The following is a 144179-nucleotide window of genomic DNA, read 5'->3' on the forward strand; positions in this document are numbered from 1 at the left end:
TTTCGATAGAAACACTTTCTAAGATGTTACAGATTGAAAATTAGAGAATCTGATTGCTGTTGGCTTTTTGTTTGTAAAGAAAAAAATGTCTGGCTTCTTCTACTATGTGTTTTCACTATCAAATAATATTTCTTAATTTCTTGTCATCCTTGTGTGTAAAATGGGTGCTGGGGGGTGGCGGGGTAGAGGAGGGAGAACGTATGTGTGTGTGGGTGTGGGTGTTTGTGCTGGGATAGATAAGCTACCTGGTAAAGGGTACATTTGAACATTTACAAAGTGTTATACTTTTTACTAAAAGAAAAATGTTTGGGGGTTTGAAAAAGTGGACCATCACTTGTCATTGGAACCCGTTAATCAAGAAAACCAGCATGGTTTGACACCACATGGGAACATGAATAACTTTTTCTCATGCTTTGAAAAGTACACTTGGCAAAATTTTAAAAAATAATGTTTTTAGACAAATGCGATAAGAAACCGTCATTTCCAGTCACAGTAGGTGATCTTTTGTAATTTTCATAAAAGCAGTTCGTTTGCAGTATGGCTTTTGTGTAGTCAGGGGTTTTTTAAGCGTAAAGAAAGGTATGTGGGCTTTAAAAGTGATTCTAAATCTTGGATAGGAAACACATGAATTGGCTTTAATAAATGTCACCTTTTTATTATTGACATCAATTTAAGTAATGGTACCATATATTTTTTAAAATACATACTGACTTGAATTGTGAGGCAATAAGATTCCTTCTATATGTAATGATCACAGAACTAACCCTTATAATATAGTTTTACTTATTTTGTTTACTCTAAAAATCTATAGCAGAGTTTCTCTATTTTATATTTCATAGATTAAAAAAAAAACCCAAATAATGATGGATTTTAAATTCACTGTGGAAAGAGTATTGAGCAACAAACTGAGTTTAAAAAAAAATAGTAAGAAATTCCTTAGTAATCTGGAATATTCTACATGGCTTTATTACATAGCATATAAAACCAAGAATTAGAGGGCTGTCTTCAACATCACTGCCGTTTTGAAGCAGGGTACACACATTAGGTATCGTGAAAAACATCAATCCAAACTTTTCTTCTGTTGTTTGCACTGATGCTGATTTTTTGTTCTTTTATGTTTATGCAACATGTCTATGTTGTGTGGGGGAAATTTTTTTCCTTTTTTTTTTTTTTTTTGGCTAAGTAGAGGACATGGACTAGTTGTTGCAAACAAAACACACGGTTTGCTCTTGCCAAAGGTCAGTGAGTGAGTCGATTTGCTGCAGTGACGGCCGACTTAGAGAACTAGATGATGACAAAGATTTAAAACTATAAAGAAGGTTACAGTGTAACTATTTTGGTACTAGAACCAGTTCATGCTGGCCAAAAAGACAATGGTTTATGGACTTGCATCCATTTTGTATTTTTGTAATATTTGTAAATATGAACTTTTTAAATTGTTGCAGAAATGGTTTCTTTTGTAAGATGTTTTCAACGTTTACATTCAATTCAAGCCTTTGTATATTTTAGAGCTGTGCAACACTTTAAGTCTTGTATTTATTTTTAGTAAAAATGGTGACAGTTTCATTGTGAACCCCTCTCAAAAAAATGTACCAGAAAAGTTTGATTACCTAGAAAGTGTGTATAGAAACTGCAAATAAACGTGACTGCAATTAAACACCCGGTTTCCCTTGGATTATGTAATTGTATTCTTGGGGTTTCACAAACTCCAAGTGTTTTATTCAAACTGGACATAAAGGAAGGGAACTGCTATAGCAAAAGTAGGAGCAAAATAGTAATAATAATAATAATAAATACTGTATAATGGGCTCTAACCATGTTTTGGTCTTTTAGATTTTTAAATTTTATTTAAGTTTATTTGAGAGTGAGCGAGCAGGGGAGGGGCAGAGAGAATCCCTAGCAGGCTCCACGCGGTCAGCACAGAGCCCAATGAGTGGGCTCGATCTCACGGTTGGTGAGATCATGACCTGAGTTGAGATCAAGAGTCCAATGCTTAACAAACTGAGCCACCCAGGTGCCCCTAGATTTTTTAAATCTCTACACTTGGGGCTGCTAGGCTCCAACTCACAAGCCCAAGATCAATAGTCTCACACTCTACTGGCTGAGCCAGCCAGACATCCCTCTAATCTCGTTTTGTATTTGAAAGAATACAATTCCAATATATACTATACTTGTAGCTCCTCTGTGAGCCAAGAAAAGATTTATGGCTTTACTTTAAAATACTCACCTGCTTTGCTTCTGACAGTTACTCAGACTGTGCCTTTTTGTTTTTTTTTTTTTTTTTTAAGGTTTATCTTGAGAGAGAGCAAGAGAGCGAGCAGGGGAGGGGAAGGGCAAGGAGAGAATCTGTGCTAACAGCACAGAGCCCGAACTAAGGAACTATGAGACTATTTCTGCTATGAGAGCAGAAATCAAGAGTCAGACCCTTAACCAACTGAGCCACCCAGGTGCCTCAGACTGTGCCTCCTTCTGAAGATGGGCAGCCTCAATCTACATATAATATGCCACTAAATAATGTCACGTATCCTTTATTACATAGCAAGTTTATGTGCCAGATAGTGTTCTAAGTGCTTTGCTTACTCAAACTCATATACTCCCCACACTGTGCCCATTTTACAGATGCGAAAGCGCAAGCACAGGGCCATTACTTAACTCGCCCCCAAGCCTTGAAGCAACTAAGTGTTGGGGCTGGGATGCAACCCCAGTAAATCCGGCTCCAGGGTCTGTATCACCTATCCACGAGGTAACAACTTTCTAAAATAACTCTTCCCTTGTTTGTACCAAACCTCCAAAACTAAGACCCCGCCCCCTGTCCACCTTCGAATTTCAACAATGACTAGCACACCTAGGATAGAGTCAACGTCTGTGGCGGGGGTAGGAGGGACAGAATTACATTTAAAAAAACAAAATTTTCAAATAACCAACCAATGGCAGTAGGGAGGCCAGGAGCCTAGCGGCTTCACCCCGCCGAGCCCTCTCCACGAAGCTTCTCCAGCGCTGGAAGAAAGCGCGCAGGCGCGCCGGCGCCCCTGCGCAGCCGCAGGAACACCTCTCAGCGTTGGAGGCTCGCGCCTGTGGTTTAGGGCGGGGTCGCAATCCCAGCAGCTTTAGCGGGCAAATGAATTCGAACACTCAGATACAGGCGCTGGGAGGCGGGCACTGCCGGTAGCGCAAGGGTAACCAAAGCCCCTCCCCTCGGCCGTCTCCCTAGCAACGTCCCGTTCCCCACCCATTGCGCAGGTGCCCGAGGAATTGGTTAACCACCGCACGCGTGGAGACTTGCGTGCCGGGTGCAGCTGCGTGCCGGGTGCAGCTGCGTGCCGGGCGCACCTGCGTGCCGGGCGCACCTGCGTGCCGGGTGCACCTGGCGCGCGCGTATTTCCGGAGCTTCCGGGGGGCTCGCGCTGGACACGTCACGTGTTCGGGCCCGACTTCCGGTGAAAGGACCGTTGGTCGGTTTCCAGGCGTCTTAACGGTTTTGGCCGTGGACGTCCCGGAAAGCTGGATACCACAGCTAGCGTCGCGAGCCCTCCGGAGTCCGGTGCGGCAGGTCCTGATGCCGGAGAAGGTCTGTCTAGCGGCACTTTGTCTACCCTTTTTTGACCTCGGGTGTGCTCGAGAAGCCCTGGAGAGGAAATTTGCCTTAAACGCTGAGGAACTTCGGGGCGGAGCGGGGGTTGCGGGGCGGAGCGGGGGGCGGAGCGGGCAGGACCGAATTGGCCCTGAGGCCCGGAAAGGCCTGTCTGGCGGCACTTTGTCTCCCCTTGAGCTTTTTTGCCTCGGGTGTGCTCAAGAAGCCCTGGAGAGGAAATTTGCCTTAAACGCTGAGGAACTTCGGGGCGGAGCGGGGGTTGCGGGGCGGAGCGGGCAGGACCGAATTGGCCCTGAGGCCCGGAAAGGCCTGTCTGGCGGCACTTTGTCTCCCCTTGAGCTTTTTTGCCTCGGGTGTGCTCGAGAAGCCCTGGAGAGGAAATTTGCCTTAAACGCTGAGGAACTTCGGGGCGGAGCGGGGGTTGCGGGGCGGAGCGGGGGGCGGAGCGGGCAGGACCGAATTGGCCCTGAGGCCCGGAAAGGCCTGTCTGGCGGCACTTTGTCTCCCCTTGAGCTTTTTTGCCTCGGGTGTGCTCGAGAAGCCCTGGAGAGGAAATTTGCCTTAAACGCTGAGGAACTTCGGGGCGGAGCGGGGGTTGCGGGGCGGAGCGGGGGGCGGAGCGGGCAGGACCGAATTGGCCCTGAGGCCCGGAAAGGCCTGTCTGGCGGCACTTTGTCTCCCCTTGAGCTTTTTTGCCTCGGGTGTGCTCAAGAAGCCCTGGAGAGGAAATTTGCCTTAAACGCTGAGGAACTTCGGGGCGGAGCGGGGGTTGCGGGGCGGAGCGGGCAGGACCGAATTGGCCCTGAGGCCCGGAAAGGCCTGTCTGGCGGCACTTTGTCTCCCCTTGAGCTTTTTTGCCTCGGGTGTGCTCGAGAAGCCCTGGAGAGGAAATTTGCCTTAAACGCTGAGGAACTTCGGGGCGGAGCGGGGGTTGCGGGGCGGAGCGGGGGGCGGAGCGGGCAGGACCGAATTGGCCCTGAGGCCCGGAAAGGCCTGTCTGGCGGCACTTTGTCTCCCCTTGAGCTTTTTTGCCTCGGGTGTGCTCGAGAAGCCCTGGAGAGGAAATTTGCCTTAAACGCTGAGGAACTTCGGGGCGGAGCGGGGGTTGCGGGGCGGAGCGGGGGGCGGAGCGGGCAGGACCGAATTGGCCCTGAGGCCCGGAAAGGCCTGTCTGGCGGCACTTTGTCTCCCCTTGAGCTTTTTTGCCTCGGGTGTGCTCGAGAAGCCCTGGAGAGGAAATTTGCCTTAAACGCTGAGGAACTTCGGGGCGGAGCGGGGGTTGCGGGGCGGAGCGGGCAGGACCGAATTGGCCCTGAGGCCCGGAAAGGCCTGTCTGGCGGCACTTTGTCTCCCCTTGAGCTTTTTTGCCTCGGGTGTGCTCGAGAAGCCCTGGAGAGGAAATTTGCCTTAAACGCTGAGGAACTTCGGGGCGGAGCGGGGGTTGCGGGGCGGAGCGGGGGGCGGAGCGGGCAGGACCGAATTGGCCCTGAGGCCCGGAAAGGCCTGTCTGGCGGCACTTTGTCTCCCCTTGAGCTTTTTTGCCTCGGGTGTGCTCGAGAAGCCCTGGAGAGGAAATTTGCCTTAAACGCTGAGGAACTTCGGGGCGGAGCGGGGGTTGCGGGGCGGAGCGGGCAGGACCGAATTGGCCCTGAGGCCCGGAAAGGCCTGTCTGGCGGCACTTTGTCTCCCCTTGAGCTTTTTTGCCTCGGGTGTGCTCGAGAAGCCCTGGAGAGGAAATTTGCCTTAAACGCTGAGGAACTTCGGGGCGGAGCGGGGGTTGCGGGGCGGAGCGGGGGGCGGAGCGGGCAGGACCGAATTGGCCCTGAGGCCCGGAAAGGCCTGTCTGGCGGCACTTTGTCTCCCCTTGAGCTTTTTTGCCTCGGGTGTGCTCGAGAAGCCCTGGAGAGGAAATTTGCCTTAAACGCTGAGGAACTTCGGGGCGGAGCGGGGGTTGCGGGGCGGAGCGGGGGGCGGAGCGGGCAGGACCGAATTGGCCCTGAGGCCCGGAAAGGCCTGTCTGGCGGCACTTTGTCTCCCCTTGAGCTTTTTTGCCTCGGGTGTGCTCGAGAAGCCCTGGAGAGGAAATTTGCCTTAAACGCTGAGGAACTTCGGGGCGGAGCGGGGGTTGCGGGGCGGAGCGGGGGGCGGAGCGGGCAGGACCGAATTGGCCCTGAGGCCCGGAAAGGCCTGTCTGGCGGCACTTAGTCTCCCCTTGAACTTTGTTACCTCAGGTTGTGGGCGAAAAGCCGTTGAGAGGCCATTTGGGCTAAAGGCTGGGGAGCTGCGGGGCGGGGGCCGGATTGGCCCTAAGCGGAGAAAAAGGACTTAACTTTTCTCTCAAATTTCGGCAGCCTTGCACAGGGGTGTTTCGGCGTGTTTTCCGCCGGCTGTCCCGGGAAGCCAGCGCCTGTGAGCTTTTGAGATTTGGCCGTTTTTCTAGGACTTTATGCTGACTTTGGGGGACGAGTAGATCCTCTTTTGTTCTTTCTGTTCCTTAGCGGAGGCGGGTGGGGTAAGGAACTATCAAGACTCTCAGACATTGGGGCGCCTGGGTGGCTCAGTCGGTTAAGCGTCCGACTTCGGCTCAGGTCACGATCTCGCGGTCCGTGAGTTCGAGCTCCGCGTCGGGCTCTGGGCTGATGGCTCAGAGCCTAGAGCCTGCTTCCGATTCTGTGTCTCCCTCTCTCTCTGCCCCTCCCCCGTTCATGCTCAGTCTCTCTCTGTCTCAAAAATAAATAAACGTTAATTAAAAAAAATAAACAAAAAATAAAAAGACTCTCAGATATTATATAGAATTTTGAGTTTAAAGAACTGATGGACTAGGGACGCCTGGGTAGCTCAGTCGGTTAAGCGTCCGACTGCCGCTCAGGTCGTGATCTCGCGGTTTGTGAGGTGCAGCCCCGACTTGGGCTCTGTGCTGACAGCTCGGACCCGGAGCCTGCTTTGGATTTTGTATCTCTCTCTCACTCCCACTCCCTCTCCCGCTCTCTCTTCCTCTCTTCCTTTACCCCTCTCCCTCCCATGCTCACACTCTGTCTCTCTCTCAAAAACAGTCATTAAAAAATGTTTTTAAATAAAATAACTAAATAATTAATGGACTAGCTCGATTCATTATAACATTTTTTTGAGATTGAAACTGAGGGCGCCTGGGTGGGTCAGTCGGTTAAGCCTCAGACTTCGGCTCAAGTCATGATCTCACAGTTCATGAGTTCCAGCCCCGATTAAGGCTCTGTGCTGACAGCTCTGAGCCTGGAGCCTGCTTGGGATTCTGTGTCTCCCTCTCTCGCTCTGCCCCTCCCCTGTCTCTCTCTCTCAAACATTAAAAAAAAAAAAAAAGAATTAACGGATTAGCTTGATTCATCAGGGAAATACTGATCAAAACCACACTGAGATACCACCTCACACCTGTCAGAATGGCTAAAATTAACAACTCAGGAGACAACAGATGCTGGCGAGGAGGTGGAGAAACAGGGACCCTCTTGCACTGTTGGTGGGAATGCAAACTGGTGCAGCCGCTCTGGAAAACAGTGTGGAGGTTCCTCAAAAAAAATTAAAAATAGATCTACCCTATGACCCAGCAATAGCACTGCTAGGAATTTACCCAAGGGATACAGGAGTGCTGATGCATAGGGGCACTTGTACCCCAATGTTTATAACAGCACTCTCAACAATAGCCAAATTATGGAAAGAGCCTAAATGTCCATCAATTGATGGATCGATAAAGAAGATGTGGTTTATATATACAATGGAGTACTACTTGGCAATCAGAATGAAATCTTGCCATTTGCAATAATGTGGATGGAACTGGAAGGTATTATGCTAAGTGTAATAAGTCAGTCAGAGAAAGATACCATATGTTTTCACTCATATGTGGAACTTGAGAAACTTAACAGAAGATCATGGGGGAGGGGAAGGGGAAAAAATTAGTTACAGAGGGAGGCAGACCATAAGAGACTCTGGAATACAGACAACAAACAGGGTTGATGGGAAGGGCGGGGGAGAGGAGAAAATGGGTGATGGGCGTTGAGGAGGGCACTTGTTGGGGTGAGCACTGGCTGTTGTATGTAAGTGATGATGAACCACGGCAATCTACCCCCAAAACCAAGAGCACACTGTATACACTGTATGTTAGCCAACTTGACAAATTATATTTAAAAAAATTATAAAGAAGGAATTAATGGACTAGCTTGACTTGTTATAACATTTTTTGAGATTGAAACACTGATTTTGAGGGCGCTTAAGTGGCTAGGTTGGTTGAGCATCCAACTTGGGCTCAGATCATGATCTCACAGTTCATGAGTTCCAGCCCCACCTTGGGCTCTTTGCTGACAGCTTGGAGCCTGGAGCCTGCTTCAGGTTCTGTGTCTCCCTCTCTCTCTCTGTCCCTCCCCTGCTCACACTCTGTCTCTCAAAAATAAAAATAAATATTAAAAAGAAAGAAATGTTGATTTTGAGACTTTGGTGGTAATCGTGTTTGATTAATGACAGTGCAGCCTTACTGGCTTAATGTAAACACATAAAGGAGGCAAAAGAAAATAAAGAGTTAGGTTGAGAACGATCCGTTTGATAATTTGATGAGAGATCTATTCCTTCTGTGGTGCCTGGGTGGCTCAGTCAGTCGGTTAAGTATCGGATTTCAGCTCAGGTTGTGATCTGGGCTCATGAGTTCGAGCCCAGTGCCAGGCTCTGTGTTGCCAGCTCAGAGCCTGGAATCTGCTTTACATTCTGTGTCTCCTTCTCTCTGCCCTTCCCCCAATTATGCTATGTGTGTCTCACCCTCTCTCAAAAATAAACAGACATTAAAAAATTTTTTAAAGAGATCAATTCCTTCCCTCCTCTACCTGGCTCTCACCAAATCCAGACTGCTCTAGGGTTTTTAAACTAGTTTAATGTTTACACATCGTGATTTTACAAGCGGCTTTCCTGTAAGGCGTTTTATAAAAAGCAGGGCATGGACCCAATTCGGTGGTGCGCGATGGGATACAGTTTTGTATTCCCTTCCATCTGGCATTCTCTTCCATCTGGCAACTTTGTGGTCTCTAAAGTTTGATATGACAGTAGAAGGGCTACTTTTGAGAGTCTGGACAGGAGTTTTAGAAAATGATCAGTATTGACAGTTTTGTTTTTTTTTTTTTAAATGTAAATCTGACTTGTTTTGCTGTGTCGCTTTAAAAAAAATTTTTTTTTTTACGTTTATTTATTTTTGAGAGACAGAGTGAGACAGAGCATCAGCGGGGGAGGAGCAGAGAGAGAAAGAGACACAGAACCCGAAGCAGGCTGCAGGCTCTGAGCAAGCTGCCAGCACAGAGCCTGACCTGGGGCTCCAACCCACGAACCGTGAAATCATGACCTGAGCTGAAGGTGGACGCTCAACCGACTGTGCCATGCAGGCGCCCCAACTGTATCACATTTTTTTCTAGTGGTTTTGGGGTGAAATGCTGTTTTCACCCTTCACACTTTAGATAAATTGATGGCAAGTGAATGCTCTCCACCTTGAAGGAGAATCTTCAAATTGCTTTTGAAAAATGCCTTTGAAATGTCTTTAATGTCTAAAAAACGTATTATAAAAAAACAGATGGCTTCTTGTTCGTATGTTATTAAGAGTTTAGGTTTTCTATCAGCAAATACAAGTGAGCTTTATTTTAAGTAAACTCATTTTGCAGGACTTTGAATTTAGTGAACTGTATTAATTTGCAGCTGCTTCAAGGTTGGACTCTAAGAAAGTGTTGCAGAAACTTTATGTGATGTGAAGAAGTGAAAAGGAACTAAAATTTATGCTGTGCCTGCTGCGAACCAGACATGATGCCCAGTGCCTAACTTTCATTTGGTCTTACACAGCTCTGTAAAGTAGATATTATTCCAGCTTTAGGAGTTAAGAAATCGAGGCACAGAGAGGTTAAATACCTGCTTGAAGCAAAATAGCAAATTTTGCAATTTGGATTTGGATTCAAGTATTTTTTTAATGTTTGTTTATTTTGAGAGCAAGCCAGCCAGCGTGCAGGGGGAGGGGCAGAGAGAGAGGGAGAGAGAATCCTAAACAGGCTTCATGCTGTCAGTGCAGAGGCACGGGGCTCAATCCCACACCATGAGATTATGACTGGAGTCGAAATCAAGAGCTGGATGCTTAACCCACTTGGCCACCCAGGCGCCCCTGGATCCTATTTTTAAAAGCCCAGTTGTTTGTATTATGTCCTAGTATTTAAAATTTGTCTACAAGAAATTGTTGCTACATCTTCAGCGTACAGGTGCAATGTGAATGAAAATTACATGTTGGGACCCCGAATATTTGTTGCCCATGTGCTCCATGACTAATGGTTCTGTTGGGAGGATGTTATGCATACCCAAATAATGAAATAATAATAGCTAACAGTGGGTGCCTTTGCCATGACAGCTGTGGTTTTAAGCACTTGTCATGTTTCAATTAATCTCCATATCTGTATGAGGTCTGTACTATTATCCTCATGTTACAGAGAAGCACAGAGAAGTTACACAGCTAGTCAGTGGAGGAACTGGGACCTAAACCTAGGTATTCAGGCCCCAAGCCTAAGGTCTTAATGCTATTTGATGTTTCCCTTTGTGTAACAATTACCTTAAAACCATTAAAGTGGGAGTGTTCTGGTACTTTGGGGAAGGCAGTGTTAACTTCCAGATGGGATGACTTAGCACCTTTGCTTTGTGGAGATGGAACTTGAGTGGAGCTTTGAAGGAATAGGTTCCCCTTGGTGGAGAAACGGCAGGGTGTTGTGGGTAGAGGTCATGACAGGAATGAGAGGTTCAAACAGTACAAGATCGATGTTGATGTGTAAATGTGCCACACACATAGAAATGTCTGGAGTCCAATGATGGACTCCATGCGTGTTGCTCCCATGTCTAACTACAGCCAAGTTTCAGCTACAGTGTAAGTAATCCGGTAGGGAATTGTCTGGTTTTAAGAGTCTAACTGCGGTGGCAAACAAACAGGAAGTCATTTATCTTTATTTAAAAAAATTTTTTAACATTTACTTATGAGAGAGAGACAGAGCGCAAGCAGGGTAGGGGGGAGGGCGAGGGAGACACAGAATCCCGAAGCAGGCTCCAGGCTCTGAGCTGGCAGCACAGGGCCCGACGATGCGGGGTTCGAACCCACAAACCGCGAGATCATGACCTTAACCGACTGAGCCACCCAGGTGCTTTTAAAAAGCAGCTGGGAATTATGTTCTCTTATTCATTTGTTTCTAGCTTTTACTCTGTAGGCTTTAAGTTGTGAAGCATTCGCTTCACAGTTTTGAATTTGTGTTTGATCTTGATTCTTACTCCTCGGTGTGGCAATAGAGCCCTTCGATTTTAAAGGTTTATTCGAGATCACTCATGGAAGAGTTTTGTCACTCTCTAAAATTCAGCCAGGACTCTCAGGTAGAGTTGGCATCGGGAGAACAGATCCGTATTAAGTTTTGAAAAGTCTGTGAAGTAACTTTGTTATGTGTTGCTTTTCAGGAGTAGGTGGTTTGCCAGACTCAGGTGACCAGGCAGTTTCACACATAAACCCTCCAGCAAATTTAGAAATAACTAGGCCCAACGCAGAGGAAGTGGAGTGCTGCAATTGCACAAAAAAGATGTCGAGCGGCTCCAGTGAAGTGGATGTGGTTTGTATTTCAAATTGAAGATCTGTCTTTGTTCTTTTCATTCTGCTCTATTTCTTCGCTAAATTGAATTGAAGTTCATTCAGTGAAATGGCAGTAATCACAAGTTCATGAGTTTTGACAGTGATATATAAACCTGCTATAAACATTCGTGTGCAAGGCTTTTGTGAACAGATCCTAGCATTTCTCTTGGGTAAATACTCAGGAGTTGAATTGCTAGCTCATATGGTTAATGTAACTTCATGAAAATCTGCCCCATAGTCTTTCAAAATGGTTGTGTTATTGTATAATTGTGTCACATTGTGCTATGTTTCTTGATTCCTGACGGTAACAATATAAATTATTAAACTATATGTAATTTGGTTTCCCAGAAAAAGCATTTCTTTACTTAAATAATGATGTGGGTACTAATGCCACCTTAGTGCTACGGGCAATTTTTTTAACTTCTATCAGCCCCAATATTTTTTCATAATAATGGTAGATAAAGTTAACTGCCTATCCAGAATGTTTCTCTGGCATAAATATGTGAAATAAACCACTTTGAAAAGCATAAGGTACCATACAAGGTATATTTTTATAAGAACTCCTCTGTAGCCCATTCCATATTATTTTGGTTATGTTTTTTGAAACAGAGACATACATAGCTTCTACATATCTTTATTTTAACATTATTCTTATAGTTTAATTCATTCTTAGAGTACAGTTATTAAATGAAGTGTAATTGTTATGTATCGTATATTCACTTATTTATATCGTGTCCTATTCCCCCCCTAAAAATGTTTTAAGGTGATTAGAGATTAATTTCTCAAGAAAAATAGGTGCTTAAGTGTTTCCTATTTTGTCCACAGAGTGGCACTGTTAGATTGCTTAAAAATCAAAAGTCATGTAACCTGGTTCTTTGTTCCTGGTTAGAAATACTTGGCTTTTACAGCAGTTCCGGTGCCAGGTTACTAGACTAGTCTTTCTACCTTGAGTTACACAAGAGGTTAAGCTGGAAGGAAAATGACGTCGTAAGTGTAGCTGCGGTAATGAGAAAACAGTTTTGCAAGTCCATCTTTTCATGTAGTCCTAGGATTTACAATGGACAAGGGTCCTTGGATATCACCAATAGGCTTTTGGAGCTTCTTAGAAGTGAAATTGAAGTCCTCGATTTTTCTTTCAGTTCTTTCACCTTTCCTCTTAATTTGTTAATAAATCTTCCTTAGAAAAGAACACGAATACCTGCTTATGATGATGATAACACTGTTCTTTATGCATATGAACCACATACTGCATATGTCCATAATGTAAGTAATGTTAATCGCCATTTGCCAAATATATTAACATGCATCCATTTTATTTATTTATTTATTTTGAAGTATATTTATTTATTTTGAGAGAGACAGAGACAGTGTGAGCAGTGGAGGGGCAGAGAGCAAAAGAGAGAGAGAGAGAGAATCCCAAGCAGGCTTTGCACTGTTAGCACAGAGTCCGATGCGGGGCTTGAACTCAGGAAACCCTGAGATCATGACCTGAGCTGAAACGGAGAGTCAGACGCTTAACTAACTGAGTCACCCAGGCACCCCAACACATGACCATTTTAAAGGAAAAGGTTTAAATTTTTCATATACTGTAGAGTTCCTCTAAACTCACACTCAAAAAATATTGGTCTCTCCTGAATTTGCTTCCTTAGCTAGTGAGGACTTAACCATTTAACTTCCCTTTCCTTATGGTAGGACGTTCAGGGCAGTTTGTACTCATTTTCAGTATAAAACCCTAAACCTAGGTCCTTATGATATAATAAATTCTTTCCTTACTTCCTGTCTTACTTAGTTATATTTCCACTCACATATTAATGTTTTTATTCTATTTTGTCTCTGCTTTAGATTAAGGCTTCTGAAACCTTTTGAAAAGTTAGTGAAAATAAAAACAGTTTAAATAAATGTAAAGTGGGTTTTTTTTTCTCCTAGTATTCAATTTGACTCTTATAAAAGTAAAGCATTAACTACTTAACTTTTCAAATATTAGCAGGAAGCTGTTCTATCTGACACATCCTACAACGAAGAGCAACAAAAAACAGTTCAGGACGTCCTTACTCATTGTCAGGTACAAAACTTCTGTCTCTCAAATGTACTTTTCTGAAATACTAAGTTGAAATTCTCTTTATCTCATGTAAAGTATACAATTAATTGTAATTTTGCTTTATCAGATTATTTATGATTATCACTCCATTATGATGATTTTTAACAATTTCTAGTTAGAAGAGCGTCTCCAGGTGAAAATTTTGAAATACCAGTATGTACATTTTATAGCTTTGCTTTTAAAGCCCTTAACTGGAGAAATCGATGTTATGTTACTCAATATTGAATTAATTTCCCCTACAAAATCTTGAAAAGAAATTATCTGCTATGGATAAAATTTAGTGTGTGCCTAAATGCATTGTTGAGATATCTCAATTGAGAAAGTGTCAGCTCACCATTGTTTTTTAAAAAGTGTATCTTACATAGTTTCGAGGGGATGTTGTAAAAGTGAGCCTGTTGGTAGAGATTGATAGAAGTATGTAAATCAAGGATTTTGTGAGCTGCATCCTCTAGAGGTAATGAAAGGTTATTTTTTAAAAAGTAGTTCTTGACAAACCAAGTGTCTTGGATTAAAACCAGGTAGGGTGCCGAAGAGAGTTTATTACGTGAGTCTTTATCACTGTCACTGAGAGCAGAAGCTGACTGCCTGCAGGGGGACTGCCTGGAGGGGACGCGGCAGGGCTGGGGGGGGGGGGGAGGACGTGCAGGGGGCGGGGTGCGGGGTGCAGGAGGGAGGCTCCGCCCCGGAGCAGGAGCAGGGCTGTCCCCCCACTTCCGGAAGCATCCCCGTCCCCCGTCCCCCCCCCCCCCCCCCCCGCCCGCCTCTGCCGCGCCTTCTCCCTGAGCCACTGGGAAGACGTGGGCGCGCGCGCCTACGAGGAGAAATGCCCGGGGCCTCGAGTTACGGCCCTGACGCGGGCCCTCGGCGGTCCCCGCGGCTCCCAGCGGGCTCGCTCTCTCCTTTGTTGGACCCCTTCCCTGCCCAGCCCAGGCCGGTTGCCGCAGCACCGCCATCTTTTCCTTTTCCGTCCTTGCCCGGCGTCCCCTTCTGGAAGACCCCAGCCCTCCGCAGCCCGGGAGGCGGAGGGGGCGCCCTCCCGCTGCGCCCTGGCCCTTCCGCAGCTCTCTGGCCAGCTCCCTGCCGGTCCCCACGAGCTCCCAACAGCTCAGCCCCCCGCTTCTTCCTCTTCCTTCACGGAGGCGAGGCAGGGTGTGAGGCAGAAATCCCTCCCGGTCCCAACTGCTCTCCCCAGGGCCCACCGAGTAGCCTGGCATCTGTCCTCGGGGCGGCGTCTCCCCTGTAGGGCGAACAGCCGCACCTGCACGGGGCTCTGCCCCCAGGCCTCTTGCCCTGTGCCGAGACCCCTCCCTTCGTCGGTCACCACCTCCTGTCCCTTCAGCCTCGGTCTGCATCACTCTGCGCACGTCCTCCCGCAGCTCAACAAAACCTCCTCTTTGGGCCCCCCATCTGTCTTTCTGTCCCCCTGTCTCTCTCCTTCCCTCGAAACGCTGCTCTTTGCACGTCGTTTACGCTCACTGTCTAACGTGTGCCTTCCCGTGTTCTGTTTGGGTAGTTTTGAATCTGCCGTTCCTTCTGCCCTCTATGCCCTGCCATGCATCTTTAGCTAGCGAACACCGGCTGGTCTTGGAATTCTCGGCGTAGACCTCTCTGGAAGGCCTGCCACGACTGCCGGCCTGGGTTCGGGCTTGCTCTTGTGTGCGCTTAGCCTCCCCTTCTTACCTGTGCCGTAGCCGTCCGAGTGTAATAATAAATAATACGAATATCAGCGGGTGATTGAGCGCTAGCGGAGCGGTCGGCAGGTGGTATCGTGGTTACGTTCGTAGTAACATCATACTCCAGCGCCTCACTTTGTCCTCAGGGGAACTCTGAGAGATGCGCTCATCTCGATTCTGTAGGTGAGGAAACGGAAGCACAGAGAAGTTAAGCCACTTGCCCAAGGTCACACAGCTGATAAGCATCAGAACCCAAGCATGTCCCCCTAGCGCCTGCGCCATTTACCTCAGCGTTACAGACCGGTGGGTCTCGCTGGATCACGCAGCAGAACCACCTGGAGGGCTTGTGGAAACAGATCGCCGCCCCCATCCTCAGGGTTTCCCACTCAGTACGTCTGGGGTGGGAGACGGTGCCTTTCCGACAAGCCAGTAGGCGATGTGGATGCTACTGGCCGGAGGCCGCACTTGGAGAACCACTGCTGCGGCTGCCGGTCACTTGATTGAAATCATCCCTCTCCAGCTACAATGGGAGTTTCTTCGGGCAGGATCCGGTGATCTTGTTGTGTTGTGTTGTGTTGTGTTTTCTGTCCATATTGCCGGCACCTAGCAAAGCAGTTCTGACAGGTCGTAGGCCCCCAAGAACTGTTTATTTGAATGAATGGAGGAATGAAGGGAAATGGTTCCAGCCTCCGGTTGAAGTGTATTGCTTCCCTGAATGAAGTTTCTGTGTATTTGAAGAATTCTCAGGTTTTATTAGTCCCCAACCTGGTTGGCCTGTACGGGACATGCACTCAAAGGTTTTGTAAGGGTAACTGTCGATGGCCTGAGTTAAAAATACTTTGAAGCCAGAAGTCACATCTGTTATATCTGGCTCACTGTTCTTTCCGGAGTGGAATGCTCACTGCCTAGGAGTTCGCACCGTCATTCTATGCAGAGAGGCTCTTTGGCCTTTTAGCAGATTTGAAACTTTCTTTCCTAAAATAGCATTCTCCTTGACGTAAACCGACTCCGTCCTAAATGTGGTGGCTTATAAGAATGGTAGTACATTTACTTGCGGGTAGTAAAGCTTCTGAAAACGCCTGTATGGCATGAGTAGTTGAGTAGGAGGCTGGGGCCCCTTATCTCAGCCAGCTCGGCTCTGTGTCACCAAAACCGGGTGTCAAGTGGGAAACGATCTTTCTGATGGCTTCAGAGCTTTCCTTGTTTCCAGTAGTCAAAATTTGGCTTCTTGGTGCTTTTATGTTACTTTTCTTTTGAAATAGAAACTATTAATAGCTTGTATTATATATAATAGGTCATCTATGATGCCATTCAAAACCTGGATAAGAAATTTGATGTCATTCATGGAAAAGTTTCAAAAATCCACCGTTTACGTGTGAAATCAATATGGCAAAATCGCGTGAGTGTTATAAAAATATTTTCTCAAGTGTAATCGACCTCTGGTTTATAATGATGCCAGTCAGTTAGAAATCAGAGAGATTTCTAGCAAGGCTAGATTGATATTAGCAAGGCTAAAGATTGATATTAGCAATTAGCAAGGCTGATTGATATTTGCTGTTGCAGCAGATGGGAGACTAAAACTTTTGGAAAAATGCTAAGGTTTAGGTTTGAGGAAGTGTGTGACAATGAATATGTTTATAAGTATAATGTATAAAATTCAGTTAAAATGTAAAGTTGTGAAACAAAAATCATATAATCAACATGGAGCATTCATCTTTAGTAATAATAAAGCTGTGTTACATAAAAAATACAGTAAAACCTTGGATTGCGAGTAACTTGTTCTGCGAGCGTTCTGCAAGACAAGCAAACATTTCTGATAAATTTTAACTTGATAAACAAGCGATGTCTTGTAATACGAGTAGTGTGTGATGCCGAATGTCCCACGGTCACAACTGAGCCAATGGTTCTTGAAATTCGCTTTGCTAAACAAGTGCTTTGGATTGCAAGCATGCTTCCAGAATGAATTATGCTTGCAAACCAAGGTTTTACTATATATTTACTACTTCCGTTGTTTCCCTTTTACTCACTGACAGTTGGTTTATGCTGGGTTTGTGTCATTTCAGAAGGCATTTGGATATGCATACAAAAATTACCTGCTTTCCAGAAAGATCAGGTTTCAGAAAATGAGGAAAAAGGAGACTGCTTCTTCCTTATCTGAACCTAAAAGCTATAGCCCAACTATTCCAGTAGAAAGGCCCAACTATGATTTCCAGAGCAGCTCTCTAGAAACATCTTACCATGCAGAGCCAGAGTCCCCAGAACGGGATCCAGAGTCACTCTACCAGCGGCGGGAATCGCGCATGAGCCAGAGTCCATCGCTTCTCTCCATCTTCACTGCACAGTCATACCAGCCATATTTCACACCCGATCCAGTACAGGAGGGCTCCTCTTGCATACCTTGCTATGATAGCTCAGAGGCCCACAGCACCACCAGTCTCTTCTTACCTACCCGAGCATCCACGGCGATACCTGAAGGCTCGTTGACACAAGCTGATCCCGGTTCACCAGAGAACCCTGACATGATGGCTTTTCCAAGTTCACTGGAAAATGAGAGCCTCGGCCATACTGCCTCATCCCTTTACATCCCAGGCAACTTTGGTGAGTGTGAAAGGACACATATTACGAGTAGCACGATTTAACCTATATTCCTCAACATGCTTGATGCAAGACCATTTCTCCCGACCTAACATCTCTTTCAGGATAATGACCAGGTCAGGTTTGATTTGTCTTTTTCTCTCCCACTGAAGCTACAAGTTCACCTGTTGGAAATAATCCAGGTGTCCTGAGAGACTTCCCTGCGGACCCTTCAACCTGGTCTGTGGATGAAGTGATCCTGTTTCTGAAACAAGCAGACCCTCAGACACTCACCCCTGTCGCTGACCTCTTCAGGCAACATGTAATGTATATTTTGATCTGGTTTTCCTGTCATGATGCTTTGCTTTGCTTTGCTTTTTAAAGTAAGCTCTAACCCAACATGGAGCTTGAACTCACGACCCCAAGATCGAGGGTCGCATGCTCTACAGACTGAGGCAGCCAGGTGCCCCTGCCGTAATTCTTTTGAATGACCTCTGTGCAGGCCTTTCTGTTGGATACCAATTAGGACAGATGGTGGGAGAACTCTACCAACCGATTTTGCATGTGTGAGAAAGTTGACTTTGCCCAAAGTTAGATCCGTAAAGGCTGGATTTAAATAGGAAGAATGTGACAGGCTGTCCTCCTTGTTGTGATGCCCAGTGAATCCAGCAGCTGATTCCATTTGGCTCAATTCTGTTAACCTTACACGCTTATTGACAATTTGGGATGCTGATACTTTCATGCCATTTACAAAGCCGCATCCCGGGCTAAATTTTTGGAAGTTCTAGTTGTACTTAGTAGAAAAAGTACAGAAGCTGCCTGACAAAGACAGTCTATTAGGGGTTTCAGGTCTTTCCAGACAGTACAGTTTTATTTTTAAACCAGAACTTGTAAAAACCAAATAATATTCTTCAGCAGCATCAGTTGGTCAACTAGTAAAGAATTTGAGGAGGATGCCTTGTCACCATTAAGTCGTATTTTTATAGTGTTTCCTAAAGAGTGAAATTAGTGGCCACATATTTGATGTAATGTGTTCAGTATGGCAAGGAAATCATTAGTTTTTAGCATCTGATTAGCTTTAGACAACTAACTGATTAGCTTTCAACATCAAAACACTGTATAGCACATTTACAGTTTGTATTGATGCTGACATATTCCAGGCTGTTCTAAGAAAGTGAATGGCCATCTGAAATTCATTTCTACCATTTATAGTGTTTTACTCTTTGTCACAGATATGCAATATTTTATTCAACACAGTATTTAAAGTTAGGTAGTAGTTTGCGGGGCACCTGGGTTGCTCAGTTGTTTAAGTGTCCGACTCTTGGTTTCATGAGATCACGGTTTCGTGAGTTCAAGCCCTGTGTCAGCAGTGCTGACAGCATGGAACCTGCTTGGGATTCTCTCTCTCATTCTCTTTCTGCCCCTCCCCTACTCAGGTGGTCTCTATCAAAACTTTCATTAATTAAGCAAATAAGTAAATAAAAAGAAAGAAAATAAAGTTAGGCAGTTTGCTGCTTAGGACATTTTTAAGATATTAGGTGAACTTTTCTTTTTCTTAAAATTCTAAGTAAATTTACAAATGATCAAAACATGCTTCACTGTACAAATTATATTTGCAATAGTTTTCATCAGGCCGATGCATACTTGCATAGAGAATACACATCTGGAATGAGCTGCTCTCTAGTTGGTATTGCATGTTCTTATATATAAAGAAATCGCCATTCCGTTAAAAGATGAACAGATGACTAATTATTGTCATTTCCTTCTGTCTCAGGACATTGATGGGAAGGCTCTGCTACTCCTCAAGAGTGACATGATGCTGAAGTACATGGGGCTGAAGCTGGGGACCGCCGTGAAGTTGTGTCACTACATTGATGGGCTTAGAGGAGAAAAACACATTGACAATTGAAAAAATGTTTCTGTACACTTAGCTTGGCCTTCATTTAGGGAGACCAGTGCCATCTTGGGGTAAAACCATTTCCCTGCCCTTTAGAAGTTGTTGTTATATAGAAGGTTCGTCTACAAACGTGTCATATCCAGAATTGCAGGGCTCCGTTACAGTCTAGTCTACTATTTTAGAAGCCATTTAACATGTTAGTATTGGCATATTCAAATTGGTTGTTGGTTCTTTACATCTTTTTATTATTTCATTATATAGTTTACAAATGTACTTCATGCAGGAAACAGAAACACCTCTAATTTCTGTTCATCTTTTTCTGTAGAACCAAAATAGCTGGATCCCAAAGAGAAAATATCAGGGACTGGCAAATTCTGTAATAAAACCCATGAGCCTTCCTTACAAGAAAACATAAAAGACGCAAATATAGATATCATCTTTCTATAATATTTTATGTTTGTACTGCAAGGTTCTGTTCATATTCTGTCAGCTTCCCAAAAGGGAAAGCCATATAAATTATTTTCCTATTATTATTTCTACATATGTTATATTCCTATTTTTTAAAAAAAAGGCAACCTTATAAGCTTTCTTGAAATATTCTTAGCAGTTTTTGGGTAAATTATAGAGTAGTCATTTTATACAAGAGATAGTTATTTTAAAACTTCCATATTTTGCATAAATTTGGACATTGCACCAGGCATTCAATGCTCACATATCTCTATAAAGGTGTCTATGTCCAGATTTTTAAAAGATGTATATTTTAGTCTGTGTTTATTCCTCATAAGGATACTGTTTCATATTTATATTTATTCTATATATGAAGTATACGCACAAGTACATCTTTTCTTTTTGAATTTAAAATAGCACTTTGTACCTCCACATAGGTAAATATTAACAATATTTAGTGAGATGTTTTTATTCTGTTAAAAATACTCACATTATTTGCCATCACTACTGATACCTCTGACCTTACTCTTCAGGGTTTCCTTCCAGGGAAGTTCTCTGTCTTATGCAATGTTTCTAGTTAACTTGCTTTCTGAGCCAATTATCCTACTAAATTTGGGAAGATATGTTACTTCTGATTGGTCATTTTGAACTTTATTTTAAAAATTAGAACTTTCAAGTGAAACATGTTCATTTTTATTGTTTTGTTATTTATTACCTTGTATAACATTTGATGTTATATTTATAAGCTGTGAGAATTGGTGCTAAGTGTATTAGCCATTTGTTATTAAATGCCAATAAAATGTTCACCGGGGGCAAAAATGTACATTTTCCTTTTAGAAAACCAAGTGTGCTTTATAAACACATGCAATTATTTACTGGGCATCTGTGATTTAAAAGGTGCTTTTATTTTTTTCATTTCTTTTATTTCTTATAAGACCAGATTCTATTTTAAACTTGATTTTCTCTCAAATTGTGTGAAGATGCCGGTGCCCGGTTGAACAGTCCTCAGGTGTGTTTGTATGAATACTATGTTTTACAGTTTTCAGATTTAAACATTTAATAAAGTTTAAAAAACACAATAATTAATGTCAGAGCCTCAGACTTGAGTTTATTCGCTTTCACCGCGTGACATTAATGCACGCACTTATTAGAGTTGATGAAGAGGCACTCTAGTAAGTTCGTGGGTTTCTGTGTCCAAATACTTGAGTTTTAACACTTGCCCTCGTTCTACATTTAAGCGGATCCCTCGCAGGGGGGCCTGATCTCTCGTAGGGCCTTAAACCGGACCCCGGGGGAGCAGTGCGACGTGACCTCGGGGAGCTTCACTCATCTGTCCTCCAAACCTGTTGCCCCCCGTGGTATTGCTTGATGATGGGAACGAACGTGCCAGAAAACGCCAGTGCCCCCGCGCATCTCGTCTGCCCTGAGTTCCCACGTCTGGCTGGCAATTCTGGCTGCTCCTCTGCCACCGGGAGCCCGAAGCCGTTCTGCCTTTGTGCGTCCAGTTCTCCCAGCTTAGGGGTGGCCAAGCCTGAGAGGCTGGGGCCTGGGCTCGAGTCGCCCTCGGCGTCTGACCCCTTGTCCCCCGCCCCTGCACCAGGAGCTACTGCTCCATGCCTTTGAACCCAGAAGCTCCTACCGCTGCAAAGCGGGTCTTGTAGTTCATTGGGGACGACGGGGCCCTCCCTCGCGGAGGCTCCGGGGCTGAGGCGCGAGTGCCCAGAATGGGGGGGGGAGGGCGGGGGTACCTCTTCGCTGAGAACCTCTCGTTCTGCACTGTGTGCTTTGTAACCTCTTAGTCCAGAGAATAGCACGCCACGTGAGGCTCTTGTGAAGCGTCGGGGCTTTCAAAACCGATCTTTCCCCCGGTTTTGCCTCTCGGCGCATCCTTCTGGCAAATTCCGCAAGCTGAGCTCGGCGGCCCTCTGGGCGCGTGGAGCATTTGCTTTCGTCTTTGCACGATTGCTAATCGTTGCAACGTCTTAAGCTGTGCATTCCAGAGGAGGACTTGCCACCCTTAAACCCAGGCCCCCTCTGTAGGCATGAAAAAGCCATGCCCTTCTGTAATGTTAGAGATTGGGAACTCAACGTTATAACTAGCTAGGCACGATGTAGTCGGGAGGCAAGATACCGCGTTTTCAAGCTACGTCCGGATTGTATTCCCAGTCGGCCGAGTAACTGAAATAGGTGTGAAATTCTGGGGCTGTTCGCACAGTGAGGTGCTGGGACTGGCTTCTATTTAGAAGTCCTCTGAGGCGGACCCAGGGAGGGAGGGAGGGAGGGAGGGCTCCAGGGTATGGAGGACGTGCCGCCCAGGGCTCACGTTCAGAACGCGCGGCAGACGGTGTTCCTCCCTTGACCTCCCGACACGTCTCCTCTTTTGTCCTGAAGGTTGTTGAAGTTGAACCTGGAAAGCAACTCTCCACGGTGAGCATGCACTGGGAGCATGCGCTCTGATCGAGCTCGCCCGCTGTCCTTGCTATACCAGAGGCACCTGGAGAGACGGGACTATCTTCTCTGGCTTTGGCGGCGCTAGCAGCCCAAGGGGCCACGTTTGAAGACCAAGCGACCTGCCTCCTCCCCTCAAGCTGCCTAGAACATAATCGAGGTGACCGAGCGTTCACGGAAATGAGAGCCTCAGGATGCGTGTGATACAGCACGTGAGCCGGTTCCTAGCGACCACGAGTGATAAGCGTCCTAATACTCCAGTAATTCTGTGTCCTGCTCTTCAGCTGAAGAACCAAAGCACTGAATCAAGCTCCTTCGTTTGGGGAAATAATCCCTCAGGGGCAAGGGGACGGGCAGGGCAGCCTATGGCCTCAGGAAGCCCCCCCCTCTGCCTTTGGCGTCACTGTTGCACCTGCCTTTGGCTGGCCCTCCCCGTTCAAGTGCATTGACGTCGGGTGGGGTATACATACTCCGCGAGGCACGGAAGCCGATCCATTGGGAGGAGGACGAATGTATTACATGTTCCTTTCATTATTTTTTTACTTATATTTTTTAAGATTAAAAAAAATTTTTTTAAGTATTTATTTTTGACACAGAGAGAGACAGAGCATGTGCAGGGGAGGGGCAGAGAGAGGGGGGACACACAGAATCTGAAACAGGCTCCAGGCTCTGAGCTGTCGGCACAGAGCCCGACGCGGGGCTCGAACTCACGGACCGCGAGATCGTGACCCGAGCGGGAGTCGGACGCTTAACCGACCGAGCCCTCAGGCGCCCCCCACCCACCTTCCTAAGTTCTCCCCTGTGCAGCCCGGAAGTGGCATTTCCCAGGCCCCTTTTCCAGTAGGGGGCTTAGATTCTCCCACGAGTGAGGAGGAAGAAGGGATGGAGAAGCAGTTTTTCTGTGGTGGCTGCCTGGGACAGCCTTTGGTGTCAGCAGCAGGCAGACGTGCATTTGACCAGTGGCCTCTGGATGTCGTCCTGACATTTACCCACTTCATCGTGCAGGAGGCCGAAACCACTGAGCAGGCTTCCCTGCAACCCCTGTGCTCCCCCATCTCTAGAAACTGCCTCCCTCATCTTGGCCCCCTGCCTCCCAGCAGCTATAGAAGCTTCTGGTTCTGTATTAAACCACTTCCATTCTGCAGACTGAGAACGTCGTGTGTCCCCTCTCAATCTACCTCCCTCCCTATAGAAGCTACCCACTGTTGGGAGGGAAGAGTAGAAGTTCCACAGGGAGGCCCTTTCTGTTCTCTAGTTTAAATAAGCGAGTACCTTTTATCAGACCTAGGACTCCTGTGGTCTCAAGATGCGCCACCGTCTTATGGACCAAATAGGAGAGAAGAACGTGGCCTATGGAATTGCACACCATGATCATATATGCAGGCAATCTCATCGATGTTAGGATGTGGAAAAAATGGGTGGGTTAAGACATAAAATGTCGGGGCGCCTGGGTGGCTCGGTCGGTTAAGCGTCCAACTTTGGCTCAGGTCATGATCTCACAGCGCGTGAGTTCGAGCCCCCCGTCGGGCTCTGTGCTGACAGCTCAGAGCCTGGAGCCTGTTTCGGATTCTGTGTCTCCCTCTCTCTCTGCCCCTCCCCCACTCACACTGTGTCTCTCTCTCAAAAATAAATAAACTTTAACACTTTTTTAAAAAGACATAAAATGTTAACTCTCAAAAGCTGAACAGGTAGTTTTAAAAGGTTAATGCAAAGAAATGAAGAACTAAAGGCCGATAACGCGAGCCCAGTGAACGAACGGCAAGAAAAGAGCAACGCTAGTCTGAGCTTTGGAACAACCACAGCCCGGAGGAAAACAAAAGCAATCTGATCAGATCTGCCCAAAATTCACAATTATCAAGATTGAAACGTGAACGGACGGCCAACAGCATAAGCAGAGGGTCTTGCCATGAGTGTATATTTTACCTTTAGGCATCAGCTGATGCTAGACAGAAGCCATCACGCTTAGCAGGTCATTTAACAATTTCCTTACATCCAGCAAAGAAACAAAAGAGGGAGCTGGAATGATTCTAGATTAACACTGTCTTAAAGACATGTCGTCCAGACGCCACGGGTAGACTTTGTTCAGATCCGGATTAAAAGACGCCAACAGTAGGGGTGCCTGGGGTGGCTCCGTTGGTTAAGCATCTGACTCTTGATTTGGGCTCCGGTCCTGCTCTCACGGTTCGTGAGTTCAAGCCCTACGTCAGGCTCTGCACTGACAGCGCAGAGCCTGCTTGGGACTCTCTCTCTCCCTCTCTCTGCCCCTCCCCCACTTGTTCTCTCTCCCTCCCTCTGTGTCTCAAAATAAATTAACAAAATTTATTTTAAAAAGCCAACAGTAAAAGGCGTTTATGAGACAATCCAGGAAAGGCGAACGCCCGGTGGGTATTAGATGCCAGTAAAGAGTTACTCATTTATGACCATGTGGCCGCGCCAGACTGTAATGGTGACCAGAAAAGTCTGTGCCCCACAACACCGGGAAATGGATCTTGGTAAACAGCCGGCAGTCTCAACCATACGTCGTGATCCCACTGGCAAAATAGAACACATTCATACCTTTCTGAAATTTGCCAATTTCCTGGGTGCCCCCCTTCTCCCCGCCCCCCCCCCCCGCCATTATGCTCACATGCCTGGGTCCTCTAACCCTCCCTCCCTGCCGTATTTTCTCCATAGCACTTAAACTTGGGACTGATTATATTAGTTCTAGCCCTCGCCTCTTCCTTTCCCTGTAAGAGGATCTTGCATCCGTCCATTGGCACGGGGCTCGCGGTTCCTTCTTGAAGACAAAGTCTATCGCCCATGCCGTTGTTGACCCTGAGCTCTGCTTTGGCCAACGAGACATAAGTGGCCCTGAAGCACATCAAGTGCCAGCAGAAGCGTTACGATGGCTTCTTGGTCATCTCTCTCCCATTCCCCTCTGCCACGAGCACAGCTTGTGCCACGCAGGGGCTGCTCCTTCAGACTGGTTTCGGGAGCAAGAAGGCATGTTGGGGCAGGACCAGGCCAACCCACCGCCTCCTACACAGCGTGTGAGTAAGAAGCCGATGTGTGTGACTTACTGGGTTTGGGAGCCTCGGTAGCACAGCTCAAAATAAGGTGAAATGTAGCCGATGCACTTGCTGCCATCGTGTTTATTTGTACACCGGATGTCCTCCCCGCTAGAACGAACTCTTCATAAGGGCAGTGAGTCTCACTCGTTTGTTTCCTGTGTCCTCAGCGTCGAGAAGGGCGCCTAACGCGAAGCAGGGCCCAAGTATTTGTGCTCTGACTCATACTCCCAGGAATCAAATGTAGCTTGATTTTTTTTCCTTTTTTGGGGACTGAATTCATCCTAGCCTTTCCGCAAGTAGGAGAGTTAATGAGTTAATGTCATAAATTGCCATTTGGCCTTTAGATCATTTTCTGCTTGGTCTTACATACGTAGTGCCAAGCTTTGAAACTAGAGGGAGAACGAGTGAGTTACCAGAGAACAGTGTGGCTCTGAAGAGAATTAACAACTAAGTTCCCAACCCGTCATCTGGCTTAACGTGACATCTCGGTCCCAGCCATGGACTCACTCCTGCCACCTCACTAAAAGTCTGTAAGAAACGGAAAATGATGGAGATGCACGGTCCCCCCGAAAACTAAGATGGGCAGGCTTGCTTTGGCTACGGTCCCGGAAATATTTCCACTAAGTCTAAGGTCCCGGGGGCCGGAGTGAGAAAAGTCCTGTGTCATCCATTTGAAGGCGTACTCCCCCCACCAGCGCGAAAGCACGTCTGGTTTCCGGGCGTGTGTGACAACCCGTGGCATCTTCAGGTCTCACAAAGTACGGTCATTCGTGGCCCTGCCATGCTCTGCCCCTTGCCTTTTCATTCCGTTAGGTCAATTCCCAAACACCCGGCAAACCTTAGAAAAGGAGGCAGAGGGAGTGAGCCTCTTTGGGGAGGTGAGCGAGAGACCCCACGGGCCTAGCGTTGCAGGTAGAAGCCACAACAAGAGCGTCCCTGGTAGCGGCGGGCGCGCGCTGGCAACGGGATTTTAAAGTGTATTGAAAAAAGTATTTAACGTGCATTTTAGAAGATGGGAGGAAGCACCCCCGGAAAGGTGCTAAATGCTTGGCAGGCTGCCCGGCAGGGAAGAGTGAAGGAAAGAGTGTGCTCCTTCACACCTTAGGCACCTTCCTGTCTAAGTGAGAAGAGAGCATCGCCCTCCGGGGGAGGGTGGGTGGCTCAGTCGGCTGAGCGTCCGACTCTTGATTTGGGCTCAGGTCTGGATGCAGGGTCGTGGGATTGAGCCCCACGGTGGGCTCCACGCTGAGCCTGCTTAAGACTCTCTCTCTCCCACTGCCCCTCTCCCCCGCTCGCTCGCACGTGCACTCTCTGTCTCTCAAAACAAACAAAAACCCTCCAAATACTTGGGTAACGTACAAATGTCCAAAATGTGGCAAAGGCGGGGTAGGCATGAGATACGCCAGGTGACCTTTGCCCGGTGGAGAGGAGGATGAGCCACCCGCCCGAGGAAGTGTCGCTTGAGCCCAGACCAGAAGGACGACGAGCGGGGGGCGGAGGGACGTGTGCTTTCAAGGCCAGGGCCACTGAGCAGGGGTGAGCTGCTATAAACACGCCCACGTCTCTTCCAGTAGATTTGCGGTTCTTTCTTGTTTTTTAACGTTTAATCATCTGAGAGAGAGACAGAGACAGAGACAGAGAGAGAGGGAGCATGAGCTGGGGAGGGGCAGAAGGAAAGGGAGACAGAGGATCTGATCCGAAGCATCGTCAAGTGCAGAGCCCGATGAGGGGCTCGAACCCACGAGGCATGAGATCACGACCCGAGCCGAAACTGAGAGTTGGGCGCTTAACCGACTGAGCCACCCAGGCGCCCCTGTGGTTCTTCTGAAGACATCATAAATACATCCGGTGAGCATCTTATCAAAAAGCCTTTACCTTTTTTCCTCATGGGAAAACAGTGGTGCCCACATCATTTGCTGAACAATCCATCCTTTCCCGACTAGTTGCAAAACATCACCTTCATCATACATTAAATCCTGGAAGAAAACTGATAAGGAAGCATGCAAATGTTCAGCTTGACTAGGTATGACACTCGTACGAATGAGAACAGGATGCGCGTTATTCTTCCCCTTTTATCACATTAGCAAACATCAAAAGCAGTATTAATTATTCATGCTGAGGAGAAGTGAATTCGGTACAAACACATCCGAAGGGCAGTTTGCAAATATCTGTATGAAGCCTGACTAGGGCCACAATAAGGGGATTTTCAAAATTAAGTAGAGGGGACTTATTCATAAGGAAAGGCATTCGTGCTCCGTCCATCCAAGTCGGTCACGGGAGTGGATGTGTAGGATGACTCCCTGGCGGATTCTATTGTGCGTTTATATACAGATGTGTTTACATTTCTAGAAGACATTTGGGAAGATATACACAAACATGTTTACAGTGGGCGTCTCTGGGTAGGTGGGATTCTGGGTCTGTTCCATTTCGTTGTGCTTATCTTTACTTTCTGATTTGTCTGCAGTGTATTGCTTTTACAATGGTTGTTTCATTACAAAAACACAGGCCATATCATGTTCAAATCACTGTGGAAGATAAAAGAAAATAACACATTGCCATTTAGTGGGAGGCAGAAACTGCAAAACCGTAACAGGAAAGCATAACATGTGTCAGAGGGTCACTTTAGTTGAATGGGACGTACAAATAGATTAAACACCCGTATTAAAAAGATTCAAGGATGGGTTCTACAAACAACTGTATGCATTTACCTACCTTGTCATTTGCTTTAAACATTACAAATAAAGGGCTGGGCAGGCGGTGATCCGCAAGTAAACAAAAAGTGGGCCGCGGTGACGATCCTGATCCCTGCCGGGTAGAATTACAGGCAAAGAGCAGTCAACGCATCTGGAGTCCTTACATTGGTAAGAGGTTCGAGTACAGGGAAGGCAGACCATAAACCAGTATATGTGATCAATTACATCGAATCCAGAAGGAGGAATCAACACCAGATAGACCATATGGGTACTCGGATAGAAATGCAATAGAAAAAAAAGACCTTATTGTGTCTTTCAGCCTTGAACATAAGTAAGCCAAATTAAAGGGCAGATATCGGTAGATAAAGGGTAAAAAGGTATTGTTGATACACATTAGACTCAAAAAGCGAATTCACTGTTTTCAGGGACGCACGGAACGTTCACCAAATTGAGGACGGACCGAGGTCGCAAGTGCACTGTGCATTACAGAAAGCAGAGTTACTACGGGCTACAGGCCGCGACGTAAAGTGAGAAGTTGAGGGGATAGTTCTGAGACACCACCGACAAAAACGATCATCACGCCTACCTTTCTAGCTACAGCTTCTTTCCCGAACGTTCTCCTTGAGTGCCAGGCCTATACCGTCGTCTCCCCTTACCCACGGACTTCGGTTACCCGAGGTCAACCAGGGTCCGGAAGCAGATGATCCTCCGGGAGCACCATCAGGTCAACAGTAGCCTGACGCCAAGTCACAAGGCCTGCGTCTCCCGCCTCACTTTATCTCATCATTGACACAGGCATTTTGTCAGCTCACAGCATCACAGGAGGAAGAAGAAGGGTGAGTGCAGCACGAGACATTTTGAGAGACAGACCACGTTCACGTAACTTTCATTATATTGTTACAATGGTTGTATTTTGTTATTTTTTTAAACTGGAAAAAATTGACTTATTTATTTATTTTGAGAGAGAGAGAGAGAGAGAGAGAGAGTGAGTGTGTGTGTGTGTGTGTGTGAGAGGCAGAGAGAGAGAGAGAGAGAATATCCCACGCAGGCTCAGTGCTGAGTGGAGAGCCCGGTGTGGGGCTCCACCTAATGAACGGGGAGATCACGCCCAGAGCCAAAATCAGGAGTCGGAGGCGCTCCCTACTTTATCATTACTTAGTGTTGTTCATCTCTTTCTCTGCCTCCGTGAGAAATTGAACTCCATTTGAGGTATGTATGTACAGGGAAATCGTGGTATATATAGTGTCGGGTACTAAGCGCGGTCTCAGGCTCCCGTTGGGTGTCTTGGAACGTGTCCCCTCGCGGTTAAGGGGACTGCCGTACAGCCGGTTGTCTAGTGACGTCTCCACCCGCGAGCCCAGACACATCTCATCCTCATCACACCCAACTCTTCTCCTGCCTTCTCTTTGCCAATCCACCCCTCTCCAGTCCCGTGTTGTCAACAGCACGCCGTCTACTCTCGCGTCCGGGCCCCTGACACAGCGACTGCCGCTGTCGTCCTCGCCGGCCGCGGCCCTCAGGTCACCAGGTCCTGCACATCCTACCTCCCGCGACTCTCTCTGGTCCCCTGGGCCCCCCAGTGTGTCGTTCCCCGAGCTTGCTGCCAGATGGCATCCCGGAAATGCTCAATTTCCTCCCTGTGAGCACTTCCAGGGCTGGTACTTTTATTTATTTCTGTATTCCCAGGGTTTAGCCCAGCATCTCCCACGTAGAGATACTCAAATGTCGGTTGAAAAAACAAAAGCACACAAAAGCCAAATTTCTTCTTAAAACATGGCCCCATTTCCAGTATGTCTCCCAGTTAAAGATAAACTAATCGTTACTGATGTTTGTACTTCATGAATCCAAGTGTGGCTCCCCACTACCACCATGGGACACGTCACATATGTTTGAACGGTCACGAAAGATGAGCGATCCAGAGGATTCTTGTGACCAAGGCAGACGCGCCTTGTAGGAGAACTGAGGAAATCCTGACCGTTAAGTATGAATATACTGAAAAATTTGTCCAACTCGTGAACCAAGTGCTTTGAATAAGTGGCTTGGTGTTCCGGGTGTGTGTGTGTGTGTGTGTGTGTGTGTGTGTGTGTGTGCGCGTGTGTGCGCGCTTAACTAGGATTTGAAGATCTAACTGTGACCTGTAAACACTGAAGTTTTAATAAAGCTGTCCTACGTCCTATAGACAATTTATATCTTATGTCTCCAAACCAGTTGGTGGCTGATGCCATTTTGTTTGAGCCAGGCTACTATTTTTCTCTACAATGGAGAGGCCACTTTTTTCATGCTTTGGACTTGGAAGTTAACAATAAAAGTACAAAGGGTCAGAGATGTGCTTATTGTTGGTATCTCCAATAAAACACCTGTTTCCATCGGCTCTGTCAACTATTCCCTTCTTTTTAAAAAGCTTTGTGATAGTACATTTCAAGAACCTGTAAAAACAGAAGAGTAAAAGGAACCCCAGACCGATCACCCAGCTTCAATAATGATCAACTCATGACCAGTCTTGTTTCATCCATACACCCACCCACACCCCTCATTTCCGAGTTGTTTTCAAGCAACTATGACTTACCACGTAATCTACACAGGTCAGTGTGTATATCGAAAAGATAAAGAGACTTTTGAAAAAGTAACCCTAGGGGCGCCTGGGTGGCTCAGTCGGTTAAGCGGCCGACTTCGGCTCAGGTCATGATCTCGCGGTCCCTGAGTTCGAGCCCCGCGTCGGGCTCTGTGCTGACAGCTCAGAGCCCGGAGCCTGTTTCAGATTCTGTGTCTCCCTCTCTCTGACCCTCCCCCGTTCATGCTCTGCCTCTGTCTGTCTCAAAAATAAAGAAACGTTAAAAAAATTTTTTAAAAAGTAACCCTACTATTGTCACACTTTAATAATTCATTTCTAACGCCATTCTGTAAGGAAAGGAACCAGGGCTCCTCGGAGAAATGTCTGACCCTAGGACTGGGGCAGGGAACATTCCAGGTGAGTCTGGAGCATCCTGTAGTGTCAGAGGGATGTGCTCCACAAAGCACCCACGGTGGGGCATTTCAAAGCGACACAGGGGCCAAGTGGAAGAGCTCCCAGCGGTTCGGTCTGGAACAATTTGAGCAACAAGTGAAGTAGTGTAGGATTAGAACCTAGCGCGTGAACGAAATCCCCACGAGTGCACACTGCTGTAAATGAGGGAGCGAGGAAACAAACAAGTGGGGGAGAAGAGACAGGAGAACCCCAAATTCTGTAGATTCTCACTCTCAAGGGTGGAGCACTGCTCCCCACTCCTTAAGTGTGGGGTGTGCAGAGACTTCCTTCCAAAGAGGACAGTGTGGACAGGGGCAGAGTGTAGGTTTCCAGTGGAGAGACCCGATAAACACGACCTCAGCCAGGTGATCAGGGTCAATGGCACCAGCCATCAGTCATGCTGATAGCACATCCCTCCGAGACAATGTAATGAGAAGGGCATTTCACCCCTGCCGTCTTCCTCCCCAGAACCCATCACCCCAGTCCCATCATGAGGAAAATCACCAGACAAATCCCAGCTGGGGAACATTCTTCCAAATACCTGACCAGTCCTCCTCAAAACTGCCAAGGTCATCAAAAAAAGGAAAGTCAGAGAAACTGTCGCAGCACAAGGAGGCGTGCACGGTGAGTGAACACGATGTGGTTTCCTGCATGGGATCCTGAAACAGAAACAGGTGAAAACCAAGGAAATCTGAATTCAGGGTGGGCTTTTGTTCGTAATAACGTGTCGATATTGATTCATTCTTTGTGGTGAATGTACTACAAGACACTAGCAAGCGGGGGAAATGGGTGTGGGTACTCTCTCTACTATCTCAGCACCTTTTACCTAAATCTAAAACTATTCTAAAACTTAACAATTAGTTTAAAACTTAACCACTCCTTAAGATCACTAAACATCCATGCAGTATTTAAATTTGTGATTATCCCAATGTCATCTTTTTAAAAAAAAACTTTAAATGTTTATTTTTGAGAGAGAGAGAGAGAGAGAGAGCGGGGGAAGGGCAGAGAGAGAGGGAATCACAGAACCCAAAGCAGGATCCAGTCTCTGAGCTGTCAGCACAGAGCCTGATGTGGGGCTCGAACCCACATACTGCGAGATCACGACCTGAGCCGAAGTCGGACGCTCAACCGACGGAGCCGCCCAGGCGCCCTTGTCATCCTTCTTTTTCACAGGTTGATATCCTACCTCTTTTAATTGTCTGTTATAGTGCTGTCCAATAGAGATATAATTCGAGCCATACACGTAATTTAAGTTTCCCAATAACCACGTTAAGGAGTAAAAATAGGGGCAACTGGGTAGTTAAGAGTCTGTTAAACATCAACTCTTGACTTAGGCTCAGGTCATGATCTCACAATTCATGAGATTGAGCCCTATGTCGGGTCTGTGCTGACAGCACGGAGCCTGCTTGCGATTCTTCCTCCCTCTCTCTCGATGCCACATCCCCTGCTCTCTCTCTCTCTTTCTAGCTCGCTCATAATATTTAAACTTAAAAAAAAATAAGTAAAAATGAACAGGAGTTCCTGGCTGCTTCAGTCAGTGGAGTGTGATCTTGATCTCTTGATCTCGGGGCTGTGAGTTTGAGCCCCACATGTGGTATCAGGTTTGCTTAAAAAAAATTTAAAGAAGTAAAAATAAACAGGTAATATCAATTTTAACATTATGACTTAATCTAACATATCTAAAATATTATCATTTCAACATATAAGTAAATGAAATTATTAAAGAGATAGTATACACTGTTTTTGTGTCTTGTCTTTAAAGCTCGATGTGTGTTTCGCACTTGGAACACATCTCATTTCAGCCTGGCCCCGTTCACGTGCTCACCAGCCACGTGTGGCTGCAGCATTGAAAGGCCCCATCGAACAGGTCAGATGTGGGTCTCTAGGTCCCAGACCAGCAGTATCAGCTTCACCTGGGAGCTTGTGAGAAATGCATATTCTCGGGCCCACCCCAGACCTGCAGAATCAGAAACCAAGAGTGGGGCCGCCCATCTTTATTCTTTGATTTCTCAACTTTTCAGAACCTGGGAGCAGGGGGCGGGGGGAGGGGTGATATTTCCTGGAGTTTGGAAATCTCAACATGCTCAAAGTTGGTATCTAATACCTCTCTCTCTCTCTCTCTCTCTCTCTCTCTCACACACACACACACACACACACACACACACACACACACACAAACACACAGAATCAATTATCAGGTTCTGTTGCTTCCTTCTGTAGCACACAGCTAAGTCTCTTCATCCCTTTTGGCATCATCTCTGCTGTAGTATTTTATACACACAAGTTACCTGTGTTCATGGTCAATCCTTCCTATCCTCTTCAGGATGTTATTCACCATGAACCTGAAGTAAATTTTTACATCAGCTGGATACATTTGTAAACTTGTGGCCCTCCGAACTCTACTGGGATTCTCCCCTACCTGGCTAATCTCGTTTCTGGCTGTGTCCTGGCCCACACACTTCACACCAGCCAAGGCATCTTCGTCCTCTTTCCATTTTCCATACTCTCTTATCATTAAACTCATAAACCCCATTAGAAATATTGAAAGCAGCTCTTTTCTCCTCACTGTGGAAGATGTCCCCATGATCCCATTTTCCTGGTCCCCACACCTTTGTGTATTCCTCTCCCGTTGAATGTGGTTGGACTTGCTCTCTGCTTTCTCATGACTAGATACAGGAGAAGTGATGAGATGTCAGTTTTGAGACCAGATTGAAAAGACTGTGGCTTCTGTCTTAGACACCCTCTCAAACTGCTTGCTCTGGGGGGAGCCAGCGGCCATACCGTGAGGCAGCCCTTGAAAGATCTCAGGTGTGAGGTCCGAGGACTACCAACAACTTTGTGAGTGAGCTGGGAGGCAGATCCCAACTCCACCACCCGTGGAGCCTTCAGATGAGACCACAGCCCCGCTGACAGCTTGACTGCCACCTAGCGAGACGCCTTGAGATACAGGCAACTGGCTAAGTCACTGCCAAATTCCTGCCCCACGGAAAATGTGAGAGAACAGATGTTTGTTGTTACACAACCATCTCTGAGTGAAACAGCCATTCTACTTTTTCTGCCCTGTTTTTAAAGGCAAACGTTTTGACGATTATTATCCTATCTTCCCCCAAACCTCACCACCGAACCCTTCTCCCCCTGATTCCCTCCCTCCACTGATAACAACCACAAAACCTGCTGGAAAGCTGTCTGTCGCCTATGGGCACATGGGAAATTCTCGGCGGCTGGTTTCTGTTTCAAGTTCTCATCTCTCAAATCTGAGCTGGGAAAATCTTTGCCCAACATCCCAGTGAGGTTTTGGAGTGAATGCTCTTTCCTGTAAAGGAAAATGTGCAAAGTTTCTTCTTGTTGCATGAAATAGTTGATTTGTGCAACCTGCTCCGGTAGTTATTTGTATGTCTTCTCTCTGATGGAGTGCCTGGCTCTTGTCTTCACTTGTCTTTCAGTGCGTGCGTGTGACACAATGAGGTCAACTCTCAAGAAGAAGAAGGAGTTACTGCATATACTTTGTGGGCAAGTTAGGTGTGGTCATGTAGATTTATTTCTTCTTTTTCGGTTTCCCCTTTTATCCTTTTACAGTATTTTCTTGTTGTCTGCTTTTCCTATAATGAGTATATATCTAATTTCTGTATGGGACGGTGATCTACAATGTACCATCAGCCTATGAGGGTCACCGTTTGGAAACGACGTTTGGAAACGTCGACAGTGTGAGGATTGCTGGTTTCTAATGTGACATCTTGCTTTGTTCATTTACGTACTCATCTATTTCAGAAGTTAGCGTGGATGCTGCTGAGATCCACAGCAATGTTTGTGTTAGAAAAACTGCAGGTACACAAGAAATGACTCTGGTTAGGAAAGTGTGCCCCGAAACGATCCCTTCCTGAGACGCCTGGTTTAATCAGTGACGTGCGAGCTTCCCTCCGTCAGCCGACTGTGGAGAGGCACTGGCCAGAGCGGAGAAGGTTGACAATGAGCACCGAGCTCCACTCCAGACATTGCCAAACGTTTGCACGGCCTGCTAGTGGATATACTTACGACAAGAGTGCGAAGGATCGTGAGCTTTGTGATTATGTAATAAGTAAAGCGAATGATTAAGATGTGGTTGTGGTCACTCTGCTCACAGAACACGTGGCCTCCAAAGATGTTTTCATCGCCTCGGTCCACAGGTGACACGTGGTACTCGTACTCGGAGCTGACTGGTAGAGCTCACGTGGCCCTGCTTACGTGCACCAGGGCTGGGTACAGCGGCTTTCCCAAGAAGAGGAAAACGGAAGATGTGGAGAATGCGAAGCGTTGCTTCTAGCACGAGGCTGTCAATGGTTTTTTCAGGCTCAAGTGACTGCAGACATACTTTCAGGCCGGGCCAGGTCAGTGGCCGGGCTGTGAGAAGCTGGCTGGGTGTCGTGCCCGGGTGCCTGGAGGGGGCTGCGTCCGCTTGGGCCCCCCGCCCCGTTGCCCCTAAGGACAGCAGTAATCCCTGTGGTTGTTGACATGCAACAGTTTGAGTCTTAGGCTCCAGATCTTCCAGTGTTTCGAAAGCAAGTAGAAAGGCCGATTGGAGCGTGAAATGTCCCAGTTTTAAGATGTGGGCGCAGGTGTATGCAAACACAGGCCAAACAAAATGTGCACGCAGGCCTAATCTGACCTATGTGTTGCCAATGTCAGATCTTAGCCCTTTCGCCTGGGAACCTGGGATTCTGAGTGGCCCTTTATTTATCTGTGAGGTAAAGCTAACCCTAAGTTTCTAAGAAGAATCTTGGCTCTGCCCGTGAGCACTCATCCCCCCGGTCCACCTGGGTTCAGGTTCAGATTCTTCATGTTCACAACAGCCCGTGCTCGGCCCGCCACTAGAGCAGTTGGGGGCCACACCGGAAGGACTTCACATTCCCTGCATTCCAGGTCCCTTCCAGGCTGTGTGATCTTGAGGTACGTGGTGAACCACAAGTGTCGAGAGAGTTTGAAATGTGGGCCGGGTATTGGGGAGTTATTATGAACCTGGAGGGCTGAACGAGGCCTGGAACAGGAAGGCCCCTGGGTCACCTTTGGATGGGATCTCAGGGCCCGTGGGAAGCACTGAAGGGATCGTAAATGGGGGGTGGGTGTCTCACAGCCAGACCAGCATTCCGGACATTCTGGACAGATCATTCTGGCAGCTATTGGGGGTGGGGGTGGGGCGAGCCGTCAGCAGACAGAACCCATCATCCGCTATGCGCAGTGCCCTTGATGGGATCCCGTCCAGGTATTCCCTTTGGAGGCGACTCCAGCATCTCCGTTTCACCTTTTTCCGGGCTGTTCTCAGAGGCGGAGGTGTCCGTCTCAGGATGGCCCGAGTTGTTGGGTGAAACATAGCCAGCAAATAATCAGGCACAACCACCTTTCTCTTGAAAATGGGGGAAGGAGTTCCGTTCAAGATTGCCCGAGGTCGGGGACCACTGCCAGGAAAACATGGGACTGGTGTCACAGCCAGGACAAAGGCAAGTGAGGAGAGGTCCCGACTTCTGAGCCCGGTGGACGGCGCGTGGCCACCACGGGCAGGACAAGGTGTCGCTCAGCCCGGAGCAGGGTGGGGGCTCGTTGCCACATGGCTCCCCAGAGCCGGGTCACCACTGGTCACCAGCGCTCCCCGGTGGTTGCCTCCCAGGGGTCTGAGGCCCAGACTCAGCCTGGAAGGCAGGCTGGCTGCGGTCAGACTGGCACAGCGATGGGGAGGTGTCGGCTTTCACCTACCGACTCCTGGCCCGTCTCCTTCCTGTTCTCTGCCCCTCGGAAGCCCCACTCCTCCCTCCACGTCTGCGTCTCTCGCTCTGTCTCCCTGGCTCTCTCTCTCCCTCTCTCCCACGCATTCTTTCCCTTCCTTTCTCTCTCCCTCCCTCCCTCCCCCCCCCCCACTCTCTCCCCCGCACACTGTCTCTCCCTGGCACACGGACACACATACATCTCGGATGGCAATCGTTAGGCGGGCCTTGGGGCCCATCCCCCGCGTTGCAGCGGTTGTCACGGAGTCGACTAGAAGCCCGCCGAGAACCCCGCGCCCCACACGGTCAGCGCTGCTCTGTGAGCATGCCGTACCCTTGTGTCTCGTGGGCAGAGTGGGCCGCGGTCCTCTGGGTCGCATGGACAGTACTTCCCAGCTCTCCTTGCCGCACCCTGGGCCTGGCTCGCCGCTTCCTGCTGCACGGAAACCGGGTCGGTAACGTGAACCGGCCGGGGCGACGCGAGAGTCAAATGCACTGATCCGGTGACCGGCTCCACGCGGCCTCCAGAGCGGTGCCCCTCAGCCCGATGCCCGAGAATCCCCCGGAATGGGGCAAGATCAGCGCCCTGCCTCCCCTGCCCCGCGCCCCGGGAACCTCTGGGCCCCAGGCCTGGGCGCTGGGACTCCTTACAGCTCCCCTGGCGAATCCAGGGGCAGCCCGGGTTAAGGACAGGCACCTCGAGGGGCGACGGGCGGCGGCCCTGGCGCTGCGGGCAAGGGGCCCGCCTCCCCCGAGGCCAGTGGCCCGAGTCAGGGGCTCACGCTCCCTCGGAGTCCTGGCCGTCTGTCCTTCCCTGTGGCCTTCCGACAGCCCCACCGCCCTTTGCCGCCTGCATTTCTCTCGTCCCCACGAGGGTCGGGGCAGCCGCTTGGGCTCCGTGCGCTCTGAGCACGTGGCGTCCTCCGGCGTGTCGTTCGGCCTCTCTCCCTGGCTTGGCTGAAACGAGGTTTTCCATCCACCACTAAAGGGTGAGGGGGCTCCTTCCTGAAAGCTTGGGCCCCCGAGGATTTTCGGTCTGGATCCTTCCCACGAATGTCCTCGAAGTTGCTCACAGACTAGCTTCTTCCAGAGGACCAAAGTCATTAGCAAGGTGCCTGTGTCCCCACCGCTGTGTGTGCGGGAGTGCCCTGCGGTTGTCGCCGTGGCTGCCGGCAGGAGGCGCTGTCCTCCCAGCAAAGACGGCGTGGGTACAGGGTGGTTTCTCCCCAGCGGGCCAGCCGAGAAGCACAGGCTGTTCTGACTTTTTAAAAATCCCTTTACTGCAAAGGCTCCTCTCTCTGTGTTGGAGGTCAGGAGCTCTTACACAGGATGAGTGAGGGATTCCTTTTCCACACTGACCTCAAAGACCCTTTCCCGTAGTTATTTCATATACAGTTGCCCCCAATTTGTCTAGTAGCTGTGCTCCTGAGAGGCTTCCCACATGCTAGATCTTGTTTAAAGGGCACACAAGAAACCTCTCTCATCGAAAAAAGGAACTACCATTATCTCTTGTAAAGCGAATTTATATTTCTAATTCAAATAAAGGTTTATCTGCCGTAGGACATCAGATATTTATAAGAAGAGTTTGATAAAAGGGAGAACCGCTCTATATATTTACCTCAGAGGAAGGCCCCATGGCCTGGCCCACGAGGTTGCCGGCCCCCGGGGCTGCACAGCGACACAGCGTCGCGACACAGCTGCCCCTGGGCCGTGGCCTTCAGCGGACCGTGAGGCCGAGCCGCCAGCTGCCTCTGGACAGGGCTTGTCCCTGGGGCCCATCGGCTACAGGAGCAGGAGGGAATGCGCCCTGGTTCTGGAGGGCCGCGGGCATGTGCCTTATGTCACTGATCCCCACTCCCCACGAGAATGCCACCGAGTCATGGTTCCACAGATGAGGAATCCAAAAGAGAATCAACTTAAAGAACAGGTATCACTCTGATTCCATGGTCAGACTTGCCTCTGAGGTTTTTTTTCTCCACGCCAGCCTCTTCATCTCCTTTTCTTTTAAAAATTTTTAAGTGTTTATTTAGTTTTGAGAGGGAGGGAGGGAGGGGCAGAGAGAGGGGAAGAAACAGAATCCAAAGCAGGCTACAAGCTGTCAGCACAGAACCCGACACGGGGCTCGAACTCACAGGTGGCGAGATCATGACCTAAGGCTCAGTCGGGTGCTCAACCGACTGAGCTGCCCAGGCGCCCCTATTCCTCTCCTTTTCTGACTAGTCCCTTCTCCTGGTGATGGGTGAGTGAGCAACCCTCTCTCAGGCCCAGAAGGAAAATGAGATGACATTGAAGATGCTTCAACTATTAGTCAGTAGCCTGGAGGAGGGCATGAAAGTGCTTGGCTAGACACCTACCTTTGTGGAATGAAGTGGAACCTAAAAATATGTCAGCTGCAATTAAAAACTTTATAAAATCAGGAATTTCTGTGACATTTGTTGGCCTTGCTCTCTGTCACTACCCATAAACAAAATGTAACACAAAGAATGTATCAAGCACCCTGTCTTTGGTGCCTCAAATGCATTACCTCGTGTATTTTATTATTCCCATTTTACAGGTGAAGAAGCGGGAACAGAGAGATGAAGTGACTTCCGTGAAGTCACACGGGAGAAAGGAGAAGTGGCAGCTGAATCCGGACTCTGGCTCTAAAGCCAGCGCTTCTAACTTCTATCAAGAGTCCCTAGCCACCTCCTAGCTTAAATTAAATTGAAGGCTCCCTAAATGCCATGCACTGTGCTAGGTGTAAGAGATACAATGAACTTGACCTTGGCCCTAGAGCAGTTTATGGTATGGTGGGATCGACAGACACATGCTTTCAAATGAGTGAGATGGACAAAATGATATATGAGTACACATGTTGCCGTGGGAGGGTAGGAGGCAGCTTATGCTGGAGTAGTCACGGAAACCTTTCTGGAGGACGAGTTATTTTGAGCTAAATCTTGAAGAATTAGCCAGAGGGAGTGTCAGGGCACTGAAGGGTGGACCCACAGAAGCTTATGCTGGGAACTGTTAACCTTCTGTATTCCTGGAGCTTATCCACAGGGGTGAAGGGGAGAGCTCCAGTCACAGAGGTGGTCTGGAGTCTGATCTCAGAAGGCTGGAGATAGGAGGCCTCTTCAGGGTGTAAGGATAAATCCAGCACCAGAAGCGTTTACATCCCGGAATGACATGGTAAGATTTGGCTTTTACCAAAACTATTCTGGTGGAAGATAGAAAAGAGATTGGAGGCAGTGGCTTAAAATGGAGGCGTGGTCCCCACCCAGTTCTGAGGCCATTTTAAAAGTCTAGGCAAGGGGGGCACCTGGGTGGCTCAGCCGGCTGAGCGTCCAACTTCAGCTCAGGTCATGATCTCATGGTTCTTGCGTTCGAGACTCCCATCGGGCTCTGTGCTGACAGTGCGAAGCCTGCTTCAGATCCTGTCCCCCTGTCTCTCTGCCCCTGTTCCGCTTGCGCTCTCTTTGTCTCTCAAAAATAAATAAATGTTGAAAAAAAACTAAAACTCGAGGCAAGGGGTGCCTGGCTGGCTCAGTCAGTGGAGCATGGGACTCTTGTTCCTGGGGTTGTGGGTTCGAGTTCCACACTGGGTGTAGAGATTACTTTTAAAAAAGTGAAATCTTTAAAAGAGAAAAAATAGAAGCATGGGCAAATGATGTTGGTTGGGTCAAGAACAGTAAGTGTGGAGGAAAGGAATGGTGGATTTGGGGAAGATCAAAGAGGCAAAGTGAGCAAGAGGGGTTGTGGGAGGTGAAGGAGAGGGCAAGGTCACAGAGACCAGCCTCCCGTTTCTCACTTGGGCAGTGGGGAAGGGGCGGTAGAGGGTGTGCAGCTCAGTTCAGTCCACGGCTGGGGTGAGGAAGGGAGACGCTGCATTAAGTTTTAGGGGTGACGAGTCTGAAGTACCTAGAGGATCGCCCTGTGAAGATGGCAGGTAGGACCTCAGGTGTCTGAGTGTGAAGGGCTGGCGATGGAGAGGAATCAACACAATGAAGATGTTGGCCACCGCTAGCAGAGCAGATGGGGGCACAGTGTGAGGGCACGCGGGTGAGGACTGCAGCCACAGAGGGGGGCTGCGTCTGCAGCAGAGAGGGAGAACAGGGTGGAACATCAGCCTCACTGTCCGGAGGGGAAAGGAAGACACACTCGGGAGACAGGAGAGTGTGGCGAGAGGTGCACCAGGAAAGCTAAGCAGGGAGCGGGGTAAAAGCACCCAGGGAGTAGGCGAGATGGGGCCTGAGAGGTGCCATGGCTCCCTGGGTAATTATTGTCACTTATAACATGAAACAGAAGCAGCACTTCTGGATGTTACCAAAGAACAAAAAGAAAGAAAGAGAGGGAGGGAGGGAGGGAGGGAGAAGCAAAGGAAGGGAGGGAGAAACTTCAGTGAGACACTGATTCCAACTTCATTAATTTGGAAATTTGCAATGGCCCGAAAGGATTCTGCTGGATTTTAACCTTCATGGTGGCAACAAGGGAAGGGCCTGAAGAGTTAATAAATAGGACAGGCAAGTTCTAAGCGAAATGTCTAAAATACAGTGTCCTGTGCATCTGGTACTTGCATAAATCACCAGGATCCAGAATAAGCCCACAGGAGAAGGGCCTGACAGTGGCCGAGTCAAGGGCAGGGGCCACTACAGCCAAGAAGTGATAAATAAGAAAGTAAAGAAAGGACTCTGTGTTTCAGTTCAATTAAGCAACTGTCGAGGCCTTCCTAGCTACTCTGCACTGTGGGCCATGGACGCAGCAGTCACTTCTACGATGTGGGCCCGTCTCAGGGAGCTTCCAACCTAAAGCCCAGAACCTCGCTTGCTCAATTAGATGGGAGGGAGAGGCCTTCCCTAGAGTCTCACTGCCCTGTAGTGGGTTTCGGGGAAGTGTGTGGAGGAAAGGAGCCACAGAGGATCTTTCTAGACAGGACGCTGGGGCTGGGCTTCACAGGGCAGTGACAAGGCACTTGCCAGGGGAGTGGGGACCATCTCGTGTTATGGGCCAGGTTACAGGTGAGAGCCCGTTGGCTAGTGATGGCTGTCCAGGCATGCCCTGCCGTCATGGAAGAAAAGAAGGGACATGAAAAGGAAGCAAGGCACCAGTGTGCAGTGTGCACTGGGGACGGGAGAGCGACACAAGCTGGAGACAAATGGCTCTCTCCCCTGGACGCCCCGCAGGGCATCATATCATTCCTGCCTAGGCCAGTCACCTGTGGCCAGGACAATGACAGAGTCAAGGAAGGGTTACCCCTGCCAGGTGCTTGATGCATTTTGAAAAGATTCCCATTGAAAACAGTTGCAATAAAACGGTCTCAGGGCTTAAAGAATGAGCCCTCCATTATCTGGCTCTTCTACTGCCTGCCAGGTCGCGTTCCCCCACCCCCTGCCACACAAAGAAAACACACTGTTCTCATCCACCCTCAAGTACCTTAGGAGCGCCCATTCACCTACAAATAGTTGATACCCTCTTCACCAATAATGTTATCCCTGTACTAACAAGATTCCCCCATGGACTTCTGCCAGGCAAGACCTTGTTAGCCGGTTTCCATTAGTATGGCACTTGAAATCATAATGCTGCATTAAAAAAGCATCACTTGATAAGAACCAACTTTCTGTTCTGTATGCTGGCCTTGCCTCAAGGAGGACGGGATTCATGAAGGCATTTCAACAGTCTCCACTGCCACCGTGGCCACACTGGGGACAGATTCCTGCTGCATCCTGTAATCAGGGGACGAGTCTTTGCTTTGTGAGGATAGTGCTTGGGTCCTTGACCGTTTCTCTGGAGCTGGTGCCCAGCCCTCCTTCCAGAGGAGGGAATGATAGTCGGGAACCTGGTCTCCTAATTCTGAGCTCGGAGGTCACTGGACCACATGTGCCCCGAATGTCCCCTCTGCTCATGGAGAAGATGTAAGAGAGAAAATAGTAGAAGGTACACGGCTCTGCTATCCGAAGTCCTGATGGAGAGGGTGCTGTGGGGTGACAGCTGCTGTAGTCACAGGGCCAGGCGGGACTCCAGACCAGAGCGGCTGCTGTTGTGTGACTCTTTTATACACTGGTCTCCTTTGTGTGACTTTGCTTGAATTAAGAGGCTGTGGCCAAATACAGTTTGAACCCTGGGAGAGAAATGGTGAGGACCTAGCTAAAGGCCTGGGAAGGCCTATTCAGGGCAAACCACTTGGAAGAAGGAATCCAAGACTCAGAGAAACGAGACATGGACCGATGATGCTCCCAGCAAAGTTCTGACGGTAAAGAGAAACCTGGGAGAGTCAGATGGGCAGGGTCCAGAGGGAATTGAGGAGGTGTAAACAGGAAATAACTAATCAAAGACGTCAGGGCCCAATGGGAAGTGGAGATATGTTACCCAAGGTACATAACTGACCAAAGATGGGAAGGAACTAGTTAGCTCTAGGAGGCTTTGCTGGAACCCACAAGCAGTCCCAATTTCGATCTGGGGTTCTTTTATTATTTTTAAAAAGATAACAGCTTTACTGAGATACAATTCACATACCATACAATTCACCCACTTAGATGGTACAATTCAATTTTTTTAGTATATTCACAGAGTTGTACAACCATCACCGCAGTCGATTTTAGAACATTTCCGTCACCTACCTGGAGTTCTTGACTCTACAAAGTAAATGGAGAAACTGGGGAAAGAGCAACCCAGATGACAGAAGGACTACACAGTAGGAGCTCAGAGAGCGCGAGAGGAGATGGGACTCGAGTCCAAGGGAAGGAAGCCGCGGAAAGATCTGGTGTTTAAAGGAGGAGGAGGTTCGGCTTTTGTTTCCATTAAGGACAGGCAAAAGACTAGGCTCAAGTGCATCAAGAAGAATTCACGTAAAACATGAGGAAAAAGTAAAATACACCCAACTTCCTGGCAATGTTTGTAACTTCCTGGGTTAGGCTGCCCTTGCAAATAAGACTGACGAACGGTCATCATAGGGTGAGTTTTGAGTAACGGTTCCTTCGAGTTTCATGGTGTTGGTGAGGCATCCCTTCAGAACTGGCTGAGTTCCAGCCCTTTTTTGTGAGGTGTCGTAGATTTGCTGAACCCTGTGTTCTAGGGAGAAGCTTCTAGAGGGCCCTGTTACATGCTGGATGAGTGATGGCCCTTTGGACGAATGAATAGTTTCCAAAGGATAGTTTCCTGGTCAGATCAGGCACGTGGTGGTAAGCCAGAAGATAGGAGTAGGGTACCAGGTACAGATCTCTATCCCGGATCATTTCTTGATTAAATTCTTTCTGCAAAGAGTTTATGAGGTCCTGCTGTGGACCAGGTACAATAAAACAAACCCTGGGGATAAAACAGTGTTTCTCAACCAGGGGTGACTTTGCCCCTCAGGGGACTCTTGGCAATGCCTGCAGACATTTTTGTTGTCCCGACTGGGGCGCTGGGGGGCAGGTGGGAGGGGGGCTACTGGCATCTCGTGCGAGAGACCAGAGATGCTGCTGCTCAATATCCTACAGTGCCCAGGACAGTGCCCTACAACAGAGAATCATGCGGTTCCAAGTTAATAGTGCCAAAGTGGAGAAACCTTGAAGTCAAGAAATAAGGTTCAGTTCCTGCTTTCAAAGAATTTGGTCTGTTCATTGTTTCTTACCGTGGCTTGAAATGTGACCCACTGAAAATTTCTGCATTGAAAACACCTCTCCAAGTTCCTTATGTGAAGGGATTTTAAATAAAACTGAATTCCCAGAACCATTCGGGACTGACAGCGTGGGGCTATCGATATAAAGAGGTTCATTAAATTCTTACTAATTGATTGGTTATCAAACCTTCGATTTAAAAAATTATTTAAGCAGAGGGTGGACAGCTTCCAGGTGACTTATCTTTATCAGCAGGGTGAGCCTACACTTTTTGAGTGTATATCTAGAACACAGATGGAAAATAACCTACAAGTTGGGTTAATATAGTAAACCTTAACAGTTCATCTCCTTTAACTTGAACTTGTTCACAATTTCGGCAGGGCATTGCTACAATCTCACTTTGCTTAGAAATCCCTTGGTCTAATAACAGTTTCAGTTGGATTATTTGCAATATTTGGAACTAGTTCTTTCCAGCACTCATATATGCTACTTACTCTAAAATCCACCAATACGTTAATTAAAATAAATAGCAATTTATTAAAATGGCACCCTGAGGACCCCAAATACACCCTATTTTGTTTCACTGATGTGGGAGGTCAGTTATTTGACCTGGTGGTAGTGAGCTGTTCTGGAAAATTGCCTTTTTTATTTAATGAGGAGTAAAGTCGGCCAGAATGACCTCTCACGCTTTTTTCCCTGCTGTTAAAGTTTTCAGCTTAGCAGCTTTTGAGTGTGGCTTTTAGAGGTTTGGCATCACCACCCTTCAGCTTGAAATCTCCCTTCACAATTGTACCAGGTGCTCTGGGCATTGCAGTTAACTGGAATGGTCTCGAAAATAATTGAAAAAAAAATCTGTAATTCAGACTCTTCACTAATTCATACTGGGTTTTGCCCCCAAAAGGATCCAAATTCCTGTGGGTTCATTGGGCTTCAAACCCGATATTTAAGAATCATTGCAAAGTACATATTTTAAGTTGTTGATACTTAAAAACTGAAAGCAGAAAACTCTTCTGAGCCTCAATTTCCTCACTCGTAAAATGGAATCTAAATCCTTTCCTGCTGTATTAATTATGCTGTTTATGAAGATAATCACTATATTGACATCATCTCTCAGTAATTGGCTACCTTTCCTTCCCTCCTTTCCTCCCTCTCTTCCTCCCTCCCTCCCTCCATCCTTCCTTCCTTCCTCACTCCCTCCCTCCCTCCCTCTCTCCTCACTTCCTCCTTTTGCTTGGAGTTTTCACCATTGCAGATGTACTTTTTCATGCTTAAAGTATGAGAGTTTTGCATTTGAATCTAAACAAATCTTTGATCTCACTTTAGAATTTCCTACTCACTGTCGAGGACTTCCTTGGTTAGGACAGTAACTGTACCGTCTTTAAATCTTTCATTTTTCTCTCTAGTTTTTATTTTACCAGGAGGATCACTACCCCCAAATATGGATTTTTGTAAGTCATTCCAATTTTTTATCATTTCTGAACTGAAGCCAGCCGAAGCCATCGTGACAAGTCCGAGCAAATTATCAACATTCTTGGGGACTAATTCTATTTCCTAAAAGACTCTGAAAAGCTATTCTGTAGGCTAGTTGACCCAAACATTTTTTTTTAGAAGAAATGGGAAATTAAGTCATGAGAAAGAGTCTGATAGAAATCCCGCCGAAACCTTAAACGCGGTTAGCTGGAGACAGTTGTGAGGGGTGGGGAGGTAAGTGACCAAAGCTCTCTGAATCAAGCAGAATAATGATGGGGCCTGGAGTTTGCCAGGGCCCACCCCCCACCCCCCTGTGACCCTTGTGTGGATCACATGCCTCAGACCAGGAATCATGGTTCCAGGCTGATAATTCTTAGATAAAGTTTGTGTTGAAAGGCTGCGAACTTCTGACTCTGGGAGGGAGCATGGAACCGAACCACCAGGGGTCCATAGGCTCACCTTGGCGGCAGCAACAAGCCCTTTGTTCTTCTCCTGATTCCCTGGCCTGCAGGTAGCCAAGTGGATTCCAGTTCCCGTCAAAGGCTGGGAAGGGGGGCAAGCAGAGGGTATCACTGCCCCAGTGGCACAAGCCCGGTCCCTAGACAACACCGCGTGTGGCCCTCATAGACCTCAGTGGGCACGTCTCCCCACGCCACAGCGGCCTCTTCCCAAAGCTCCCCCCCCAGCCACGAATGACAGGGCCTGGGGCTAAGCGCAGCATGGGTGGGTGGGAGTCCGAGCCAGGGTAGGAGACAGCCCGTGCTGACTCAACACCCTGGTTGGCTGTGGAGCCAACAATTCTCACCCAAGCAGCACTGACGTCTTAGGAGAAAGGGGCGTTTCGAGACCCATCAAAGAGAGATTTGTGGCTTGAGGTTTATAATGTAATTAGAGGCTGCAAATGCCTTCCTTTCCACCTATATGTCACTCAGCTTTAAGCACTGGCTTCTTCTAAAGGCCAAATTGAGAATCCTGTTCCCTCAAAGCCGGGTAAGCAGCAGGTGTTTCCAGGACACTGTGAACCGGGTCCCCTGCTGGCCGGTGTACAAAGGCGGCCCCCCGGGCTGCAGGGGCAGCAGAGACAACCGCGAACGTGGTGAGAAGAGACATCAGGTAAACGGCAAGTGCAAGCCCCCGGGCACGTTTGTGTTGTTGTAGTTGAGACTAGCACACATGCCATGCTCAGGAAACCCACCATGGGCGTAAAAGTGGAAAAAGCCTGCACTGTGTGGAGGCGGAGGGATGGAGTCTGGAGGGTGCCGTTGAACGGGACTAAGCTAGCCTGACGAGCAACGGCTGTGTGGTGATTACCACCACGTCGCACTTTGAAAAATAAATTTTAACGGCATAGGAAAAGAGCAGGAAAAAGAAAAGCCGTTCTGGGTGTTCAGTACAGCACCAGCTGAAATGGTAACCCTATACACAGAGAGCCTGGTAATAAAAGAACAGTCTCGCAACTGCTTTTCCTCCTGTTCATGTTCACGGTAACAGCTGGATACATACTAATTGCAAGAAGTGAAAGAAAGAGCTCTAAGTTTAAAAGCAGGCATGCCATCATCAGTCTGTCGCCAGCACGGTTTCAGACACAAGTGCGATGTGCCGCCTAGCAGATCTAGCTTAAATGTACACTCAGACTGCCTCATTTGCAGGGGCGGCTTTGTGCTGTCGGGGAAGAGCCACGGGCTGTTCCCTTCTTCCAGGTGCCTCGCTTTCGTCCACGGAGAGATGGCTCAGCCAGTGTTTTTCAGCCTCGGCACCACTGACGTTTGGGCCGGATCATCTGCTGTTGTGGGGGGTCCCGTGCCTGTGAGATGTTCAGCAATGCCCTCCGTCCCTACCCACCAGAGGCCAGGAGCATCCTCCCCAGCTGAGACAACCGAAAGTGTCTCCAGGCATTGCCAGATGTTCCCTGGGGAGGCACCGTCACCCCCAGTTGAGAACCGCTGGCCTAAACTAAGGAGGAGCGACTTTCTCTTCCCTTCCCAACCCCACTCCCAAGCATCTCTATCCCAAGCCAGGAACGTTTATGGGGCATCTCCTGATCCACCAGCAAAGGACTTACCTCTCGTTCTGAGGGGTCTTCAGTAATACTTTTGGCTTGCAAGACTTTCAGTCATTCAGAACAATGCTGTTACTGCCTTTGAAAAGAAGGTCCTCTCCAGCTAAATTCTGAGGGGGGGGTGGGGAGGAAGCAGGTAAATTTTCCTTTTAGACACATTTGTCGGTTTTGGTCTACAGAAGGCTCAGACACAGAATTCTCCACACCCAGGGTCTACGTCAACTGGAAAGGGCCTCGGGTGCTTGAAACTCACCTCCCCACCTCTTCCTTCTCTGTGCCACATTTTTACAAATGAAGAAAGCAACGTTTAGAGGGGAAAGTGACTGGCTCCAGGCCGTACATATTCCTAGTCTTCTTTTAATGGTGGCATAGGCCAATATAATTCTTCTTTGCCCCATACGCCTGGAGAGCTTAGGTCTCAAAACACAAAGAACTTGTAGCGCTTTACAAGCAACAGTTTTGGCCAAACCACACCAGTTAAGGAATGCAAATTTACAAAATGATAGAATGCTGCAACCAATTAGTGCAAACAAACATTTATTGTGAAATATTCATCCTACCCTTTATTAGGTATTACATCATCAAAGCACTTTGTGGCAATGAAAATAGCTTTTTTACCCCTCTGATTCACCCAATATTCCATTAAAGCTGCAAAAAATGTGCAATCTGCTTGAAAAATAGGTTGCTCTTATTTACTCATTTGTGAAAAGTCAAAAATTAAAAAAGAAAACAATACTAGCTTACAGGGCCTCTAGAGCCAATTCGCCTTCCCGCTTCCCAACTACTCCCCAAAATAATTAACAAAGATAATTTGTTTTAAATGCCTTTTTATAAAACCAATGCACCTTTCCCCATATTATAATCATAAAAATTTTAAAAAGCCATTATTTACTTTCTTGGAAAAAAGGTGGCCAGCCGTTGTTTTTTGATCGGGAGCATGTGTATTTCCTGGGAGTTCACTTTCTTTAACTTTATGCTCCTGTTTTTGACGGGTTTCCTAAGGGGCTCTGTGCTTCCCATGGGCTCTTCTCCTTGGCTATTGATGTCATAGCCCTGAAGCACGGAGTCTTCTCTTTTGAAGGAGAAGTTTTTGGTGGACACGCCCGAGAGGCCTTTGATCTTGCCGCAGAAGATGGCAGGCACGGCGTCTTCCACCGAGACGATAACCTTGGCGGCCTGGGACTCGCTCACGATCTCCATGGGATTTTCAGCCTTGACCTCGCCGCTGGGCTGGCCGGGCTGGCCGGGCAGCTGGGCGGGGTTGCTGCCGCCCACGTGGCTATCCATCACAGCCGAGGCCCCGTGTGCTGTGGCAGGGGCGAAGGGCACTTCCATGCCGCCGGCGTGACCTGGGCTGTCCACTGAGCTGCTGCTGTCATACAGTGTCTCAACGGGAGGCTCAGATTTTCGGTGGGCTGCCAGCGACAGGTCCAGGACCGCATCTTCCTGGCAGATGGGGGGACTGGCTTCGCCAGCCTTAAGCCAGGGCACCGACTTCATGGACAGATCCAGGGCCTCGTTCTCACTCCCCATCTTGATGACCGTGTGGCGGCTAAGCTGGAAGTACTCCCTTGGCTGCAGGATATCGAAGGGCTTCAGTTCCTCCTTCTCCAGAGGGCTAGGGGTGCCTTTGAAGGGGTGTAGGCCGAAGGAAGATGGCGGCTTGGGGAAACCGGAGCTGAGCTTGGATTCGGGACTCTGAGGCACAGGGATGGGGATGGGGATGGGGACGGGCACGGGCAAGGGGACGATCACAGGGTAGGGTACCAGGAGGGTGGCCGGAGGGACCAGCGGGGACAGGGGGGAGTTAAAGGGCTGGGGGGGCACAGGCGCGTATCCAGGAGGAGGCTGACAGGGTGGGGGGCCGAGAGCGCCCTGTGAGGGGAACAAATTCTGGAGCACAGCTTCAAACGGCAACGTGGGCTCCTGTGGCCGGCTGGGGATCCGCAGGTCCAGGAGCTGCGGTCGGGCCTCGGGGTCCTCGGCTCCCTGGAACAGGTTGTTGTGGATAGCACTGGAGGAGCACGGGGCCTCCTGCGGCAGGACCAGAGGGGAGTTGAGGTGCTGGAAGACGTGCTGCTCCAGCACCACCGGCAGCTGCACGGGGCCCTGCGTGGTCATGACATAGGCCGCATGGCCGTTAGGGTTGAGCTCGGGCGCAGGGCTTCCCTCCACCTGCATGTGAATGGGCATCACCACCGGGCTCTCCCCGAGGCACAGGGGCTGCAGCACAGTGGCCGCCACCTTCAGAGCCATGCCGCCCTGAGACTCGGCTGGGGGGTTCAGGATGGATGGGGCCGGCACGGTCACCAGGGCCTTCTTTACCAGGTCGGTGGAGTTGATGTTCCAGGCCTCGGTGGTGATCAGCTGGGCCATGCCATTCTCCAGTCTGTTATTGGCCAAGGCGGGAGAGGAGTCAGTCATGTCCATGGAGAGGTTCTGGGACTGCAGATCGTCCATCACTCGGCTCTGATGCCACTGGGCCTGCAAGGCAAAATCACAACATGAACCTTCCGTCAGAGACCACTTACAATTGCCTTAAGTGCTCTCTCCACGTCTTTTAAGAGTCTCCATATCTTAGTGAACCACAGAGCACACCCGTCCCTCTATGTACACATACATGCTATAGATATTGCCTAATATATACAAACACACCCAAGTGATCAGCTGTGCATGGAGAGGCCCAATTTAACAGACGACTAAGCTATAAACACAGATGATGTAATGACTAAACAGCCGAGAGAGGTTAAACAGAGTATTTCTAAGCCTAATACTCAGCTTATATGTTTAGTTTTCGCCAAACACAAAGTTCCATTCCACATTGCCGTTGGGACGGTCAAGATCACGTGGAGACTTGACTTGCTCACACGCGAGTCTTGACTTACTTTACTTCAAAAACAAAATAAGGTCCTGTCACATTAGAACATTCTAAGAAAGTGGAAACAGGACGTCCCACTTACAGAAAGCATCTTAAAAACTCTTTCAAGCAATCGTTCTTCCCGAAGAGGCTCGATGAAAAGAAGAGCAGTGTGTTTTCACAAGGATCGGCACAGTTGTCTCACGGGCTTCCTCTGACCAGTGCTATCTCCTTCCCTCCCCATAACAGGCAAACCCTCCCCACGGAGCCAGGTGGAGACAGGATAACTGCACGAATGCTCACAGGGTCCAGGGTCGCTTTCCCTAATCAGCTCCTCTGCGTGACCCGTGACCTCCCCTAACTTTTTCTAGTTGTCAAGAGGGGACGTCGCTGATTCTAGGGCTGGGGAAATGGAACACCTGTTGGAAGCAAACGTCTTCAACGGGGAGATACTCTTCACTGATATCCCTGGTACCCCTGACGGCCTCCTGAGAGGCCCAAGGAACCCAGCACGGGTGCTTCCTGGAGGAAGCAGGGCTGCAGCTGCGATACGACTCTCCATGGAAACGCGTCCATATTTAGCCTCGTTACCATGGAGAAGGCAGGCACCATGTCTAACTCAGGGATCTGTGCAGCCCTGGAGTCTGCTTGGGCTCAATAATAATTCAATAATCCTCAGGCTTGCCGGGCAGGCCTTGGGCAACTCAGATTCTCGACCTCACCTGTTGGAGCTGTTGTAGACTTTAGTCCCACGGTCATCTCGCGTCCTCCTCTCCTCACCCCCAAATTACCAACACACCCTCCACAACCCGTAGGACAGCCTGCCTGGCACACCATAGGAGTAGAAATAAACAAACAAGGCCTCGCTACAGGAAGGCAGCTTTAACAAATGAACAACCGTGTGATATTTCCAGACAATCAAAATGTGTCAAATGCATAGAACAAGGAGTTTCTCTGAAGCAGGAGGAAGGGCAGCAAGCAGAAGGATGCTGTGCACACAACTTTGGGGAGAAGGACTCGCTGGTAATGCCCTCAGCAGGGTGCACAGTGGTGCCTCTGACGGAGGGCTCCACAGCCCAGCACCCTAGGGGCAGGGTGTCCTCTGGAAACCAGGAGGTGACCCAGAGTGCTGGCCAATGATGCCTTTAGGGCAGAGTAGGGAGGCAGCCCACGCCAGGGCAGTTGCAGGGGCTTGCCCTAACTGAAGGGTCCTGGTTTTTCCTGAGAGGAATGTTCCCTGATTTAGCCCAGAAAATATCACTTGTTCACTCATTCCTTCACGTACGCATTCATTCATTCACTCATTCAACCCACTGATTGGCTGAGCGCCTACTGCACACCAGCACTTTGCTGGGGGCTGGAGATGCTGTTGTGAGCCTGACAGACAAGGTTCCTGCTATAGTGGAGATTACAGTTCAGTGGTGCACACGTCTTTCCACGGACAGAGATTTGCTAGCGTGAGAAGGCATCAAAGTTACGTCAGGAGAGGCATCAACATCAGCAGGACGAAGCTTTGGTGGCCACTTGGTCACGGCCCTGTAAAGGACCTGAGCACCTAGGATCTCCTCCAGAAGGGTCTGCCCTGTCCTTCCCAGTGGCCAAGACTCTCAGGGAGGGGTGAGCAAAGGCTAAAGGGAAGCTGGGGAGGTGCCGGGGAGGACAAGGATGGCAATGGGAAGAGAAGGCACCCACAGCCACCCATCTGAGGTGGCTTCTGATGGCCTTCGAGGTAACTACTGGGAGAGGTCAAGACATGTTCTGTGCCATCTTTGGGCTTCCTGTGAGTTGAAGACTGCTTGCGTGTAAGGGGCTGCACCTATCTGCCCTTCTGGACAAGAGAGCCTCCCCTCCCCGGCCCACACTCGCCTCTGCCTCCTTTGCACACCCCTGCCCCCTCCCAGGCAGAGAAGGCGGACTTCTCAGGGCTTCTTCCCTCGGCTCTTGGTCTACAACTTAGCTCAGGTGCCAGCTCTCACCTCTTCCTGCCAACCTCACTCCTTTCTTGCCTGGCCCTGGTTCTAGGCCTCCCACTCCCCCAGAACCTTCTGGTTCAGAGTGTGAGGAGGGGACCTCGCCAGGACAGGGGGCCCCTGTTCGTTTCACAGATGGCCAGAGCCAAAACGGACTGGGCATTTACCATGTGCCAGGCCTCTGCCAAGAATGCTCAGAACTTTCCACGCATTACTTCACTTAATCCTCAGAACAACCCTATGAGGAGGGGCCTATAATTATGCCCATTTTGCTGATGAGAAAACTGATTCCATAGGAAGGTTAGGTGACTAGGATAAGGGACACTGATGGTGGGATTCGAGTTCAGGGTTAATCCCAGGCTTCTTTTCCCAGTGGAAGCTGTGAGGGCCACACTCGTTCGTGCGTTTTGTTTCTTGGCAAGAACAGTGCTCTCCAGCCGCCTGTTCAACACCGAGTGCATGTGCCTGCAGAGCTGTGTAAAAGAGAGCACTCGAGCATGAGATTTCTTCAAAGTGGTGGCCAAGTCCTTTCCAGAAAATCATCGAACTGTTTGCTTATTCTCTTTTGTCCACCAGGACCCTCCTCTGTCCCTCTCACCGGGGAAGGAGCCGAAGGGTCACCAGAGTTCCTGTCTTTGGGGAGGACAGCCCCCATGGGGCGCCCCATGACTACTTTGGCCAAGTAGTCAGGCAGGTCCACAGCTGTCATGTGGGAGGAGAGGGAAGTGAGATTGGGCCCACGCTTCCATTCCGCTTTGCCCCAGCCCTGCTCCCGGAGCTTTGAGTCCCCAGTGGGAGATCTAAGGGTGTCCCTGTAGCTCATAGGTGCTGAGATGCCCGCCCACCCTCCTGACATCTGTCTCAGAAAGGCTGAGGCCGAGAGGATGCAGGCCTTCTTGCCCTGCACTAGAGTTCCTGTCTTCGGGCAGTAGGCCTTGTGAGCACCCCCGGTCGCTTCCCTAGAGCCACTGGCCTGCTGAGATGAGGCTGGTATTGGGCTACACGGGCAAAGGAAACGGTAGCCCTACCTTCATCATGCACCCTCCTGCCTCCCAGAAAGGTTCTTCTCTTTCTCTTTGCTCCCCTTCCCCTTGTCACTCACCCTGCCGGTGGGTGCCCCAACTCTGGGTCAGCCGCCGGGGGGCCTGAGCACCCCCAGTGCAGGCAGAGTAAGTGGAGCCGCTGTAGGAGCCAGGGCTGGAAGCCCCAGCAATGACCCTCACTCACAACCAGCTTGTAAGATGAGAGTTCACAGGGCAAGTCTCTATCCCTTCCCCAGGATGAGTGAGAAACGAGCTGACTGGAGAGAAGGCAGAGAGCTGTCCTCCCTTCCCCGCTGATTAGCATGGGGCAGCAGGTGTGCCGAGGAACTCTACAAATCAGGAAGTATCCTAGGAGCCACCAACTAATGCTCAAGCTAAGGGGCACGATGGCTTCAGAGGGGACAGGGAATGTTTTGTTCAGGTTTTTCAAAACATCTTCTGCAAATGGGTTTAAATGAGGTTACCCATCTGTCTTGCCTACACCCGTGATGATGGGGGGAATGGGGGAAGGGTATGGGCCAGGGTTGGTAAATGCAGTGTGGCCGGATGGGGAGTGGGCAATTTGGATCTGTGGGTCACTCTCAATCCCTTGGCCCTTGGCCAGCTGCTAGAGCTGGAAGGTTGGGGTCCACCCCAGTATAGGCCATGTGGCCCCCAGCTGGAGACTCTGGGGGAAATGCCTCGGGGCCCAGGGCAAGTGAGGGGGTGAGGAGAGGCTGTCTGGGGCAGTACTTGGGCTCAGCGACCTGTGGGATCACAGAAGCGTTATACAGAGCCCTCGTCTAGCTACCGATCTAAGTCGGGGCAGCTTCTCCCTGGGATCTGTGTCTCAGCCTGGAGCCCTCTTGGGCCTCTGTGTCACCCGACCAACTTCTTCCTGCTCTTTTGTCAGACTCTGCGGTTTCCTCCTCTCAGATCTCGTCCCCACCTCACTGGGCTCCCACACAGCACCCCAACTTGCCCTTGTCTAGTCCTGAGCCTTCCCCTCACATTGGGATTGCCTGCTCACTCATTTCTCCAGGAGGGAGGGGCTGCCTCACTGCCGCATCTTTCTATCCGCCTCTGGGGAATGGCAGGCGCTCAGGAAACACTTTCTGAGCGAACGGGTGTCTGAATGAGCGTCTAGGCCTTCCTGAGTCTGGCTTCTCCTGTCCAGCCTCCGGTGCAGGCTCACCGTTTACAGAACCATGGCACGCACATCAAGGCTGGAAGGGGTGGTCAAGGTCACATCTCCATCCCCTTCCTGATTCTACTTACAGATGAGGAAACCGTGACCCAGAAAGTCTGACCCAAATTTTGCCTGCGACCAGTTATTACCAAGGTCACCATGCTCGCACTGGGACAAAAGTAGAGGGTCAGGCCCCACCGGCACCATGGAGGGTAACGTGACAGCCACCCACCTTCACCAGCCAGGGGCGTGTGAATGAATCCACCCTGGGTTCCGGTGTTTCTCTGATGCACCCAGGAAAAAACCAAAGTGAAGCTTCCTGTGTGCTGTTTTCCTTATAAGGAGGTACATTCTCGAAGAAGCTGACCTGGGGCCTAACTCTGGGACAGTCAGTTAGGGACCAGCACCACATCCGTGCCCCACCAGGTGCCGCTGCAAAAGCCATGCCTGCCTTGCAGGCCTGCTGCCTCCAGAGCGCCACACAAAGCACTCGCATCACCCTACGGGCCTCCTTGCACATTGACATTTTTATAATAAGGATTCGTTTATGGCTTAATTTAAAAAGTGAAAACACTTGAGCGCTCAGATAACTCAGACTATTCTCTGGGTCCTAGAGTCCATCTATTTCCTCATTATGGGCATTTATCACTGAGTCTCTCTCTCTCTCTCTCTCTCTCCCTCCCTCCCTCCCATAGGCCAGTCCCCTCACTCCTAATGCCCTCAGCCATATTCCAAATGATGCCAGGGCCCCCTGAAGAGCCTGCACCAACTCGAGCTGAAGGAACTTCAAACGTGGCTCTGAACTCCCCACTGACCCAAGACGGAGTCTCAAGACCAGCTCAGGTCTAGTCTGGTTTCGGAGCAGAGAATTTGGAAAAAACCCTGGAGCACTCCAGGAGTGCCCTTCAGAGGCCCAAATCATCTTCTAGGGAGAGGCTTAATTTTATTTTGTGACTTTAGAGCACTTTTACCACAGAAACAACTATCAAGATGATCACAAGGCCCTGGTCCGCAGAGCCCAGTGGCCCTGAGCAAACCCTTTATGGCTGGGGACCCAGGCACGAGGGGCAGAGATTACCTCATAGCAACTCAAACCTGAGGGGCACGACCTGAGGTCACTGGAAGGCAATCCCAGCCTCAGAGGAAGTGATCTTAGCGAGCCTGGGGACCTGAGGTCACTGGAAGGCAATCCCAGCCTCAGAGGAAGTGATCTTAGCGAGCCTGGGCTGCACTGGGCAGACTCCACGCCCGGGCCCCGGCCCTGCCCTTGCTCCTGAGTATGCCCCCTTCAGCCCCAATAGCGGGCAGATGTGACCTGCTCTCCTCTTCCACTGAAATAAGCCTCATCTAGATTTTTCTATCAAGATGAATTTCTTCCTCTACAACATTCATTTAAAAATATATATCTTGATAATTCTCTCAAGATACATGTTGTCCAACTGTAAAATATCGACGGCTTTGATTTTTACGGGGCCTGTAGGCAGTTATCAATTATTTCAGGTCAAAATAGGATATTCTATGTGCTCACGGCTCAAAGCGGGATCCGTGAAGCAGCTGCAGCATCATCTCCGAGAACTGGCTAGAAATGCAGGCTCTTGGGTCCCACCTCAGGTCTCCTGCATCAGAATCCGTACCTTGACAGGCTCTCCTGGGTGCTTTGTGCACACGTGTGTTAAAGTCTGATGAGTTCGGGCTTAACACTGGTTCCCGAACTTGGCCGCCCATTAGAATCCCTTGGGAGCTTTTAAAAACTATGGATGTCTGGGTCCCCCCACCCTGACTCTGATTTAATTGGTCTGGGGTGCAACTGGGGCTCTGGGGGTTTAAGAAATCCCCTAGGTGATTCTACTGTGCAGTCAGGTTGGGAACTCTTAATTCAGAGGCCAGAGGATGAGGCAGCTGGTTGGCCAACTTTCCCAGTGGCTGATCTGGCTTCGTCAACCCAAGCTCCCCCAACCTCCCCCCAGATCTCACGGCGTTTCCCCATGTCCCCTTGCTCCGGGGAAAAGGTGACACATCTCTCCCTTTTGGAAGGTTGACTTGACAGAGAACTGTGCTAAGAATCCTGCCCCTCCATCTATTCTGAGTCTGTTTTCTGCTTTCTATCCAGCACTTTAACCACACCAATGATTGACAATTCTGTATAAAAATCCCCAGCCACTTCCCAGGAGTTAAATGAGCAATGCATAAGTTTCGTCCATTAACACAACGTGGATGTGCTTTCACCGTTCAGGACCTGATATGCACTAAATATCTAAGAAGTAATGCCAGCTAGGTAAAAAAAAAAAAAAAATGGTTTTGCTCTTCCCATAGGGTGTAATACTTGTTAGTTACTTGTCCCAGTGATTCCATTTTCTGAGCTTTAAACACCAGCACAGGGCCATTCTACTGAAACCGTGAACACAATTGTCAAGTGAACGTGTTCCCAAATTAGTGAAAATATGGAGAATACACAAGATGGTTGCCCACCTTAGAGGTGATTGCCTTTTATATCCAGGGACCCACACAGCCCTCCAAAAGAAATATGACCACCCAGGTGAGCTTTGGAAATCAGTTCCCTGACATGTTATCTCATTTATGAAAACATTGGTGGCCTCGTGGTTCAGGACTGAGTATCCCCTTCATCTAGATGGCCAGAGGCTGTGGGCATTTATGCAGAGAGCACAGACTGCAACTCTTGGCTCTCACACGATCTTGGTGAAACCTGGCAGAGGTGGGTGAGTCAGGAGAGGCTAGCAGGGCACCCAAGCATCATTGACACCAGGGGACTGCGAGGTCTTCCCCGGGAGCAGGGGAAGGTCACCATAAAACTTATTTAGGGTCATTATGCCTCCTCATCTATCTTTTTTATTCCCATTTTTCTATTCTATAGCATATGTAACAAATAAATATAAGTAGATGCATAATTTTGTGTCTGTTGCACTGGGGGAGTGTGCAAAAATTATTTTCTAGTAGGAGTGCAAGAACAAAAATGTTGCAACTCAGCAGGAGAGATGATGATGTTCCAGTAGAGCACAAGAGGGATCTGGGAGACTGGCAGGGGTGGGGAGCATCGTGGGTTTGCCTTACCTCCTTCTTTGCCCAGGTGGAGAATGTCATATGTCTTTGTATTTATGGTCTCATTTCATACTCCCAGTTACCTCTAGCCTGCCCCCAGGGATGGATGGTGGACCTTGGGCCATGCAGTACTGCATGAGGGCTAGAACGGGAACTGTATTCACATCCATTCATTTATTTGTTCTTTCAAAAACTATCTGAGCACCTACTGTGTGCTAGGCATGTACTTCCCATTTCTCTGCCCTGGTACTGTTTTCTCCATAGGCTTGTTGCCTTCTCTCTTGGCTCAATTCCCAAAGTATTAACCAATTGATACTCTCCCAGGATTATCTGCTTCTACTAGGGCTCCTTCAAGGCCCACGTTTCCTGCAGGGGTAAAGCAGGAAGTCTCTAGAGGAAGAACGCCCATCCCGAGACAGCAGCGGGAAGAGATGTTAAGGCAAGGACCTCTCTAAAGTAGAGAAGAAATGCTTATTTTCCAGAAACTACAAGGAAAGAAGATTCCTCCTGGGGTCTTGGTGGATCATGGGAAAATATCCTGAAGAGTGGCTATTGGTAGCAGGGGACACTCACCTAGACAGGGGGCTGTGACAGTCAGTGAGCGTCTGTCCCTGCATTTGGTCAAGGTCCACAGCCTTCTGCAGGACACAGAAAACCCCAAACACCCTCAGGTGCTAGTGCCTGAGTGGCCATCTTGTGCAGGAGCACAGGTCACGTTTAAGGTCTCAGGCCAGGGTCTATCTTCTTAAAACACTGTGATTTTTGGAGATTTTTTTTTTTTTGGCAATAAAGAAACCTCTGAAATATGGAACAAAGAAGGGGGAAAACCTGCCTCTGGAAGAGAAAATACTTCTAATTAGATTGAGATACAAAGGTTAAATTTTTGTTCTGGGAAAAGGACTGTTTATAATCCCGTGTCATTAGCAGGACATTTTCCAGAGACTAGTGTGCCAGAAATAGACCCTTTGAGGGGTCACTGGAAGGAAGGGGTGTAGATTTGTGAAGTCAAAGGACTGGAGTTCAGATTTTCCCTTTCTCCTAATGCATGTGAGCCCCTCGACAGCTATCAGCACAGAAAGAGTGCCAACCTCAGCCTGGGCACTGGGCCCCCCATGACAGTGGTCACAAGGTATAAGCTTTGAACTCAGACAGGCCTAGAATCAAATTTCAGCTCTGCCTAGCTTTGCTAGCTGTGTGGCCTTGGGCAAGTTAGTTCTAAGTCTCAGTTTCCCTCTCTGTAAAACGGGGATTACAGACCTGAGGTGGCTGTAACGACTGAAGGAAATAATCCAGGTAAAGTGCTTGGCATCATGCCTGGCACGTGGAATGTACTCGACAAAACATGGCTATCGCCACCACCGCCATCGTCGTTGGCAATATCACAGTCTCCATCTTCATCATTCTCATTGTCAAAGCTGTCATCATCACTGTTGTCACCTCGTTACTGGCATCACTGTCATCATTATCAGATCCACTGCTCGTATTTCCTCTGAGCATCTTAAATAGCATTGCTGATGCTCCCGATGGGTTTGTACATTAAGCTCCTAAGTTAAAACCCTGTTTGTTCAAAGGTTCATTTTCAAATCAGCTGCAAGGAACTAGGAAGGCATTTAATGTAGAATATTATATACCTTATGGTGAGGTCTCCACAAATATTCACTTGCCCCCCAACATAGCTGAAACACAGAACGCTTGCAGTGAAAATAGAAAACAACACTGTCCCACTATTGGAAATGAGAGACCATGGGAAAACAACTAAATACAAAAATCTATTTCTCATTCAGGCAGGTAGGCTAGGGGAGAAAGGGGAGGTGGCCAGAGCCTTTTGTAGCTTGAATATGGACTCATCAGCATTTACTGCTGATTGGCTATGATGTATAATTTCACTTTAGGTCCTAGGGGTTTCTTTCCCTCTGGCCCAAGGGCCTAAGCAGCCCTCCTCTCCTGTTTATCAACTGGATTAGGGTCATTTTGTCACTCAGAAGAGGAACAAAAACAAAGAAAGGGTGGAATAGCCAAGGAAGAGGGTTAAGGACAAGAGGGAGAGGGAAAGTAAAGGGATTTTCTGAGGTAACTGGGCAAGAATTAAAGGAAAGAAGGGGGGAGACTATTTAAAAGTATGTGTAGGTCCAAATCAGAAAAAGGTTGCTCAGCTGGAAGAGAGAAGACACTGAGAAACTGGGTAACACTGAGAAAAGCACTGACTGTTATTCATCTGGCCACAAGGGGGCGCTTTGAGCTACAACAGCTTGGTTGCTGTGCAGAGTGGTGCAGGCAGAGGTGGGAGTGGAGATTCTCAGGAGGATGAGGGCGTGAAGAAGATAAGAAATTGTTCACCAGCACTAGAAGTACAAAAGGAGGGTGATCCAAATTTGGGGAAATCTCCCAAGCTTTTAAAACCACCAAGCGCACTCACTTATGACTTGGCTGGGCTGTCAGTCCTAGGGGGGAAAAAAAAACCACATAGATTTATCTTCTCTGGATGCCTGAGATTCATTTTTGCCTACTCCTCAGCCTTCCTTAGATGGTCAGAATTGGGTTTCCCCCATCAAAATTGAGTTTTCCAGAAAGAAGGTGATAAAATCATTCTCACTGAGGTCTATGACTGATAGGTTTAAGGATTATGTTTCCTTTATTGGTATAATAAACATAACTCAATCAGTGAACCAAGTTATGGACAAAGAAATAAAACTCTAATCTAGAGGTGTCAGATACCAATCATGGGAAGGATCTTACTGTCTTGAAATCTCTGCATAGAAACAAGAACATACAACTATGGCCAGGATTGCTGGCTCCACTAAAAGGCATTTGAGGAGCTCCTGGGTGGCTCAGTCGGTTGAGCTTCTGCTCAGGTCATGATCCTGTGTTCATGGGTTCGAGCCCCGCACCAGGCTCTATGCTGACAGCTCAGAACGCGGAGCCTGTTTTGGATTCTGTGTCTCCCTCTCTCTCTGCCTCTCCCCCACTTGCACTCTGTCTCTCTCTCTCAAAGATAAATAAACATTAAAAATTTAAAAAAAAGGCATTTGAGGTTCAAAAACAGTGGTGGGATGTGCCCTCAACCTCTAAGCACTCAGAATTAAGTGAAGAAGTGGATGTGAGTCACTTATTCATTCCTTTATAGACTCAGTCAACAAATGCTTACTGTTCACTCACAGGAACCTCATGAGTATGTGCTTCCTGAATACAGAGACTTTAGCAGTGTCCGAAGTTGTCCTTACTTCATGGTACAGGGGGGCCCTGCTGCTGAACTGGCTACCTTTTGAAACTCTGGTTTCTGTCTTACCAGATTTCCATGCAGAAGTTAGTGGCTCTCAAAGGACTGTGTCCCCATGTATGACATGCTATGGCAGTGCTAAAGTCACAAGGGAAACTTAATGACCATCACCAGTGGTGATGGATGTGGTGAGGGGGGGTGCTGTTCGGTTTTGATGAACCCAACCAGCTAGGTTGCTCCGTAAACAGACTGATTTGCCTGGAAGTAGTTTGTTTGGGAGAAGATCCCAGAAAATACCAGTAGAGGAGTGAAGCGGCGAGACAGCAAAGAGAAGGAAGGCAATTTATCAACTAAGTTACCACTGAGGGCAACTAGGGTTCGATTCTACTGGGGATGCTGGGAGGCAGGGGAAAACATATGCCTCGGAGTCAGGGTGTTTATTCACCAACTCCCATCCATCACAGGTCAAGGGTTGCTCCTGGATGGTGCATTAATTCCTTGGTGCTTTGAACTAGCCCAGCAAGCGGGCCTACTATGCTCCTGAGGGAAAAAACATGTCCTCTAGAATAGTCACAGCTATTTGCAGTAGGTGGCCTTCGGCATACAGAGGCCAATCTGAGGGGACATGGGGGCAGGGGACAAACCATGTCTGCTACACCAGCCATGCCCTGGAAAGTTGCAGTGTTTATTATGTGAAGACCCAAATATCACCAATTCAGGCCACCATGGCCAGGTGTTTCCCCAATGGGTGACACTTTTTTATGACCCTGTGAAGAAGACCCTCTGTGCTGATGACAATCTCTAGGCCACAGAGGAATCAGCTCATGAGAAGTTGTTTGGAGATCTCACAAAGAGCCTAGCACACAAGAAGGCCACAGATAGCTCTCTTTGCAAAAGCAAAATGGTCCAGAGGTGGTCAGATTGGCCAATGTGTTTCTTTGCTAGAATATGACTGGGGCCCTCGGGAAAGTTGTTTTAATCCTATTTGTGCTGGCTGGAATGCTAGATGTTCCTGCAATGAGTCACAGAGGGAGTTTCTCTTCTGCTGATCCTGTGTTCCAACTCAGGGACCAAAAAACAATAAATAAACAAACGCCACTTCACTTCATCAGCTGCATACTACCTAAAAATAAAAATAATAACAGCCTTGACCTGAGAAGTACACAGACAATGGGGGAAGAAGAGGGTGGGGAATGCTCATCTTTTAAACATGGAGCCTTCTTTCTGGAATTCTGTTTGTCAGAAGCGTCCCTCTGCCTGGAGGCGAGTTCTTTCAAGAGCAGAACAACACACTGCAGAATCTTAGGGCTGCTGAGCCTTTTGAAGTCCTATAAATTCACTATATTTATCTTAAAGCAAGTATTGTGACTGCAGCTAATATAGCATAAACAAGGCAAAGGTGGGATGGGGGGAGGAAGAAACTGCTGCATAACATCTGGTTAGTTGACAATGAAGATTATAGGTGTTATTTCCTAGTTTCTTTCAGGAAAGACTTCTTCTGGAATGCATGTGTTTACACACACACACACACACACACACACACACACACACACACACACACACGGCACAGTGGGTGAGTAGCAATGAGGCCACTTGTTGTCCCTCTAACTCTCAAACCAGAATTCATGTCGAATTTACTTTGTCCTCACCTAGTCCACCTCAGGGTTCCAGTCATCACAGCTTTGCCTCGCCCCACCGGTCAGATTTCAATAGAGGAGATAGTGGAATGGAGTGGAGGGTTCCAGAAGTGCAGGAGAAAAGGTCCAAGAGGAAAGGTCCAAGAGGAAAGGTGTGTGGGGCCTGGCCAGGGCTGGAGCTCAGGGCTCGTGAGGGCTTGAGGGAGAGACGGGGTGCTGTGAACCTGAGCGGGCATCTGGCTCTTCCACAGGATGTGAAAAGTTGCCTTATACCCCCCCGGGACTGCCACCTCAACCTCTACTACTTTGAGGTCTTCACAGGTCCCAATGAACACCATGCCATGATTCAGTAGGGAGACCATGAGATTGGGAGGGGAAGAGAACGGAGATTAATTTGCAGGGCTTTTCTAGTTCCTTCTCTCCTTCTCTATGTCTATTTCTCTTTCTCCCCCTACCTCCCCCCCATACACACAAGCTCACAAGATGATATTAATAAACTATTTACTAAGCATTTACCTCTGTGCCAGGCACCCTGCTAGGTATTTGACATTCATTTTCTCCTCTCCACGACTCAGAAACCCCAGCAGGTCAGTACCACCTTGGTGTGAATTGGTTTGTTGGTTTTATTTTCCTTCCAGGAACTGAACTGTGAATCTCCAGGGAATGACTATTTTGATGGGAAGGAGGGCCAGAGCCTTCCAGAACGTGAACAACATTTAGTACAGAGAAGGCAGGTCTGAGGGAGGTGGGGAAAAGGGAGGGCAAAGGTTCCTGGCATCATGTGTAGGTGCTGATGGGGCTGGGGAAGGGCAGGGAGGGAGGGAGAAAGGGAAGGGATCTTCTCGCCTCTGGCCAGAGCCTAGAGTTCCCTGGCCTGCTTCTGTAGCTGGGGCAGCCCAGCCCTGAGCTCCGCCTCCACCATTATCCTACCGCCAGGCACGGCTGGCCCCTGAAGGACACAGGAGCTCCCATTTCTTTTGTGGCCTAACTCTTCCTTCCTACGCCTCTGGACAAGCCTGCATCCCAGGCAGGGATTCATTCCCATCCTTCCCAGGAATATATGTCATCTGTGGGTGACTGGTCAGCTGTTCACCATACCCATTTCCTGTTCGGCCTGGACTACACTTCCCGGCCTCCTTTGCAGTTAGAGAATGTGGGTGGAAGTGATGTGTACCACTTCCAGGGCTGGCTGCTACAAACCTTCCATACATGATGCTCCAGTCTCTTCCTTCTTGCCTGAGCTTGATGCACCAGGGCCTCTCAGAAGCTACCTGTTGGAGGAAGTGGAGCCACAAGATGGGAAGGGCCTGCATGCCTGAATCACAGTTTGGAGGAGGGCCACCTGCCATCAGGAGCATTCATTTTTGGGGTTTTGTTAAGCGAAAAATAAACTTATACTGTGTTTGAGCCGTGACACACTCCTGACTTGTTTGAAACAGCAGCTAGCAGTACGTCAACTGACACAGCACTTCCTGGGATCCATTCTGCACAGTGAGCGCTAGGGACAGACTGACTTGCAGCCTTCGAGCGCCCTGAACCCCACAAGCTGGAAACCGGAACTGCAAGAGTAGCTCAAGTGCTCAGAGACCAATTCGAGCTTCCCTGTGCTAACTTCTCTGCATAAAAAGCACTGACACTTTGGCTGTTCTTTCTGACTTGAATCAATTTATTAACGTGGGTTCAGAACGATTTTTTTGCTTGGTTCCTGCATAAATATCCACTGAAAGGGTCCATTTCATAGGCATTCCCAGAGCTGGCAGCGTTGAGAGAAAGCAGGAGGCCCAAGCTGCCTTCACAGAGGAGGGGCAGACCTTTCTGCGGCCTTCCTCCCTGGAGAGCCAGAGGCGGCCCTGGCCTGTGTGAGCGGGTGTGGGTGTGGGAGGGAGAAGCAGGGCCCCGGCATGAGGTGGGCAAACACACCCGCAAAGCCAGGGCACGGGGCACCTGGCCAGAGGAGACTGCTAGAGCCACGACACCCCTTCTCTGTTTGCACCCTTGGATGTTTGGTTGGTCTGTGGAGCAGGGAGGCCTGGGATGTCTGCCATTTCCCCCAGTAACACCAGATTTTTTATCGGAAACGTCCCTGTGGATTTTCCTTTAGGGGAGCTCATCATCTATGTATGGCTCAAGGATCTGGGCCAGCTTTTCCTTCGCACCCTCCATAATTGAGTTTCTAGGCAAAGAATGCCCATCCAATGGCATCCCTCCCTTCTACCAACCACTGAAGTTTCACTGCTAGCAAGCTCTTGCCTTGTGTTCAACATTACTGACCTCTTTCTGGGTTCCTGTCCAAAATACTGATCCGTCTAAAGACTTTGGGACATTGCCACTTTGGAATGAACTGAGGACAACACTTTCTACACAAAAGAGGCACCAGCACCTACAGTGGGACATTTCCTGTCCATGACTCGGGCAGAATCCTGACCTTGTCAGCCAGCATTGTCATCAAGCCCATACACCGTGGGATGGAGGGGGAGAGGGAGGATGTGTGTCAGCTCGAGTTCTAATCCGCAAGACTCCTTCCCAGAGTGCTATTGGAGTTGCAGTTATCTCTTCATCTCTATCAATACTTGAGGTTTGTCTACAGAGCACAGGAAATATTAAAATTCACAGGTGGTGAAATGGGTAGCTTGCTAATTAGCCTGAGAACTGTAAGAAATGGGTAAAATAGGGGCGCCTGGGTGGCTCAGCTGATTGAGCGTCTGACTCTTGATTTCGGCTCAGGTCATGATCTCACGGTTCGTGAGTTTGAGCCCTGCGTTGGGATTCTCTCTTTCCCTCTCTCTGCTTGGGATTCTCTCTTTCCCTCTCTCTGCCCCTCACCCACTCATTCTCTCTCTCAAAATAAATAAATAAAGAGTGTAAAAAAAAAGAGTGTAATTTAAAAAAGGGTGTAATCCATTAAAAAAAAAGAAATGGGTAAAATAGTGACATTCAAGATACATGGATTAGAGGGGCGCCTGGGTGGCTCAGTCGGTTAAGCACCCAACTTTAGCTCAGGTCATGATAACACGGTTCATGAGTTCAAGCTCTGCATCAGGCTCTGCACTGACACCACAGATACTGCTTGGGATTTTCTCTCTGCCCCTCCCCAGCTTATGCTGGCATGCTCGCTCGTGCTCTCTCTCTCTCTCTCTCTCTCAAAAATAAACATTAAAGAAAAAGATATATGGATTAGAAAAACTGTTTGAGAAGCGCTCCCCGCCCTCTGTGCACAGTGCCGGAGAAGCCAGGAAAGCCCACAGCCAGCACCCCAGGGGTGGTTCTCATGCCTGCCACCCAGCTGGCCCCATGCCTGGCAATTGGTTTTGGAGGATTTCCAGCTGCCTTGCCAAAATTCTGCCTTGGAAATATTGTCATATCTGCATCGAGTGAAGCTTTTGTATCATGTGTGGTCATGGCAGCAGAAAGGACAGTGGCTGGGACTCCCTGGAACAGGCTCGTGAACCGATCTGTGCCTGGTGGCTACTTATGTGTCAGTTTCTCACCAGCCGTGTGTGTGCCCACGCGTGTGCAGAGCATCGTTTGCCCCGAGGCTGGTCCTAGGGCGTCACAGTGCGGTTCAGAGCTCTCTGTGTAGGAGTCCCTCCCTTCTCTACTCTGGCTCTCTTGCCCGCCTCCTTCTCCTGCCCTGCCCTGCCTTGCCCCTCTGGGGCTCTGGCCTTCAGCTTGCCCTGTGGCAGCCCGTAGACAATGCCCTTGGGGCTGGAGACTCTGCTTCAGGGACAGGGATGATGAGCGGAAACCTCCTGTCCATAAAGATGTAACACTTGGTCTCCCCTCTCACAGGACCTTTTCCGTGTCTGAGCTGGCATTGACTGACACGCTAGAACATTCTTAAAATTGTCCTTTAAAATAAAACACTAAGGGATCAGATCACATCCACTAGAACAACCGAAATAAAAAAGACTAACACCAAAAGTTGGTGAGGCTATGCAACAACTGGGCCGCTCACATATTGCCGGCTCCACAGTGCAGTTGCTTCGGAGAACTGTCCGGCAGTTTCCAACGACATTAAACAACGGTCCGCCCTTGGGCTCAGCAATTCCACTCGTTGGTATCCTCCCAAAAGAAATGAAAACATATATTCACGAAAAGAGTTGTACACAGATGTCTGGTCATAAAAGGCACAAACTGGAAACCCAAATGTCTGTGAATGGACGAATGGATAAATACACTGTGTGACACTCACACAGCGGGCTTCTACTCAGCAATGGAAAGCGGTGAACTCTTGCCACGTGCGACAACATAAATGAGTCTCAAAAACACTGTGCTGAGCGAAAGAAGCCAGATACAAAAGTGTACGTGCTCTAAGATTTCATTGATGCAATATCCAAAAACAGGCCGCAAAATGTATGCTACAAATCAGAAAGTGGTTGCTTGGGGGAGGGGGAGGAGGAAGGACTTTTCTGGGGTGATGGGAACGTTTTAAAGTCTCTTTCAGACAGTGGTTACATAAGTACACAGATTTCTCCAAACTGATTCATCTGACCACGTAAGAATGATTTGATTTTATGTTCATTACTCTCGATTTAAGGAAAAAAAAACATTGAAAATACTATCAAACTGCAAAAAGGAAAAAGCAACACCCAAAGTGGTACTGTGTGTGTGCATCGTGAGTTCTGACCAATTGTGAATGTAGTGGAGACAGGAGAGATGGAGCAGGGGCTGGCTGGTGGTGAGGGGTACAGGCACTCCCCAGGGCACCTGTGAGGGGCCTTTTACCTCAGGTGCAAACAAAGGAGGCAGCAACGTCAGCTCCCAAACAAACGCTCGACAAAATGAAAGAACAGAGGCCCCAAGGAAAACTAGCCTGAGAGTGTGGGATAGCTATCAGGCTTTGGGCCAAAACCACTTTCCAGGAAATGCCAATATTTTTGTGTTTGGGAAAGGGGAGGGAATATTAAGGCGAGCAAAAGCCAAAACGTGTGGTCTTTGGACAACAACCGCTGCCCAAGTGAGGGGCCCCGTGAGAGAGGCTTCAAATGCTGCTACTGAGACTTCCTTCTCAGATCTCTGGGGTGCGCCACCCAGAAAAATCCCTGCTGGAGCAGAAACTGGAAGTTCCTTAAGGGCAAAGGTCTCCTATTATGCATGGCAGAGAGGAATCTTCTATTTCCCTAGTAAGAGGCTGAGACAACACTCCCATTTGCTGTGTTCAGCCCTCAAACAGCCCAGGGAGGCTTTATGGTATACTGGCACAGACATGTGCTTGTGAATCAGGCCCGCCTCCGCTCTGCCCCTTCAGACTGTGTGGCCTTGGGAAAGTGACCCAGCCTCTCTGAGCTACAGTTTCCTTGTCTATGAAATGGCGGGGGGGGGGGGGGGGGGGGCACTGCTAGTGAAATATAAACTGTCAGGTACACTCAACCTGGAATGTTCTCTGGGCCCCAGAGGTCCTTCTGGTCATCTATGCCAATCTCTCAGCTGGAGGAGGAGTCCCCTCCAGCTGAATTAACATTCATCTTTAAATGTTTGGATCTCAGGTGCGTGGAATCTGTATAATCATAATCTTCAGTTCATGACACTGTTCCAGGCATGGTTCGCTTGTTTTGATTTTGAAAATTGTTTTTATTTTTAAGACCATAAAATTTCAACTAACAAAATAAACACTCATGAAGCCATCACCCAACTCCTCATGTGCATCTGTTGGACTTTCTGTTGTATTCTGTGACTCCCTTCCTCTACCCCTGCACTGGCATCCCAGTGTCTTATGCTTTCTGATGGTGCTAAGCGCTAAGAAGAAAGTAAATCGTGGTGAGTGACAAGGGGGAACGAGGTGGGGAAGAGGCTATTTCAGGGAGCGCAAGAGGGGGAAACCTCTCCTAGGTGATGTCGCTTTGAGTAAAGACCTGAAAGACAGGAGACACCGTGGTATAATGCATTCCAGTGTGCCAAGAAGGCCTGTGTGTGCGTGCTTGTGTGAGCGTGTGCATGCGCGTGCGTGCGCTTGTGTTAACAGGAGGGAGGGAGCAAGTCTGAGTGGTAGGAAAGAAAAGGAAGGGGCTACATCGCACACAGCCTTCTAATTTTCATTTTACAAAGACTAGTGCAACACATTTTACAGATGAGGAAACAGGTTCAGAAAATGTGACTTGCCTCCGGCCGTGCATCTAGTTAGGGGCAAGATTATGGGTGGAATTCAAAGGGCCTTCAAATGGTTTGAGTTCCATACAATGCCTCCAAGAGACTTTCAGGTAATGAGGTGACAAATAGCATATTGAAATGGTGCTCTTGCAAGCAGAAGTTCTTGGCTACAAAAAAAAAGATTATTTGAAGACTAATTAGGATTCTGACATTCGTTTATGGCCTGGGGCCATGTCAACTCCTTGTGAATGTTTCCAAGTTATTTTCCTATCATCGGTGATATCTTTCTCAGGAGAAAAATCAAGGATATGCTACCGAGGTTCCTTGAAGTCTGAGTTGGGTGCTATGATCGTATACGCAGAAGCAAGAATTTTTCTTAATAACCTACAAATAACTGAGAAATATACAAGTAGTAAATTAATAATTTTACACACACTTTCATGCCATCCCTTCAGTTCAATAAATGACGAGAATTCTTATTCCTAATAACGTGGTTGGAAATATTAAGGCCAGGGTTTAAAGGCTCACATACCCCCTTTCTTTTGAAACCCTGAGCCCCGTCCAAGATAAAACCTGGAGACAGAGCCGTGACTAAAGACATTACAGTAAGTCTGACCTGCATTCCCTACTAAACCTTCAGGGTAAATGGATTTCTCAAATCTGTTTTCCACTTTGGCCGGCTAATCCCTTCCTTCCAGGAGGAGATGTCAGCCCCCCCACTCTGCGCCTCGTCTATGGCAACAAACCCACGTGCAGTTTCCATCGCGCATCCCCACACCGGGCTCTGTTACAACTGCAGAAATGACTGACTTCCGAGAGCCTCTGACTTCCCGCAGGAGAATACGCAGATGAGAAGTTCTACGTATTTTCAAAGAGATGAATTCAGGCTGTTTCTGAATCCCGCCCAGGCTTTTCTCTGCCTGGAGGACAATTCCGAAAGCGTGCAGACGGGAGAGTGCTAATGGCAGTGCTTGGCGCAGGTGAGAACCATCTGCTTTCAGTTACTTACTTCAGTGTGTCTCACAAGACCAAAACAGCTCTGTCCAGCGGATGCAACTGAAGTGACTCAAACTGCTGGCCGAGAAGCGGGCGGATGACTCCTTGCTAAGCTCCGCGTCCCTAGCCGCTCGCCACCGTGAAAGTGTCAGGACGCCGGTAGACCTCGTAGGTGAACCCTCACTCCTCCCCCCCCCCATACTTGTACTATGGGAAGACAACAGTGCAGAAGCACAAGTCCAAGCCCTTCTGACTTATAGAGGGGAGCCCTATGCGGTGAAATAGGGGGGAGATGCCCCATGGACTGGCTGTGGGGCAGAAGCAAGTTTCTTAACCTTGCTGTGCCTCAGTGTCCTCATCTGTGCAATGGGGATGCTAATGGTCTTTATGCCTCAGGGTTGTCAAAGAGATTAAGAGCTACCACACAAGACACTTAGAACAGTTCCTGGCACACAGTAAGCCCTCAGTAGGGGTTGGCAAATATTGCTACGATAAAGACAGGGAGCCAAAGGACCCTCACTGTGGAAGGCTAAATAAATAAGGTGAGAATTTCCTTCTAAACTATAAATAAACAATAAATAAGATGAAAAGGAAGTGGTTTTTCTTCTCAGGTTTTTTTTAATTAAAAAAAATTTTTTTGAATGTTTATTTATTTTTGAGAGAGACAGAGACAGAGACAGAGCGTGAGTGGGGGAGGGACAGAGAGAGAGGGAGACACAGAATCTGAAGCAGGCTCTAGGCTCCGCGCTGTCAGCACAGAGCCCGACGCGGGGCTCAAACTCATGAGCCGTGAGATCATGACCTGAGCCGAAGTTGGACGCTCAACCGACTGAGCCACCCAGGCGCCCCTCTTCTCAGCAGTTTTAAGCCTGGCATGGCACTGGCATCCCATGGCCCAAGGTGGGCAAGATGTGCAGGGGATCAGTAACTGCCATCAAATCTGAGGTGACAAGTATAAGGTCAAGAACAGAGGTAGTGGGGGCCTAATGGAGGGTTTTCATTAGGCCAGACTCCCCAGAATAAAGGGTTGTGGAGGGACAATCAACTCAGGCTGTGCAGGAGACTTGGCTGGGAGGGAGGCTTTGAAAGATCCAGATAGGCCACACCTAGACTAATAAAATTAGAATCTTTCACTGTTGGCTTGGGTATCAGGATTTGCTAGAGCTCCTTAGGTGATTCCAAGGTGCAGCCAGGGATGAGAACCCCACCCCCAGGTCTGGATCCGCTTCTTCCCAACACAAATGAGTGCTTATCCTGGTCAGTCCTCAAGAGGCCCAAGGAAACAGCCTCAATGCTCTTCACAGAGACAGAGAAAATTCACCACACCCCATCTAGGACAGGAATTGATTGTATTTGTGTAGGAGTCACAGTACCTGGGAAACTGTCTCGGTGCTGAATCAGTAAGTGGATGGATGGATGGATGGATGAGCAAAAACAGCACCATAGTAAATGTCTGCTGATATGGAAGTAAAATTAGTCAAGAACTTTCTGAAGGGCAATTTAAAAGCATTCGTACTCACTGACCCAGAAAATCTGCTGGTTGGAGTCATCTCAAGACAATGCAGGCCCTGGCTGGATTTTCTTTCAAGTGCCTGCAGTTCTGATTGAAGAGAGATCCATGGGCGAAAGAAGTGAATGAGTAGACTCCCAGAGTGACTATGCCTTTGCAACTCTACTACTTTGGAGAGGTGGGAAAAGGGTACCCTCAGACAAGGCCAATATTTTTTTTTCTTCCATTAGGGTTCAGGATTTGCACAGACTTCCAGATAAGAATTCATCTTAGACCCCAGAGTTCAGTGGCATAAGCACAAAACAGACTCTTCTAGATAGGAGAAAGATTACTGCTAGCCAACACCTAAGCTACTAAAAAAAAAAAAAAATGACAGGGGCATCTGGGTGGCTCAGCCAGTTAAGCGTCTGACTTGATTCCAGCTCAGGTCGTGATTGCATCGTTTGTGAGTTGGAGCCCTGTGTTGGGCTCTGTGCTAATAGCACAGAGCCTGTTTGGGATTCTCTCCCTCCCTCTCTCTCTCTCTGCCCTGCCCCTGCTCATTCTCTCTCTCTCTCTCAAAATAAATAAACCTTTTAAAAAATATAATAAAAAAATCGGCACAGTAAGGCAGTGCCCGATGTCTGATGTCGATTTTGAGCACAGCAGCCCTCTTTCAGCCCCCCACCTCCCCAGGATGAGTTAACTGTAAAATGTGCCCCCATGTGATTGATGCCCAGACCCAATCCTGCCAGCCAGCCGGTAAGAACAAAGGTGTTGGCATTTTGGAGCCTTGTCCGACACACTGAAGATGGGCATTTAACCAGGAGGAGTTAAAAATCTTCTCTTTGTGAAATGGAATGGCTTCACCTTTGAGTCCATCTTGAAGACACAATACATTAGGGCGAATCCATTTGTCAAGAACCAAGGCCTGCCCCTCAGGACAGGGTTTCTACCGTGCAGGTGATGAGGGACCTTTGTCGCTGTGCACGCAACAGTGTTAAAATGATGGGGCTCTGAACTAGGGGCTGGAATTAAGAGGAACAACTTTTTCCAATATGCCTTTAAATATTAGTCAAATTATCTCATCTGAAGCTATTAAATGTGTTTTTTGGTGTGTGTGTATATGGACTTCTTGGTACTTAAGAGAAAACAGAATCATCTTTACATTTTAAAACATTCCCTGGGTAAGACCACTTATAAGAAGCTTAGTCCAGAAAAAATATTATTCTTGTGTTACAAAATCAAAGCAGTGTAGGGGGAAAAAAAAATCAAAGGGAACGATCAGTCAGGAAAAATGTCAGGGATCCAAAATGCCGCGGGAGACCGCATAAAAAGCACAGTAATATTTAAGCTTGTGCTAAACATACTTCTTTTCTACAGTCACTTTTCACCAAGTGTAAGTTTCTATATGCTTTGTCAAATGCCTCTTTAGGGATTTATTCTGAGGGATGTTGTGCCATTCTTGGGCTTAAAAGTTCAGGCAAGGTTAAGGAGGTGGGTGGACTTTGGAAGTGCAGGGCCACCCAGAGGACAGCCATCAGAACAGGGCACCGAGGAGGCCGAGGTCACCCCTCTGAGGCCTGCATGGCTCACGGGCTGTGTGTGGCAGGGCAGGCCCTGTCCCACAGCCGGAAAATCACTGAAGCGATCCACGGTGGGCACACAGGGGTGGATGATGTCACCACCACCACCATCGTCGTGACCCCTGCAGTAGGTCTTTTACTGAAGAGAGAATAAAACCAAGTAATTCCCTGAGGCCACACAAAGCAGGGCTAAGAAATGTGATCAAATTATGGATCCCTTTGAATGACAATGCCTATTCCTTGGGGAGACTGTATGTTCTGGAACCAAAAGGCAGGGCACACAGCTGCTGCCCACTCCCTGACCGCAGCAGCTCTCACGGGGGTCACGCCGACCTCCACGCGGCCAGATCCACTGAGCGAGTCTCTTGGCCCTCATCTTACTCATCCTGGCAGTGTTCCACACAGTTGACCACTCCTTCCTTCTTTTCAAACACAATGCAGATTGTTTTACTCAGCTGCATAAAACTCGCCAATGGCTTCTCATCCTAAAGTAAAAGCCAAGCCCCACAAAGCCCCATCTGACCTGGCCCCACTCTAACCCTTTCCAATCTTATCTCCTACCACTTTCCTCCTCCATCAGAATATTTCTATCCCTAGAAGCTACTAAGCTCCTTCCTGCCTCAGGATCTTTGCACTGGCTGTTTCCTCAGCTTGGACCGACCTTCCCACAGCTGGTTCCTTCTCAGCCTTTCAGTCTCAAATCAAAGCAATCAACTTAGAGAAGATTCCACGACCATCTGTAAGTCCCCACTTTCATCCAGTTATTCTCCCTCACATCAATCTCGGTGTGCCTTTCCTTGAGCATCTATCCCATTTGCAAATTATCTTCTTTTTCATTATTTACTGTCTCCCTCCATCCTGTCTGGAATGTAAGCTCCTCTTCTGCCATGTTCACTGCAATGTCCCCAACACCTGGAATGATGTTCAGTCCATAGGGAGTGCTCAATGGATATTTATTTGTAACAAGGAATGGAGGATGAAGGGAGGGAAAGGGAGAAAGAGGGAAGGTGGGAGGGAAGAAGCGAGGGAGGATGGGAGGGAGGGAGGACAGCGTTCCTGACTAGTGTCCTCAAAGACTGGTAATACCTCAAACTCCTCACAGAGGTGTCCCTAAGTTTTGGATAATGGGTTCCATTAATTTTGGCCACAGCTGAGGCTACATGGAGTTGAATCATTGTCAAACAGAATGTTGAGTTGATGGCAAGGTGAAGTCGCCTTCAACTTATGGTAAGTGAGAAAGCACTACATGGGACGCTAAGGCTGGATGGTATGTCCACTGGGGGGCTGAGAACTTTCCTTTGGGACTATGTGTGAGAGCCCGGTCAGGGCAGTGCCCCTTACTCACTTACCCACCTAAGTTACTGTTGGCTCATGGCCAACCTGAGCACCTGGAAGGTAGGGGTGAGGTCTTGCTCAGCACCCAACAACATTCAGTGAATGGCTGTATGTAACAGAGGTTTCTTCAGCCAGGTTATTTATGTTTCATTTACAAAACACTTCTATAAAGAGCTTATCGTGTGCTGGTAGGCTTTGAAATGTTGACCAATATTCAATCCTCACAAACTACCCTAAAAAGGAGACGCTATCATTATGGCTACTTTACAGATGAGTTAACGGAGGCATGAAAAGAACAGGGGACTTGCTACTCAGTGGCAGAGCTGAGGTCTGATCGAGGGCCACGGCACCGCATACCGAGGACAGGCGGAGGGAGGCAGCGTGAAAATGGGGTAAAAATGCGAAAGCTGGGGACTTACTCCTTATGGGAACCCTGGGTGGTGAAGGCTCACCCTTGAGCCACCTGAGGGGGGGTGGGGGGGGCAGGAATTGTGGGGGGCCTGCCAGCATTTCCAACCCGGGGCTCCACACCCAGCCGCAGATCCCTCCTTCCTTTCCTGTTGCTCCTGCAGCTCTCAGCTGGTGTGATTCTGTCCCTGCTGCCAAGGGGACATTTAGCAATGTCTGGGGACATTTTTTTGTTGTCACAACTCAGGGAAGGGGGTTTCTGTTGGCATCTACTGGGTGGAGGCCACGGATGCCGTTGAACACCCCACGACGCACAGGTCAGCCCCAACGGCCAAGAATGATCTCATTCCCAGTGTCAGAAGCGTAAGGGTGAGTAACCCTGGTGGTCCAGAGACCGCCTTTCAGGACATTAGTGCAAATGGTGGTGCGGCCGAGAAGGGAGGGCCCCCCTGGGAATCCCCGAGAAATCTCAGCCTGGATCCTGCTTCACCTCTCCAAAATCCCAACGGCGGAAGGCAAGGGCCTTCCTTCTCGCCGCCTCTGGCTCTTGTCTCCTGGCACCACGGCCACTCCCTCCTGCCGAGAAGCTAAGAGCAGCCTCAGCTCACACGGCACACGGCACAGGCTGCTAATACCCAATTCCTTTGGCAGCTTCTTAAGATTCTTGGCTTGGAATCTGGTATTCCTCAAGCCCTTTTTCTTAATTACATTCTACAGATGAAGGGAAACCCACGCATGATTCAGAAATGAACGGTCCTACCTTTGCTTGTTTCCAAGCCTGCCGAAGCAGCAGAGGACTGGGCTAGTCCTCCAGAAGGGTGAGGGAGGCCTCTGGAGAAGTGAGCGGGCCTTATGAACCCAGCTGGAACCGAACCAGATACCCAAGCTTGACCCCCCGGCAGAACCGAAGAAAACTGCAAATGCTCTTGATAGATAGCAAAAAGAAGAAAACTCAGGGGGCGCCTGGGTGGCTCAGTCAGTTGGTTAAATGTCTGTCTGACTTCGGCTCAGGTCATGATCTTGCGGTTCGTGAGTTCGAGCTCCACGTCAGGCTCTGTGCCGACAGCTCGGAGCCTGGAGCCTGCTTCGGATTCTGTGTCTCTCTCGCTCTCTGCCCCTCCCCCGCTTGTACTCTGTTGCTCTCTCAAAAATAAATAAACATTTAAAAAATTTTTTTGAAAAGAAGAGAACTCAGGATCAGATTTGGGGTGGAAGAGAGTGGGGTAACTGAGTGGTATAGAAACATCCTGAAGGCCTGCCCTGAATGCTGGCTCTGTGACCTGGGATCATCACCCTATCTCTCCCTCCTGTGAAACGGGGCTTGCGACATCCCCGCAAAGATGTCACGAAGGTCAGCAGGGGGTGCCGCAAAATGGCCTCGCACTCTGTGGAGATGAGAACAGAACCTTGTCCAATTGTTGTTTGTTCACCCACGGACCTTCATCCAGTTGTTCTCTTTTCATCATTTATCCTTTTAACTGTCCTGGCATCTGAGGGATCCAAAACCTATTACCTATGGCTCTAGCCCACCAACCCAGGAGCAGTCAGATGTCCTGAGCATTCAGGGGAGTAAGAAGAAACAAAATCAACTTTAAGAAGCACCGTATGTGACTTGATTTGAAGTCATTTGAAGGAATCATAGTTGACTGGATTTTAAAATTGGGCTTCAGCTAACGAACAAACCTACAATCGAGAGTCCATGGCATTTGCCAAGATGCTGTTTCATGGCCATCTGTGTGGCAGAAAGTTGTCTGGGATGGTATGGATAGGATCCTGTCCAGAGAAATGGACTGGGCCGGCCGTTCTCAAAACTGGGCTAATCATCAAAATCCCCAGGAGGAAGGTCACTTTCTAAGAGTTAAACTATGAGATTAGCTAAGAGCCGATCAGAAGCAGGCACTGTCACCCCAGAGAGACAGATGGACCTTCAGTCAGCAAGACCAAACAACCTGATTCCAAGTACTAATAACATGTCTGAAGACAGAATGACTCTGTCATGGGGTGGTCAGCCCTGAAAGCACAGGAAAGACCAGAGACAGAGACAGACCATGCCCTCCCGAGCGGTGTCCTCTGCGTGCTCTCTGAGCACACGGATCCTCTGCCGGACACCCACAAGCCTGACCCAACACATCTGATGGCAGCGCCCAAGGCTGCGCAGGTTCCAAACTCGCCCCAGGTGACTCTAAGGTCAGTGGGACTGGATTTAGGGACCTCTTGACAAGATTTCTAAAGCGTGTGCAGCGATTTACCAAGTGCCAGGCACCAAGCCATGATCTTTAAGTCGCTTCCAAAATCCTTAACCAAGATGTTTCCCAAGCATTGTCTGAAGCTGCATTTACTTTTACTTTGATGAGAACATTTTAAGATGCGAGATTTGTTTCCCTTCCAGCAAGATGCTCTACATCACCACTACCAATTAGGAGAGTTCAACTAAAAGCTTTGAATCCATACTTGTGAAATTCCCCCTTTGCCCATCCAATTTTATGTCTACACAGTGCAGCGGACAGCCATACAGTTCCTTTTATGAATTCCACTCTTGTGAATGTATTTCCAAAATTGTTTCAGAATCTCTTTGTCTGGGAAAGCCAGGACTGCTGGTTTTAATAAGAACATGGTTTAAACATAGTTATCCAGGTCACTGGTATTTCATGGCTTCCCAGAACACAGCACACAGCACCCAGAGTACCTTTTCTTTTTAAAACAAAGACCGCCCCACCCAACTCCACCCTTTCCTCTTACAGAAAGACTCCCTCCCCGTTGCTTTCTGCACAAATGTTTCTTTAGAAAGAGAAACCTGGCCTAAGAGAATGAAAATGAAGTTCGACCAAGTGAAAGGCAAGTCCTGCCTCTGGTTAAAACTCATCAGCATCACAAAGTGACCCTCAGCAGCAGCTGGCCCAGTGGACAGGCTCCCCAATTCAATTATTTCGTAGAATGCTCTCGCGCCACCATTTACGAAAACCCAAACAAGAATTCCTCAAACAACGGAGACATTCCATAAAGTTCACATCTGAGAACCGTGTTCCATTACGTAATCAACAAAGCAAAAAGAACTTTATTTTTAGCTACTGAACTTCACAGGGAAGATCCGAGTCCTATTTAAACTTCTCTTTCATGCCTAACCTTCAAATGACACTCACATGATTTGTTTTTTTAATTTGTATTTTTTTTTAAAGAAAAGACTCAAAGATGGCCTCGAGCGTATTTAAAACAATAGAAAACAACAAGAGAAATAAACCAGATGGCAAAAAATCATAAATCTGGACGAGCGTGTTGAACGAGCCACAAAGGAAGGCATTGTCAAACTGTAAAGGGAAGAGGCACTTCTTTCCTCATGGCTAGGTCTCCATTATTGCTTCCTTGCTTGCGAAAGAAAGCTCAGAGGTCATCCAGGCGAGGGTGTTATTGTCCCTCCTTAACCTGTCAAAAGCGAGCCTGGAAAGAGCTGCGTGATCATTGGGAACGCCCAAAGAGTCAGTACGCAGAGTAGGTGGGCAGTGCGTTGCTTCCCAGGTGACAGAAAAAGAATACTTTGGATGGATCTCTGATACAGTTGCACATGTATGTCAACAGATATCTGTGGAATGGATGAATGAATGAGTGAACCTGCTTTGGGCTAGCTTTTCAGATCTTACACAACACACAGATAATCTGGCACTAACTTTTCACTCCTAGTGCCCTGTTTACAAACATAATGCGTTATCAACTCTGGCACTCATCCTACCTCCCAACCCCCAACCCCTGACCCTGTTTTATCTACACGACCCGAAAAGAGGCAGAAGGTTTGCCAGGGAATGGTTGTCAACGTGAATTCATGGGGATGGACAAGTCCAAGATCTCCCGCTCACCACACAACTGGCTTCTTTGTACCACCCAGTCGGTGCCCACCGAGTGGTAGAAGATACAAGGCAGGGAGACGCGCGCACAAGGTCTAAGCAGCATGAAGGATCACATCACGTGGGTAGACTTGAACCTGGCCACTTTCTTATCACCCCCATCCCCACCCTCTTTATTCCACAGCCATTGAATGCATCAGAGTTTGCTGTAAATTGCTTTTCTGAGCAGCTCTAGAACTTTGTGGATATGCTAAGGAGATAAAGAACCGGTATCAGACTGTCTTCCCCACCTGCTTCCACAGCCTCCGGTATTTTCCCAATTAAGCACTCGCTGCCTTATTATCTCTATCAAAGCAAGTGTTGCACTGGCTTGTAATCACTTCCTTAAATCCCATCTTTCTCTCCAGAGGAAGTACTGTGGGGGCGGGGCGGGGCAGGGATCACTGCTACCTTGTTGATTACCGTTCTAACCCCACAGCCCTGCAAGGTGCGTGGTGTGTAACAGAAGTTCATTAATATTTGTTAAATGAATGCACAGATGAGTGAAAAAGTCTCTCTATTTTAGGGTGGCCAATCATGCTGGACTGAGGGGCTTTCCAGGACCTGAGACTCTCCGTGCTCAACTGGCTACAGTCCCAGGTAAACAGGGCCAGATAAACAGCTTACCCTCTCCCTTCATTGCCACACCACCAAATGCAGCTTGCAGACCTGCCGTGTCCCGAAGTTCCCAGCCCTGCCACACCTGTATGTACAGCTGCTCGACTTACCCAGCAGCTGGAGGGAGGGGGTGGCCTTCTAAGATGACAACCCTTTGTGCCCCGATTCTACCCAGTGACAAATGCCTACCCTAGCCACACTGCCTGGTCAGCTTCTTTGTGAGAGATAATAATGGTTGCTTTATTTCCCAGACTCAGAAAATGGGAAGGTGTCAAAATGATCAAGAGGAATGCCCAAATTTAAGCTGTGTCCCTGAGTCTGCCCAAAGGTAGGCATGGTGCCAGTTTCCCGATGAGAAACTGCTCCTCTCCCTCCCTAGCTGCCTTCAAACACACCCCGAGGCCCGCCTTCTCATCTGTCCACTAAGCTGTCTTCACAGGACTGGCCTCAGGCCTTGCTCACCTCTCTCTTCTCCATCTCGGGGTTAAAGGACAGGAGGCGATGAGGCAGCCTCCTTGCCCCACAATTCTGTGGGCAACAAGACAAGGGAACATGGGGCTGGCTTGATTCCTAGTGGTAGATGACCCAAGACAGTTCCCTCATTCAGGATCCAAAACCCTTGCTTATGCAATTAGGGAGTGCATTTTGCAGCCCGCCTGGAACAAGTTCACCTGGGGGTGTATATCATTCTTGCTTATTTCTAGGATTTCTAGGATGCCCTTCTAAAGACTTCTAGAAATAGAAGTTAAAACTGAAGGCAAGGGGGAAACCAGAAACAACCCAACTATCTATCAATAATACATACACTGTGCTCTATTCATATAATCGAATATTACAGAGCACTAACAGAGAATGAATTACTGATACCTGCTACAACATGGACAAACTTCCCATTGAGTGAAGGAAAACAGACACAAAAGGACATAATGTATGATATACTTTATATGAAGTTCAAAAACGGGCGACAAAAACTGTTAGAAGTCAGGGTAGTGGTTACCTTGAGAGCAGGAAAGGGGTGTTATATTCATCAGGAAGTAAACTTTTGGCAGGATGGAAATTTTCTATGTCTTGATGGCGATGGTGGCGATACAAATGTACATACTGGCAAAATTTGGTTAAGTTGTGCATTAGCTCACTTGATGTACTTGGCATGTCAATTTAAAAAGTAAAACAAGGGGCGCCTGGGTGGCTCAGTTGGTTAAGCAACCGACTTCGGCTCAGGTCATGATCTCACAGTTCCTGAGTTCAAGCCCCACATCGGGCTCTGTGCTATCCGCACAGAGCCCCCTTCACATCCTCTGTCCCCCCTCTCTCCGCCCCTCCTCCATGCTCTCTCAAAAACAAACATTTAAAGAAATAAAAAAAACAATATGTATCACAACTCTACTTCAATTAAAAATTAAAAAAAAAAGTTACATGTGTGGATGGCAAAACAAAAACAAACACGCAAAACCAACAGAGGTGATAACTCGCTGAAGGCTGATCCAGCAAGCCCCGTCGTTTAACCCTGGGAAAGCCTTCTTACCTTCTCTGTAAGTACATTACTCTGCCTACCTGCTTTGGCTGTCAAATTAAATTAGATGAAACTGAGTGGGGTACCTGCTCAATCTCATTTGTTAAATGTATGTTCGACAAAGGCAATGCTGTCAATCTCAATGAAATTAGGGTCTGTCAAACGAAAGATCTGATTTTTTATTTTTTATAGAAGACAGCTTTCTGCATTTAGGACTCACTCTCAAATATCCTTCCAGCAGCTGTATCTCTCAGCCTATTAGTCAAGGGCAGGCACCCAGCCAGCTGTTTGCTGGATTCGGCTTCCCTGTACATGATCATTTCAAAGGTCGTGTAGATGTTAATTTACTACCTGGCTGTTATTTAAGAGGGTTTTATGACATCATTTTATGTTGATTTATTCTTTCTCCTCCTCTAGGAGATTCCAATTGTGGGGTAGCTCTGGGTGAGTATGAGACTTCAAAGAAATCACTGTTGTCATTTTTCAAATTAAACATGAGCACACACAAGCAATATGTTCTGGTCAGACGTGATTATGATTGCCATTGTCTGGAGCTGGAAGAAAGAAATGGTTTAAACAAAAATTGTTCATCTTAAAAATTAAAAAAAAAGAAGTGTGTGTGTGGGGGGGGGGAGACGGAAAGGAGACACCCGCAGCGTTCCCTGTCAAAGTTATTACTTGACAGGAGCAATGTCATTTGGTGAATTTGACAATGCCTAGGTCTTAATAATTTGATGCCATTTGCTTTTTCCTGGGGGCAACCTAAAGGCTTAACTGTTTTATCGCAAGGCTATGCAGTTTCATTTCCTATGGGTTCTGCACGGCCAACAGTATCCTAAAGCTGAAATAACAAGGGAAGAGGCACACGGACCAGAGGAGGAAGAAGGAAGTTTGGGAGAAGGCGCGCCAGCCAAGCTGAGGCCGCCGATGGGAGGGGAGGCTCAATGGAAGGGGATGCTGTGTGTGCGGCTTGACCACGTGAGGAGGCACAGAAGAGGTTTCCGTGGCGGTGGCCCAGGGAGGGAGAGGTGACGGGGGAGGGCAGTGGCACAGGGCCGCGGGGAGAGGCAACCCGGAGGGAGAAGGCTCTGCGTTCCCTCGAACAGAGGAACAGTCGGGTGCCGGCTCACCGCAGCGGCACCTGTAGTCTCTGACACCTCGCCCACATGCGCTCCTGCCTCGCCGGGAAGAGAATGACTCAGACTCAAGAGCGGCAGTGAGTGATCACCATTGTTCTGCTCAAATGTCACATGCAGGCGCCCTGCGTGCTGTCATTCAGAAATCTATTAGCTGCGTAGCGGAGTCAGGAACTTCCCTGACCTACTTTTACCAGACAGGGGAGGCTTCTAATTCCGCAATCAGTGAAACAGCAAAAACGATTAGAAAATGTGTGTGGTGTTATGCTGATCAACTCAGGCAAATACAGCCGTGGGGAAAGATTAATAGGATGTAACTTAAACAGCTGTGTGCTTCTAAAAATGCAGTGCGGTGCGAAGAACCAGACAAAGGGGAGTCCTCAGGACCCAAAACACCCAGCTCTGCCATCCGACGCTTGCAGAGCAAGTTTGTGCCCTCAAATCCCCCCAATACATCTAACTGCATCTGCAGTTGGACGTCCCACCCTCCCTAAAATGCAGGAGGCCTTCGGATGCCCCAGCCCCGCGGAGAGAGGTCCGTGCGTGTGTTTATCCTCCCAGAACCGCAAATTCAATCGCAAATCATCAACTGATTCTAGCCCTCTGCCCCAAGCCCCACTTTCCTCCTCTGTTCCCTTCCTTAACTTATGTGGAAAAATACTCCTCCGGGAAAAGATTCAAAAGAAACTGGACAAAGTGCTTTGGGTAGTATGATTTTTCTCCTCAAAAGGATTCACCCTAGAGTTCTTTTAAAAAACGTCCACGCCTACATCACAACCATATTTTGGAAAACGAAAAACAAAAGGAAAAATTCATTCAGGAATCATAGGCCCCCAACAAATCAAAGCTATTTATTTGGTTTTATGGTTTTTTTTTTTTTAAGGAAACAACCTAGCATGGCAGAGAGACAAGTTTTGCCTTTTCTTTTTCACTTTCTATTTTATGATAAACCATTTCCTCAGGGCTACAGAATAGCTTGGAATCTCCTTAAAGAGCAATGCCCACCCCCGATCCCATCCCCACCTGCATATTCCCCCCACCATCGTGGGGGTCTTAAATGATTCCATTAACTCACACTTTTCTGTAGTGTCACATTCATTGTACACAGAATTGGCAGCGACAGTGACAGGGAGCAATGGGACCAAGGCTGTCTACCTTCACTGCAGCTTGAAAATTAAATACTATTTGTTACTGTCCTCCCTTGAGCCGGCCACTGATCTCAAACTTCTCCGTGGCAAATATAGCCGGAAGTGGCCTGGCTGAATCCCAGAGTGGACGATGCAAAAGATGCCACGGAATGTGCAAAATTGCCAGACAAAATTCAACATATGTGCCAAAGAGCATTTTTCTTGGAGAATAGCATGGCTTCGTTTGGGATCCCCTCAAAAGCAGACCCTGAGACAAAGATTCAAGTGCAGATAGTTTGTGTAGGAGAGGGTCCCAGGCAGCTCCAGTGTGGGGGTGGGAAGTGAGCCCAGAAAGGCAGGTGGCCATCCAGAGGCACTTTAATGGGCAGGTGGCTGCTGTAGGCAGCCAGGGCTCAGTTCCTCTGGGAGGTAACCTCACAGCTATCTCCACCAAGGGGGGGTTAACCGGGGTGCCCATCTTCCAACTCCACTGTGGCATTGGTCAGGGGCTGTCCCTGGGGACAGAAACACCACTGCCTCCTGCCTGCCCAAGGTCTGAGCCAAGCATGCTCCCAGAGCCAGCATGGCAGTCTTGTGGAAGAGAGCCGCTGGGGGTGGCGGTGAGTGCATGGGCAGGTGGGATGAGGGCCAAAGACACAGGGGTTGGGCCCCAAAGCTTCTTTAGAGAGTAGGGCAAGGGTTTAGGTGCTACAGACACCAGAAAGTTGGAGCACTGTGTAGGTGCAAGCTTGTTCGTTCCTCTTTCTTCAGTCCCTGAAATCCCTCCTGGTATCCCAGGGTCAGGCAACAGGCCGGACTTTCCCAACGTCTGAGCCTCCTCACAGTAAACTGGGCACCTTTCCAAGTAGTCTGCACCCAGCCTTACTGGGACTCCCACTGGGGAAAATCGTGGCATTGGAACCCAAATCATAAGCCATAGAGTGCAGTAGCCAATGGCCCTCCCAAACACCCCAGTGTACCAGCAAGGAGTCATTTTTACATTGGGAAACCTGGCTTTATATATATATATATATATATATATATATATATATATATAGAGAGAGAGAGAGAGAGAGAGAGAGAGAGAGAGAGAGACAGACACAGGCTGTCACTCTCCCCCACGTGATGCTCTTTTCTCCCAAAGGAAGGGATGTAGTTGGATTCAAGAAAGGCCACATCAAGTCAACTGCTTCATTCTTCCTGGGAAACTCTCTGGAGTACGTTGGGGGTTTTGTTGTTGTTGTATGATTTTTCCAAGCTCTATCTCTGTCAAATGGTATCATAGGCAACATTAAGACAGCTCTACATATGGCCACCAAAAGACACGTTCAAGAAAGTTCACAGCAGCTTTACTTGCAATGGCCCCAAACTGGAAACCACCCAGATGTCCGTCAGCAGAAAAATGGATAAACAAACTGTGATACATCCATACAACAAGATACTACACAGCAGTAGGAAGGCGCGAGCTGCCGATACATGTGGCAACATGGATAGATCTCAAAAGCATTGTGCTAAGTGAAAGCAGCCAGGCACAAAAGACCATATACTGCGTGGTTCCATTTATATGAAATTCTAGAACAGACAGAATTAATCTACGGAGACAGAAGTCAGAATTGTGGTTGCCTTTGGGGGATACTGAGAAAGGGCTCAAGGGAGCTTTATGGGGTGTGGGAAATGGATTCTACTTTGAAATGAGGTGTGGTTACATGAGTGTATCAACACTTAAAATTTGTGCGCTCCATGCACTTTACTGTGTGTGTTATATATCTCAATAAAAAGTAAAATAGAATAATAAGTAAAAAGAATAATAAACTAAAATAAGATAGCTCTAGAGAACACCGCTGCCCTGTTTCTAAGTCTGCTAGGTAATGAGATGATCAGTGGAAACCTAAGTGTGTCCCTGGAGCTTAGCTCCCTAAGGGAAAAAATGGTCGAGAGGGTTCTCTTGGGTGAAGCTGGCATTTCTGCCACAGGAAACAGGGAAGACAGGAGGAAAAACTCAAAAGTGAGCAGTATGAAGCCTCTGGTAGGCCACATGAATGCCCTGGGGGACTTAATCAGCCCTCCTCCCCCCTCAAACATATCCACACACAGCACACTCACACACGACCATTGCGACACGTCGCATATCCCGCACGATCTCACACACACACAGAGTGCTGCACACATCACGCGTTCACGACACACCACATATGTACACCACATTCACATACATAACCACAACATGATGTGCGCGTGCATGCGTGCGCGCGCACACACACACACACACACACACACGGAAGGCAGCTCTTCTTGCACGTTCAGCTCTTCGTGTTTGAGCACTGTCTGGGTAATCATCTCCCTCCTCCCGCTGCCAACCACGGCCACTGTCATCATCATTATCATCATCGCCATCATTTCATGAGCATCCCTCATGGACAGGGACATTGTAGAGCTCACACAGCTGTGCCCAAAGACATGTGTCTGGAATCGCCTGCTTGCCCTGAAAGCTGTCCAGGCACATCAGGTTTATGCCTGGTTCTGAGAAGGGAGTGTCCTGCAGCCTTCAGCTTCAGCCCCAGCAGGAACCTTGGGCGACATCTATATACCCTCTTCCTTCCTTTCTCTCTGGCCCACTGGCCATTGCCCCGCCTCTGAAAGGAAGCCTTGCTTCACTTCTTAGTGCCGGACAGTGTCTCCTCGGGGGCTCTGGCCTTCCGGACAACACTGCCGTCCAGTTGCTGAGAAACCAGCTGAGAGCATGAAGGAGCCACCTCCCCGAGCTGGGATGCCAGTGCCTCCTTACTGTTCATCTTTGCCAGGGCTTGGAGCCTATCTGCAACGCTCTGAGTGAGATTCTACAAACCCTTTCTTCCACTGCTCTTGGTTGCCTTAACTTGAAGAACTAAACCCACAGAGTCCGAGTATCCGTTGACCACGTGGACCTTCCTCAGCAATAGGTCTCCCCATGTGGCAGACAGTGACACGTGCCTGTCGGTGTGCTCACAGTTGCCCCTTTAGCATCCTACCCTAGAGAGGCACACAAGCATGTTGATCACAGCTCTTGTGTTCTAAGGACTGGAAACAACCTAAGCGACAACCGGGAGGCAACTTGTTAATTACTGCAGACGGTTACACACACTATTACCAGTTGTTGCAGAGGATAGCACAGATTGGTGTGTCCTGACATGGAAGTAATGCCCAAGGAAATCACTTAAGGGGAAAAGAATAATAAATTAATAATAAAAAAAAATAAATGTGGCGGGAGAGAAATTTTCTATATACAAAGTGAACTAATGTTTGTTGAATGTGTGCATATGTTAAGAACTTACAGAATAAAATCGAGCTCGTACCAATTTTCTCTCATAAGCTTATGGAGGGTTGTTCCTTTCTTTGTTTTAGAAATGTTTCTGTTTTTATTTTTAATATGTTGCTTTTTCCAATCAGAAATATAAGATGAGAGACTAAAATGTTTTTTCTTAGGGTCCATCAATGGCTCCTCACCCATTCTTTTTAAAATCCTGGGTTACAGATGCTCAGAGGCAAGCTGGACCTTGAAGCCAGGGGGATCCGGATGAAACAGTGGATCCAGCGTTTTCCAGCTGTGGGCCCTGGATATGTGACCACCTTATTGGGTCACCTCTTTTCTTCCATCATCAACAAGCCTCATAGAGGGCCAAGTCAGTTCCAACCTCTGTGTCAACCCTGGAGCCACCATGGTGGACAAAATACTCACTCCCTTCCCACTTGGAGTTGTATCTATAGCTCTAAAATGAGGGTAACTTGGTAAGGCTACTGAACGGATTGTTATTAACATAAACAATTTCTGGCACATAAATGGAGCTTTGAAAGCTGTCCAGCTACTTTTTTTTTTTTTAAACATCCAAGGACTATGACTTTGTTAAGGTAGGATAGGCTGCCTAACAAACTGCTTCACACTTGTAATAACTCCCTAATGGATGCCTATTTCTTGCTTACGTAACAGTCTAAGGTGGGGGCTCCAGATCAGGTACTTCCATTTCGGGCAGTGACCCTCCCCAGGCAGAGGAGGCCCTGCAGCCTTCCAAGGTTACCCTGGGACTTTGCTCCATCCCAGACAGCCAGTGCATGACCCAGACAGCATGAGAAAAGAACCTGGAGGAAAACCTGGAAAGCCTATATGATTGGAGCAGAGGTACACCCATCATTGCCACTCACATCCTATTAGGCAGAACCCAGTCACATGGCCACAGGTAAAAAAACTGCAAGGGAGGCTGGGAAATGTAGTCTAGGTGGGTGTCTGGGAAGATGAACAAAACAGGTGTGGGACCAATCAGCAATCGCTGCCACAGTGAATTAGAGGAGGAAACACACCTCAGCGACTATGTGTCTGTGTGTTTATTTGTGTGCAGCCTACAAAAAGCCCAATGTTCAAGGAAGCCTTTGCTCTGGGAAATTGGGAAGCTCTTCTTTGCTGAGCTTTTAGTTTTCTCAAAGAACTCTAAGACATCTTTTTAAACCTTTCTGTTTTACTATCAAGGTTATCCTGCCACCATCTGAGATATTACTAAAAAACAACACCAGCCCCGAGCCCTGACTTTCACAAGATTTGAGATGCTGTCAAAAATAAATGCCAACTCATCAGATTCTGTGTGAAAGAGATGCCAACACACATATAACTCAAACTGAAAGCTGCAGACAGGAGCTTTACTGTGCACACATTGTCACTCCTCCTCTCCTAAGGTATCTGATAAGCCAGCCAGCGGACTTAATCATAGGAACTAAATGGGAATATTTTTTTTCCCCTTGAACTGGCCCTTTTCAAAACCAATACTTACATATCTATCAGAAGCTTACATTATACATTCAGAAGGCTAGAGGTTTACTTCTATGGTTTGGTTTGCTTTTGCCATCCAGGAGATGGCAGAAAGCCCCCAGGTATGGTAGAGATAAGGCAAGATGTGGACAAAATGATACTATTCATTCATTCATTCATTCATTCGTTCGTTCAACAAATACATATTGAGTGACTCCTCAGTTACAGCGCTGTGGGTCTTGGGTTCAGGATATCAAGATGCAATGTGCTTTCACTGTATAGTGAGAGAGCCAGCTACACCGATGCACAATTACAGGGCAACAAGGATACACAATTGCAAGGCAACAAGAAGCGTGCTGCAGGGGATGGCAGGAGAAGCACAGATTATTAGAAAGCCCACTTGATTCTTTGCCATTTCTGATTTACTTGGCACAGAAGCATAAAGTAACCCATCAGAAACTCTCCTGTACTCATTAGATGACATGACTGGAAACACGAAAAGAAAATGTCGAGGACCCCGAGGGCTCTTTATTTATGCTGTCATTTGAAAGAGAAGCGGGGACAACACTAGTAGCTACAGATCTTGGATCCCTCCTGTGTACCAGGCACCGTGCATACTTGACATTCACCTTGCCGGGCAAGTCTCACCACTGCCCATTTTACAGATGGCATCCCTGACACCCAGAGAGACGAAGACACTTGCCCCATTACTTCATCCTCTGAAGGCCTGGGAATCTGGTCTGTTTGACTCTGAAGACTGGGCACTTCACCCCTCACCGCCTCCCCACGTGGAAATTCAGGGTAAGCAGACCCAGTGGACAGCGGTGGGACCTATGGCTTCATCAGACTTCTCGGAAGAGGCAGCACAGGAAGGGAGAAAGAAAGAGGTTGGCCTCAGGAGTCAGTCCTCACCTCCTGGAAGTCCTGTGAGGATAAACTCTCACCATTCACTCATTGCTTCAGCAGCATTTACTGAGCAACAGCCAAGTGCCAGGTGCTGTTCTGGGTGCTGGGGACATGGCAGTGAACAAGACCTGGTAGTGGGGCATGCGGGGGGGGGGGAGGGGGGCAGTGAGAGAGAGAGGAATAAACATCCTGAAAATTTTTGTCACACCTGAGAGGTAATATAGATACCTTTCCATTCTCGATGTTGATAATTAGAGAAATGTATGTTAACAGAAGTTTGGAGGGGGGAACCAACTTGTGGAACACACCTTCCAAATTCCCGGAGAAGAGAAAGGACGTACGCATAGGCACAAAAGACCCTTAAGGAGAGTAACCAAAGTCATTGACAGTGGTGATCTCTGCGTGGCAGGATTACAGATGATATTTATTCTCTTCTCGTTGCCTTTCTACATTTTCAAATTTTCTAAAATAAGTATGTATTACTTTTATTATCATAGACAAACAAAATTTACTAAAACATTAAAGACAGTAAATAGAACTTCAAAGAACCAGAACCTTCCTCTCCTGGCATATAGGCAGCCACTGACAAGCGAGCCAGACAGGGCGATGCCTCACTCCAATAGTCACGCTGAGTGATATCTTATTTCAACACCCTGCCTGATTCTTTCAGAATTCGCTCATAGGGGTAGCCACAGGAGGAAACACACACTCATCACTGAGATATTAAGGACTGAATCCTGAAGCTTAATTTTTCATTAGGGCATCGTGCCATTTTTCAATTAAGATAGTTTTTTTTTTTTTTTTGGAAAAGTGCTGATGTGTAAAACCTCATTTCCTTCCTTAGCACAACTGGCCGATGGGTTTTATTTTTAATTGATTTCCATGTGTTCCTAAGAGTGGTAGAGAAACTGCGCTGGTAAACTGTGTTGCCACGGTGTTCCTGGCGCTGGAAAGGAAACTGCAGCTCTGTGAGAACAATGCTTTGGAAAATCTGTAAAACCCAGTCGAACACACCTAAGGTTTGTACGAAAGGGCAGGCATTACTCACGGCGGCTTTGACAGTGAGAACGGAGACTAGAAAGCCGGCCAGCTCTTCAGTAATGAATGTGCCTGGATGAATTGGCCAGGTCTAATTTAGAAGCCAAGGAAGAATTGTCTCATAATTTAGTCTTGATACAGTGGGTTCATGGCATTATCTTTTTATTCAAAGTGTTTTCTGTATTTTTTGAATAAAACAAGACTCCCACCACCTCCTCCCCCACCAAGTATCAAATCTAGCAATAAAAATGCCCTCACTCAAACTAACAGGGTCTGTGAGGGGCTTAGGTTCTTAACATAAGATTCTGTTTCCGGCTAGAAATATTGTTTCAGAAAAAGCAGAAGCAATGATAGAAGGACCACAGGAAACATCTGTGTATACAAACAGGCTAGCTCACTAGGAATAAAAATGCATTATGCATCACGAAGGTCTAAATATTTTTATTAACATAGTTTGTTAAGCAAGAACCAAGAAATAAGGTTCCCTACGAGTCCCCCATCAAATGCTTTCTTCAATATTTCATTTTATTCTTAGGAGAGAAGTAACTCTGAAATCTTATCTTAGATTTTAGCAATGAGTTTTCTATTAAAAGTTATTTCTTTTCCATCTCAGGCTGAGCAAAGCTCTGGGCCAAGGGGGTTAGGGAATTTGTTTCATAAAACTGACAGCTTGGCGAGCATTCAATCACTCGGCACTACACAGCCCAGGAGAACAAATAAGTCCTTTTCTGATGCTGCTCCAGACACATTACGATGTATGTTCCATAGCTCTATTCCCGCACTCGTACTGCTTGCTTCCTGCAGTGAGAAAAGGGGGCAGAAAGCACGTCGAAAGCTTCGACGAAGCCTGTGAGGAGGCGAAATTAATCAATTGCGCTCTCATTTGCAAGGTGGAAAAAACCCAGCACGTTGGATATGCTGTGATGATGGTTGTGACTGACCTTCTTTTCCGGAAGGCCAATATGTTCAGGGGACTCTCGGCCATTTTATTGTCCTGTCCTCAATGCTTCTAGACACGTGTCTTTGCAAGATCTGCCAGAGGCTTTCGCGGGCGAGATAAGGCAAGCTTGGTGGCTGCCTTTGGCAGAGGTGACGCCAAGGGCAGGCTACTGGCTCACAGCCTGGGCATCGTCTTGGGCAGCAGAGACCAGCCTGCCCCAAGCCCTGCACCAGCAGGGACCCAGCTCGGAAACTTCCTGTTCAACAGGCCTAATTCAGAGCAGCCAGAGAAAGCAAACCATTAGAAAATTTCTGCCCTCCTCCTTAAAAGAAAGTCTCAAGGGCTTTTTTGGGGGGGTACTCCTACAGAAAGCTACGACTGGAAAATTCTGTGTGAGACACGACTAATCCATGTTGTTGAGAGCCAGTGGTTACTGTTGGTGAGGGGTAATGAAAAAGACATGGGGAGGGGGTCTTCTGGGGGCTGGTGTGGCCTCCAACTCCATGGGGTGCTGGTGGCTTGGGTGTGCTGTTTGTGAAAATTCTTCAAGCCGTACACTTAACAGCCCATGTACTTTTCTGTACGTATGTTAGGATTTTAGACAAAAACCTGAAAATAAAACCCTGTAATGGATCACTTTTAGGACTTCTCCCATCCATAGAGCTGGTATAGCTGCCATTAAAAACCAAACATTACTAAGAAAAGAATAAACCATATCCCCTCATTGCTTAAACATTTGGACCTATTTAAAATGTATGTGAAATAAAACACCTTTTTAAAATGCTGATACTATTATTTAAGCTTTTACCCACCATGTCCTTTACGCTTGGGTAAGAATGTGGTGCAGGCAGTTTCGCCATAACTGATAACCACTCCCCATGAAGTGACACAGGAGGGCACAGAGAAATGACAAAGTTCAGTTTCACTCTCGGATTCAGCAGAGGACAGGGTACCGTTGGAGGCTCTTTCCAAAGACCGAAGTCCCACTTGGAACCTTGCTCCCTCCTTCGCTACCTGAGCCGCGTGGCCAGAAGAATCTCATCCTTACTTTTTTTCCCCCTTTCTCTTTTACTTCCCTGCACTGAGCTCGTCCTTATTCCTGCTGCTGCCACCCCACCGCCGAGAACAGATGCCGATGTGTTTCCCTGTCACTGGTGACACTGGTGTCAGATGAGCGTTGTCACCTCACCCTCTGTGTCTCTCTGAATTTCTGGATGGAGCTGGAGGCTTGCACCGGGACAGGCCTTCACAGGAAAAATCTGTTTCATTAGCTTTCTATTCTAAGCGTGCCTCTGTCCTACCATTTACCACGTGTCGTCTGCTTATTGACTGAGGCTAATTTTGCAAGAGAAATAGTTGTGGTGGGGGTGGGGAAGGGAAGCTTTTGAAGACAAAAAAAAATGTCATTTGGTTTCAAAAGACTTATGAATAATGGAAGGCTATGGTTCCTTTGCAGATGAAGATCCAAATGGTCTACGGCTACAAATGATTTTGCATTTTGCTGCTCTTCAAAAAAAAAAAAAAAGTCTTTTCTAACTACAATGTCAAGCATGTAGGAATGTGTTAAGTAAAGAAATGGTTTTGACCACCTAGGACCCAGTTTAAAATATTCCCACATTCGATTAAGGGCCTCTGAGTCCAACATGCTGGTAGGACCAAAGTATTTGTTCACTCACCTGAAATTCACCCGAAATGTCCGGATGAATCCCCAGGATTGGAAGCAGGGAGGGGCTACAAGGAGGATGCAGCACAGGCTAGTTTCCGGGAAAGCAGAATGGAGTTCCCAGGCTCCTATTTTAAGAGAAGCCTTTCATCTGAACCCAGAACATTTATCTGAAAGGGCCTGAGATACATTCTTGCCTTTTCATCCCTGAGCTCCCTTTCTGCCCTGTGGTGGCATCGCCATGCTGAGTCCCCAGGCAGGAATTGAGTCTTCACTGCTTTGGCCCCGACCAGCCCAGCTGTCCATGTTACAACACCTTCCCCTGGCAGGTGGAGTGACCAACTCATCCTGGTTTGCCCAGGACTGCCCAGGTTTTAAAGCTGAAAGTCTCATGTCTCAGAAACCCTCTCAATCCTGGGAGAACCACGACAGTTGGTCACCCTAGTGGCAGGCCACTAGCCAAATCCCTCTCTTCCAGCAGGGCCCGGTCAAGGCCTAACTGGCAGGATTACCCCATGCCACCCACTGCTTACAAATTCTGGCCTATTTACAGAGTATATGAATTTGGAAAGTGTATTTAAAGCCGCTGACTGAAGGTACTCCGGCTGGTGACCATGTCTGTCAAGTTTCCCTTTTCTCTCCCCCAGTTTTTGGCCCATTCATCATTTTCAATACACTCCCTTCAGAATTTAGGGCTCAGATGATTACATGGGCCAATGCCAAGATTGTCGGCCCACCTGCCTGACTGCAAAGGGAGGGAGAGCCCAGATCCCCAATGTCTCCCCTCTCCTGAGTTCCCTGGCCCATCAAGGGGCCTGCATGACAGAAACTAGGGTGTTATCATAATTTACTCTACCTACCAGCCATTACCAAGTCCCATAGTTGGCCTCCTCAAAACTTCTACAATCTAGCCCCTTGCATCTGCCACTATGAGGCTTCAGTTCAAGGTCATTGCTCTCTGTGATCACTGCAACAGAGCCTTTTTGGTCTTCTTTCCATCCTACCCCAGTTGATTCTCCACTAGGACAAAGCACCAAACACAAAGAATAGATACTGTCACTGGCCTCTATGAAACTGTTCAGGATAAAGTCCAAGTTCTTTATCAAGGTTTATAAGACTCATTATGACCTGGGCCCTGCCCACCTTTTCTGCTCATCATCCATAAGCTGCCCTTTTGCCATCTTGGTTTCCTCATCTGCAACTGAAAATAGCTGTTTCTAAACGTTATCGTGTGATTTAAGTGAAAGCACGTATATAAAATTCCTGGTCAGGCGTTTCAGCTCCATTGTGGATCTGGAGAACCTGAAGTTCTTCACCCCATCCGCGGAAGTGGTGAAAAGGCATAGGGCATTTGGCACTGGTCACTATAGAGATGGGACCAGGCAACAGATCTGAAGGAAGGAAAGAAACATCCCATACAGATGGGGGGATGAAGAGCTTCATGTTCTAAATGTCCAAGATGGAGTCGAGGGTAGGTCCAGCTGACTAGAGGAAGGTGGGCCTTACCCCTGATGAGTGGGCGTGTCAGCGACAAGAGGGAGGGGGGTGGGGCCCCACTGGAGCTCTCTCGTGGGGAGATGACACAGAGCTGAGTAGACGGAAGTACTCAAAGCACAGGAAGTTCACATTTCACCACCGATTAACAGGGACAGAACGCCTGTAACAGCAGAAATGAGGCCTTGAGTTCATGCCTTTGAAGACTTGCTTTTGGAAACAGATAAACTGGGAGAAATTTGTGTGTTTGTACTTTTGTGTGAAACATATCACCAGCATCTGAGCGCCACAGAGCAGGCTGCCAGGAGCAAAGGAGGGCTGGGTTGTTAAACATGCCGATTAAAATGAACTTTAGGAAGTGCTGCTTGGCTCAAGCCACAAAAAAAGACACATGATTACTGCTCTCCAAACACGAAACGACGACGACAACAACAACAAAACAAAGAGGGGAAAGACAGCAAGAGAACAGAACAGGCTCCCTGGGAGAAAACACAGAAGATCTGTGCACACTTGGACAAAAAGTGATTCCACATTGCTCTTTTATTGTATAAATATTCATAAGAAAAACAGCCTAACAGCTACTTTCATGAGTAAGCTCTGTTACTTCTTGACACCTGTATATATATATTTTTTTTCTTTTTTTTTTTTTTTTTTAACAAGAACAACATTCTCAGCACCGATGAAAGCTAGATCAAGAGTCAAGGTGGCCAACATGACAGTCCCCTTTCTGGGGACCTCCCCGGCCCCGTGGCCACTCACACCCTCTCGAATCCTGCCCCAGGGCAAATGGCCTTTGCCTTCCAAAAGGGACAAGGACTTTAATTAGGATGAAGACACGAGAGTGGGCAGACACAGCTCGTTATCTGTCCGCTTCGCCTGCTTCATATTTTTTTCTTTCCTTGTTAACTTTTCTGCCCCTGTTTAATTGCAGAGAACAGCAGATCGGACAACAAATGGGCGTCTTTGTGCAGACTTGCCTTACATCACCAGGGCGGTCAGGCAATTCCTAGAGACCGTGCCTCTTTCTTCACCCCGCCTGGTTCTCCATCCCCTCTCCCAAGGAGCTCCAAATTAAAATGAATGCATGCCAGAACAATTGCCAAGGGAGTGACCAAAGCTAACTGTGGCCCAAATAAAGCTGGGGCTGGTAGAGGGCCTGGCCTCCAGGACAGCAGCAAGAAGAAAGCTTCTCCCAGCTGAGCTGAGCCAGCGACCACTGCTCTCTGTGTACAGAGAGGGAACAGCTGAATCTCAGGCTACACCACTTTAAGATGCAGGAATTAGTCCCTAAGCCCAGGTAGATAATGTTCAACCAAAGGCCCTGGCACCTGGGCACTTGTTAGAGCTGCAAATTCTTGGGCCCCACTCCCAACCTGCTCAGGGGGTTGGTGCCAGGGATCTGTAGTTTAACAAGCTGTCCAGGTGATCCGAATGCACACTGACCCTTGAGAACCGCTGGTCCACAGGTCTCTGAGAAAGGGAGAGACTGTGCTGGGCTGGGAGGGCATTACAGGAAAGCTGGGATCAGAAGGGCACCGTGAAATCAGCATGTTCTAGAGCTGCGCTGTCCAATACGGTAGCCACGAGCTCCATGTGGCAATTTACATTTAAACATTTAAAAAGAAAGATAAATATTCATAATCTCACTTAAGTGCGGAATTAACAAAAGCCAAACTGATAGTAACAGAGAGTAGAATGGTGGTTACCAGAGGCTCAGGTGTGGGGGGAAAGAGGCAATTTAAAGAAAAAGAAAAAGAAAAAGAAAAAGAAAAAGAAAAAGAAAAAGAAAAAGAAAAAGAAAAAGAAAAAGAAAAAGAAAAAGAAAAAGAAAAAAGAACGCAGAATGGTGGTTGCCAGGGACTGGGAGGAGGGGTCCCAGGTAGTTAGTGTTTAATGGGTACAGAGAATCGGTTTGCAAGATGAAAGAGTTCCGGTGACGGATGGTGGTGAGAGCCGCACAACAATATGAATGTACTTAATATCACTGAGTTGTACACTTCAAATGCTTAAGAAAAAATTAAAAGTAAAATTAGTTAAAAATAAAATTTACAAGTCAGGTCTCAGCCACACTAGTCACATTTCTAGTGCTCAATAGCAACTTGTGGCTAGTGGCTACCATATTGGATAGCCAATCCCATCATATAGTACATTTCCAGTGTAGAATGGAAGTTCTATTGAACCAGGCTGTATAGAAGCCCAGTTCCACCTCCTATGGGTTGTGTGACCTTGTGTAAGTTACTAACCCTTTCTGAGCCCCGATTCCTCCTTTATGAATTGAAACTCATAGTACCCACTCACATCATTAAGGCTGTTATGAAGCTGGAAATAAAATAGTAAGTGTAAATCACCTGGGACAACTGTCCAGTCTGTAGCAGAAGCCTGATAAATGACAGGTAATATTGTTGCTACTATGATTTTATGAGCGACCATTAGAGATATCTTCTCGTGGAAGGGACAGTCTGCATTGGCTAGGACAGATTCTTTCCACTATGTTTCAATTGCAAATTTCAGAACTTCTATAAGTGGCTCTGTTTTCAGTAGGACCAGTCAGCAGTACCATCTTGAATCAATACCAATTTGTTGGCAGGCCAGAAATGTGGCATCCTCATCCAGAAGCAGTATGTACAATCCTTGTAAGAAGGCTATAATTCATGAAGCCAGAGAGCCTCATTTTCTGTGGGGCTTTCTTTCTTTCTTTGAGCCTGCCTCCTCCCTCCCTTCCTTCCTTCCTTCCTTCCTTCCTTCCTTCCTTCCTTCCTTCCTTCCAGGTATGAATGTCACAATCCCTGGGATGGTCCATTACATTAGACTCAAGGCTTCAGTGTTCTTCATCTAGAAAGACGCCTAAGAGATCTTGCAACCTTCTTGCAAATCTCCCCCCATATGAGAAAACAAAAGCCAGAGCAACTGTACAACCCAGAGACATCCTCCCTACTGAAGGCCAGTCACGAGGGGGGAGAACGGATAGGGAAAATGGGAAGAGGGCTCCATATGGGAGTTTTATTCTAACTAATTAGGAAATTGAGAGTCACTGAGTGTTCTTGAGCTGGGGGGTGATGAGGTTAGAGAGATGCTTTATTGAGAGGAATATCAGCTGAGGGAGCAAGGACAGGAGTAGAGCAGACCAGTAAGGAGATCAGGGCCACACCTGGGTGAGCCCTGCTGAGGCCTGGCTCTGGGAGCAGTGGGCAGGGCTGAGGAGAGGAGGAAGGTGGGTGGAGCCCATGTGAGCTGGCAACAGAGTCGAAAACAGAATCACGGATAAAAGGTCCAGGCTCTCCGAGTTCAGGCTGCATGCTCAGACATTATGTCCAAGAGGCCAGTTTTCCCTTTCAAACTCCTCTGGAGATGCGATCCCGTTCTTCAAGTGGGCTGGGGACAAAGCCAGCTCTCGGGGGTGGGTCAGAAGAGTGGGGTGAGGGAACTCAGAGCAGGACCCTTGCTCAGGGTGGCTTTTCTGGCTTAGGAATCATAACAATGGCTCCCCTTCACAATTCACTTAGGCCTCCTGGGTGAATCCCACAGTTTCTAATGTTCTGGATGAGGAACGCTGACAAAAAAAATAGAGACTCCAACTTCTGACTTTGCCAGAAAAGATGTTAAACTGCAAATGCCAGGTACTACCTTGATCATTCAGAAAAGAGACGTTAACACCCTGAAAAGCAGGAAAGGCCATTTTAGAATAAAAGGCAGGTCTGTGAAATGGAAAAGGTTTAGCTTTAAAAAAGAAATGCACTACATTCTCACATTTCCTCCATTTCACTGTGAATGGGTAGAAATTTTGTCCCATGCCTGGTCCGTGGGGACCACCGGTTTATGTGACATTCCAAAATGCTTCCCTGTGTGGCTTGGGCTGTCAAGAATTAGTCTGGATGACCCAAACCCAGCTGCACAGCTCCTAAGAGCAAAAACAAAGCTTGAGGTTTCTTGGTGTGGGTGTGTCCAGCATGGAAAGGCAGGGCAGAATCAGCCTTTGTTGCCTTCTTAAAATGCCAGTGATAAGCCACAAAGGATCCTAGAACAAATGGTCTCAGATTGATATTTTCACATTCAATAATTTCATATTTAGTCTAGCGGGTTAGTGATTTTTTTTCATAAAAGGAAATTGCAGCCAGAGCTAATTGCTCAATCTGAAATGTATCTGGACATTGTTTAGATGTTGGAAAGGAAACAGTGATGTTGGAGAGATTTTAGCAAAAAGAAGGGCATTAATTTAGAAAAAAGGCAAATGTAAATTAGTATAAAATGTAGTCCCATATGATTTTCAAAGCTCTGCTATGTATATAGCCAAAGAGAGAGCACCCCTATTTTGAGCTTTCCTTGATATTTTTCTTGTTTCTAAAATGCAAAAGGAAATTCATCGGCACAGGCTCAATCCATTCCCAGCCATTGATCTGTTGGCCAATCAATGATCGCTGTAATCTGAAAAAAATAACACCAGTTTCTATGAACCTTTCCAAGTGAGGCCGTGTTCAGCTAAGCTTAATAAAGAGAAAACCAGCAAGCACCATCTGGAAAACACTCTTCCGGAGCCGCACAAGATAGTGGCAGCCTTTGCCCAACCTGCTATAAATAAGTGTCTCAGGGAAAAAAAAAAAAAAAAAAAAAACACCCCATTTTCAAATCTGTTTCTACTTAATACAGCTGCAATAGAGTTTATTTAGCTTTTCCCTATAGCAGGAAGACTGTTTGCATTTTTATGACAAGGGTCTAAATGTTTTTCACAGCCATCGCCATTGCCATTATTTTGAGGAACAACATACCACTTGGACCTGTCTGTTTGCTTCTGCAGCACACAGCAGTGGCCCCGGTGGCCTCTGCGCCACGAAACCGGCCTCCAAAGCCCAGATTGATGATCCTGTTTCCTCTCTCAGAGCTGCAGTCATCACCCGAATCCTGGCCTGCGAGGGCCTGGCTGCTTAGAATGACCAAGCGTCACGTGCTGCCTGGGCCTGGCACGCTGTGGCTGCCTGCCAAGCTCACTGCCTCTTCCTTCAGGACGACGGGGAAGAATCACACTGGTCTTCGCATGAGGCTACAGCTCACCAGGACGAAGGTGTCCTGGTGGCCTGGCCAACCCCTCCATGCCCAGGTTTTCCAGCTCTCCTCACCGGCGGAGCCTGACACTCTGAGCTCCTTCACACACTCTTCGGGAGGTCAGCCTACCTCGGATGGCGGAAAAACAAAGTGGCCCCCGCTGACTGCACCGAGCACCTGCCTCTGTCCTCGAGCACCCCCAAACACCCATCCCACTTCAAAGACGGGCCGGGTAGGGCTGGCCTCGGGACGCTTTGCTGTGTAATGAGTGACCCACCTCTCTGTTCTCCCTCTGTTCTCGCTCACCCCGTTTCCACGCTTTACCCTCCTGACGCCTTCCCTGAGAATGCAGGACCCTCTTTTCTCGCCTTTCAGGGGAACCTCAGAAAGAAGATGGCTAAGGGCTGGTCCCGGCAGCAGCATTTCATTTGTCGCTGCCGACTGCAGGCATTACCAGCTTCGAGCTGCCTGAAGGAGCTCTGCGACATTCTCTTTCCGGAGCGGAACTGGTGCAAGGAAACAAATGTGTGCTAGAGGGAGAAAATTGGGAGGAACTGTGAGCACCACCTAAATTGGAACGTCCCATAATTTTGAAAAATGCCCCATCTACCCACCACAGACCTTCTCTCTCAACAGTACTGGAAAACAGAAATTAGTGGTGGGTAAAGGGCTGCCACAACCTGAAATGAGTCTATTACAGTGTTCGGCGCGTAGCTCTCCCAAGTACACTAAAGGGCTAAATTAATTGGCTCAGGCTTCAGATGCTACAGGAGAAATGACAGTGAAGAGGGGGGCGGGTAGAGGAAGACGCCTGGTGGCTTTGAAGGCAATGCCTGGAATCAGGTGCATATGAAAAAGAAATTAGGGAGGAATAAACCTACTCTCTTTCTAAAAAACCAGCAAAGCCGTTAGTTATTACAATGTGTCCCCCAATTAATTACCTATGCCTTATTCGGTCGCCTGCCTTAAAAAAATCTTGGTGCTTATACAATCTTACAGACTCATCCACCAACCTGGGAATTAAGTCAGGCACATGACCCACTTCCAACTGTTAATTAATCGCCCCCATGAACAGTATATGTAAAAGTCAGAAGGATAAATTGCATCTTTTATTATTTCAAATTGAATTTGCCAAAACCCACAAATTACTTATTAAACCTTGGTCTAGACCAGTGTTTCCCAACCAGGGGCAATTCTGTCCCCGAGAGGACATTTGGCAAGGTCTGGAGATATTTTTGGTTGTCACGACTGTGGTGGGAGGGAGCGATGCTACAGGCATCTAGTGGGAGACTGCTAAAATCCTACAGTGTGCAGCCCTCCCCTGCCCCCAACAAAGACGAATCTGGCCTCAAATGTCAATAGTGCCCCGGTGGAGACACTGTGCTCTAGACAAAGCCAAATATGCTTACCTTTAATATTCTTATCTTTGGCCGTCATCAAAGAGAGAAGACATCATTTTCTTTGAAATCTAAGGTTGGCTTACGTGTTAGCTAAGGATGTATTTATTCCTTTCCAAATAAATGCCATAGGTTCTCAGTCTGAACGCAGGAACATTAAAGAAATACCGTGATGATGGCAGGGGTGCATTTTAAATGCATATTTCATCAGTGAAAATGGATGGAAATTAATATCCCATAAAATAAAATGATTATCTAGTTATGTTTCATACAAAACCAAAATCAATACCTCGTATCTCACTTAACCTGCAATTAGAGTTTTTAAAACACTAAAACAAGGAAATGCCATTCTTTTCCATTTCTTGCTAGCTGGGTACATATTTCTGAACATGAGGCATAGAAAACAAACAAGCAGACAAAAACACCTTTTTTTTAAGGCAGATTTTTCCAGGGCATGAAAAGCTTCCGGAATCATTCCGTTTTTATTTACTGTAGATTCCATCATTCTTTAGTGAGCAAAACATGCAGCCCATTCTCTCGGTCATGCCTGCCTGGCTTTCCAAATGCCCTCAAAACTGGGATGATGAATCATACACTTTGGCCCCACTGTGTCAATTAATAGTAAGCAAAGAATCCCACACAGCCAAGACAGGACGTTCTGCCTGATGTTTGTGCGTATGTGGGAGGGTGGGGTTGGGGGTGGGAGTCCTTCGCCAATTGTTTCCAGAGGGTCTTAAGAGCAGGTGTTGAGAGTCTATAAAATTCCTTTAGTTCTAGAATATTCTGTGTGGCTGTACCGTGCCCCTAGCATGGGGGTGGGCTTTGGTCAGGAAAAATGCACGTTCCTAGAGTCAGCCTAGAGCTTCTAAACTATGAAGGAAATAATGGCTGACAGCTTTACCATTTCGACCCTTCCAGGCCACGGTTCCTTTCTCTGAATTATCAGGCAAAAGTGGCCATACACACAAAGGCAAAAATAACAACAATGACAAAAACCGCCCAAACACACCCAGTCTTGGCTGCCAGCGAGGCCCGAATCTGCTGCTGAAAAAGAACAGTTGCTACAGTGCAGCTGGAGGAGCTTTTCCAGGGAACTGGTAATACCCTGGCTGTTAATGAATTATTTTTCGCCAGAATGTCGGATTCTTCCTGTGCTCCAGTAAACAGTCTGCTTCTGCCATGGGAAACAAAACCAGCTCCTTCCGAGGAGCTCAAGGAGGTCAGCCAAGGGTCCCCTGTGGGGGCAGCCCCCTCAGGAGCCAGAGCCACAGGCTCCTGACCTATAAATCACCACAGCCCCAAGTTCATTATTCCAGCCCTTTCCATCTACTCGAGCCATGCCCAGCGCTCCACAGAAGGGCCCAGGAAGACTGCAACGCCAGCTGCGACCCTTTCCCCATCTCCAGGAACTGTGTCTTGCTCAGGTTTCCTCATCTGCCGCACCACGGCATGTGAGAGTGGGCTTCCTTGCATTGATTCTTTCTCACGGAAACCGTATTTATTTCCTTGCTCTTGTTTTGATCAAGCTGTCAGGAAATAACTATGTGCATCCTCTCTTACCCTTTCCCTTCTTTAAGACTGGCCCCAGCCCCAAATAAGCCACTCCCCCCATTAAGGTGTCTACTTGGGACACTATTCTCCAAGCACAAATCCCCAGGAAGGATATTATTAGACCAGGTGTCAAGGAAATCAACTGCCCAGGCAAGACACGGCTCCCCAGTGGACAAGGACACCAGCCTGAGGTGGGGAGAGGTAGAGGAGAGGAGAGGAAAGGGGTCATTTTGTTCAAGCCATCCTTGTCCGTTCCCATCCCCCATCTTGCTCTCTCATCTCCGTTGAGTTTCAGGAGCCCACACTCCTCAGGAGAACTTGGCTGAGCAAGCACGCTCAGGGATAGACTTGATCGTGCACCCCCCACCCACAAGGACTCCTTAGCCACGGAAAATCAAAGTGGCCTGACGCCAGGCTGTTGTGGCTACTGAGTCAGCCCATGCTTCCCATCTGCCATGGAGACACAGGGTATTTATGTCCCTAAAATACCTGGAGGTACTATGAGGCTGAAGACACAGGATGCTGGTTAGTCTGCTCTAAAGAGCACTGCCTAATAGAAATACATACGCCATTTAAAAATTTGCGGTAGGTACAGGGGCATGTGGGTGGCTCAGTCGGTTAAGCGTCCGACTCCTGATTTTTGTTCAGATCACGATCCTACGGATCGTAAGTTCGAGGCCCTGATTGGGCTCTGTGCTGACAATGTGAAGCCTGCTTGGGATTCTCTCTCTCCCTCTCTGTCTGCCCCTCCCCACTCATTCTCTCTCTCTCTCTCAAAGTAAATAAACTTAAAAAAATTTTGTTTAAGTTTCTGGTAGGTACATTAAAAAAGATTAAAAGAAACAGGTGGCACTCATTTTAATACTATAGCTTATTTGAACAACATATTCAAAATATTATCATTGTGCCATGTAATCGATATAAAATTATTAACGAGCTATCTTGCATTCTTTTTTTTGTACTAAGTCTTAGAAATCCCACGCATATTTTATCCTTATAGCACATCCTGCTTTGGACTAGCCACCTTGTGACTGCTTAATAGCCACATGTGACTAGTGGCTACTATATGGGATGGTGCAGATACAGAACATTTCCTTCATCATAAACAGTTCTCATAGACAGTGCAGTGCTGAAAGACCAAAAAGCTGTGGGAAGAAAGAGTGACAGGTGAGTGCAGGGTGAGCCATCAAGTTATTGGAGCAAAGAATTACAGTGAAAATGGGAATCGTAAGGATTGGGATATTCTGGAAGCCCACCTCCACGTCCAAGGGGAGATTAAAACAGGCTTTTATGAGAGGCTCGGGGCCCATGCATACATCATGGGGAGGCCGCTCCACAGCAGTGAGAAGGCCGGCAAGTATAATCACTACTCAAGGCATCTGCCGCTTGAGCCGCCTCCATATTAGCTCTTCTGATCTGTTTACGGCAGGGGCTGGGACAGAAGATCACCAAAGTCACGTACGATCTTTCAATAACAATTCTGGGTTTGCAATCTAATTTGGTGAAGCAGATAAAGAAACATGATCAAATTACGTGTGCCTGTGTTTGTGCGTGTATGTGTGTTTGCGTGTGTGTTCCTGGCTGGAGAGGGAAGGAGGGTCATGTGCAAAACCCAGAAGTACGAATGTGACCACCAAAATCACCTGCTCACCAGCTGCCATCAGAGCACAGGAGAGCGGTAGACTTAAGAAGCTCATGAAACATTTTGAGCCACAAAGGAGACGCCTGGAAAGAATGAGATGATGGGCATCCGGGCAGACAAACAGGTGGGAGGGAGAAGTGGTAATCAGAGGCATTCTCCAAAGACAAGAGCTGCCAACTCTATAGCAAAGATGTCACCCTGATCCCCAAATCAAGCTTAATTCAAAATCCCACGCAGGCTTTTGTGCAGGGGAGAGTGCAATTAGCCATCTTTCCCTCTGCTCGAGAGTCTCATTCTCGGAGGTCCCCCTCATATTCTGATCAGGGAGGGGCAGAATCATATCTGGATTCAAATTCTGGCTCTCCCAGTGGCTCCAGAGTTTCTGCAGAGGGGATAAAGGCTACCATCTGGTTGGAAAGGAGCTAAGGGACTTGCTTACCTAATTCAATTGCATAGCAAGACCTCATCTCACTTTTACTGAGAATTTATTTATTTGAGACGGTCAGAGTCAGAAATCCCTCATGCATCCTTTGGTCCTACCATGGACCTCGGGCTAATTATTTAAGCTGTCTTAGCCTCACTTTCCTCATCTATAAAATGGGAATTATCTTTGCCCACGTCACAAGAACTTGTCATCTTGGACCTACCCCAGGCTAGAAATGGAGCATGATACCAGGAACTCCAAGTCCCCAGAGAAACATAAAAATCTCCGCATTTGTCCCTGCTGAGTCTCCCTTGACAATGACTTACAGCTGCCTCCCCACCACCATCCACTCCATCAGCTCCATCATTTCATCACTCAACTCTTATTTACTCACCAACGGTTGGGCGTTGGGGATTCCAAAAGGAAGAGGCAGTCTTTCCATCTGAAATAGTTTGGGACTATTTGGGGTCTATCTGCTTGGCTATAAGCATGTGCCCTGGGTGACTGGGCTGCCTCACTGGTAGGCTCCCTGCCCCCAAGTTAGGTACCATACTTTGTGAATGCATAGGGGCTGAGGGCCCTGGCCTTGGGGAGAAAAAAATAAGAGACAGAGGGGTTAGAGGGACACGTAGCCCCTTTAACTCATAACCACCAAAGTCTGGAATCAGACACGCGACTGGAAATTTCTCTGAGCCTCAGATTCCTTATCTGTAAAATAATGCCTCCATCACATCATGGTTTCCCACATGTCAAGTGTTTGGCAGACAGAGAGTAGCAACAAATGTTAATTCCTTTCCTAATTTATTTCCCTCCACTACCCTCCTCCCCCCAAATCTAAGGTTAGGGAAGGAGCCAGAGAATAGACACTTGCTATTTTCTTACCGGAGATTGGGAGCACACTGTGTGTGGACACTGCCACATACAGAATACCTCCGTTCAGGATCAAGTGGAGTTGGGGAGGCCGGTGCTATTTAGTCGCTGGGTCACTGTAGCTAGAGCTGTATCTGTTCCCCTGGTGCTATAGCACTCCCAGCAACACCTCATCACACACCTCTCGATTTTTCTTTTTCTTTCTAGCCTTTCAGAGGCCCTGTCTCAGAGGCTCTGTTTTCTGGCTACCAGACCTTTTATTTATTTTATGGTTCTTACCCAACTGCCCACCAACCAAGTTCTTACACTGGCAACTGGCATCACCTGGAAAGCTGTGTTCTCATTTTTTCCTGAGATGGGCAGGTTTTCCCTGGGGCCAAACCTCACAGCTGGAAGTCTGCTGCTTCTTTGCATGATAAAGGACGCCGCGGGGGGTGGGGGGGGCGCCCCACCCCCACCCCCCGCAAACGTCCCATGGGCTGGTGCCAAAGCGGCCAATACCCTAAGTTCCAGTCTGACTTGGCTCACCGTGCCTGGGCCGCGTTGGAATGCCTCTAGTGGGAATCAGTTGGGATGACACACAAGTGGTCATTCGTAGGATATTTATGGGGTCTGTGGATTCAGGGGTGGGTGGGTGGCCTCTGAGGGCTTCTAAGGGGCAGATGAACCGGGATGTCACCCGGTTTATGATTCTGTGCCTTCCAGCCCACCCCCGACTTCTGAAAGTGGCACAGCTCCCCATGTTCCTCTTGAGAAGAAAATGCAAAGGACAAAACAGCGAGAGGGGGCATAATGCTGCCTGGTGAGCAGCTCCCATGCCCGAGCCTCCCCACTAGCCTCCTCCCACACTGCCACCCCTCCACCGTGACAAAAGCACATCACAACACATTTTCTAAGTTATCTTAAGTCTCTCGGTCAATCAACAAATGATTCTGAAGACTCAAAAGGAGGAAGAGAGACATCTAGACAACGGTGGGAAAGATTCCTGGGGAAAAGCAGAGAAAACCTTGCATGATGTATGCAAGGCTAAGAATTGTTTTCTCCCTGCTGGCTGCTTTTCTCTCTGTTCTAAAGAGAAGCTTCCGAAATCGGCTAAATAAAGGGATCACACCAGAGGATGAGAGATAATGCTAAATCAACAAAAACAAAGACCCAAATGAAACAGAGCGAGCCATGAGAATCTGCGGCTATCAAAACTTTGTTTGGCCGTATCTATTTATCATCGCTGCACACCCGGGCTCTGCGGAATATCATTCTGTTGATGTCACTTATCCTCAGCAAAATATTTACACATCCTTAAAAATGCCAGATGAGGGGGGCCGGCCGGAGCGCTGCCGCAAGGCGCCCCTGAAGCCGGATCGCCCACGGCTGGGCAGACCATGAGATGGGGGCACGATGGGGGGTGGCTCCAACGGGCACAGGTAAGAGCTACCGACAGTTCCCGGAACTCGGCCACCCAGGAGCTGCGCTCTGCCCTGCCCACCTCTCCCCTACCTGACTCTGCAAGAAGCAGCCACATCCCTGATATGGTGTCAGCGCCTCCTCCCCCCCCCCACCCCCCGCCCTCGCCTTTCTCATTGATTAAGTTCTCAAACCATTGTTAAAAGCCGGGTTGCTTTTCCCTGGAAAACTGGGCTGAATTCATTAAGCTTCCCCCTGCCACAAAAGGAATATTCATAAAAGTTTGGCAGGCAGAAAGGGAGGCTGACTGCATGCCATGGGGTGGGTGACAATTCGCTCTTCCAAAGCCACCTTCTTCTTCCATGCCCCATCCCTCTCTCCATCCATCCGTCGTGCCCCAAACCTACTCCAGGGACTTGTGATAGGGAAACACAAAGCAGCAGCTGTTTGGCAACATTTCTACCCCTCGCCGGCAACTGTGGTGGGATGCCATTTCCCCACCCAGGCGGAGCTTATCCTGAACAATAGTCGGGCTTTAAACGGCAAACAAGCAAACACACAGAGCACAACCTCAACCCCGAAAAAGCCAACACGGAGAGAAGCGGTAACTCCCTCCGCAGCAAAAGGCGCCGCCGAAACGCACGCAAAAATGCTGCGAGAACGCTGCTCGGTGCCTAACATGGCAGAAAGCCTGAGCCGGTGCGGCCACCCCGGGTCTGGGCATTGGGGGGTTCGAAGGCTCCCGGGGCGCCGACGCACACTCACCCGGCTTCGGGAGGATGCGGGGCTGGCCGAACGTCACAAAGACAAGCCCAGCGCGATCTGGCAAAACCCAACTTTCCACCCGGCTCGCCAGGGCCGCCAGATACGTCAACAGAATCCATCTTTCGAAGGGCCTGGAAGGCGCCGGGTTTTCCGGGCCGGGGCAGAGCGGCAGAGCCGGGAGGCGGCCCGGTGCGGTGCCCGGGAGCGGAGTCCGCCGCGCGCCGCCCTCTGTGCCGGGTGCCAGCGCTGGTGGCGGCCCGAAACCCACTTCGGGGCCCCCGCCCCGCCGGCCGGCGCCGCCTCTCCGGCCCCGCCAGCCAGTGCGCGGCGCCGGGAGCAGGAGCGGGGCCCGGGGACGCCGCACGGGTGGCGGCCTCGGCCCGCGTCCCCGCCCCCGCCCGGCCCTCCCAGCTGGCCCCGGCCTCCGGGCGCCGTCCTGCCCACGGGAGCAGGCCCCTCCCCGGGCGCCGGGCCCCGCCAGGCTCGCCCAGCCCGACGCGCCCCCTGCGTCCCGGTGGCAGGTCCGCACGGGGAAGGCGGGGGAGGGGGACCCCGGCCCGCGCTGGGGGGCACCGCGGTGGCTACCTCGGGATCGCGGCCGCCGCCTCCAGGAAGCCACGGGGTGGTCGCGGGTGTGGGAACTCTCCGGTCTGGCCTCGCCGCCCGCCGCCTGAAGGGGGTGCGCAGCGGTGGGAGCCGCCGTCGCCGCTGTCACCGAGCCGCTGTCGCCGCCGCTGCCGGTCGTGCGTGAGTGTGTGTGTGCGCCTGTGTCCGGACGAGTGTGTGTCTGCGTGCGGCGCCCGGCCTTTACTATATACACCAAGGGGTGGGAGGAGGCGGGGAAGGGGAGGGCTTGGGGGAGGTGGCGGAGGAGGGGGAGCAGGAGGGGGGCGAGAGGGTACCCGACGAGGAGGCGGCGGCGAAGGAGGGACAGGTGATCTCGCCCACGGGGAGGGCGTGGCTGTGGGCGGCGCAGGGTGGCAGGAGGAAGGGTCGCCCGAGGCGCGGGCCAGGGGAGGGGGAGATGGACACCGAGGAGGGCCGACAGAGTGGGGATCCTGCTGCCAACTGGCGGGCTGGGGACCATTCCAGACCCCACGATGAAGAGGAGCCAGAACGGAGCCCAGAAGAGAGGAAGTGGCTGGCTGATGGAGGCGGGAGAGGTGGGGAGGGCCCAGTGACCACCCCCTAGAATGCCAGGGTGACACACGTAGAAGATCCTTCTCACAAGGTGTGAGATTGTGAAAGACGAAATGAGCCCACGGACACAATCTAATTTCCACAAACTTGCCTGAGAGATGATTTATTTATTAATCTAACATTTCTTGAACACCTGGTGTTTGCCAGACACCGGGGCTGAGACCTGGAGTTAGAGACTATTGGCTATCCGACTGCTAAACAGTAAATAAGTAATAGATGCTAGTAGTACTATTGATGATTTAAAAACAAAATAAAAAACCTAAATCCTGTAAATGTTTTAAGAGAGCAAAGGAAGCAACTACACTGCTTTAATTAATCCCTAAAGATGTAAAGATTTTTTTCTGGAAATCAAAACAGGATGAAGATATTTGAGAGAGAATGGCAGAACTTCAGTTACTTTAATCAGAGAAGAGAGCATCTGAATCTAGCTATCCTTTGCACATTCAATCCTCCACCCCAACACTGTGACTCGTAACCACAACTTCCCTCTTGCAGAATTTGAGGTGGCCACACAGAGTGTGAAAGACAGAGCAGCCTGGCAAGTTTACAATTAGCAAGGGAACCCGAACTTGTGTTGGAGAGGTTCTATTCTAACCTTGTAGTGTTGCAAGCGTAATGTAATAGAAACCAGGGCCACATAATGCCATATTATTCTGAGGGTACTTTTGCCTTTACTGGATTCCCTCCTCCATTAAAAAACAAACACAAAAACACAAAAACCTAACAGTTCTATTTTACAATTGCTTTGGTAAAAAGACAAATATATTGATATTATATATTAATACATTTTCTTCAACCTAGATCAATTTTTCTTCTGATTTCAAAAGAAATGAAAACATTTCTGTGGGCTCCTAAAAGTACTGTGGGCCCCAGGCTCTGTGCCCACTGCTGGTAACAAAGAATTAGGCCCTGTTGGTACCATTCCTTGATAATGAATTCCCTCTTTTGAAAAAAAAAAAGTTAAATTAAAAAATACTGAGTTGACACAGACACAGAAAGACACACAATACAACTTTAAGAACTGATAATAATGAATCGGGGCACCTGGGTGGCTCAATCGGTTGAGTGTCCGACTTCAGCTCAGGTGATGATCTCCTGGTTCGGGAGTTCAAGCCCCACAGTGGGCTTGCTGCTGTCAGCCTGTCAGGACAGAGCCTGCTTTGGATCCTCTGTCCCTCTCTCTCTGCCCCTCCCCTGCTTGTACTCTCCCCAAAATAAAAAATATATATATTTTAAAAAAGAACTGATAATAATGAACATCAACAGAAAGTACCAGTTCCTACTTGTCTCAGTCAGGCTCTTGGGGCCTTAAATCAACTTGAAGTCATTAATGATACCTGTGGAAATATCTGTCCGTGAATGTGTCTTCAACCATTTTAGCAACCAAAGACTTCCTCTAGAGATCTCAGAACTGTTCTGAATCCTTGGATCAGGTATGTGAGGTCTCTGTTGCCAGGACCTAGCCTGAATACAACTGAAGACACAGCTGGGCAATTATAATTGGGCAAGTTCATGGATGAAAGATCCATAAAGGTTTTGTGTGTGCTGAGGGGGTACGTGTGTATAAGGTACGGATTGATATCCTGGCAGGCAATTACTAGCCTATTTCTTTTGTTGGCCTCATCACAACCCTGGGTTAATGTTTGATCCTCACTGGCAGTTGCGATTCATATTTGCTGCCCTTTGAGGTGCTCATGTTTTCAGGAGAGACTATATGGATCCAGATTAATGCATACTAAACAGGCATTACGGTCCCAAAGAAGTGTACAGTGGCACCCTCTGTATTTCCATCGTGAGTGCCCTTGCAGCGAGAAGGAAGAAAGAGAAGTCCATAATTACAGAGCAGGTCTGCGTGGGGGAAGAGATGTCTGGGGACAGAAACGGGACATTAATGTGGAAGAACTGTATTCATACAGTTAAAGGATGCCCCAGAAAATGGAGAGAAGAAAGGATGTGCCCAAACAGCAGGAAAGAACCACAAAAACCTTCCAGAGCTGCTCACGGTGATTTTTGAGATCTGTAATTTTAATATTGTTGCTTTTAAGTAAGGACTCAACAAATTTCGCATCTCAGACCTGATTGTTTTATCTATACCTTGCTTCTCTAATATAGCATCTCCTCATAATCTAGTGTTCACAAACTTGCCAGATGTAGGATTCATTTACTTATCCAATAAACACCTATTAAGCACCTGCTGTATGCCAGTCACTGAGCTAAGGACTGTGGTTAGAGAGAAGGTTAACATATGGTTGCTGACCTCAAGGAGCTCAGAGGCCAGTAAATGAACTGTTAATGATACGGTGTAACACTATGTGGTGCATGAGGAGTTATCCCGTTGACTAGGTTGACCCTGAAGGAGCGGGGCCAGACCCGTGCTGGGAAAGGGTAGGGAACGGCATGGGGCAGGGCAGTCAGAAAAGCCTGCACAGAGATGGCGTCAAGAGCTGAGCACTGAGAAATAAATAGGAGTTTTTCGAAGTGAGGGAAATACATTACAAATGAAAGGAACAGCAAGCACCAAAACTTGAATGCAAAGCACATTCTGGACACTGCAGATATTCGGTGAGACTGGAGTAGAGGCTGTGAAGAATAGCAGGGGTGGGGGTGGAGGAGGCTGGGGGCAGCTGAAGCCCGTGGTCTGTCCTGTAAAGGACCTTTTTCTTGGAGTCCATGGGGAACCAATGAAGACTTTAAGCAAGGGGATGACCAAGAAAGATGTGGGTTGAGGAATGCTCACTGTGTTGGCGGGTGTGGAGGGCCAGCCGGAGGGAGTGAGGTTGGCAGCAAGGAGACCAGGTGAGAGATGCTTTGGCAACGATCAGGGTTTGAATCAAGGTAGTACGAGCAGAGATGAAGAGCAGGATGCAGAACTGGCAGGACTTGGTGATGGAGGAGACAGGAGTTAGGGCAACTGGCGCCTGGCTTTCTGAACTGGGTGACAGGGTGGGCTGGGGGTGTCATCACTGAGACAGAAGTCCTAGAAAGAGACGCAGGTTTGGGACTGGAGATGGCAAATGCTGTATGTTCCCCCAGAAGCAGATCCTGAGACAAGGATTCAAGTGCAGAAAGTTGATTTGGAGGGTGAAGGAAACACGGGTAGGGGTGTGGGAGAGGCAGTCAGAGGGATGGCAGCCAATGGGGGTATGTTAACAAGGCCAGTTACCACTGTGGAGCTTAAGTCCATGGGTAAACTCCTGGATATGGTACAAAACCTCCACTTCAGAACAAAGAGGTGAGGAAGCTGGTTGAGGGCTGCCCAGGGAGTGCTGACTTTCTGGTAATCCTGGTCTGGCACCCAGCATAGGCAGAGAGTCCTTCTCAGGTGCAGAGAGAAGACACTGGCAGCTGGCCATCTGTGGAGCACACTGAGATGGTAGCCTCTAGGGGATGTGGGTGGGGCACCATTAGCATCTGCTCCAGGGAGTTCTGGTTCGGGCATCTTGAGTGGGAAGTGCCTGTTGGGTAGCCACATAGAGAAGTCCAATAGGCATTTGCAGGAGAAGTTAAAAATCTAAGCTGAAGACCTAAATTTGGGAGTGGTTGTATCCTTGGTGTTGGTTGAGCCAGTGGGTACTGAGCTCTGCCGAAGACATATGTGACTTGAGTTGGTGGCTGAGTCCATCACCCTGTGGTATGCTCACATGATTTGACCTGATCTGCATGAACATCCTGGTGGGTTTCTCTAGGGGTGCCAGGAACTCCTTAAGTTGTACAAGCCAGGTTAGCGCTCATGGGTGTGAATGTGTTTGGGGGAAAGGATCTATTGCTTTCAAGAAATTTGACAATGTATTTAAAATTGAGAGTCTTTAAAAAAATGGTCAATAATATTCACTGGACGATTGATTAAACAGGGTGGACATTTGAAAACATAGTCACAATGCAAAGGGATAAATGCTGAAGGAAAAAACATGCAAGGGGTACTTAAAGCACAGAGGAATGGAATCAAATCCCCAGGCTTGGGGAAAGAGGTTGGAGAGCATTCAGAGAAACGGTCCAGTGAGAAAGACACTTTTACCCGAGGAACATTCAGAACCCATGGGGTAAGGGAAAGGTTTTCACTACTCTTATAGAACAGTGCAGTCTGCATGGAGGCTTCAGTATTCTTCACTTGAAGATTTTATATGAATTGTGTTATGTCTTGATTGTATCCAAAGGGGACAATACAGTTCATATGAAATCTCTGCCAATTTTAGCAAAGACTGGATCAAAGGATATGTGAGTTGGTTCTTTAGATAGGCAATTAGCAAACATATCTCAGACAGTTGCTACTTCTCAGTAGGAAAGCACATACTAAAACACACAGAGAAATAAAGTACTGTCTTTGCTCTGCACTGAAGTCTCCCATAGTCCAGTGGTGGCTCTATCTAGTCTCACAATCAGGAGAGCATTTAGTGTCAGGGGATTTTGAGATGCTGTCACGAGTAAGAAGGAGGCCCATTATAAAGGGTCTGGCTTGTGGCTGCTTCATTCTGCATTCCGCAATCCTGTTTCCTAAGAGAACCCTAACGTTGTGCAGGTATCCATCCCTGTCCATGAAAACACGTGCCTTAGAATTTGATGCTAGCTTTTGGGTGGGGACCATTTGATCTGAGGCAAATGGCATCCTTCCTGCATAACTTGGACCGAAGAGATGAGAGGAGAGATTTGCTTGGGGCTCTATGGGTAAGCTCTGACTCTTTCAGGAGAGCCACCTGCCCTCTCTCAATAGATGTGAAAATAATGTAACCACATTTGCAACTGGCAGCAAAAACATGATGCCGGTGACCGTATAACTGACCATCTACACGGGGACACTGCTGACAGTGAATGGGTGTTCCAGGACTCACTGTGATCAGGGCAAAAGGCATAAACTGGGTCTTCCCATCACAGCAGGATGAATGGTCATGATGATGCCAGGAGCCAGGCCTAGGAGGGAGCTAGGAAAGTACAGTAGGTCCCCACCCTAAAGCTAGCATCAAATTCTAAGGCACGTGGTTTCATGGACAGGGATGGATACCTGCACAACGTTAGGGTTCTCTTAGGAAACAGGATTGCGGAATGCAGAATGAAGCAGCCACAAGCCAGACCCTTTATAATGGGCCTCCTTCTTACTCGTGACAGCATCTCAAAATCCCCTGACACTAAATGCTCTCCTGATTGTGAGACTAGATAGAGCCACCACTGGACTATGGGAGACTTCAGTGCAGAGCAAAGACAGTACTTTATTTCTCTGTGTGTTTTAGTATGTACTTTCCTACTGCGAAAGGCAACACAATAAACATAGAGAAAGAACCCGAAACTCCAGTGGTGGTACTGAACTCCTGGAACAACCAACCACTTCCGGCGCCACCGGAACTTGTAGTTCTAGTTACCCAAGTTGTTCCACTGTTTCCTAGCTTAAACTTCTCGGAGTCAGGTCTCTGTTGCTTACAATCGAAAGCATCCTAAGACACACATGCAATTACAGAATTGTTTTTGTTTTGTTTTGTTTAGTCCCAGATGGGATAAGGGCCATTCTGGAATCAAGAGATCTAACAAAAACAAGTGGAGGGGGGAAGTAGGTCAGGAATTGATATTGCAGTCTGACTTCAAAGACAAGTGTAAATAAGAACACAGCTGAGGCGCACGGTTCTGCCGAATTTGGAAGGCCAGCCACGTACATGGCCATGGCGGTTTCCATTCTAGCCTCACAGGCACACTCCTGCCTCAACAAAGGGCTCAGGGTCCTGCGCTCAGGGTCCTGGGGTCGGGGGAGTTTATTCTATCTCTTGCTCTCTCACCGCTCTGAGTGGTTGTGAACCAGCTCTGCTCTCTCTCTAGCTGTCTTCCCCAGGACATCCCATCTTCCTGACTTGACTGTCATCATCAAGGGGGACCCTTGGCTTACATCTCCCATAGAATCTACCTTAGTTCTCTTTAGGGAGGAGGCCTTCAGTAAGTGATGGCTAGCCACGATGATCTCCCCTCACGTTTGTGCTTTGGTCTCTTATTCCCAAGGAGCTTCAACACCCCTTACCTAGAGAGAGGAGGTGGACAGAGTGGGTTTGGGGTTGGAGCCATGCAACTGTCACCTGAGGCGAGCAGGGTTTGTCCTAATTAATGGAGAGCCCTGTACAAGGCAAGGGAGAAGCCAGATTGCATGAGACAGAGTCGAGAGCATGCTTATCAGCAAGAAAGGACCAGAAACCAAAATTAAAGCCGGGAGGGAGATTTGGAGTCATGGGGCACGAGATAATAGGCAGTGGATTTTGATTAAGTGGAAAATAGACGCAGATTCGGTTTTGGAGAGGTAAACTATTTTGCTGGATGGGAAAACGATGCCAACTATAACACGAGTGTGGTTGAAATACTGGCACACAAAGGACCAAGAATAGACTAGCTCAGAGATGACCCCGCACAACCCAGTCTCCTGACGGGGAAAATCATGCTCAGTAGAGAAACACACACACACACCTTTACACAAGCCAAGTCCTCTTCTCTTTCCAGGTGTCAGACTTACCTTTTCCTTTCTTAGAAATTTATTCACAAATGAGCCAGACTGATCTCTCAGTGAGAAAGGGAAAATCATCAAAGTTGCCCTGGGGTGACAATTAGATTATCCAAAACAATCGTTAAAAATAGCTGCTGAGACACTCCAAGGCGGGAGTGTTAATGTTACAGGACACAACGAGCAGCGACCCCTAAATATCCCCGATCGCCGAAAACCACAGTCCCCTGTGCCTGGTGCTGTGGTGACAGTGAGGTTCTATCCCTGCCACTGTCTCTTGGAAGCAGAGCTACTGAGGGCTTTCTCGGCCATCAGACCCACGGGCTGTCGGAAGTGATTACCTCCCTCCCAGATGCAACCTGTCTGACCTAGCTAGCACGCAGCTTATAAACAAACGAGAATGTGCCCGTCAATTTCACAAATGGTCCATGCCTCCAAATGATCGTATGCTCCTGCAACCTCCAGTGTGTGGATGGCCTGTCAGGTCTGTCCCGATTCATGCATGGCGAGTCTCTCCAACATAACTGACAAGGTTTCTGTTGCTGTAAGTTCAAGAGGTGAAAGCAGCTGACAAGGTCATTCGTTTTGGAACAGGGCATCAATGTATAATACAGAATGGACTGCAGTCATGTTGTCTGTCTTCAGCTGGGAGAGTTTCTCAAATTATAGAATTTTATGAACAGAACAATTTCATGGAAGGGGGAAAAGAGAACAAGAGTAAAATCTCTCTTGCTAGGGATGGCTAGCAGTTTTGATTGCTGTTCTTTGCATTTGTGGCCTCTCTGTGCCCGGTCAACATCCAAGCACTCTCTCGAGATTGCTCAACGTCAGCCCCGGCCTACCTCGGCCCCTTGCAGGTGAATTTTCTGATGCTTTTCATCTCTGCGATTATGCCTGCCCAGTTTCTGAACCAGACCACCAGTGTGTTGGGTCTGACATGAAGCTGGCTTCTCCCGTCTGAGCTCCTTCTGGTCCCAAAGCATCGCTTGGCCACCGAGTCACGGAATTCTCCAGTCCGCCTCTCCAGGACCCTCTCCCGCATTGGCCTCAGCCCTAGGATTAGGCTCCTGGGTCCATTTCTCTGTAAAGCTCTCATGTCTTCCATTGGGGATGTAGCTCCACCACCTAATCCCACTCACTAAAGTATTTCCCATCAATCTGCGATGGCCACGTTGCTGTCTGTGTGGGACAGAGTTAGTTTCTCATTCACTGACCTCTTTCCTTAAAGAGAGTGCTCCAAAACTTGACAAGAGTATTTGTATAAATTGCAGACTACCACCATCCTGGATTATCTCTTTCATTCCTTCTATTAGATGGGTCTTTGTTAGAGATATATACTGATCGTTTTTGTTTTTTTGAAGAACAAACATTTTACTCACAAATAAGGTGATCTTTTGAAAACTATAGCATTGCTTTAGGAAAAATTCGCAATTAATATAGATATACTTTAGAATACATATAATTTATTCTTTTCAAATGATTTTTTATTGTGACATTCATTAAAAATTACATATTAGTGTAACAGGCAATTCTATCTTCAGTATAAACATTCAATCATAACCACTCCCAATGATCTGTATATTCCCTTCATGTTTTTCTCTTTATAGCATTTACTCATCTGAAATAATATTACATATGATTACAGTCCTGCTTTTGTCTCTTAATATCTTCAACGAGTAAGCATTTCCCACAGCATTCTGATAATATTACATAATCAAGACAGACATTTTCGACAGTTCAATGAACAATTTTATCCTGTAGATTCATCACCATATACTTAGCTTTTCTACTACTGTCAGAAGTGTAGGCTCTTTCCAAATTCTGCTGTTATAATGAACACTACAATTAGTTTCTTTGTGTATATCAATGTTCCCCATTAATAATTATTTCTCAGAATAAATACACAGCTGTAATATTTCTGGGGCAGAGACAGAAACACTTACATGTTGCCAAACTGATTTTAAAAAGGATATTCCACTAATTCCAAATATGAGCCCTGAGAGTACTTGCCTTATGAGTACTCACTGGCCTAGGCCAAAATATTATTTTGTTTTAAACTATATTTCACTTATTACCAGGGAGGTAGGCCATTTTTATCTTTGTGCTTTCTACTTGTATACCTAAGGCAGTTTTCAGTTTATTGGTTTTACACACTTATTGATTATAGTATTTGCATCTTATTTGTGTGTATCCATCCTTTAGTTAATATAAATGTAAGTCACAATAACAACAAATCCCAAAAGTGGGATTGCTGGATCATATGGGAGTTCTATTTTTTAAATGTTTTATTATTTGTTTATTTTGAGAGAGAGGGAGGGAGGGAGGGAGGGTGTGCATGCGTGTGGGGGATGGGCAGAGAGAGGGAGAGAGAGAATCCCAGGTAGGCTTAATGCTGTCAGCACAGAGCCAGATGCGGGGCTTTACCCCACCAACTGTGAGATCATGTCCTGAGTTGAAACCAAGAGTCAGACATCCAACCTACTGAGCCACCCAGGCGCCCATGTGAATTCTATTTTTAATTTTGTGGAGGAGCTTCCATACTGTTTTACATGATGGCTGTACCAATTTACATTCCCACTAACGTTACATAAGGGGTCTCTCTTCACACTCTCAACAACATTTGTTATCTCTTGTCTTTTTCATAATAGCTGTCTTAATAGGTGAAGTGATATCTCATTATGTTTTTGATTTGCATTTCCATGATGATTAGTTATGCTGACCACTTTTTCATGTACCTGTGGCTACTTGTATGTCTTCTTTGGAAAAATATCTATTCAGGTCTTTTGCCCCCCCCCCTTTTTTTTTGAGAGAGAGAGAGAGAAGGGGAGAGGGGCAGAGGGAGGGAGGGAGAGAGAGAGAGAGAGATTGAGAGAGTGAGAGAGAGGGAATCCTAAGCATCCATGCTCAGTGTGGAGCCTGATGTGGGGTTTCATCCCATGACCCTAGGATCATGACCTGAGCTGAAATCAAGAGTCGGACACTCAACTGACTGAGCTATCCAGGTTCATTTTTTAATTGGATTATTTGTGCTGTTTGGCTCTTGAGTTGTATGAGTTCCTTATATATTTTGGATATTAACCTCTGCTATACCTCAGAAACATGGTTTGCAAATATTTTCTCCCACTCTATATGTTACTTTTCATTTTGTTAATGGTTTACTTTGCTGTCTAAAAGCTTTTTAGTTTGATGTGGTCTCACGTGTTTATTTTTGCTTTTGTTGCTTGTGCTTTTGATGTCATATATAAAAAAATCATTGGCAAGACCAATGTCAAGGGGCTTTTACCTTGTGTTTTCTTCTAGGAATTTTACAGTTGCAGGTCTTGCATTTAAATCTTTCATCTATTTTGGGTTAACTTTTTTGTATGGTGCCAGATAGGGGTCCAACTTCATTCTTTTATGTGTGTATATCCAGTTTTCCCAGCACCATTTATCGAAGAGACTATTCCGTACCCATGGTGTATTCTTGGCGCCCTTGTCAAAGATTAGTTGACCATATATGTGTGGTTTTATTTCTGGGCTCTCCATTATGTTCCATTGATCTATGTGTCTGTTTTTATGACAGTACCATATTGTTTTGATTACTGTAGCTTTGAAATATAATTTGAAACCAGGAAGTGTGATGCCTCCAGCTTTGTTCTTCTTGATCAAGACTGTTTTGGCTATTTGGGGTCTTTTGTGGTTTCATTTATCCCTTGGATGCAAAGATGGTTCAATATATACAAATCAATAAGTATGATACACCACATTAACAGAATAAAGGATAAAAACCATGTGATCATCTCAGCAGATGTAGTAAAGTATTTGAAAAAATTCAACATCCTTTCATGTTAAAATCTCTCAATAAATTAGGTATACAAGGAGTATGCCTCAACATAATAAAGGCCATATATGACAAGTCCATAGTTAATATCATACACAACAGTGAAAAGCTAAAAGTTTTTCCTCTAAGATTGGAAATAACACAAGGGTGCCCACTCTCTTCACTTCTATTCAACATAGCACTGAAAGTCCTAACTAGAGCAATTAGGCAAGAAAAAGAAATAAAAGGTGTTCAAATTCAAAAAGAAGAAAGTAAATGGTCTCTTTGCAGATGACATGATCTTATATAGAAAAAAAACCCAGGGATGCCTGGGTGGCTCAGTCAGTTGAGCATTCAACTCTTGATTTTGGCTCAGGTCATGATCCCAGGGTGGTGAGATTGACCCCGCATCAGACTCTGTGCTGAGCATGGAGCCTGCTTAGGATTCTCTCTCTCTCCCCCCCTCTACCCCTCTTCCTGGCTCACATGCTTTCTCTAAAAGAAAAAAAAAAGAAAAAAACCCTAAAGATTCCACCAAAAAACTGTTAGAACTAATTAACAAATTCAGTAAAGTTGCGAGATACAAAATCAATATACAAAAACCAGTTGTGTTTCTGTATACTGACAACACACTATCTGAAAAAGAAGCTGGGGGGGAAACCCCAGTTACAATAGCATTGAAAAGAATAAAATACTTTGGAATAAATTTCACCAAGGAGGTGAAAGTTCTGTTATTGAAAACTATTAAGACCACGATGAAAAGAAATCAAAGAAGACACAAATAAATGGAGAGGTATCTTGTATTCTTGGATCAGAAGAGTTAATATTGTTAAAGTGCCCATACTACCTAAAGTAATCTAAAAATTCAATGCAATCCCTATCAAAATTCCAATGGCATTTCTCATAGAAATAGCAAAAACAATCTTCATATTCATATACAACCACAGAAGACCCCGAATAGCAAAAGCAATCTTGGGAAAGAAGAAACTACTGAGAGCTTTTTTGATCATGAATGAGTGTTGAATCTTGTTAAATGTGTTTTCTGCAACAATTAATAGCGATTATCTGATTTTTCTTCTTTAGTCTGTTGATATGATAGATTACATTGATGTATTTTTAAAAAGACTTTATTTCTTTAGAGCAGTTTTAGGTGCATAGAAAAATTGAGGGGAAGGTATGGATTTCCCATATACTCCCAACCCCTACACATGCATAGCCCCTCTCCGCATTATCAATATCATTCACAAGACTGGTACATTTGTTACAGTTGAAGAACTTACATTGACACATCATAACCACCCAAAGCCTTTAGTTTCATTCTTAGTGTTGTACATTTTATAGAGTTTGACAAATGTATATGCATCATTGAGATGACATATTTCCATCATTATAATATGATAGAGAGTACTCTCATTGCCCCCAAAACCCTCTGTGCTTTAGCTCTTCTTTCCTCCTCTCTCATCCAACCCTTAGCAACCACTGATCCTTTTAGTGTCTCCATAGTTTTGCCTTTCCCAGAATGTCAGTCAATCGGCTTCTTTCACTTAGTAATATGCACTTAAGGTTCTTCCACGTCTTTTTGTGGCCTGATAGGTCACTTCTTTTTAGTGCTGAATAATATTCTATTGTCTGCATGTACCATGGTTTATTTATCCATTCACCTGCTGAAGGGCATCCTGGTCATTTTGAACTTTTGGCAATTATGAATAAAGCTGCTATAAGTATTCATGTGCTGGTTTTTGCGTGGACATAAGTTTTCAGCTCCTTTGGGTAAATACCAAGGAATATGATTGCTGAACCTTATGGTAAGAACACGTTTAGTTTTCTAAGAAACTACCAAACTGTCTTCCAAAGTAACAGTACCATTTTGAATTCCCACCAGCAATGTATAGGAGTTCCTGTTGCTCCACATCCTAGCTAACATTTGGTGTTGTCAGTGTTCCAGATTTTGGCCATTCTAATAGGTGTGTAGTAGTATCTCACTGTTGTTTTAACTTCAATTTCCATTATGACATATGATAGGAAGCATTTTTATATGTTATTTGCCATCTGTGCATCTTCTTTGGTGAGGTGTCTGTTAAAGTCTTTGGCCTATTTTTTAATTGGGTTGTTTTTTACGGTTGAATTTTAAGAGTTCTTTTTATTTTGGTATCGATAACAGTCCTATATCAGATGTGTCTTTTGAAAATCTTTTCTCCCAGTCTGTGCTTTGTCTTCTAATTCTCTTGACATTGTCTTTTGCAGAGCAGAATGTTTTAACTTTAATGAAGTCCAGCCTACCAATTAGTTCTTTCATTGATCATGCCTTTGGTGTTGCTCTAAAAAGTCACTGCCATTCCCAAGTTCATCTAGGTTTTCTCTTATGTTATCTTCTGGGAGTTTTATAGTTGCATTTTACATTTAGGTCTATGATCTACTTTGAGTTAATTTTTGTGAAAGGTGTAGGGTCTGTGCTTAGGTTACTTTTCTTTGTATGCAAATGTCCAGTTGTTCTAGCACCACGTGTTGAAGAGACTATCTTTACTCCATTGTATTGCTTTTGCTCCTTTGCCAAAGATCAGCATTGGTGCGTTTTTGAATGTTGAGCCAGACTTGCATATCTGGAATAAATTCCACTTGGGCATGGTGTATTCTTTTTCTACATTGTTGAATTTTATATTTAATATTTTGTTGGGGATTTTTGTGTCTAAATTCATGAGTGATACTAGTGTGTTGTGGTTTTTGGGTTTTGGTTTTTCGGGAGGCCTAGTTGTTCTAGTTTTGGTGTCAGGGTAACATTTGCCTCATAAAATAAGTTGGAAAATTTTCCTCCTCTTCTATTCTCTGGAAAAGATTTGGTATAATTGGTGTTAACTCTTCTTTAAATGTTTGGTAGAATTCTCTTATGAAACTGGGCCTCAGTAATTCTATTTAGGGGAGTTCTAAAATTACAAATTCAATTTCTTTAGTGGTCATAGGACTATCCAGATTATCTATTTCGTTTTGGTTGAGTTTTGGTAGCTTGTGGTTTTAGAAGAATTAGTCCATTTCTTCTAAGTTGTTAAATTTATTGGTGTAAATTTTTTGTAGTATACCATCAGTAACTTTTTAATGATTAATAAGATCTGTAGTGAAATCCCCTGTTTAATTTCTGATATTGGTGACTTATTTCTTTTCTATTTTAATTTTTATCAGCTGTACTAGAACTTTATCAATATTATTTTATTTTTAATGAACCAAAATGCTATTTCATTTTTACTATTATTTTCCTATTTTCAATTTCATTTACTTCTGATTTTTATTATTTCTTTCTTTCTGCTTACTATGGTTTATTTTACTCTTCTTTTCCTAGCTTCTTGAAATAGAAACTTTGGTTACTGATTTTTGATCTTTCCTCTTTTCTGCTATAAATTTCCCTCTCGGCACTGCTTTAGCTACATCCCATATGTTTTCTTCTGTTGTGTTTTTATTTTAAATTTTTCTGTGTATTTTTTATTTCCTGGAGACATCCTCTGACATTTGAGTTATTTAGGAGTGCTTAATTTTCAGGTGTTTAGAGATTTTCTTGTTCTTTTTTTTTTGTTGTTATTGGTTACTAGTTTGATTCCATACAGTCAGAAAACATGCTATGTATGATCTCAATGCTTTCAAATTCTTTGAATTTTGCTTTATGGCTCAAGATATTGTCTATTTTGGTGACCATTACATAGACGCTATTGTTAGGTGGAGTGTTTTATATATGCCAATTAGACACTGTTGGTTATCTTGTTCAGATTTTCTATATCCTCTTTGATTTTCTGCCTAATAATTCTTCAATTGATGGGAGGCAAATGTTGAAGTCCCTACCTATAATTGTGAACTGGTCTATTTCAACTTTCAGCTCTATTAGTTTTTCTTTCATTCATTTTAAGGCTTTGCTGTTTGGTGCGTACATAATCAGAGTCATTATAGCTAATAAATGTATTGACCCTTTCATTATTATGTAATGTGCCTGTCTCTGCTAATTTTCTTTCATCTGAAGTCTACTTTATCTGATATTAATATAGCCTCTCTGATTGTTTTAATTAATGTCTGTATAGATCTGTTTCCATCCTTTTACTTTCAACCTACCTGTAACATGAAATTTGAAGTGAATTCTTTTATAAACTGAATATATTTGGTCTTGTTTTTTCAATTCACTCAGTGAGTCTGCCTTTTTAGTGGTGTATTCAGACCATTTACATTTAAGATAATGACTGATATATTAGAACTTGTCTGCCTTTATTATTATTTTTATAGTTTCTTCCTTCTCTTTTTGTTTTCCTGTGGATTACATGAACTTTTTTTATGAATACATCTTAAAATATTCATAGTGTTTCTGGATGTCTCTTTGCATAGCTTTCTTAGTGGCTGCTCTAGATATTACAACATAACTATGTGATGTAACAGTCTACTATATTAACATTTTGCCACTTCAAGTAAAGTATGGAAATCTTGCTTCCATTTAGGTCCCTTTACTCTCATTTCCTTCAACCATTATTGTCTTGAGTATCAGATGGTGTTATAACTTTTGTTTCAATCATAAAATACAATTTGTAAAATTTGGGCAGAGAAGGATAGTCTACCGTATTCACTCATATGGCTGCTCTTTCTGTTGTTCAAGGAAGTAAATAATAAAGATTAGGACAGAAATAAATGAAATAAAGACTAGGTAAACAATGAAAAAGATCAATGAAACTGAGGGGTTGAAAAGACAAAGCTGACAAAAGTTTAGCTAGACTAAGAAAAGACTCAAATAAATAAATTATAAATGAAAAAGGAGACATCACAACTGATAGCACAAAAATAAGAAGGATCACAACAAGAGACTACTTTGAAAAATGATGTGCCAACAAATTGGATATCGTAAAAGAAATGGATAAATTTCTAGAAATGTACAACCTATGAACACCGAATCATGAGGAAATAGAAAATCCTGAACAAGGGCACCTGGACGACTCAGTCGGTTGAGCGTTGGACTTTGGCTCAGGTCATGATCTCACAGTTCTTTTGTCCCCTTCTCTCTGCCCCTCCCCCACTCGTGCTCTCTCAAAAATAAACATTAAAAAAAGAAAAAAAATCTGAACAAAGTAATAATGAATAAGGAGATTGAATCAGTAAAAAAAAAAAAACCAAAAAAACAAAAAAACAAAAACAAAAACAAAAAAACCTCCCAACAAAGAAAAGCCTAGGACCAGATGGCTTCACTGGTGAAATCTACCAAACATTTGAAGAAGAATTAATGCCAATCCTTCTCAAATTCTTCCAGCAAATTGAAGAGGAGGGAACAGTTCCAAACTCATTTTATTGTGCCAGCATTACCCTGATACCAAAGCCAGACAAGCATACTACTATAAAAGAAAATTATAAGCCAATATCTTTGATGAACATAGATCCAAGAATCCCCAACAAAATACTAGCAACTGAATTCAACAACACATTAAAATGATCATACACCATGATCAAGTGGAATTTAACCCTGGGATGCAAGGTGGTTGAACATATACAAATCAAAAAGCATGATACATAACATGAACAGAATGAAGGATAAAAGCCATATCATCTCAATAAATGTAGAAAAATTCAACACCCTTTCATGATAAAAAAAAAACCCGTAACAAATTAGGTATAGAAAGAATGTATTTCAACATGACAAAGGCCATATATGACAAGCCCATGTTAACATCATACGCAAGGGTACAAAGGGTACAAAGGTAAAGCTTTTCCTGTAATATCAGGATGCTCACTTTCCCTACTTCTAGTTGTAGTGAGAGCAATTAGGCAAGAAAAAGATAAAAGACACCTAAATTGGAAATGAAGAAATATAATTGTCTCTGTAGAGGACATGATCTTATACACAGAAAATTCTAAAGACTCCACCAAAAAACCCACTAAAGCTAATAAACGAATTCAGCTAAGTTGCCGGACACAAAATTAACTTTCTTCCTTCTTGATGCTTCAAGATTCCTTCTTTTATAACTTGAAGAACTTACTGCAGACATTATTTAAGAGTAAGTCTAGTAACAACAAATTCTTTTAATTTTTCTTTATCTACAAATGTCCCGATTCCCCTTCACACCTAAAGGATACTCTTCCCTTTCAGAATTTAAAAAGTATTATACCACTTCCTTCTGTCTTCCAAGGTTTCAGATGAGAAATCCACTGCTATTCAAATTGGTGTTCCGATAGGTAATGTGTCATTACCAAAGATTTTTTCTTTGCCTTTAGTTTGCAGAGGTTTACTGATGTTTTAATATGATTTAAAAATTTTTTTATCCTGTTGGGGCTTGCTCATATTTTTTTATCTGTGCATTTTCTTTCTTTGGAGTGTTTTAAGTCATTATTTTTTCTAATATTCTTTCAGTCTCACTCTCTTTCTCCTTTCCTCCTGGGACTCCAATGCTCTGAATATTTTCCTTATTGTTCCACAAGTTCCTGACAACCTGATTATTATTTTTTTCAATATATTTCCTGTCATTCAGATTGGGTAAATTTTATTATTTGTCCTCAAATTCACTGATTCTATCTGTTGATATATTTACTCTAGTATTGAGTTCATTTAGCAAGTTTTAAAATTTGGGATATTGTGTTTTTTGATTTGAAGATTTCCATTTTAATCTTTTTCATAACTTGTATTTCTTTTCTGAGATTTTCTATTTTTTTCATTTATTTCACAAGAATTTGTTATTGCTTGTTGAAGTTTATTTGTGATGGCTTCTTTAAACTCCTCGTCAGATAATTCCAACATCTGATTCATCTCTGTGTTGGCATAGGTTTTGTCTTTTTTCATTCAAGTTGTGATTTTCCTGGCTCTTGATATGATGGGTGATTTTTTTTATTGTATCCTGCACTTTTTACTATGTTGTGAGACTCTACGTCCCATTTAAATCTTTTATTTCAGTAGGTAGTCACCTGCTTAGGTTTAACATGCAGGTCCTGACCTATTTTTGTGGTGTGGCTTGAATGACAGCTTAGTTTTCAGAGCCTTTGCAGCATTTTTTGGAGTGCTTGGTTTATCTGGTGCTGCAGGAACTCCCAGTGGTCTCTTGGGGTGCTGCTTGAGGGGACCAAAGGAGTTGCCCTAGTCAGGGTCGCCTGATGTCTCTAGGTAGAAGAAGAAAGTCTCTGGCCCACAAGGATGAATAATGTTTCCTGGGCCAGGCAACTTGTGTATAGCAGAATCTCTTTTTCTAGGGCCAACCTACCACTAGGTGTCTATTGGCAAGGAAGGAGAGTCTCAGGTCTGGCAAGAAAAGACAGCACTTCCTTTAGTTGCTTGCTTTTAGCCAGGTTCCTAACGGATCCCCTTTGCCAGTATTGTCAGGATCACCTGCTGTTGTCAGAGGGCCTACTGTCTGAACTGGTAGAGAAATGAGCCCACCTGGGTTGCCCTATGTCGCTAGGTTGAGGGTCTGAAAATGCTGGGTCTGGGTTGCCTTCTTCTGTTGGGTGGGGAGAGGAAAGGGAGGTATAAGACATCCTGCTGCTGTGTTGTTCCTATAGTCCCAGGATCTCAAACCAGCTTGGCTTTCTCTTCCCACCTTCCAGAGGGCTCCTTTGGTTGCCTCTTGAGTTCTTTCCAGGGTTTATAGTTGTACTTAGCAGGGGGGAGCAGGGAGAAATGTGTCTAAGCCATCTTGTCCAGACCAAAATTTCTTTTTAACTTTTAATTATTTATTTTAAAACTAAAGAACAATTTAAGAGAGTATCATTATGATTATTATGTGATTGCTACTAGAAATAATTTTGGCATAGAAATAAAAGGCATTTTAAAAAATGATCTGCTCCAGGTGTATAATATACTAGCTATGCCACTGAGAGTGAGCAAAGTAAAAGGAGAGATTAGAAAGATTGTGAGGAACAGCCTTGAAGCCAAGGGTGGAAAGTGTTAAGAAGCTGAGAGAGGTTATTATTATATTTGCTTTATGATGGGATTAGAAACCAGAGGATCTGAAGCATTAGGTTGCTTGCCCAAAATTGCTTTGGCATTTGGCTGCAGGATGGTTGCAGAATTCAGGATTATGACATTCCAAGACCATGGTAACAGCACACTGTTTCCCAGGGTGCCACTTTCAAACTCCAAACACAACATTTTCTAGAAGATACACCACAAGAGTCAAGTACTTTTTGCCTATCTGGCAAATGAACAAAAACTTTCAAAAGAAAAATGTTTACTAAATTTGACTGGTATTAAATGTCTGTTATTAATTGTCTCTTAATCATCCTGCATGGAGGGGGCTTAATTAATGTTCATGAATTCATTTCAAGCTAATGATTACCAAAGGAGTGCTTACTTTTAGAGGAGGAGTATTAAATTCTAATTGGCATTTGGGTAAGTTTGTAAAGCCATTTCTTATGTCTTTCTTCAAGCAACTGATTTCTCAAATTCATCTGTGACAATTTCTAATATGTCACATTTCTCCAAGTTTCTTTTGCCCATGATCACTTCCATATAAGCTAAACCTTTATTCCCAATAGTACATGCAGGGTTTCAGATAAAAGCTGACCACTTCCTGATTAAATGTGTTTCAGTCTTTCATTAAATCTCTGTATATAATGAAATCTATATTCCTGACTTTTTCAGGGTCAATTTTTAGAAATCTAATGAAAGACTCAAATATATGTATACTCAAATATATGCATATATATGTATATGTATATACACACACACATATATGAGTTTTTTCAGATATATATGTATATATACATATATAATTTATATATTTATAAATTTGTGTGTGTGTATATATATATATATATATATATATTCATAATATTTAGGAGTTTTTTCCAAAGAGAACTTTGTTTTTAAAGAAATGTAAGACAAGAGACTTCCTTCCCCCCAAAATCCTCCAGGAAAACTATCTCCAAATGAAACCAAACTACAGATAGCATTCTGGATGAAATTCACTACCCAATACAAAAAGTTTATGTATTTTGGCAAGTGCAATTGGGCTGTGATTATTTGTTATATTGAGCCATGGGAAACTACTCACTGGAAATAGATTAAGGTATCTTTGGAAAATCTCTTAACACTTTCAAGATGTCGGGATGCCATCTCACCTACCCCAAATTTCCTCCAGCACATTAAATAGCCTCCCAGCATCCGGAAAAAGTGAAACAAGCTTCCAAAAGTGTTCATCTTGCAGTTAGCTGACACTCCTGCCTGAGGTGCAACTGATTTCAAGGGTCTTGGCTTCCTCCTGCATGTCTTAGAGTATTTGTGGGAAAAGTTATGATGCTTTGGTAATTTGAGACCTCAACTCACAGCTGAGCTATTAAATCACGACTCTATGAGGAGGTGAGATGGCAAGGATTTGAGTAGGAATGATTAGGTTTATAAATTACAGGTGCAAGAATTCATCCAATAATATAAATTATTACTCAACTTGGAAGAATCTAAGGGTCAGAGCCACAAAATATGATGTACAAATGATTTCACCAAGAGGAGCGATGGCGCTCATTTATAGGGCAGGTTCTAACATCTATAATCCTGCAACTTTAGGCAACAGGAAGCAAGTCTGCCCTTGCAAACCTGCCTAGAAGCACTGATATTATTAGTTTTCCCAATCATTTGTTTGGCAATATCAGGTGATCAACTGATACTTTAGAATATTCCCCTGCACCAAAAACTGTCCTCATGTGAAGTGAACTGGTAAAAAGTCATCGTTATTTTCACTGCAGTAGTGACTGGCTCTGCAAGTGCCAAGGCAAACTGGACAAATACTTATTTAATGTTAAGTAATCATTTGCTTTTTTGATAGTAAAAAAAATCCCAACTTATTATTGTAACCCAAATGTCTCCTGGGGGATATGAATGAGGTCAAATTAATCCAAACTCCCTGGATCTTAATTCCACCTGCTTATTCAGAGTCACCAGTGCTACCGTCTGAATATCTGGGCCACCCTTCCCTCAAATTCACTTTTGAAATCCTAACCCCTAAGAGGATGGCATTAGGAGGTGGTGGCCTATGGGGGGTGATGAGGTCATAAGGATGGAGCCCTCATGATTGGGATTAGTGCCCTTAAAAGAAAGACCTCACAGAGTTCCTTACACCTTCTAGCATGTGCCGATACAACAAGAAGTCAGCAGTCTGCAACCTGGAAGAGGGCTGTCACCAGAACCCAGTCATGTTGGCATTCTGATCTTGGAATTCCAGCCTCCAGAATTGTGAGATATAAATGTTGGTTTATGAGCCAGCCAGTTTATGGCATTTTTGTTATAGCAGCCTGAACAGACAGCTTTCTAGAAAAGCCCCTTCCCAAGCAAGTATTCCTGGGTGTCCCTGGAGGGTTTTCACAGGGAGCTCATGAACAGATACGATAGCCACAGCTTCCACACATCCACTAGAATCAAAATTTCCTCCTCTCCCGCAATGGCTTCCTCTTGTCAGTGTCATCTACTTAAAAGTGGAACGAGGTCTCTTCCCAGTACTTCTGCTGAGGGTAAGAACTTCGATTTCCCCACTGACTGTGCTCTCTTGCTATGCTCCTTAAATGGTCCATGATGCAGTAGCAGAGAGATGTTCATTTGGGGGCAGCAGTCTAGAGTATGTCTCTCTTCTCTGCCATGTGATATTCTTTGTCACCTGAGCCTCAAAGCAAAAATCCGTGTGTTCAGTCTCATCAGAGTGCTTCATAAAATAGTTCCTTCCATGTTATATATCAATAATACCTTTCTCCATCAAGGCTCAAAACCACTGTATCAAACCAGGCGAGAACAACAATTTTGTGTTGTACACTCTGGCCCTCATTTCCAATTTTCCACCCTTCTCTACCTGTGTAATACATGCATCAAACTCCTCTTTCTTCCTTCAGATGCAAAAGTCAAGAACTCAAGGATGCATTTCTCAATTCAGAGAAATATTGCCCACCCTACCAAACCCCTCTGCTGCCAGTGGTAAGTGATTCTCTGTGAGATAGTATATCTTTCATTGCCTTCAATCCTTCACTTGGTTTTCCACCATGTTTTGACATGGCCTTGGATTCTCTAGAACAGTGGTCTCCAAAATGAGGTGGTCACACCCCAGGAGTAAGTGAGATAACACACTGGGGTATAGAGAGCAAATGTCAGAATCAATAGATAGGCAGATTCAGTTTTATTGTTATTTAATATATAGATCACCACCAGTGCCCTCCCTCAGTCTGTATGAGAGGGCTATGTGTTTTTCCAGGTATCCCGGGGAAGGAGTGAATGTTCCATACTGGGAATAGGTGACAATGGAGACTTCACATGATCATTTCTTTCAGCATATTGCAAAGTATTACCATTTATATGTTCCTGGTTAGGTGGCATTACAAATTAAGTTACTCAGTTTTAACTAATAACTCTCTCAAATTTTGCAAGGAACTTAAAAAATCCTTGCAAAGAAACCATAGATCAAGATATGACCATTAGTACAAACTCACAAAAGTTTAAGAGAAATGTCAGCACTAACAATTCTTCCATCCTAGTAGTAGCTCAGGATCAGCATTATTATAAAATAATGAATTCAAATCAGATTACTTAAAAATAGAAGTTATTAAGGAGACCATTTAAAATATGTTGTTAACAATGATCTTTGCTTGGAGTCCCTCCAAAACAGACTCCAAGATGAGGATTAAGATGCAAGTGTCTTATCTGGGAGGTGATTCCAGGAAGCACATTGAGGGAGTAGGGAAGTGACGTACAAAGGCAGAAAAGCCAATAAAGGGTATGCTGATAAATGGATCACTACTTTGGGCACCCAGGACCCTCTGAGGGCCTGTGTAGACCAAAACTGTCCTTCTGAGGTGCAAGGAAGTTGGAGTATTTATCCACTGACTCTTCTCTTTCATTGGTTAAGAGTCATTCCTGGGGTGTGTTAGGTCCCTAGCATTCTGGTCTCTCCCACACGTACTAACTACACTTTAATAGTCCAAGAATGCTTTCATGAGGAAGGTGTTACCTTATTCTGCAGGGAAAAGCAGAAACCATGTTTAGAAGGATTCCGCAGTGAAGAGATTGTATAACAGAAGAGTCAGAGACAAGAATGTAAAGGCCTGTCTGCAGATTTTGAAATTTATCCTGTAGGCAACTGAGAGTCATTGAATGTGTTTGGGTAGTGACATGACATGATGGAAACTTTATTTTAGAACTGTTTGTTTACAGTATATTCCATTGTGTGAGCAGGAGAAGGGAAGAGGTGGACACAAATATGTAAGAGCTTGTAAATTTACTTAAGTTGTATAAAGTCTACTTTGTATACCATTCTTTCCAAACAGAGGAGAGAAAAGAAGTGCTTCTTGGGGGACTGCATTTTGATGAGAAACTTGGGCCAGCATTCCCCTCGGAAAAGAAGAATGAGGCAAACAAATGGCATCTGAGTTTTGGTCTTCCATTATTCAAACTTTCCTAAAAAGTGGCAGCATGGAAATCTTCAAGTCTGCTTGGAATCTGAGCCAATTTGATGGGAGAATCTGCAGATTTTCAAGCAGTAAGTTGATCTGTGGTGGCCTTCAACCCAGGAGTGAGGAATTTTCTGTTTATAGTCTTGACTCAAAAGAGATCCAAATTTGCCCCACCCTGAAAGTGCATCACTAAGAGGGAATATTCAGTGTTTAAAATGGTTTATAATATGATTATACCAAAATTTTCTTTTTTTTCTTTTCTTCCTCTGTGAAAATAAATGCAACGTGTTTGACACTGATTCGACATCAGGCAAGGGAATTGTGCTCTGAAGGCACATGCACATACACGCCCACCCCACATTGTATTGGCTGGGAGCTCTGCACTGAGAGAGATGCTCGGGCATATTTCTGCATGAAGCAAAATCAATATGGGTGAACCTGAAAACCATCTGTTGGGAACTTTTGGAAAGGTAGATGAAAGAGGAGGTGAGAGACAAGGGTGAAGACTTGGGAAACCATCCAAGGAAGCTCTTTTGACAACTCAAGTCATTACTTAACATGGATACAGACATCTGGGAGGCCCCAAGGTAAGCCCACGGGCCCTGCCTGAAGGGGCCTAGAGCCAACATGGGGTTGGTAAGTTCAAAACAAACCTCTGGCATCTCAAAATGTTCCTGCACCTTTTTTCTCTTGGGTTCCACCTTGCTAGGCAACCCTCCTCTCCTCTGTGGTTTTTCTGCCATTTCCTGCTTTTCTCATTCTGTAGTCCCCACCCAGCTCCCTATGGGTGGAATAATAATTTAGTACAAGTTCAATTTTTAAAAACTGTTTTGCAATAAAATCTTACTGCTTTTGTTCTCTGTGGCTAGAGGGGTGGTGGCCTGGTATGACTGCCCCAAGTTTAAAGGCAGGGAAAATAAGGATAATGGATTAAGTGATTTGCCAGAGATGAAATGAATGAGATTAGCACCCGTTACTTTTTACCCCAGTAACTGAAATAAATACAAGAACTGGATTGTAGCAATTATTTAGGAAAGCACTGGAAAACATCATTCTTTGTGATTCTTGTGTAATGAATGTGGTGACAGAGAAGGTGACTATCCCAGTTTTTAATTCAGTGAAGGTTTAGAACATATTTCTAATTCCTTTGACACATCCCCAGGTTTTCATGCATAAAATGGAGCTAATACAATAATTAGTACCCACCTTATGGGGTGGTTGTAAGGATTAAATGACTTAAAATATGCCGAGCACTTAGGACAGTACATGGCACCTAATAAGCACTCAATACATTTATTATTATTACAGTTGTTGCAATAGCAACAGCAATTTATTTTGAAGTGACAACCCTAATATTCAAATCTTCGAAAAATTTATACCAGACAATGCCTAGCTGCAAAGGAATCATACTGACTTACCTGAGAACCTTATAAGAATGAGAAAATAAGGGGTAGAGATTGCGTTCATGAGAGGTCTGTCACTCTTCCAAAACATTCTGGAAATTCAACTCTTCATTTTAGGGATTATTTATATCAGAGCTGGCTGTGCCTTTGGGAAAATGGAACCCAAATATTGCAGGTGCCATTCCTGCTCCTACCTACCTGCTCCTCATCATAGCACCCCATTTCCCAGCCACTAAGGGTGTACTATGCTCAGGTTCTGATGTGATACCAAATTTCTCTGTGACTGCTAAAGCCACCAATCTTGCTTGTCACACCTGTGTCACCTCTCAAATATAAACAAACCCCACAAGTCATCTCTCCTGTCTCATATTCTCAGCCAAAAGTTTCTATGCTTTGCTTATCACCTCTCTTGCTCTTCCTGTCCCTCCCAATCCTTTACACAGTGTCCACTGGAATTCCAATGCCCCCTTCCATGGCAAGCAATCTCGTGGATGGCCATTCCTTAATCATCTAGTGTTAACTTAAACCTGGCTTTTCCATGAAGCTCTCTACTTCCTAAAGCTCTTTTAGGCAGATGTTGTCCATTCTCCTGGGTTTCAGGAAGATGATGATCATCATTTACCTATTCTCTCCCCATCTTTATAAGAAAACCTTTATATAAAAAACTTCTGGGGAACTTCTACTTTTCAGGAAGATGTAATGGATCTACTTTTCCTTATTCCTCCTACTAAGTACAACTAAAAACCACAAACATTATATATAAAGCAAACATAAAAAGATTCTGAAAGGTGGAGAAAGGAAGTCAGACTGACTAGGGACCTTAGGACCTGAAGAACAACAAGGTCGTGAATTCTGTGGATTTTCTTTTTGCCTCACGTATCATAGAATTGGAGCTGAAGAAGCGGACAATCTGGAACACAAACAGGCTCAGACAAAAAAAAAAAACAACCCTGAACAAAAGCCTTCTACCTCCAGCCCAAGTACCAGGAAAGGGACAGCCTTGCAAGACAGAACCTTTAGAAAATAACTACTTTACTCTGGCCAAACACCACAGAAAGAGCTGTACTCTAGACTCGCACCATTACGTGGCTGTAACAAGCCCCCCCTCTCATCAGAGTGGTCAGAGGAAGCTGAGTAGGGAGCCATGTCTTTCATCTCTGCTTGGCGGTAACAAACACACATCCCTTGCAGTGCTGATGGAGACCATGTGGGAAGTCTGCACCCCCATACCCACCTTCCCTCCCCTCCTCCCCACCAGGAGTCCAAGGGGAGAGTCAGGACTTTCACCACTATCCATTGGTAATGAGACAACCAGCCCCAGTGTCAGTGAAGGCTCTGTAGGGAGCTGGAACTCCCCTAGGATGACGACAGAGGCTGAGTGGGGAACCTGAGCTTCTACGCTTACCTGGCAGGAATGAAGTGCCACTCCTACTTCTCCTACCAGAGCAGTGTCAGGAAGCCAGCTGAAACAGGAAGTTTAAACAAGAGCCAGAGTATCATAGCATAAGTGTCCAGGTCTCATTAAGAAATCACTCATCATAAAAAGAACCAGGAAAATCTCAATTTGAATGTAAAAGACAATCAATAGATGCCAACACTAAGATGGAAGAGCTGTTAGAATTATATGACAAAGATCAAAGCAGCCATCATAAAAATGCTTCAATGAGCAATTACAATTCAAATGTTAAAAAAGCAGACAACATCAGCAAAGAAATAGGAAGTCTCAGCAAAGAAAAGGAAGATATAAGGAAGACCCAAATGGAATTTATAGAACTGAAAATACAGTAACCCAAATAAAAAAAAAAACAATAGATGGACTCAATAGCAGGATGGAAAGGAGGATAGAGGACAGAATAGGTGAACCTGAAGAACCTTTAATGTTCACTAAAGATTACCAAATCTGAAAAACAGAGAAAAAATAGACTGAAAAACATGAACAGAGCTTCAAGGAACTGTGGGACTATAATAAAAGATCTGGGGCTCCTGGGTGGCTCAGTCAGTTGAGCGCCTGGCTCTTGGTTTTAGCTCAGGTCATGATCTCACAGTTCATGAGTTCGAGCCCTGCATCAGGCTCCATGCTGACAGTGCAGAGCTGCTTGGAATTCTCACTCTCTCCCTCTCTTTCTGCTTCTCCCCTTCTCTCTCTCTCTCTCAAAATAAATAAATAAACTTCAAAAAATAAATTAAGAAAAGATCTAACATCTGGGTCATTGGAGCCCCATATAGAGAGGGGAGAGGATGGGGCTGGAAATGTGCTTAAAGAAAAATAGCCCAAACTCTCCAAATATGTTAAGATATAAAGTCTACAGGTTCAAGTAATTGGGCAAACCTCAGACAGGATAAAACCAAAGAAATCCACACCAAGTCATATAATAGTCCAACTTTTGAAAGCTAAAGCTGAAGATAAATCTTGAAAGCAGTAAGAGACAAACAACACATTACCTTTAAGGGGAAAATAATTCAATTAACAACAGGTTTCTCATCCAAAACCATGGAGACCAAAATAAAGCGGCACAACATTTTTCAAGTGCTGAAAGAAAAAAGAACTGTCAATCTAGAATTCTATATCCAGTGAAAATATCCATCAGGAATAAAGAGGAAAGGGGAAATCAAGACACTCTCAGATGAAGAAAAACTCAAAGAAATTGTCACCAGCAGACCTATCTTAAAAGAATGCCTAAAGTAAAATTTTTAAACAGAAAGGAAATTATAAAAGGAGAACATCAGGAAGGAAGGAAGTACAACAGAGAGTAAAAATGGGGGCAAATACATTTTCCTTCTCTTTAGTCTCCTAAATTATGTTTCATGATTGAAGCAAAAATTGTAACACTATCTAATGTGTTTCTAAATGTATGCAGAGAAAATATTTAAGACAATTATACTCTAAACAAAGGAGGGTAAAGGGAGGTAAGGTATCTGTACTTCACTGGAAGTGGTAAAATCTCTAGTAGACTGGCATGAGCTTTGTATATGTAATATAATGCCTAGAGCAACTACTAAAAAGGCTATACAGGGATACGCTCAAAGACACTATAGATAACCCAAAGCTGAATTCTAAAAAATGTTTAACCCACAGAAGGGCAGGAAAAACAAGACAGACATCATAAACACAGAGAACAAACAGAAAACAAAACAATGAAATGGATACTTAAGACTTAATAGACCAATAATTACATCAGATTTAACTGGTCTAAACATACCAACTAAAAGACTGAAATTGGCATAGTGGATTAAAAAACATAATGCAACTATAACTAACTTTAAATATAATGACATAGGTAGGTTGAAAGTAAAAGGATGGAAAAGGATATATCACATAAACAGTCAAAAGAAAGGAGAAATGGCTACATTAATATTAGATAAAGTGAGACTATAAAGTAAACTACCAGACACAAAGGGGTTATTACATAACAATAAAACAGTCAACCCACCAGGCACACATAGCAATCTTAAATATGTATGCATCAAATGACAGAGCTGCAAGATCTGTGAAGCAATAAAATGATATAACTGAAAGGAGAAATAGAAAAATCTACCATCATATTTAGAAGCTACAATACCCTTCTCTCAGGAATTGATAGAACATCTAGAAAGGAAATCAGGAAGGATGTCAAAGAACTCAATACCACTATCAACCAATGAGATCTAATAGACAGTTATACAACACTCAGCCCAACAATGGAAAATACATATTATTTTCAAGTGTCCATGGATGATATATGAAGATAGACCATATCCCAGCCATTAAAAAATACCTCAACTTATTGAACAGAATTGTAATAACACAAAGTATGTTCTTCAACCATAATGGATTCAAACTGGAAATCAACAACTGTAAGATAACAGGAAAATCTCTAAACAGATAGAAATTAAACACACTTCTGACTCTTAAATACAGAAAACAGAGTGAGGGCTGATGGGGGTAGGGAAAATGGGTGATGGGTATTAAGGAGGGCACTTGTTGGGGTGAGCACTGGGTATTATGTGTTAGTGATGAATCACCAGAATCTACTCCTGAAGCCAAAACTACACTGTATGTTAGCTAACTTGAGAATTAAAAAAAAATGGTGAATTGTATGGAATTCAAAATGGCATAAAATGGCATAATGTGAATTATATCTCAATAAAGCTGTTTAAAAGAAAAAAAATAAATTAAACACACTTCTTAATAATCCATGTGTTAAAGAGGAAGTCTCAAGGGAAATTTAAAAAATACACAGGGGGCGCCTCTGTGGCTCAGTTGGTTGAGTGACTGACTTTGACTCAGGTCATGATCTCAGGGGTTTATGAGTTCAAGCCCTGCATCAGGCTCTTTGCTGACAGCTCAGAGCCTGGAGCCTGCTTCAGATTCTGTGTCTCCCCCTCTCTCTGCCCCTCCCCTGATCACACTTTCTCTCCCTCTGTCTCTCTCCAAAATAAACATTAAACAATTTTAAAAAATAAAAAAAAATACAATGAACTGAATAAAAATGAAAATATACATATGAAAAATATATGAGACCTAGCTAAAGCTGAAAGGGAAATTTATAGCATAAAATATTTACATTAGAAAAGAGGAAAAGTCTCAAATCAATGTACCCACCTCAAGAACCTAGAAAAAGAACAAAATAAACCCAAAACAAGCAGAAGAAAGGTGAGAATAAGTACAAAAAAAAACAATGAAATTACAACATAAAAACAATAGAGAAAATCAATGAAACAAAAAGCTGGTCTTTTGAAAAAAAATCAGTAAAAATAACAAACCACTGGCAAGACTGAAAAAAAAGAGTGAAGACACAAATTACCAAGGTCAGGAATTCAATATGGATTATCACAACAGACTCTGCAGACATCAACAGTATAAGAAGGAAATACTATGAAAACTCTACATACATAAATTTGATTACTTAGATGAAAATGACCAATTCTTCAAAAAGTACAAAGTAGTACAGGGTGCCTGGGTGGCTCAGTCAGTTGAGCGTCCAACTTTGGCTCAGGTCATGATCTCACAGTTGGTTCGTGAGTTTGAGCCTTGCATCGGGCTCACTGCTGTCAGCCCCAGGCCACTTCAGATCCTCTGTCCACTTCTCTCTCTGCCCCTCCCCTGCTTGTGTGTGCACTCTCTCTCTCTCTCTCTCAAAAATGAATAAAATATTTTTTAAAAAGTACAAAGTAGTACAACTCACCCAATAAGATACAAATAATTTGAACAGTCCTATAACTATTAAAGAAATCAAATCTATAATTTTAAAACTGCCCAGAAAGAAATCTCTAGAGCCAAACGGTTTCATTGGAGAATACTACCAAATGTTTAAAGAATTAACGCCAATTCTATACAATCTCTTCCAGAAAACGAAAGAGGAAGAAACATTTCTCAGTTCATTTTATTACACTAGTATTAGCCACATACCAAACCAGACAAAAACAGTACCAAAACAAAACAAAAATGCTCTCTTTCATAAATGTAGATACAAAAATCTTTAACAACATTTTAGCAAAAGAATTCACCAAGATACAAAAAGAATTATACATCATGACCAAGTAGGGCTTATTCCAAGGATGCAAAGCTGGTTCATATTCCAAAATCAATCAACATAATCCACCATAATAACAATATAAAGAATAAAAATCACAGGATCATGTCAAATAATGCAGGAAGAACATTTGACAAAATTCAATATCCATTCATAATAAAAGAATAATCACAACCAGGAATAGAGGGTAACTTCCTCAATTTGATAAAGAACATCTACCAAAAAGCTATAGCTAATATATATTAATGATAAAAGACTGACTGCTTTCCCCCTAAGATCAGGAGGAAAGTAGGAATGTTTGCTCTTACCATTCTTATTCAACATAGTACTGGAAGTTCTAGCCAGTGTAATAAGGAAAGAAAAAGAAATAAAACGCATAGAGTTTGGAAAGAAAAAAAATGATACCCTCTCTATTTGCAGATGACATGATTGTCTAGGTAGAAAATTCCAAGAAATCTACAAAATACTCCTAGAACAAATAAGTGAGTTCAACAAAGTGGCATGATACAAGATGAACGTACAAAAGTCAATGACATTTCTGTACACTAGCAATGAGCATACAAACACTGAAATTAAGAATACAATGCCATTTACAATACCTAAAAGAAATTAAATACATATGTGTAACTCTAACAAAATGTGTGTAGGACTTGTATGCTGAAAACTACAAAACACTGATGAAAGAAAGAACAAGGTAAACAGTGACATACTAAACCCACAATTCAAAGGTTCAGCATTGAAAAAATGTCAGCACTCACCAAATTGATATACAGGTTTAATGCAATTCCTATCAAAATCCTAGCAAGATCTTTGGTAGATATAGACAAAACTTTTCTACAATATATATGGAAAGGTAAAGAAGTTAGAACAGCTAAAATAATTTTAAAAAAGAATAAAATGGGAGAAAAAACTTTACCTAGTAATAAGGCATACTACTTAGCTACCATAATCCGAATAGTGTGGTTGGCAGAGAGTTAGACAGATCAATAGAACAGAACAGAGAACCCAGAAACAGACCTACATAACTATGCCTAGCTGATTTTTGACAAAGATGCAAAAACAGTTCAAAAGGATAGCCTTTTAAACAAATGGTGTCAGGACACAAATGAAAAATATAAAACTATAAAACATCTTAGAAAAAACATAGCAGAAGATATTTGCTAGAGTTAGGCAAATTCTTAGACTTGATAGCAAAAGCATGATCCATAAAAATAAAAACTGATAGGGGCGCCTGGGTGGCGCAGTCGGTTAAGCGTCCGACTTCAGCCAGGTCACGATCTCGCGGTCCGTGAGTTCGAGCCCGCGTCGGGCTCTGGGCTGATGGCTCGGAGCCTGGAGCCTGTTTCCGATTCTGTGTCTCCCTCTCTCTCTGCCCCTCCCCCGTTCATGCTCTGTCTCTCTCTGTCTCAAAAATAAATAAAACGTTAAAAAAAAATAAATAAATAAAAACTGATAAATTGGACTTTATCAAAATTATGAACTTTTTTCTATGAAAGGACACAGAGGCAAGCTGCAGACTGGGAGAAAATATTTGCAGAGCACATATTGAACAAAGGATAGTATCTAGAATATATAAAGAATTCTCAAAACCCAATGGTAAAATATAAACAATCCAATTAAAAGATGGGCAAAAAACATGAAGAGACATTTCACAGAAGAGGATACACAAATGGCAAGTAAGCACAAGAAAAAGTGTTCAACATCACAAACTGTTAGGAAAACGCAAACTAAAACCTCCATGAGATATCAGTGCAGCTATCAGAATGGCTAAAATTAAAAACAGTGACAGCACCAAATGCTGGCAAGAATGCACAGAAACTGGTTGATTCAAACTATCGCTGAAAATGTAAAATGGCATAGCTATTCTGGAAAATAATTTGGCAATTATTTGAAAAAATGAAACATGCAAGTATCATATGATTCGACAATTGTACTACTGGGCATTTATCCCAGAAAAATGAAAACTTACGTTCATGAAAAAATCTGTACATGAATGTCCGTAGCCGCTTTATTCATACTAGCCCCAAACTGGAAACAACCCAGATGTCCTACCACAGGTGAGTGGTTACACAAGCTGTGGTACTACTCAGTAATAAAAAGGAATAAACTATTGAGATACACACATACAAAAAACCCTTGGATGAATCTACAGAGAATTATGCAGAGTGGGGAAAAAAGCCAATCCCAAAAGATTATAAGCTGTATGATAACATTTATGTAACATTTTTGAAATGACCAAAATTCTAGAAATGGAGAACAGAGTGATGGTTTCCAGTGGTTAGGGATGGGGTAGAAGGGTGGAAGAAAAATGGGTGTGGTTATAAACGGGCAATAGAGGGATACTTGTGATGAGAATGTTCTGTATCTCGACCATATGAATGTCAATATCTTTGTTGTGATATTGTACTATTGTTTTACAAGATGTTACCACTGGGGGAAAACACTGGACCTCTATTTACTATTTCTTATCTGCATGAGAATCTACGATTATCTTAAATAAAAAGTTTAATTTAATAAAAAACATTTAAATTTTTTTAATATTTATTTATTTTTGAGAGAGAGAGAGAGAGAGAGAGACAGACAGACAGACAGACAGAGTGTGAGTGGGGGAGGGGCAGAGAGAGAGGGAGACACAGAATCCGAAGCAGGCTCCAGGCTCTGAGCTGTCAGCACAGAGCCTGATGCAGGGCTTGAACTCATGGATGGTGAAATCATGACCTGAGCGGAAGTTGAACGCTTAACTGACTGAGCCACCCAGGCACCCCAATAAAAAACATTTTTAAAAACCCTCCTGTTTTGAATCATTATCTTCTGGCTGTACCACCATCTCCATTACCTTCGTCTACCAGATGGGAGCTGATACTGACTTGGACTAGGGAGGAAGTGGTAAAAATGGTAAACGGGCACTTTCTGGGTGTATTTGGAAGGTAGAACCGAAAGTATTTGCTGATGGATCAAACATAAATGGAGAAATCCAAACATGACTCCAAATTTTTCCTGGGCCATTTGAATGATGGATTCATTATTTACTGAGATGGGGAAGACTGAAAGAGGAGCATGTTTGGGGGAAAATTGGGAGTCTGGCTTTGGATATGCTGAGTTTGAGATTCCTAGTAGATCTCCAAGTGGAGATGTACAGCAGGCAGCTGGGTACATATGTCTGGAGTTATGAAGAGAGGTTAGATCTGGAGAATCAAAGAGAGGAGTCATCAGCACATGGATAGTATTTAGTCATGAGTTTAGATAAGACTGCTTATGAAATATGTATAGGAGAGAAGCAGCCTCGGTCTGAGCCCTAGAACTCCAAAGTTTAGAGGCCAGAGGAATGAGAAGAAAGCAGCAAAGACACTTAGAAGCAATGGCCAGTGAGATAGAGGAGAGCCATGAGAAAGTGGGGTTTGGGAAAACAGGCTTAAATTTCTGACTGTCCTTCTTTGACCTTTTTCATGGATGCACTGACCTCTGGTTTCACATTCAGCCTTTTTAACCACCATATATATTCAGGTTCTCCCTTAAATTGTCTTCAGCACTGAGCCCTCCTTGAAGTTCTAACTCATAAAATCTATTGATTGTTGGGACACTCTGTTGGGGCAGCATATAAGTACCTGTTCTAGTTATTCATTAATGCCTACCAAATCACCCATAAACTTAGTGGCTTCAAACAGTAACAATAATTTATTATCTCTCAGAGTTTCTATGGGTCAGGAACTTAAGACTGACTTGGTTGGGCAGGTTTTGGCCCAAGATCTCTCAGATGAATGCAGATGGCTGGAGTTGAAATCATCTGAAAACTCACTCATTCACATAATCTGGCACCTAGGCTGGGAAGACTCAAAGCATTGGTCCAGGTACACCTCATCAATCTTGGAGTTATACAATACACAATGCGATTGCAGGGTATGGCATTTTTAAGCATAAATAAAGTGGTATCCATCACCATCCAGCTCTCCAAGCTGGCACAGTCTAAGTACATACCAGAATTCAGTGGTTTGGAACCAGAACCAGATGTTGGTTTTCCAGATATGGAACAGAATCTTACCAGATAGGATCATATTATCCCTGTGTGTCTATCCCAGGCAGTCTATTCTTCTGGAATGCTACTTACTGCAGCCAAAATGGTTTATCTCAATCCCTAAAATCACTGCATTACCCATATGACATATAATAAACAAAATTCACCATGCTGACAATCCCTAGGAGCCTCTCTGTGAACTTTGGAAAAGATTACCATTGCATGAGCATCTATGCATCAGGGTTATCAGATGTTTCACTTTACCAAGCCAAAATACCTCAGTTGTTAACACTTACTGTCCCATCCTAGTTTTTAATAGTGCCCCCTTGGCTCACTCGCAAAAGTGTCTGGTTAGTTGATACATATATATTTAATAGTTGATATATGTAATATTCGATTCTTTCTATCTATCTATCTATCTATCTATCTATCTATCTATCTATCTATAAAATTTATTCCTCCTTGCAGTCAGACTTTCAGAACTGGGCTGAAGGTGCAACTTATTTTTCTAGAGGGCAACAGAATGATGTGTCAACAACAGACTGATGTGTCTGGAAGAGAGAAGAACCAGCCTTTCCCTAAGTGTGGGGGCAGGAAACATATAAGAGCCCAATGTGTTCAATGTCAAAAGGGAATCTGGATAGACACTAAACATGAAGTCATCACTCACAATAGTAATACGTAAAGCACACAGAAGTTCTCTTAACCCGTCTCTGCTTACTTGATTCACCTTACTAACCAATACTCACCACTGGAAACAATATTGATGCCCAGGTCCTAAAACTGCTCAGGGATAGAAGACTACTCTGTAAAATGCCAGAATACTTTTGTTACCACTGGCTGAGTTGTATATTTAGCCAAGAACGAGGTAAATTTGTTCCCAAACCTGTTTATGCATATAGTTGTTATCAGAGTTCTGTAACCTAATTAGATGTGACCTAAATTGATATTTAAATGATTATTAAAAGCTTGAGAGTTATTAGATAGACTTGATTAAGGCAAACTGCTCAAGGTAAAAAAAAAAAGTTACTGGTCTGGATGTAGTAGATTCAGGTATAAAATAGATGAACATCAGAAAATTCTAGAAAGAGTTAGTACTGATATTTCCTCACAAAATATGAGGAAATCATAAGTTGTGGCTACTCAGCATCTTTGAAAACTCTGCCTATGTTTGGAGAATTTCCCTTTTCAAGGTCAAAGTCAGAATTCATTCTCCCAGCCTCCCTTGTAGCTGGGGAGCAGGCACGCAATGTAGGCTCTACCAATTGGAATTTAAAGTGGGAGTGGGTGAGCTCCATGGGGAGTTGGTTGAGGAGTGGTTGATGGTAGAAGGATCTATCTTTCTGGGACACAGCAGTAGCAGAGCTTTTGGTGTTCACTGAGAGGAAGAAGTCTGTAGGGCAGAAGGTTTGTAAGAGATATCAGTAGCTCTGTTTTAGATATGTTAAGTTGATATGTGTATTAGACCTCCTAATCAAGATGACCAGTAGGCAGGTGGATATATAAGTATGGAGTTTAGAAGAGAGGGCTGAGCTAGGGATGCAAATTTGGGAAGCATGAGTATACAGGTGGTGTTTTCGGCCATAGGCTTGGATAAAATCACCTAGGGAGTGAGAGAAAATGAGAAGAAACATGAAGACCAAGTCTGAGGGTATTCCAAAGCTTAGAGGTTGGGAAGATAAGGAAGTATAGGGGAGGTGGGTGGGAAGGAGAAGCCAGTAAGAAAACGGCAAACCAAGAGAGGGTGGTGTCTCAGGCACCAAATAAAGAGTTTAAGGAAGGGATGGTGATCAACATTGTTTCTATTGCTGATGGTTCAAGCAGGATGAGGCCTAAGAACTGACCATGGGATTTGGTAACAGAGGGGCCATTAACATCCTTCATAAGAGCATTTTCAGTGATTTATCTTTGATCACCTAGACTTCAGACCATTATTTTTTTTCCCTATTCAGGGACTATTGGAGGCTGTTAGGACAGCTCTATCAGCCCCCACCTCAGTTGGGTGGGCCTGTTTTTTAAGCTCCTCCCCCAAACTGGACAACGGTTGTCAAGGTTGGCTCCAAAAGCCTGTTTATTGGGTGGGATAGAAGTCCTTCTAGCCAGTTGACCCTCTCAGACCCTCTAAACATAGTGCCCCATGAGGGGGGGGGTTCATGAATCATCCCAGCTGTTGGGAAGGACTCAATCAGCCCACCCTCATAGACTACGATTCCATACCTTATCTTGTTTGCTCAAACCACAAAAACTTCTCCTCCTTCTTCACTCTCACTGAGGTCTCACTGAGATCTCGGTTCTTATTCCACTGGAAATGCAACAGCAGTCACAGAATAGTCCCTCAGGTTCCCACTACCACAGCCACAACCTACCTGTGACTGTGCCTTCCCTTCCTCTACTACAAGTGAATTGTCTGTTCTTAGCTAAGGCTGACCTCTTATTTGTGAAGTGGTTC

General features: G+C 46.1%; 2 protein-coding genes and 1 long non-coding RNA gene across 10 annotated transcripts; 1 reads left to right on the forward strand and 2 right to left on the reverse strand.

Moving 5' to 3' along the window:
• Positions 1-3482: 3482 nt before the first annotated feature.
• SCML1 (Scm polycomb group protein like 1) lies at positions 3483-21009 on the forward strand. Of its 5 annotated transcripts, none has more exons than XM_047075955.1 (8): positions 3483-3568; positions 11066-11214; positions 12417-12497; positions 13219-13296; positions 16300-16404; positions 17069-17603; positions 17753-17901; positions 19354-21009. In XM_047075955.1, exons 2-8 carry the CDS (start codon positions 11185-11187, stop codon positions 19486-19488), a joined length of 1113 nt encoding a protein of 370 aa, XP_046931911.1. In that variant the 5' UTR covers positions 3483-3568; positions 11066-11184; the 3' UTR covers positions 19489-21009. The 5 variants fall into 5 exon arrangements, with proteins under 5 accessions (XP_046931911.1, XP_046931912.1, XP_046931908.1 ...); XM_047075956.1 differs by lacking the exon at positions 3483-3568 and adding an exon at positions 10775-10984; XM_047075952.1 differs by lacking the exon at positions 3483-3568 and having other exon boundaries at positions 10775-11214.
• A 6470-nt stretch (positions 21010-27479) lies between these two features.
• On the reverse strand, positions 27480-29081 carry LOC124509652 (uncharacterized). Its single transcript, XR_006961478.1, has 3 exons — positions 28701-29081; positions 28134-28226; positions 27480-27946 (listed from the first exon to the last, which is right to left on the reverse strand). It is a non-coding gene; the product is annotated as an uncharacterized LOC124509652 (long non-coding RNA).
• A 19389-nt stretch (positions 29082-48470) lies between these two features.
• RAI2 (retinoic acid induced 2) lies at positions 48471-107878 on the reverse strand. Of its 4 annotated transcripts, none has more exons than XM_047075960.1 (3): positions 107557-107869; positions 50276-50434; positions 48471-50059 (listed from the first exon to the last, which is right to left on the reverse strand). In XM_047075960.1, the coding sequence occupies exons 2-3, from the start codon at positions 50408-50410 to the stop codon at positions 48839-48841; spliced, it is 1356 nt and encodes a 451-aa protein (XP_046931916.1). In that variant the 5' UTR covers positions 50411-50434; positions 107557-107869; the 3' UTR covers positions 48471-48838. The 4 variants fall into 4 exon arrangements, with proteins under 4 accessions (XP_046931916.1, XP_046931917.1, XP_046931914.1 ...); XM_047075961.1 differs by having other exon boundaries at positions 48471-49984; positions 107557-107867; XM_047075958.1 differs by having other exon boundaries at positions 48471-50434; positions 107557-107878.
• Between the last annotated feature and the right edge of the window lie 36301 nt (positions 107879-144179).

Source organism: Lynx rufus, unplaced genomic scaffold, assembly GCF_022079265.1.
Source record: "Lynx rufus isolate CCGP_SWC_20201006 ecotype Redwood Valley unplaced genomic scaffold, mLynRuf1.p SCAF_14, whole genome shotgun sequence".
In the NCBI taxonomy this organism is placed as follows: Eukaryota; Metazoa; Chordata; class Mammalia; order Carnivora; family Felidae; genus Lynx; species Lynx rufus.

Coding starts and splice junctions, on each gene's coding strand:
- RAI2 (XM_047075958.1), bottom strand. CDS start 50,410: ATGGACGATCTGCAGTCCCAGAACCTCTCCATGGACATGACTGACTCC.
- SCML1 (XM_047075952.1), top strand. CDS start 11,050: ATGTGTTGCTTTTCAGGAGTAGGTGGTTTGCCAGACTCAGGTGACCAG. Junction 12,498..13,218: donor ATACTGCATATGTCCATAAT/GTAAGTAATGTT, acceptor TTCAAATATTAG/CAGGAAGCTGTTCTATCTGA. Junction 16,405..17,068: donor AATCAATATGGCAAAATCGC/GTGAGTGTTATA, acceptor GTGTCATTTCAG/AAGGCATTTGGATATGCATA.